This window comes from Anoplophora glabripennis, unplaced genomic scaffold (assembly GCF_000390285.2).
Source record: "Anoplophora glabripennis isolate ALB-LARVAE unplaced genomic scaffold, Agla_2.0 scaffold56, whole genome shotgun sequence".
In the NCBI taxonomy this organism is placed as follows: domain Eukaryota; kingdom Metazoa; phylum Arthropoda; class Insecta; order Coleoptera; family Cerambycidae; genus Anoplophora; species Anoplophora glabripennis.
The window spans coordinates 1,043,972-1,153,438 of NW_019416232.1; the positions used below are offsets into that span (position 1 = coordinate 1,043,972).

General features: G+C 30.8%; 2 protein-coding genes across 6 annotated transcripts in view; one reads left to right on the forward strand and one right to left on the reverse strand.

Moving 5' to 3' along the window:
* Positions 1 to 29,631: 29,631 nt before the first annotated feature.
* On the forward strand, positions 29,632 to 97,814 carry LOC108903663. Of its 4 annotated transcripts, none has more exons than XM_018705914.2 (7): positions 29,632 to 29,701; positions 64,912 to 65,043; positions 77,623 to 77,766; positions 79,916 to 80,323; positions 81,346 to 81,567; positions 95,325 to 95,510; positions 97,133 to 97,814. In XM_018705914.2, the coding sequence occupies exons 2-7, from the start codon at positions 64,936 to 64,938 to the stop codon at positions 97,196 to 97,198; spliced, it is 1,134 nt and encodes a 377-aa protein (XP_018561430.1). In that variant the 5' UTR covers positions 29,632 to 29,701; positions 64,912 to 64,935; the 3' UTR covers positions 97,199 to 97,814. The 4 variants fall into 4 exon arrangements, with proteins under 4 accessions (XP_018561430.1, XP_018561429.1, XP_018561427.1 ...); XM_018705913.2 differs by lacking the exon at positions 29,632 to 29,701 and adding an exon at positions 52,487 to 52,639; XM_018705911.2 differs by lacking the exon at positions 29,632 to 29,701 and adding an exon at positions 64,079 to 64,283.
* A 5,345-nt stretch (positions 97,815 to 103,159) lies between these two features.
* LOC108903654 (fasciclin-2) overlaps positions 103,160 to 109,467 on the reverse strand; it is a 530,484-nt gene continuing 524,176 nt past the window's right edge. The window contains exons 8-10 of one of the 2 annotated variants that reach the window (XM_018705896.2): positions 108,734 to 108,929; positions 107,239 to 107,310; positions 103,160 to 104,435 (exon numbers count right to left, since the gene is read on the reverse strand). In XM_018705896.2, the coding sequence (XP_018561412.1) occupies positions 104,324 to 104,435; positions 107,239 to 107,310; positions 108,734 to 108,929 (380 nt within the window). In that variant the 3' untranslated portion in view covers positions 103,160 to 104,323. The remainder of the gene's footprint in view (positions 104,436 to 107,238; positions 107,311 to 108,733; positions 108,930 to 109,467) is intronic. The other variant, XM_018705897.2, reaches the window with a different exon arrangement.

Sequence of the window (109,467 nt, forward strand, 5' to 3'; positions counted from 1 at the left end):
AAGAAAACTGTCAGTGTATGGTCATCAAAACGTTGAAAATAAGGGAAGAGCATTGCAGCAATTCGTAATACATATTATTTAAGTTAAAGCTCACTTCCAGTCTTTGGAAATGTGATCGAGAACCAAAATTAAATTGCTGTTCCAATTGTTTTGTCACAATGCTTAGACATAAACTCATAACATTGAATAGACAGTCTTGTTGTAATGCATGTATTATAATAACATGTAATCTTTTCGTTAAATTATAGTTTAAAAATGAAAGTTTGTGATAGGTTGGGATAGTACACAAATTCTGTTTAATATTTCCGTTGGATAACCTGCTTGTGACTTTATACACAGGGTATTCAAAGAAAATACAGTCATATTCGAGCGTTATTAGGATTAGCTAATTATTTTATTTCAATTCTTTTTTAGTTTTTCGCATTTTATGAAATTAAATTGAAACCATTTTTGGTGTTAAAAGCATTTATTCTTAGTAAAAATTTTAGTCAACTAACAAATGTAAAAATGTTTTCTGGGAGCACGCTGTATATTCTAGATTGCGGATTATGCGAATGGACTTTCAGAATTTAATGTCTGTGTTTACAGAAGGTATTACTAACTCTTTTTATATATTTTTTTTAACCTCTTGTGATACACCCTCATATCAATTATTTCCGTAATTGCCAGTCTTATTCATGGAAAAAAGCGAAAAAATTAATTACCTATACAGATTTTCACAAAAAATAAGTAAGCGAATCGGTTTACTTAATTGTTGTGTTTAAGAGCTGGGTGACTTTCGAAATTTTTTCATTAACAGAAAGTAACTGAATTACACCCATAGAAATCAAGGTTACCGTTTAACTCGTGTATTTACAAATTGGAATAATTAATAAAATGTATAAACCAATTCACTATTGTACTTTTTATTTCGCGGAAAATTATGTCACACAATGAACCAAAGTACAACATTCAGTTTGAGGTGAGAGCAAACAACCACAATTTTTTCCTCGGTGCTCAGTGAATAACTAAATTGGGCAAAAAATTAATGTAAATTTAATATTACCCACCAAAAACGTATAAAAGACATGAATTTGAAGCTTGACCTTTAGCCATTCTATTTCTTTTGATATTTCTAGGGAGTGGACATATACTCACCAAAAAAAACTGTTTGTTTAACTATTGCATTTAATCATTAAAATAGAATTATTTAAAAAAATACTGTAAACAACCGAATATCTTCTTGGCTAATTAGGGAATTACGAAAAAGCTTCAATTTACTTTTATAAAACTGCCTATTGTATTTTTTACCTTTCTTTTAATGATATTAGGCAATACTACTGAATTATAACAATTTCTCAGGTAAAGTTATGTATCTGACAGCAATTATCAACAAAGACTAAAAGTATTTACTGAATTTTTTTCATTAGTACGTTTACAAAGTTTTCGTAGAAAGAAAAAACAAAACAGAAAGAAAAATAGCCTCTTTACCTAATTAATATATTATGTGTCCAAAATTCACGCAAGAAAAAGACAGCGTGATATCTGGCAGTTCAGAGTTATTCAAAATGTAGGGTTACACGACAGAACAACGCGTTTTTATTGTTGAGCAGTATTTTAAAAATAATAATTACGGTTTAGTAGCTAGAGTTCGCAAATTTCGTACATGATCGGAATAGAGATTTAACTTCATCAACTGTCAAGATATTAGTTGAAAAATTAAAATCTTAAACACTCTGGCCGTCTTTCGACAAGTCGTTCAACACAAAACATCGAAGCAGTTCGTGAGAGTGTTGCTGAGGGTCCAGGAACCTCAATTCGGCACCGTGATCAAGAATTAGAAATTTCAAGTAGCCATCTGCAGGGTATTCTCACGAAAGATTTACATCTTTATGCTTACAAAGTTCAATTGACTCAAGAACTAAAGCTTACTGACCACGCAGAGCAAAGAGAGTTCGTTGAATGGATTATGGTACAAGTAGGTGCTGATTCTTCGAACAAAATCATCTTCAGCGATGAGACTCATTTTCATCTTGATGACTTCGTTAATCTACAAAATTGTCACATTTTGGGTCAAAAAAATCCACTCGTGATTGTTGAAAGACAATTACATCCACAACGTGTCGCTGTCTAGTGCAGAGTTTGGACTGGAGACATCATCGGACCATTCTTCTTCGAAAATGCGGCTGGTCTGGCAATAACAGTTAATGGAGCTCGCTATCGCGACATGATGATCCAGTTTTTTTTTGTACCTAAGTTGCAAAATATGAATGTAGACAACATGTGGTGTCAACAAGGCAGTCCCACGCACCATACATCTCAAGAAACAATTAAATTACTGCATGAGTCATTTTCTTGTCGCGTAATTTTCCCATTTGGTAATCAGAATTGGCCGTCCGGATCATGCGATTTAACGCCTTTGGACTTTTTTCTTTGGAGGCCATTTACCCGGTATGCTATTCAATACATAACCCGGTACTGTATGCTTTATGAATCAATAAAATATTTACAATTAAAGCCTGTGTTTGCTATCAAAATTACTTGTTGCATGAATTTTGGGGCACCCTTTATATGCATCGTGTCATCATATACATAAGCAAAATATTTTTAATGGGGTTTTGTCAAAATCGTATACCTGTAGTCAGCTGATATTGACACAAAATCCTTTTCAGTCAATACAACATTTATACTTTTTATAAACACGATAAAATCTAAATAAATACTAATAGATTAGCTATATTTACTTTTTATGCATCGTAGAAAAAAATCGTGCCAATATTAATTCGAATTAAAAATTATATGATTATAGATATGGGTAAGAATTTAATTTTTTTTGTGGTACATTTGTGGAATATTTTTTGAAACGGGCGTGTCTCGTTTATATAAATTTACATATATTAATAGTATTTTTTTCTAATTATGTGTCTTATAATGTTTTAAAATTTATATTCAGTTACGACAGATATCGTGACAAACACCAACTGCATGAGCTACAGGCCCTAACTAATATTGAATAGGCCAGGCAAAAGAGGTGGGAAATGACCATTTCGCGACTTTTTGTTTCGGCAAGCTGACTTTATCACTATAGATGCTAAATATTATGTACAATAACATATTAGTTTCCACAGTCACAAAAATGGGGGGAATATTGTTTACAAGCTGGTTAATTGTATAATTTTTACGTAAATTCACGTTTTTCGCTTATAACTTTTTCGTTCAGTTCCACGAGAAAATAGTAAAGTACTTTTTTAAGTCTTCAAAAAAACCTACAAAACTAGCCCTCGAGCGTTAAAAAATATTGATTAAATCAAAAGTTATAAACAGAAGTTGATTTATGACTTTTGAATTAAACATTTATAAACTGCGTTATTTTTACCAGAACGTTTTGGCATCGCATCCTCTCATTCCTTATCACTGTCTAGTAACTCACACGAAATCTGGAATCGGTAAGTTGAATAGTTTACAAGTGATAGGCTTATAAACAAATTAACTATTTATTAGTCTGGATCCCGAGCATCTTCCACAATCGCACTGATTTTTTCATGGTAGATTTCATAATAATACATTGAAATCTGTCATTTTTTTTTTAATTTCAAATTTGTAACCGGGAAAGTTTTTTTATTTTTCAGCCTTAGCTGCAAATGAAATATACGACGCTGAGCGTGATATAGTTATATATTATTACATATTCGATAAGCTTATGAAAAGAGCTTTAAGTTAAAAAAAAATCGTCAAAATTCGTTGAAAAACAACGGAGTTATAGACTGTCAATCTTGACGGCCTATTGTTAAACAAATTAAGTTGTAATTGTAATAGTAATAGTTGTAATTGTATTAGTTGTTGTTGTTAAGTAATATACGATAAGCTTATGAAAAGAGCTTTAAGTTAAAAAAAAATCGTCAAGATTCGTTGAAAAAACAACGGAGTTATAGACTGACAAACTTGACGGCTTATTGTTAAACAAATTAACTTGGTAGCGACAAAAAAAATAGTGTCATAACCGGCAACCCGAGTACTTTCCCAAATAAAAATATTTTATTTGTCGAAGTATGTTACGTGCATACGAAATATTGTCAAAGGTCAGTGGGTCACTTGATTTTTCGGCGAGCCGTGGCGCGGCGGAAGAGTGGGGGAAGCGAACGACAGCGAGTCCGAAGAAAATGAAATATTCATAGTCCTGCCGTTAAAAAAGCGAAATTCGCTTGAAAATAATATATGTGACAGTCTGTAACTCCATTGTTTCTCAACGAACCTTGACGATTTTTTTTAACTTAAAACTCTTTTCACAAGTTTTCCGAATATGTAATAATATATAACTATATCACGCTCGTGCGTCATATATTTCATTTTGCAACTAAGGCTAAAAAATAAAAAACTTTCCAGGTTGCAAAAAAAATGATAGATTTCAATGTACTATAATGAGATCTACCATGGAAAAAAATCAGTGTGATTGTGGAAGATGCTCGGGATCGTCCAGACTAATAATCAGTTAATTTGTTTATAAGGCCATAACTTGTAAACTATTCAACTTACCGATTCCAGATTTCGTGTTAGTTATTAGACAGTGATAAGGAATGAGAGGATGCGATGCCAAAACGTTCTGTTAATAATAACGCAGTTTATAAATGTTTAATTCAAAAGTAATAAATAAACTTCTGTTTATCTAACTTTTGATCTAATCAATATTTTTTGACGCTCGAGTGCTAGTTTTGTAGGTCTTTTGAAGACGAAAAAAAAAGTACCTTACTGATTTTTTAGTGGAAATGAACAGAAAAATGTTATAAGCGAAAAACTTGAATTTACTTAAAATTATACAATTAACCAGCCTGTAAACAATCTTCCCCCATTTTTATGACTGTGGAAACTAATATGTTATTGTACATAATATTTAGCATCTATAGTGGATAAATTCAGCTTGCCGAAACAAAAGGTCGCGTCCAACTCTATATTTCCTGGCCTATATATCCCAATACCCAATAAACAACTAGTAATAAATAATTAAAATTAAAAATTCTGTCTAAATATAATTAGACAATACAAAACACATAGCTGGCTTACGAAATTCTTTAATAATGTAATTAAAAAATATATAAAAAATATAAATTTAAAAAAACTAGCAGAAAAGGTAAATATTGATTAGGTAAATAATTCATATTAATCTAGTCATGTTGTCAACGGTTTCCACATTGTCTTTTCAAAATGTAATTTTTTCTAATAGTTACGTTTTATGTAGGTATACAATTTTGTTCTATTAATATTTATTAACTTCATTTGTAAAGAGACCACTTCCTAGGCAAAATATAGAAATAGGTAGATCGTTCTGTCGTAACTATTTTTACATGTTGGTATTTGACAAGGGTGATGTTAGTGTCGTCGGTTTTGATTGGGTTTATATAAAGGTGGCCGTACACCTCTATACCTCTACCGGATTTTGGTATTGGCCTGCGAAAAAGTTGCTGAAATGATCGGACGCCTATAACTTCACCCTAACCGCAACAGAGTTGCTTGCCTTGGGACCATTATCCACAAAATAGAGCGAGAAACATTGTCTATGCAATAATTTGTATCTAATGACGTGCTTACACTTCGAAATGCTATAATTTGTTTTTGTTTATGGGGTGTTTTCAACTTCATCTTGTAGCAGTTTGCACTTTTGGTTCATTAACACTGGCGAGTTAATACTCTTGTATCTTTTTATCACTCTCTTTTTCGGCTTGGCTGAGGCACTAAAGTTTCTGAGTTCTCCTTGGAGTGCCTGATGTGGAAGCTTTAGGAGCTTGTATTTTGAGGCCTCCTTGGAGTCTTCTCTACAAGATTGGACAATGCCTTGGTTGTATGAGCTACGAGAGATGTGTGTGTTTAAAGATTTAGGAGAAATTTGTACTAAATATATGTAAAAGTATTTCTTAATAATGTGAAATGGTTAAACAAGGAAAATTTTGCAAAATTTTATTTCAAAGGTTGATTTATTTCTAGAACAGAAAGAGCTTTTTATTATTCACTGCCAAAATACAAAGCAGGAGATTACAATACGCCACTTTTAAGTTCTGTTCAAAAAAATTAAAAATCCAGTATGAGATCCATAAAAAAATTTATTATTGTCTTGAAAAAATATCTAAACAGTGTCGTATTCTTAGGGACGCAGGTCATAAGAAAATAATTATAGGATAACATAAAAAGTGAGAGGTATTCAAATTTTCTCGAAAATTCTGTCTGTTTTAAATTTAAGACCAGATTCAAGTTCCACATAAAATTCTGCAAAGCTTTCCCTCAATTTACATACATGTTTTAGCGGTCAAAAATAATTAAGTTAAGTATTTTATTACAAATTGCATAAAACAGACTGAGAATCAACGTGTATTGCATGGTTTTAAAATAAATAGGTTTTCTGCATACAATGCACTTATTACCTTCGCAGATAATTCTAATCTAGTTATTGCGTTACATATTCTAACACCATACCTCCCACGACTTGTACCGTTAACAACGCTCTAACGCTGTCCTTTTAGATTTACTGTAATTACTGATTGCCTCCACCGCAAAGCGTACCTATTTGTTCAGCAAGTATGTTTATAAATTGTTTACTTTCAGTTACAGTACCCAAGGCGATCGGGGAGAAAAAACTGCCCCAGATTTAATTGGCAGTTGTCGTGGAACATATGCAAACGATTTCATAATAGGAGATATTTCGTCGGTGTGAAGAAAGTCCCAAACCGGTTTTTTACGCTGAACGCATGAAATCGCTGGAGATGATTTAATTAATTCGATTAATAAAAATTAGATCACGGGGGTTTGACATAGGCAACTTGCAAGACACGCGAGCATAACAGCAGTTCTCGGTGATTTCACTTTATATTTATTTATCGCTAAAAAGCTGAGTACCTATAAAATGTCTTCTTTTAATACTGACATGACAAACGCGGTAATTTGTTTCAAATTTGTTTTTCATCAGCTCATCATAATGTCATCTTTCGATTAAAGTAAAATAAGAATTGTCTAATTAATAAATTCATAGGCGGTGTAGGTATATTAAATAATGGTTGGTTCTGCAAATATAATATTTTGCAATTTTCTGTATAAAAACGGGACACTGTTTCAAGATCTTTATCTCACATAAATTCATATTTGGGTTTCTCTGGTGCAACTAGAAGCATACATATATAATTTTATTAGCAAATTAAGTTAATTTACATATTTGAGAACAGGTTTCACTAACATGTAAACACTAAAAAAAAAAATAAAAATTTACACAATTGTGGCTCCTGACTATAATTTATATAGAAATTACGACTAACTACAATTTGTGTCACACATTACCAACAAATTGCATTTAATTTTACAACATTTTGTTAAAATATGTACTATCTATTTTGCTGTGGGATAGGTACACATCATGTACATTCTGTCAAAAAAATATTTGTCAGTATGTGTTTCAAAATGGGTCGTCAGAGCACTTTCTAAACGTATATTCTCGTATGGATTTCAACTCCTTCAGCGATTTTTGTTTTATAGCTTCCATTGACTCGAAACGTGTTTCGTGAAGTGGTCAATTAAGTTTAGAAAAGAGGAAACAGTCAGTAGGGGCCATATCCGGCGAATACGGTGGCTGCTCGTAGACATTCGTTGAATATTTAGTCGAAAATGCATTCATAATTATCACATTGTGTGATGGTACATTATCGTGGTGCAAAATCCAAGAATTGTCCTTCCGTAGATATGGTGTTTTGCGACGGATACTCTCTCTCAAACGCCCCATAACGCGAAGATATTATTCTTTGTTGACCGTCACACCATCCGGAAGAAATTCTGTGAAGACAACACCATGATAGTCAAAGAAAACAGTCAACATGGCTTTGACGTTGTCTTTTCGTTTCGGCTCAGTAGTAAAGCGCCATTCCGAAGCTTGTTGATTCTTTTGCGTGTCAAACTTGCAAACCCATGTCTGGTCATCCGTTCGACGCGTTGGTCGACGAAATTCAATTTTTTTCGATTTCTCTTTCTGAGAACCTACGCATACGACTTAGAAAATGAACTGCCGACATTACTTGAATACTTAAGCTTAGTGTTACAGAACACGTGGTTTCAACATGGAGGTGGACCAGCACACTATTTTGGTGGCAGCACGTAAAGTACTTGATAGTGATTTTAATAGTCGCTGGATCGGTAGAGCTGATCCGCTAAATTGACCTGCCAGACCACCAGATTTTACTTCGCCAGATTAATTTTTGTGGAGTTATCTAAAAGACAATGTTTACAAACAAGAACCAACAACAGAACATGATTTAGCGGATCAGGAATGCTTGCACGAAATTGAGGCATACACATTTCTCAATTGTTTACAGCCATTGGAAGTTGAAGGCCATCGTTTTGAGTACATGCTTTAATTGAAAGACGACGATAAGGCGAGAGGATTAATGTATATTAAGCAGTCTGATGAGTGAGAGGCGAAGGGACCCACATAAATCAAGTACCCTGATAGGTGAGAGGCGAGGGGACTCATCTAAATCAAGCAACCCGATACATGAGAGGCTAAGTGACTCATGTCAATCAAACATACCGAAGAGAACAGAAAACTACTAAGTCCATGTCGTTCTTCCTGGGTTAAAAGCAGTTTATTTACCAGCCATTCACATTTTTCAGTTATTAAAAATTTGCATAATGAATAAACATTTTCGACTATTAATTTTTAAGTGTTTACATAAAACATGGTAGGTATTTTTTATTGCAAACGTATTGCAGAATTGTATGCATAGGTTCTTCTCCTCCCTCTGCTAGGGGGACCAATTTTAGCACTAATGTATTTCCTCCTTGGTAAGATTAAATTTTGATTTTGTACACTTTTTCTGTAGTGGTTATTTTTTGAGATATTTGAAAGCTATCTTTCTTTCTTTTGGACATTAAATTGTTTGTGAAATTTTATCAGAGGAATAATTGCAACACTGTATAATTTTTTGATAAGAATATAAATTAATTTTTTTTAATTTAACTATCTAAGACCCATTTTTTTAAAAGGCTATCATCAATATTAAGTTATATAATACTCCAACCTTATGTTTTGTACATTTAAAAATATAGTTTTAGTTGTATTTATAATTTTGCGAAATAGACCTTTGTTTTTCCCGTTATACTTCTGTCCATGAACAACATTATTTAACAAACATTTTTTCAATTGTAATCACATAATCTTCTACATAACGCTGCGTAATTTTTTAAAGACAGTATGACGACATTATCGTAAACTACCTGATATTTACAAATACTGAATTATTTGTTTACGTCAAGGCTTCATCGAAATACTGAAAGTAATGGATACGTCTGTGAGGATATTTAAATTTTAATGATAGAAAGTTTATGAAATTAAAACTGCTTTTGTGAATCATAATATTAAGAATCAATATTGCTACCTTTATTGGAGAAACTAATAAAATAGACGGTAGACTGTGGATGTCACGTTCAAGGATAAATAATTATAAGGTTTCGTAAAAGAACAGTTGAGAGATAGATTTTTCGAAATTGTATACTGAAGCATAGTTTGTCGTCATCTGTTTGTGTTAAATATTTTATAATACAAATGAGATTTATGACAACGGTTTCCTCGTTATACAGGGTGTCTGTGTGGATAGCACTACTAGTATTTCTGGAGTTAAATAACATAATTTGATCAAACTTATCTCTGACGAGAGTTATTTCCTTCACCAAATATCCCTAGAACTTATATACAGACTGTTTCTGAAATTAATGCGTTCCTTAAGGGTGATAAAGGGCACGAAAATGAGCAACTTTTATTAAGTAATTGATAGTGTAAAACGTTACGTTTTAAAGTGAAAAAAAAATCACATGAAGCTTTAAACAAATTTAAATCCGTCCGATACGGATATTGAAATTCAATAGTCACAATTTATGGAAAAAGAGGAATCCGTGATGATTATGATTATTTGTTTTTATAATTGAATTAGATCTCTGTTACTAAAAGTAGTGAACATGGCAACACTGATAAAAACAATAACAAACTTCATTGAACTAGGGTTTTCCTCTACACATATCATTTTACATTATCTGAACGAGAAACGATATCGAAAAACTTTTTAAATAAAAGTTGTTGAGAAAAATAAGAACTTTAATGTGATGTAAAAAATGTATAAAATCGAGAAAAATAATTTCGATGACGTCACAGTCTTTAAGGTGGTAGACAAGAAAAAATGAAATTTAAAACCAAATATTTATGTTATCTTGCCATAGAGATCCCCCCGTTTACGGTTTCCTAAGACTGATTCTATTGCATGAATGAATATGAGACATCATACATCTAATTTTTTAAAGTCTGTATGAAATAAATCTAAAGATGTAACACCAATAAAAGAGTAAAAAAGTTATGTTGTAACCAGAGTTTATTTGTTTGTTTGTTGCTTTGTTTGCTTGTTTGTTTGTTTAATTAACTCAATAAGGTGGAAAATGTTACAGTCGAGTCAAATTGTGTTTGTAAGCTTAATGAATTAATTTTAGGAAGCTTAGAATGTCTTAATGTTGCAAAATACTTTAAATTATTAAGAAATGTCTTTGAGAGCAGTGCGTAATATTTGAAAATTATTGAATATGCATGTAAATATATTAAATGTTCTTTTGGTCTAATACTAAAATTACTATGTGTCCTATCTATGTAAGACCTACAGTACATTATGTGCTTGCAAACTGTACACTTATCCTAATAGTCTAGCACTTGTCTATTGGATCTTTTTTTATATAAAAATTATCTCATTTATTTATTTATTTTGTCTCATTATTTATTTTTAAATACTTTCAGAAATTTCAACTTGAACCTTTGCAACTTGAAATCTAAGCATGTCTCGATCTTGTTTAAGATAATTTTTTTATAATTTTCAAGAGTACTATTGCCAGTTAAAATTTGGCACATACAATTTGTAACAGCCTGTATATGGTGGGAAATCTTTTCTGAAAAATTCAGCTCACCTTTAGAATTCCTTTAACGTTAAATATATCAAGTGATGTCTATACTTTTTGAGATGTAGCTAAGTTTAGAATTTCCGAAATTAAATCATTGATTTAATGAAATCCAAGTATTACTGCTACATAAACAGATCGGAGACCGTGCAGGATACAAAAACTGGTACATGCAGTGAAAGGGAAAATTCCCAATTCAAATTTCTCCTGGACAATATACCTCTGTTTTTTAGGCGGAGATATGTGCAATATTACATTACACAAAAAAAATAAATAATGTGATGACCTACATTAATGGATGTATTAATAAATGACAGACAGCCAAGCGTGCCTAATGTTATTAGCAAATATAGAAGTTACGTTTTGTACAAAAATTTTAAGGTAAATTTATAGACAAAACCCCTATGAACTGGCAGCAAAAACATTATTAATTTTATGTAAGTGCACAAAATGTTTCATTTAGTGAAGAACTCAACTATTTAGAGGCAATCGGTTGAAAAACTTTGGTAACGACCCAATTAATTAACATAAATCCAAGGCGAGAGATGTATTTGCATATATTATATTAAAAAAAAAACCTGAAACGAGATTAATACTGTATGAGAACGTCAATTGTGTAAAGTCTACTTTAACACTAGAAGGAGTCAAAAATAAAAGGGATTAAAATTATTCAATAATCGAAGTAGTGACGTCATGGGCAATTTTTTTAACACAGTGAAAAAGATATTAATAATAATATACACATAATGGAAACAATGTCCGACTTAGATTTTTATAGATTTAAGCGGAAAAGAAAACAGGTCCCCAATACGAGTAGCCCAAGCAATACCATAATTGCAATGTACAGATGTTTTTTAATTAATGTTTTCATATAACTTTTTTTAGTTAAGCAATAATGATTATCAAATTTGAAAACAAAAGAAAAAAGCAATCAAAGTTATGAAGCTTTAAATGGCCCTTGATGACTAGAAAATTGTCTATAATTTTATAATTTTCATTTTTCAGTATCTTAAAGGTCAAAAATAAAAAAAAGATTGTACAAAAAATGCTCTTTTCCCAAATTGATAACATCGCTTTAGAAATAAAAAATCATTTAATATATTAAAAAAAATACATCAAAAAAATTATGAATAATTTTCTAGAAAATAACGCCACTTTGAAGCTTCAAAATATTGATTTTTTTCTCATAATTGTAGTTTTTTACCAATATATAAATGAAAAAACAAAGAAAAGAAATTACTTTATTACGCAACTGCGTTTTATAGAAAGTGCCGTAGGGAAGTGTACCATTATTTTTTATGACTACTTTTACTATTTTATTTTCGAACATAATATATAAATTATATGTATCTTGCTAAGTTATTTTTTGTCAAAAAACGTTAATTTCTATCTATGTATGTATTTATAACCTAAAATATAACTTTCAATAATATGGTGCTCTGGCCCCATTTAATAGACATAAACTTTTTCTTCTACGGAAACGTCTTTTTGCCTAAAGGCAAATGATAATAAAGAAAACAATAAATAAAAAAGTTTTTCCTCTTTGAAATTATTTGTACAGCGTTTTCATAATTACGCAAACGATTTAGCAACTATATTGATAAACTATTCCCTATATAGTAATTAACATATATAATCTCAAATTGTGCAGTACGTAACTTACCTGATAATTATAATAGATAGATAATAAAATGCATTAAACCTGCTTTCCAGTCATTCTTAATGACAATTAGTAGTTAATTCACTCTTACCTACTTTCATAGGTAGAAGATTATATCTAAAAGCACTAAACAGTTGTAAATGTATTTTGAATTATTTGGAAATTTAATATTTCAAATGATTTATAGTAAAAAAAAAATAATATTCTATGATTTAAATAATCAATACTTTCGAATATCATTAGTTATTAATATCAAATATCCGATATGTCTTTGAAATACCTGTACTAGCGAGTCCGCGTAGATTGTTGGGATCAAAAGTAAGTGAATTTAGAACCAACTCATCCTTAACATCAAATCAAGTTAAGGTCGACTAAGATATATCCATTTCAATGTGATACCCCTAAACGATGTTTTTCATATATATTTAAACTGTTTGAGGTAGACACTTTCTACTTTATACACATCATTATTTATTTAAGTGTATATTAAATATTATTATTATTTCAAATTATACAGGGTATAGCAAAAGTACCGGAACGGCAGAATAACTCGGCGGAAGAGCATTTTAGAGAAAAATGTTAAATACAAAAGTTTCAGGTCTTCTCCCTGGCTATCCGATGGTGACCTTGACCTTGACAATAATTTCAAGATCAAATGTGATTTTTCAAATGGGACCCTATACTTTTGACCTTAGAAATGAAAAGAGGGGAAAATTTTACGTTCTGATATTACCTTGAGTGACCTCCCTTCTGACCTTGGGGCCCCCACAAGGTCAAACTAACGAAAGTATAGGAACTACAGAATAACTCGGCGGGAGAGCATTTTAGAGAAAAATGTTAAATACAAAGGTTTCAGGATTTCTTCCTGGCTATCTGATGAGGACCTTGACATTGACCTTGACCTTGACCTTGAAGATCATTTAAAGGTCAACATTTTTCTATAAAATGCTCTCCCGCCGAATTATTCTGCCGTTCCGGTACTTTTACTATACCCTGTATATTATATTCGGTTGGTGGTCGATCGGTTCGTCAATAGTTGAATCGATGAATGCCACTGTCGCCACATCTATATTCATAGAGAGGACTTAGGCACCCTCTCTGCGGGTATGGTACTGTGGAAGAATGTTGGCTTAGGTCAATGCGAGAGATTAATACCGGTCGGCGTTTGGCCACTCCCCATAATTAATGAGATTTTCCAGGTTTCCCTCATTCCTGCACTGAATGGTGCATTCACCGACGTAAGTTGTTCCTGGACGCACATGTGATCTACTGAACAATAATATGCCGCCCCCTCTCCCGCGCAGTCTACACCTTCTGGGCTAATCCTTACGATTAAAATGAGGGGTAGAAATATAGTTGTTATTATATATACAGGGTGAGTCATTAATAATGGTACACAGCTCAATGGCAAATTGTTAATGTCGAAATATAGCGATTGAGCCAAATATGCCTTAATCAATTGTTGCTCATTTTCGTTCTACAGGGTGTTTAAGTTGAAAAAATATTTTCAATTTTTTGCTATATTTTAAGTATGTATGAACCGATTGTTTTAAAAAGTTGTAGTTTTACGTTTTTTGAGGTGGCAAATACGAATATGCAAATAGTGTTGGGGTCACGTCTAGGGGGCGCTAGTTGTATTGTCCTGTCAATGTAAAAATATGTCTAACTTTTTATATTTTACAATTTTAAATTTTTTAACTAGAAATTGTTGACCTACGTTCAGTTCCAATTAAAAAAGGTACCTATACTTGTTACAAATCGATAAACTCAACTGTTTTCGAGATACAGACATTTTAATTTTTTGAGGTTCGACGGGAATTAAGGCATGTTTGGCTCAATCGCTATATTTTGACGTTAATAATCTGCCAGTAAGCTGTGTACCATTATTAATGACTCACCCTGTATTTTTTTACTTATGTTAGCAATATATTAGACTCAGATTAGTACAGATGTGTATCAATTAAGGAGCCTCTAGCTCTAATTCTTATCCAAAGAAACTATGATTTTACGTTTTCTAAGTATATTAAAGATACGCTAGGTATATGACAAGTATATTCCAATATGTTATAGTACTTTGCTTATATTCTTAAAGGACCAAGAATTAAAAAGCAATATCAATTATATTAATTATATATGGAAAAAACTTGATTTCAAAATGTCCAGTGGTAATTGTTGTTGAATTAATGATTTTATTTCCATTCACTCGGAAAAAACAGGGAATAAGCAAAGATACCGATCTGAAGATATAGATATTATCCAAATATAATTCTTAAATATTACCTAGTTGATTTTGACTCAGTTTTTCTGAGTATGCATTAATTTGTTATACAACACTTTCACGGTTATTAATACGAGTAGAAAGGTACGTAATTTGAGTTGGAAGCCACAGATTCATGTATTTTTTGCTGGTGGTCAATTATATGTGTAGAATTAAAAAATACTTACAAACATACAAAATTTGAATGGGAATAGGAAGAGAAGTGGTACATAGGTTTTACTATATTATTCGAAAGCATTCGCTTACACTCTACTTAACTCAATTTACTCAACTTTCGAATCTGAGATGCGAAGCTGAATGGATATTCCTTGCGCCCGGAAAGCCCAGCCAAAAGAAGTTGCTGATGCTCGAGTATCCCTGTGAAGCAGGAAGACTCTGAGCGATGTAAATTATCACCTGTGTTCTGAATCCAACCGTCGAAGCTATCCACAGAAACCGCAAATCATCAGAAAAGTTTCATGCTGTTGGTAAAGCAACTGCCAACAACATTCACGGAACGCCCAAAATTTCGCCCAAGTTCTGTATTTATCCGCGAATACGCTAGTAAAAAAATTGAGCTGAATTATGAAACCCAGTTGCCTTACATACAAATCTAAAATAGCATCCAGTTTCCACGACGGGAAAGTCAACAGTCGTGAATCGACAGAACCCGGAAATACCAGAATCCATAGCGAGGATCAATGCCCGAAAACTGGCGGAGCCACCATGGAACGGGGTCGAACGTCAACTTTGGCATCTTACAGTTCTCAAGTAGAAGTCTTTAACCAGTGCGAGTACACTACCCGAAATCAAACGTGTTCTTTGCTTTTCGATACCTTAAAGCTTCTTGCTTATTTAGAGGGAAATAGGTCCCAATGATCCACGTAACAGGTTAAAAAAACCTGAGAAACTAAATATAGACCAGGATCGATAATTTTTTAAACCAAAAAAAATTATAGTAGGGTGAAACCCATTGGAAAAGAAAGAGAATATAACAGAAATGAAAGGAAAAATAATGTACGGGCGACCTGAGGTCGGGAAGGGGTAGGAGTTTTTAAGGGTAAAAAACGGTTTCCCTTGATTTCCAGAAAAACTACAAGTCTTATGGAAAAAAGTTAAATGGCAGAGTTGTAGGTAATAAAAAGATCTACAACTTTTGTATTTACACTTTTTTCACATAACCTCAAAATTTATGTGAAAAATTCAAATAACCAAGTTTTTGGTTTTTTATTTTTATCTTTTACAAAAAAATTTTTTTCACGAAATTTGGTGAAAACTTATTATTATTTATGTCTCAAACACGCTGTAATTTTTTTGTTTGAAATATTTATTTTTTCACCTTATTTTTACTTAATATCGAAAAAGCACCCTAATTTTTAATCGAAAATTCTCACGTCAAAATAACTGCTTTTTTAAAAACGTCGGTGGGCTTTTTCTTAGCTGAAATCTCTACTTTCTGATGGTGTAAAAAAATATAAATTACTATGGTAAGTTTTCTCAGGAAATGCAAAGAAACGAAAGAAGATTCTACAACTTTCTCAAAATATTGTAGATGTCTTATTAAATATTAACTTTATTAACTTATTTGGTTGTTAATTATAGTAGTATATGTATTTCGACTTGTAATTTTTTTGTTTATCAATGTAACATGGAATCTTACGTTTTTCGAGTAATTAAAGTGTAAATTTTAATAAATAGCTCAAAATTGTACATAATGATTAGAAAAAAAAATTCGGATTCTAGTTCGTTTCTTTGCATTTCCTGAGAAAACTTACCATAGTAATGTGTATATTCTTTTACACCATCAGAAAGTAGAGATTTCAACGAAAGTATCGTATGTAATTTGCTGCGCCCTCTACGCAGACGAAAAAAATTGTATGCGTATATTAACGGAGATACATAGAAGTGACCCTCTTATAGTAGTAAACCGCCTGTATATAGCCGCACTCAGCTTCCACGTTAAATATGACAGCCTATATAATATGAAATAAGTAAATATACTTAAACATATGAGAGATTTACTTGTGAAAAAATGATTGCAGTTAAAAATAATGTTCTTATATTGTTATAAGGTACACTTAGTTTCACCAACCTTCTGAATATCAGATGTTACATATCATGTCATGTACTAGATAGCTATTATTCTATTATTATCTAATTAATTAAACAAATGATCTCACATTTAATTCATTTAAATGTTAATGATTTATATTCCCATGGCAACACATTGTAGTTGTCTGATTCAAATTAGTGGAATTTGTTTCATTATATTATATTGCTTATCTAGATATTTAAACATTTACCAGTTAATAAGGCAATTGCCATAACATTGCAATCGAAAATTAGTTTATCAAAAGAGTCCCTAATCTCGAAATTCATGACTCTTGTTTAATTTTTGCCTCATTTAATCCCGTTTGTGCTCAGATATCGATTTTACACTTTGCACCCAAGAACATGTTAAAGAAAAAGATTGTTACAATATATTTATTTATTCAAATGCTTGGGATTCCGTTACCGTTAAACATCCTGTATTCACGTACATGTAGTTTACAGAATTACATGCATAATAGTCAAATTACGTTCAATGTCATTTTTTAAGACAATTAAGTAGTGAAATGTAATAAACTTTGTACCATTAAAAACGGAAGTAACTTTCAAACAAGGTGTCACATAATCCCTATTCCACGAAATACGTTTTCACAGAGTATTTAAAAATATTTGCAGTCTTTTTCTACGCATATCTAGAACTATTTTACGGAACATTGAATTTCTTCATATTTTACCTACCTATATATTGCACAATTGGAAATACCAACATACTTTTAAATAAGCACATATAAGCCTTGACCATAGAGAACATATTATATTTCCTTTACGACCCTGACAATGAAAACTGTAACGTATTATATTAATTCCTACAATTGTCACTTCCTATTTTTAATTTATAAACTATTTCAGTTTCAAGGCTAGAAACTTCAGAACTAAAAAAAATACAAGTAACTGATACTGTTTTAATAAATATATTTAAATATTTAAATTTAGCATACGAATTCCCAATCAAAACACAGTTGTTGATCACATTTTACATAACTTTTCTTCTAGATAGTGCTTAATATTGCAGAATACGGCTTGACCAAACATCTTGTCCACGAGTGGCGAAGTCAGTACACCTTAACAGGACAACAGGTACCTTCTGTTCAAAAAACTTCTTTACTTCTGGTAAATATAGTTATTTAATGAAGACTTTATATAATATATTTAAAATTACAAGCAAATTACCTCTGTGCATCAGAAACTCGCGAACAAGATTAATTTAGTCAATCTTGTACCTATACTTTATTTTATTTATTCAATATTTTCATGTTGGGAGCAAAATGGTTTTATTTATTTTTAAAAATAGTGTAACTTTTGAAAGGCAATATATTTTGTGTGAAGTGATGAAAGTTTAGTTTGAATATTGAAAAATAACTTTCTAATAATTTTTCTTAAAAGTAAAATAAGATTTTTAGGAATATGCGCATATTTATTGTCGGTTTATATTATCTCAAACTGCCATGATTGTTTTGTACTGTTCTTCGTTTTTTATCTTTCAGACATTTTATTGCCTTTTATTCAGTATCAATATTAATGTTCTAAAGTAGCTTTTGAGGTGAAAGCTCTATAGGCTTACAATGTATACTCGTACCTTGAAGATATTTAGTGATATGCTGTAGACAGCATTGCGTTGCGCATAACCTCCTTTGTAACATGTTCTTGGATTGTTGATATCTCATTTAATTTTAATGATATTGTTATTTCAGTGCAACGCATTTAAGTGTTAGTGACGATTTAGACAATGACATAATCTCCCCCCGCAACCCCTGACGAACTAAGACTGACAATACGCAGACTTAAAAACAGGAAAGCTCCCGGAGCCGACAATATACGACTTTCAAGAAAACAGCAAACATAATCCTTATCCCAAAACTCAACAAAGACCACAACTTCTCGTCCAACTACCGGCCCATTAGCCTTCTCCCGGCTATGAGCGAAATGGTACAAAAAATCATCTAACCCGCCTACAAACCCACTCCCAAGAACTGCGAGTCATTCCTGACGAGCAGTTCGCCTTCCGACCCAATCATTCCACCGAACCCTAAATCTTTCGCATTACCGAGCACATCACGGCGGCCTTCAACAGGGGACAGTACACTGGTGCTGTCTTCCTGGACGTCGCAAAGGCCTTCGATACGGTTTGGCACGAAGGCCTACTGATGAAAATGCTCACCAACCAATATCCCATATCCTTTACCAAAATCATAAAATCTTACCACACCACCGAAAATTCCGCATCCAAATCCAAGATTCCCTTTCCACCACCCGTCCCATGGAGGCAGGTGTCCCCCAGGGCACCGTCCTGTCCATACACCTATACAGCATTTACAATTCCGACATCCTACATCCTCTCAACACTAACTTATACCTATACGCCGACGACCTGACAATCACTTCCCAAACCGTAAATCTTAGATATTCCGCCCCCTTCCTCCAAAACTCCCTAGACAAATTTGAAACCTGGTGCAACAGATGGAAAGTCAAAATTAATCCCAACAAAAGTTCGGCTATCCTTTTTGCCAAACGAAAAATCCCACAAAACCTTGACAGGCTGACACTATCCCAGGAGCCCATCTCCTAGGTCAACAAACAGATACCTGGGCGTGACGATGGACCAGCGTCTCACGTGGAAACGAGCAAAGACTACCAGGGCTAAGCTCTATCCCTTACTCAAGGGTGGAAACACTTTCAGTTTAAGGAATAAGCGAACGCTTACCAAGGTGGTAGGTACTTCAACCGCAGCTAACCTACGCCTCCACGGCGTGGGGTCATACGGCAAAAAGCCACTGACGCGCCCTGGTACGTAAGAAACACTGACATATTACGAGACTTACAAATACACAAACGCTAAACATACATAAATTTGCATGTGTGGAGTGATGAGGATCCTAAAGAAACACGACCATAATGACATTACCTGATAGCCACAGCAATCAACATCTTATTTCCATCGCCTACTGAACTCGAAGTTTTAAATCCGTGACATTGCTACACAAACCGAAACATACAGACCTGCAAATAACGCCGTTTTTCTCAAGAATGGTTTTCTGTAGGCTATTTTCTCAAGGGACAATATATATTTTAATGAAACGACCTTTTCACTGTTGCTGCCAGTTTTAAAAAAATACAACCACTGTAAAAGTTTTAATCTCTAAAAGGGAGAGGTAACCGGAGAAAACTATCACCCAATATATCGATTTAGCTTTAAGAAATAATACATCATAATAGTCCAAATAAATGTGTCAAATTTTATCGCGATCGGCAAAACGGTTATGAAATTATTAATTAAATTAGTTTTATTTTTGACAACTTTGAAATCTTGCAACTCATAAACCAAAAATTTTTTATTTAACTTTTTTTTCGTAAATCGTATTTATTTATCGTCCTGAATATGCAGTCAAACGTCGTCGGTGAAATTTGCGGACACCCTGTATAGTAGGTACCTATATTTTTATATGGTTTTTCGAATAGTGTGAAGCTCTACACAATGTTCTATTAAAAAAAACATGAATTAGACTGATATCTTGGTAATGCGACATCCAATTCTCTTGGTACTCATATTAAACTGGAAATATGTTCAACATTTTTTTAGAATACCTAATATTGAAGATATGTTAGAATAAAATCATTAGAAATGTGAGATATGCCTAGTTTGAAACAAATAGTCTACTACAAAAGTAACAGTATTGTTGCCATCCATTATTAATTCTGCTAGGGTTATTAAAATTTTGGTCTACCCGCAGCACGTAGTAACATCCTAGTAGCATCACCATTGTATCAAATTGTTTGCAAGTACAGGGAAATAGAAAATAATGTCGATATTTTTTGTTGTTTGGCTAATGATATAAAAAGTGCTTTACTTTTGTAGTCATATATATCTTTTATACTTTGTTGCCTTTTTATTTTGTTATTTATATTTTTGTTATTTGTAAGTTTGTACTATTTTTATTTTTTTTCTCTATTTTTTCATAGTTGTTTTCACTCTTTTCACTTCTTTTGTATTTTATTACTAGACTTAACATATTATCCTGTTATTAGGTACCGTCTGTTGGATGTGTATTTTAAATAAATAAATACATTTGTCTGGATAATATTTGATATCCTGTACCTACTTGACATGCAATAATAAACTTTGTCATTTTGATATTAGTATTTGCATAAATATACATGACACTCTAATTTCATATGTCATGGCAACAGGCGCTTATCATATAATACTATTAAAAGAGCCTCAAGAGTTCCTTTCAAAGTACGATAGTTGAACAATAATTTAAAATGCATACTTTTTTGGTATTATATAACTTCGCAAATGGTGATCTATTAGACTATAGCTTAATTAGGGTCGGTAGATTATTTCACAACATTTTTATTGAAAAAAAATGTGTCAGATATTACAATTATGAAGTAGCAGCAGATAAGAATTGCAGCACAAATTTTAACGAAAATAATTATATTCAAAGCTCCAATTTAAGTCGTCAATCCATGTTTTAATAATTTCAAGAAATATCTTGGAGGTATTTGTGATTTTTATTAACACTGTGCATCATCTAAAACTAAGCTGTTTAACCCAGAAATTCATGAAAATTAAACAAGGATTCCATAATTTCATTTTCCAGCCATCACTGAGAGTAAGTATATATCGAGATGTTTTATTTAAAACGATGAAAATGAGGAACAAGTTTTTTTATTAGCAAATTAACAACGCACATACGCACATACATCCTTAAAACACTATTTCCAACTTATTTTGTATGAAAACTCACATATTACTTACGTCAATCCTATAAGCATTAAATCCGTGAATAAAATATATAATAATGAAAATTATTAACATATCCATTTACGCAAAGGTACTTCTGGCAAGTAAAACAAAACGTCAAACTTTTTCTTTGAGTGAACAATATACGTGAAATTAATATTCGTTATAGGTAATAGCTACGTGAGGTCGTACTACGTTTGTTGGTCAAGTTAATTTCATTCTTACTTCATTCTTTTGAAATACATCTATTCTACATCTTCTATTTAACATAAAATACAAATAGTTGAGTAAAATAAAAAAATAATATAATAAAAGTACCTGCTTAAACGTAAGAAGTGAATATTTCATGTAAAATTGTTATTATGCGGCTACAAAAATACTTATAATTGTTAATATTTTTGTTTGTGTTAGAATGCTAAACAAATTTTATTATCAATTAAATTAAATTTTATGAATCATTAACTTTTAAGTAGTTATATGAAAATTATAGTATAACGTTTAAGTATATTCAAATAATATTCAAATTTTCTTGTAATAAGCTTGAAATATTAGAAAATTTACTCTTTCGTAAATAATTTACCAAGTATTTTATTATCTCCTTTATATACAGGGTGGGCCACCAATAACGCCTCGGTCGCTAAGGACCAAACGACAAATGTTATAGAAACTTGTTTAGGTGGGTATGTGTAGGTTGATTACGGATACATTTCACATTACAGGAAAAGCGTACCATATCAAAGTTATGTATTTTTAAATGGAACACCCTGTATTTTACTGCATTTTTGAAAGCACCATAAAAAAATAAGTTAACTTTATTAAGGGAATTTAATTGTTTGTGAGATATTTCAATTTTAGTGAAAATGCAAATAACTTCCTGCAGATACTAAATGCCTGATAAACGCTTTGAATGTTAGAAAAGCTGTGAAAGATCATCAGGTCCATCGATTACCTCCCCAATTTTTTAAATGCTATTGCAGCCTCAATTATTTCCATTTATAAACGAGGTAATAAAAATACAATAAATAATTATGAGAGCAGAGAACGGAAATAAAGCACTGCAGTAATCAACCTTAATTTTTTAATGGCCGATCTGCAGTAACGAACTTAATTGCATTAGTTCAGAATTTAAACGTATTTCAAAAATAATTTGGTAAGATAGATAGTATTCCATGTATGTAATAGAACGTCAACATCAATAATTATTTTCCGTCTGCTGATATATGCAAGTTTTGTATCTTGGATCAGTTCTTTTTCTGCATATTTATTATACATCAATAACTATTGTTCATACTCTAATTATCTTTACGCTAATTATTTAAAAATGTAGAGTGAAATTACAATGGACCCGGCACAAAATGAATGGAAATTGGGACATGTTATAGTTCTCGACATTCTGATGAAAAGTTGTCACGGGCCCAAAGTGATCCTATGGATAGTTTCAGAGATATAGAGGGGGAAAGTGTGTGATTTTGACTGTAGGACTGAGTAAGCTTCACGAAGTTACAAGTTGATGTATTCAAAAACTGAGGCATGTAATGAATTTTGACCAGTAGGTACAATGCTTTTGGGATCGCTGAACCTGAATATTTGGATAGCTTAGCTATCTAAAGTCACCTGGAGGTCAGGTAAAGGTCGTTTCAAGGTCAAACTGAAGAAAAGGCTTGTATTGAATTTTAACCAGGTTTTTGTTCTCGCAGAATCTGAATCTGGAGATAGCGTAACCCTAAAGGTCATCTTCAAGTCAATTCAAGATCAGTTCAAGATGAAACTAAAGACAAGGCTTGCACTGAATTTCAACCAGTGCGTTTTGAATTTTTTCAGGGGGGGGGGATGGGAACTGAATTTGGGGATAGCTTAGCCCTACAAATTTATATGAACATGGGTCCGCAAGTGCTTGGTTGATACCGAGTGTTATTTTTTTTAAACTGAGTTAAAAAAACGCTTTAGCCGAAAATTGTTACGGTTTATTAAAACAATTATCATACACCAACTGGACCAATTAGATTTTATCCAGAATTTTCAAGGGCGTACCCAGCGACTAAATCGGTTTTTTTTTCGTGGTTTTTATGTAATATTCAGATAAACCCTGTAGTGGGTTTTACCCATGTTCATATGAACTTTTTTACATATTTTGCTGAGCGGAATTTCCCTAGGCATTTGTCCATTCATCTCTGAAACGCCCAGTATTCATAAAATATTTTTTGTACTTGGAAAGACTAAAAGCCTACATAATCTAATAATAGATCCTCTTGTGCAGGAAACACTGTCGGAAATGCTTTCTTGTGCAAACTATTGTGCAATGTATTGGGAGAATAGTTAGAAAAAATTTTTTTCAATACACTTGCAAATTTCACTAATGTTTTTAACACCATACATATATTTTTTATATTATTATATAGCATAAAAGGTTTGCAATATATAGATTACATATATTTTTTAGAGAACCCACAGAAACTTAAATTAGGTACCATTGTAAATATTAATTACACACTTAAAAGCAGCTGCACATCGACTCACCATCTTCACTCGTTCTAAATTTTTTCAAATGTGATTGCTAAACTGTAAAATTGTTCTTTACGTACATATATTATTTTTATATAACATATGTCTGTTTTTTTACACACAGCTGACGAATAGTGGAGGATCTCTACAGACATAGACTGAGAGCATGCGCAGTATGCTATGAATCTTCTCATTTTGCCATATCTGAATTAGGTGATTTATATTAGCTGTGGTTATGACAAGAAGTTACTGATTAGTTTCTTAACAGTTGTATATTGAATGTAGAAAAAGATAGTTACTAGTATTATCATAAAAATTGTCATCCTAGCCTACCAGGGCTAAAAGATATTTCGTATACAACTAGAGAAATTTCACTCGATCCCTGAAATGCCCAAATCGAAAAGATGACTTTATGTTGAATCATATGTAAATATAGGCAGCAGGGAAATCATAATGTCTCCGTTCCCAAATCCACTACTTTTATCACTGTGCATTGTACTCCTACAGTTAAATGAATTTAGTTCACCTGAATTTGATTTGTTTGTCCCTTTCATATTAATATAAAAATTCAGGAAAGTTTAATTTTGAAATCTTGAAATCTAATAACTGGTTCATCGCCTTACAATGTGTTGTACGAAATAATATAAAAAATGTACAGGGTGAAATTTTTAGAGAGGCAAAATAATGGTAGTTTTCCTAATACCTTCCTGAAATGTTTGATCAAAACTCATGATTTTCAGTGGTGTATAATGTGTATCAAAACTCAGTGTTATTTGAAGTAGGTAAGGTATATTGTTTCACTTTTATTTTCATATATTTTTTGTCATTCGTAAAATTCTAACCCCTAACTACCGAGGAGGGATTGTTGTTAACAGCGGCTCGGTAACCTACAACATTCAGGTTTATTCATATACTTTTTTTTCGGAAGTCCAGTAAATTATACATTAAAAGAAATACAATTTCTTCTAGTCACGAATTGAAAATTTCGTTAATATATTTAAGCTTTACATTCTATTTCTCTCAAAATATTTATTAATGCCTTTAAGTAACATTTTATAGTAAAGCTGCATCCAACAACAAAATATAAAATCATATTAGGTAGGTATATTTATTACTTTGCATCAGTGAGTTGAAAGTATGTCTAATGTTAACAGAATGGTACTTTTATTTATTTTGTACAGTCAACCTCTACAAAATAATTTCCGTACTTCTCATATAATAAAAAATGTACGCGTTCATTAACTTTTGTTAAAATTAAGGTAAAACAATGTATATAAATTTTTAATTAATCTGGGTTATACTTTCACATGACGGATATTTTTTAACACGTATGTATGTAGTCTTTGCAATTCCTTAACGTATCTTTCCTGTTATTTACGAAATTTTACTTGTATATACAATTTATTTTTACACAATGAGTATCTAAGGAAAAAGTAAAATAAAGAGAAAATTGTGACCGAGGTAAATTATAATTAGCTAACTATGTAACATTATCAGTAATAATAATGAAGTTCTTCGACCACTAATCCTTTAAAATATGTTTCAATAAAATAGTATTCACATTTCTTTAGCAAATTAATCTTTACTTCATAGGGTGTTAACGTTCAAGCGGACAAAGCCAAAGAATTTTTATGTTTTGAGATAGTTGAAATATATGGATTTTCTTTAAAAGATCATCTCATTTTTACTTTCCAAGGCCTAAACAGTTTCTAATACGAGAAATTTTAATAATTATTGCATTTTCAAAATTTGAATGCCATTGGAGATTTAACAATTCGGAAAAAATGGAAAAATTGTAAAACTAATATGTTCTCCGTTGTTTTTTCCGAAGCAAAAGAATATATTCCTAAGTGATCCTAAAATGTGAATTATTTGATTAAATTATTGCATTTCATTTTTATGTTAAGCTTAATGTCCATTTTATTTGCCTTTATACAGTATACATAAAATAAACTAGAATTAATTTGTCAACATCTATGTTTTATTCGATATTGAGTCCTTAGTACTTGTACTAGTGTTGGACTTGACATGGTAAAGTATACAAGGTGATTTTTTATCGGAATATAATTATTGGAACGAGGTAAATACTAATTCCTTTTCATTTACGTTGAAAAAAGTTTTAGTGCATACGAGGTAATAATTGCGCCTAATGTTAGGTACATCTATAAAATATTACTTCATATCTTTAAATATTACAGAGGATGCATTATTTGGTTTACTTAATTTCTCATCATTAATAAAAACGTTAACTATAGCTATATCCTTTGTTATTTTTAATATATTAAACTAATTTAAATTTATTCACAGAAATGTCCAAATTTTATTTATATTAACAATATATTTCTTTAGGGCCGAATGCCTACGCTATTAAAGAAATAAATGCACAAACTCGAAAATAAGAAACAATAAAATTGTACTATTGCAAAGTACATTTTTCCGTTTTCCTGATTATTTTGGACAAAAGTTAAGACGAAATTCATCCATGACAGAATTATTATTATACATTTCTGCATTGAAAGAGTAGGTAAATATATTAGAAATGGAAATAAAAAAATTTATATTAATTTATATTAACAAGACAGATTGTCCCTACTTACGACAATGTGGTTTCCAAATTTCAACTTTTATAAAGAATTAGTATTTTATATAATGTACCTAATGTATGTATCTAGTATCTGTATCTAGTATCTGTATCTAGTACCTGTATCTAGTATTTGTATCTAGTACCTGTATCTAGTATCTGTATCTAATATCGGTATCTAGTATCTGTATCTAGTATCTGTATCTAGTATCTGTATCTAGTATCTGTATCTAGTATCTGTATCTATTATCTGTATCTAGTATATGTATCTAGTATCTGTATTTAGTATCTGTATCTAGTATCTGTATCTACTATTTGTATTTAGTGTCTGTATCTAGTATCTGCTAATGTGTACATCCTTAAATCTTAACGTCATCTATCTTAATGATTAGTTTACAATGAACAGTAACAAACCGTTACGCCTACGCTCGAGATAATGTGATCGCTGATTGGTTGAATAGAATCTCTTGAAAAATAACACCAATCACAAGCCGATGAAAGAGAATGTTGTATTTTAATGTAATATTGACGTCATTGTTTTAAAAAAATTTAATTCTACCGAAACGAACAAAACGCTGCATCGTTATTAACAGATTTTATTATTCGTTATGGAATAATCTCGATAGAATTAATTACTCGTTACAAAGTGCCAATAAATGTGTGCCATTAAAAAAACTAATAGGAAAGGAACTTCGTATTAATGAAGTTTGAACTGTAGATCCAGTATACGTATACCATTGCAGGCACTGAATATACAGGATGTCCCGTTCATGTTCCAAAAAAACTTGTGTGCATGTTCCCCATGGAAAAATAATAGGGGTAGTTCCTGTAAAGTTTTTTTAGACGCCCTGTTTTCGAGATACAGTGTGTTGAAGTTGTTACTTTCCAAATGGTTTTCCTTAATTATCTTTAAATCGGCTAAAGATAAAAATGTCAAATTTTGTACACGAGTAAACAGCCACTGTGCATTAAGAATAATGTGCAAACGGTTTCTTTCTGAAAAACAGTGCCGTCGATACAGGCAATTGGAGGGGTACAGTCGATAAAAAAATATGTTAAAATTCAAAATTTATAACATTTCTAAACGGTTCCGTAAACTCTAAAGCATACTACAAAAAAAAGGTATGCCTGTCGAAATTCGGTAGCATGTACCATTTTCGAGAAAAAAGAAGTTGCATAGAAGCAAATGGAGGGCAATTTCAGCATCTACTGTAGTATTTCGAGTTTTGCTCATTTATTTAATTGTGCAGCTGTTTTGTTCTGTATGTCTCTTTTTATCACTTTTTTTTAAGCATTCATGTCCATCAACAATTCAACTCAACTCAATTCAATTCAATTCAATTCAATTCAATTCAACAATTGTTTATTTTAGTAATGGTAGTGTAGTAGTTTACAAAATCTAAAATTAGTTATAATAGACAATTAATTACCATAATCCGTTTATTTTGATTTACTTTTTTAAATGTTAGTTTACAATTTGAAACTTTAAATATTTTTTTTTTACTTAATAAAATGTTTTACAATTTAACTGACTGTTTCATGTGATACGTAAGAAATTAAAATTATCTTAAATGCAAATACTGTTGGTAGTTAAATGTCTTCAGCTTATTCAATGGTAAAGTCCTCTTTCAATTTAATATTTTGTTAATGTAAAAAGAAAAAAAAAATGCAACTTGATTTTTCTCGAAAATGGCACATACCTACTACCGAATTTCGACAAGTATACCTTTTTTTTGTAGAATGCTTTAGAGTTTACGGAACCGTTTAGAAATGTAATAAATTTTGAATTTTAACATATTTTTTTTTCGATTGTACCCGTCCAATTACCTGTATCGGCGACACTATTTTTCAGAAAGAAACCGTTTGCACATTATTCTTAACGCACAGTTGATGTTTCCTCGTGTACATATTTTGACATTTTTATCTTTAGCCGATTTAAAGATAATAATTAAGGAAAACCATTTGGAAAGTAACAATTTCAACACACTGTATCTGGAAAACAGGGCGTCTAAGAAAAAAAAACGTTACTTGAACTACCCCTATTATTTTCACATGAGGAACTTGCACACAAGTTTTTTTGAAACATGAACGGGACATCCTGAAGAAATATATTTCCTTCCTTATCCTACTCATTATTGTTTTCTTCATTCTAAACATAAGAGCAAAAAATGACTGTTGTTTGCAGTTATTTACTTATGACATAAGCTGACGGTTTTTTCCATGTCTATCTTGCCTGTGAAAATATTAATTATAGCAATCCCAGCGCAAAAAAACTTAGTCAAGGGTTGCTTATTTGAAAAAGTATACACATGAAAACTTAACGTTTGTGTTTAAATAAATGTGACAGTTTATATCTTGAAACCGATCATAATAATTCAAGAGGATTCGGTCAAAATTTTGGAAAAGAAAAATAATATTAAAAACTAAAAAATTAAAATAAAACTTTGAAGCCGAAAACAAATTAATTTTTAAAATGATTTGTCTGCTTTTTCATATTTTTGGTTAGCTAAATTGTTTACAAAACCAACCCTTAACTAATCTTTTTAAAGACAGAATTGATTTAATTTAACAATTTTTTCAAAAGTTAAAAAATCACAACTAAAGAGAGACACAAACCATATAAGAAAGTATTATACATGCTCGAAATTATTTTCCATCTGTTACACCAAACTCATATTGAGGTTACCTTCCCGCACATCTCAGAAGTCGATCAACAACCCAAAGAAATAACCGCTTCGTTCGCCCTGTATATAATTTCATTTCACTATCGGATCCAGTCGCCGGGTGGTGGATTTTAAGAGAGAATGGCGGGAGGAAAGTTTCGTATAGGATTAGAAAACAGCCGGTAGATCAGTGTCGGTTTAGTTCTTTTCTTGTATCCGTGCTGTGTGCATAGTTATTTTTTACACAGTAAGTGTCCTCTTCTTCTTCTTCGCTTATTTTGGATTATACCGGCGCTTGTTGTAAGCTTTATTTGGGCAGGAATTCGAAGCTTTTAGTAGGTAGCCTTGGAATATGACGGCGCGAGTTCGATGCGGGTATGCATGTGTATCACGAAGCAGTTTATTCATTTTAAAGGGATACTCATTCTTCAAAATTTGAATTCGTATTATTGAAATTTGGATTTTAAGTGACTCTATGACATAGTTAACCTGTTTTAAAATAAATACACTGTTAAGTGATGGAAATAAATGAGAGATACGGAATTTCTTTATTGATTTAATGTTAGATGAAACATATTTGGACCTTTAATACTTATAAATAGTATATAAACATATATCAGTTTTTTGTAACAAGGTAATCACATTCAAAAATGGTAAGCAATTAGTTTCCGTTGCAAAAATATCAATTTGAAAGCTTTTATAGTAACTACTTAAATTAGAATTTATCAGAAATTAAAATTTGTCTCTTTCGTTCCCAATTTTGTGTGAAATTGTTTAATGAAACAAAAAGTGAACAAAAAGTTCGATGAAGACGGTTCACCGTCCATCAAATTGAGATAAACGATTCACAGGTGTGAACTGTCGATTATAACCGGCATTTAATTGATTTATTATTCACACTTTTCGATATTGCAACAGAAATAATTGTTTATGATTTCTAAGGTCAGAATAATTAGCACGTGTTAATCGAATTATGTTTTAATTTATTCTAACCGTAATCAGATATCTATCCTTACGTTTATAATAATTCATGTGAAACAATTGTTACTAAATTATTAAGCTGAGTTTTGGTGATTATTTTTCATTCATATTTGGAGAAAATATATGGCTCGCAAACCATTAGTAATAAGTTATATTCATGTGAACGTGGACAAATAAACAAATGGACAGTTAACCTATAAATTATACTTTCTATGCTGTATTATGTTGAAACCGCAATGAAAATTGAATCACGGCATTCTTATTGTTGCGGTTGTTTTCTTTTTCCATACAATCAGTGACTTCATATATAAATACACAATCTATTTCGCGATCTTGCAGCCTATTGTCACTTTAAACTCATTCTGGAATATGTTAAGTACCATGACTTCTATTAATCATTTGCTTTTCCCATATTTATGTTCTAGTCTTTGATATATATGTAATACAAAATATTAGACACGTTGTGGAAAATTTCAATTTGAGACCTTTTGTTGATGATATAGGCGGTTATCAACAATATCTTTGGGAAAACTGAAAGTTAGTTTAGTGTGGATATTACCTACAAGAACGCGATAATCTTATTGACAGTAAAAGTACTCTGTGTTCGAAGTCCACTGTACCACTAACATGAAACAGGAGTGGGAAATTAATTATAGCCATGGACAAGCGTTTACTTAAACATTTATTGGAAAAAGTATTACAAAATATAACACCAGGAAGTTGTCACTACACGGTAAACAAACAAAAACATTCCTTTCATTATTGTAAAAATGTATCTGTCTGTCTCTTTTGCGGACTATTATTAACTGGAAAAACTCGGAACTAAAGTAGCTTGAATTTATTAAAAATAATTTTTGAGGGTTAGCCTAAATTTCAAGGTTTCCTTTGTAAGTACATGTTACTTTTTACAATTCTTTTATCGTCATAACAAAAAAATCATAAAAAAGGATTAAATATACTGACCTCCTTCCAATTTAATTTAAAGCCAACGTTTATGACAAAGGTGTTTGCCGAAAGATCTAAACCGAATGTTAGTTGCTGGCTAACACAGACGTATGCAAAGCTCTGAAACAGGGTCGTGGAGAAAGTTTTCCTTAGAAATATCCATATGCTAATGCATATAGAAAAAAATGAAGAGAATAGATTTCCCCTTTTAGCAGACACTTTATATCTTTACATAATCGTCATAACCCATCTGCATGATTACATATTTTTTGTAGATCGTACGCGTTAAGTAACACTGACACAAACAGGTTTGTTGGGATATTTGGGACAGTTGGTAGGAGCGGTTTTTGCTCATCATTAATATTACCTTAATTTTATTGGAAAGTCATTAATTTTCCCCCTCTCCGGGACACCTTTTGGGGTGTGAAACTTAATGATCAGTTGTTTTCCAATTTTGTCGATTTTTTTTTAAATACAAATTAGTTCTCATATTTGATATTTTGTAATAAGGACGTATTCGCATAGCATCTTCCTGATATATGTTTAGGTTTAAAGTTCATATGGTTTTATGAACATATAGGACAGATTGACTAGATGTACAAATAAAATGTACAAAATATCACTATCTGTTGTTGTAATTGCTGTTTCGGCACTAAAATGAAAGCATGGGGCCGTATCCTAAATGTCTATTTGGACATTTTACTCAACTGCAGTAGACAGTATATGAGACATAACCTACAAAAAGTATTATATCCTAGTTGTCACTGTTATTCAATGTCTACTAATATAAATGCCTTTATATTTAATCTATCTGGTGATTCTATTGCAGAATAATTTGTAACCTTTACTAGATATTGCCGATGTAATTCAGTGCTGGGCAAACCATTAATACGCATACGCTTAGTGCGACACTAGCGTTGCCTTAATTGTACTTACAGATTAGTAGGTCGCTCTCTGCCAGTACGTAAAACGCAGTAGACATTAAGTAGCAGTGGCAATTAAGTTATCACACACTTTGTATCTCACCTATACAGGAAACATGACATCCAAATAACTGGATCATTTGTGATTCATCTCACCACTGGTATCCTAAGATGAGAATTAATAAATTCTAAACGGGTTTATGTCTGAAAGCTCTACTGACGAATGATCTTAACTTAGATATTACGGGTATAATTCAAATGTGGACGAGACTAGTAAGCAGAATAGTTGTTTCTCAAAACATCACTATTAAAAAAAAAACACTTGCCTTACCACCTCCTATATAATATAAGGTGTTGTTACACGATGTTATGGTAAATTTCCAGGATTGAATGCGAAACAGTTTTTGATCAAACAAGTTTGAAGTTTATACCTTCAGTAGTTTCTGATAGTGCCAAGGTACAGTTCAGTTTCTTTAGAGCACATACTTCATGTAAATGAGAGAAAATAATAAAGAGTTGGAATCATAACATCATATTTTAACTCTTGGAATGTATAATGTAAATAAAAGTATAATTTGCACTTTCTACAGTCTGCTCAGTTTCGGATTTTGTAATTATACCATTTATTAAGAAGCTATCAAGAGCTATTAAGAAGCTATTAAGGCTATTAAGAAATATCATAATTTTTATGTAGCAATAATTAAATTGATTATATTGTTCCCGACAAAATAGTGTCTTGGTAAAATGCACTAACCACCATTCCCACTCCAACACAGGACCTACTCAGATTTCCTTCCATCAGTATTTCCGAGATTCCACATCACAACTTTACATTAGCATAGGATTAGTCGCATAGGTAATATTCTATTCCTTTATCTTTTTCACCTTTCTGTGTACGAAAAAATGTTTAGGATCAAAGTTCAAGGAAATTTTTTTGCGATTTTGAGGAAATATGTCAAACCAACATTTCAAAAATATAAATCAAACTTTTGTTTTATTAAATGGAATCCTGTTATACAGTGATATTCAAAAAGATTGCACCAGATGGGAAAAATTTTATATATAATTTTTTTCGCTCGAATTATGGTACGAGGGAATGTTGCAAAAATGTAAGGAATCGCTTTTTCAACATAATGAACTGAAATATTATATTCGGGACAACCTTTTAGAGGGAAATAACTTTTCTTTAAAACATTTTCCCTTAGGGTTGAAAATAACGGTACTTTACTCTTGGGCCAATTTGCAGTTTTTGTTTGCCATGGAACCAGCGCATATTTATACCTTTCTACTATGAAATTTATTATACAGATATATACTATACTGTACTATAGTATGATAAAAAGCATTTTAACAGTAACAAAGAACATTTTTGAAAGAATGATTTTATGATCCACAAGAGGACCTGGTTTGACCTCCATGTAGTTTTTTATATCGGGAATTTTCAAAGAAAGATAAAGTAAACAAAGAAAAATCTAATAATGTATATCATTGAAAATTATTATCAATGAGGTGGGTAAAAGGGGTTTACAAGAAAAACTTTTTCTTATCTATAACAGGATTAAAGTATTAAGTATAAAATGCTTTTTATACCAAGATATGTTTTCTTACTAGAAAATTAAAAAACATTTTTGTGTAAATTTATCAGTAGAAGCTTGCCTCGCAATTCAATTCCATAGCAATCTTGACTATGCGCAGGATCAATAAATAAACTAAAATACTGTGCAAACTATCAAAGTGAATATAATGACATGTATACAACATTGTAATCAGAAAGAAGAAGAAACACAAAAAACAATCAAGTGTATACTCTTATTAGCATGTGTAAGAGTCAATTGTTTTTCTTAATATACACACACATTTCCTTGAAAATTCAAGAAATTTTCCTGAAACTTTGAAATTTACTAATTTATTTTCAACAGAAAGTTAAGGAAAATAGGCAGTAGATTACGTATGACCCAGCACATATTATCTATACATTTCTATAAAATCTATAAAAAAGATAAAATTCCTTCAGTACTTCTTTGTTTGAAATTGAAGTTTCTGTTAAAAGAGACGTTCTCTTTGTGTTGAAAAATGTGTTTACATTTGGTAAAAACTCATGCACAATTTTAATGCTATGCTCTTGTTAATGTGTTTAATTATGGGTTAGAAAACTAATTATTTCTCATGACTTTAACTCGATTACATAGAAGTTATATCGGTTCCATTGTTTAGAACCGTTACAGTGCTATTCGCACGTTTTAAATTTATAATCGCAACTTTGTGGAGAAAACTTATACTATTTAAAGGATTATAATTCAATGCGAGTTTATAAAGAACACTGGTACAATTATCAACTAATAATTATGATATTAAAATGTATTAATTAATGTGAACATTCTGACAAAAATTAAAATCTATAGATGTAGTCTATGTATACCCATCTATAAAAAACTAAAAGAAAACGTGAAAAACAAGTGTTATAGGCAGAGATATATTCAATTATAATCAATACAGAAAAGTAAACACTTATTTGGACAAAATATGCAGTAAACTTAAGAAACTGAAGTAATTAACTTTTTAAGAGAGATAACTGTAGAATGTTTGAGAAAATATATACAGGTAGATCATATTTTATATATTTAAAGGTAGGGATAATATGCATTATTGACAATAGCATCTAAACCTATGTCTGAGTAAAAAATTAATCAATAATAGTTAAATTTAGAAATAAGTCAACTCTTAATTGGTTTTAATTTCTCAGAATAGAGTCAAAAGTTAGTTGATAGTTAGCAGAAACTAGGATGTGAGTAAAATTCACCAACTTCTGTTATAATAATTTCATTCATAAAATTTTAGTTGTACTCATACTAATAGTGTGAATATTTCACTAAATCGGACAGAAATTGATACATTATTGAGTAAAATTGAATGAAATTGAGTGAAATTCTTTTTTTACAGTATAGTACACAAATTTATCATTCGAAAAACGTTTACAAAAATCCAATAAATACAAATTGGTTCCTGAAATAATATTAAATTAATATATCTTGGTTAGTGTTTAATTTATATAAAATTTACATCAATAGATAACTAAATATGAACATGATAAAAAAACGTGAGGATATACATATTTCAGGACTAAAATGCCTTTAAAATCAATACACTATTTTGTTTATAAATACGCGTTAGATATTTATTTTGATTTATATAAATACTTATACAATTTGTATTATTTATTGCTTTACATACGTTAAGAAGTGGACATAAGCAGATAAAACTATTTGATACAATTTCTGCTATTATACCCTTCAGTGAGCTAAAAACTGAACAAAAGAGCGAGGACGTTCTAATACGTAACATAAGTAAAATTACATAAAATATAAAAGAATACATTTTCCACGCAGCTTCTAAAACAATAGAATAGGAAAATACATCTGAATAAAAAATAATTTCCTACAGAAAATAAAATTACTTTTAAATATTTTGCAATGGATATGACAATAATTTTCAGTAAAAGGCATCATCCACTTTATATTTAACTGATGATTATAATAATTATATTTAAAAAGAATACAAAAATTCTCCTACTAATAAACTGAACATTGATAAAAGAAATAATGTATTTACAGTTAGGTCCTTAATAAAATCATTAAAACATCTATTTAGATCCTTTACCAAAAACAATCTAGAACACATTAATTTAAATATTCCAAAAATACAATATTCTCAGAAATTCGGTAATGTAAGTATAAAAGTGCCAAGTTACAAAACTTTTATCCAATTTTGCGTAAAATAACATATACGTGTTATTTTTGTACCGATATGAGTAACCCATTAGTTTATTACGTAAATTCTTATTACAAAATTTCTCTTTTTACTACAAATTGATGAATATTCGAAAATGTAAAAGTGTTTGCACACCATTTAATTTAATTAGTACTTTGCAATAAATCTACAGTAAAATAAATATGAACTTACCTATCTAATTAGTTCCGTATTGTCCCTTAGGTTAATAGAATACTTTTTACGATTTCATTAAACATTTTTGATGAGAACGTAATAATTCTATGGGCATTGTATAAATAAAATTTAAAACAATGGCTATAGATAAAGTTATATTACATATGGGGGAGAGTGGGGTAATATCATTTTGTAAAATTTGAATATGACAAAAAATGATTATTTTTTATTAAAAAATAAGCAAATACTTTATAAGTAACACAACATAAAAAACAAAGGAATTGTGGGTATTTTATTATAATGAATATATATTTTTTTTTGTTTCCAATCAGTCTTTAAATTGAATTTTCAATCAGAATTAATCGAATACCAAAGCGCATGTCCATATCTAAAACAATTCTAGAAATATAGGCAAAACAGAAACCCATTTTCATTTTTATGTGTAGAATCATTATTTCAAATATATCAACGGAATTTTGGACATCCGGTATATCTTTTTGCGTGAATTTTTCAGTTTAGCAACAACTCTTGTAAAGAAAGTGGTTTCCTATTATTTTCAAATCAGCAAATAAAATATTATACAATACAAAAAAACAGAAAAAACTCAAATCTTTTTTCTATTACAATTACATACATTACATTAAATATAGTATATGGATAATGACATAAGATAAAACATAGATTCTTCCAAGAGCAACATTTATTATAAAATTTTTATAAAATCTATAAAAAATTATAGAGCTTTACAATTGTTTTTAAGAGGAACATGACAATGTAAATAAAAAATAAGTAATTAAAATCAATAAAACGTAAGTATCGAATGACTCTTGCGTAAGAAATGACATTGATTTAACAAAGTAAGTGTTGTCAAGCGATATGGAAACAGTCACTTTAGGAAATGAACTTCAATTTAAGAAAATAAAAAAGCTGCATTTCAGGGGCAAATTAAAATAGTATCTAACAATACATTGCGGTGTTCAGAGGCTGTAGAAATGTAGACAAGACAAATTAGTATTTTACTCGAGTGATTTGTCATCAGTTTCACAAATAATTCTACTTGTTATTACCACACACCGGTGACAAACTTTAGTCAATACAAATAAAATACTTGATATTGACATTAGCTACGGTGGTTTTATAATCAGAGCCCATAACGTTTGGCACAATTACTACACTTTGGTTTATGGATTCTAGAAATGTTTTAGATGCAAACGTATGTTAAAATATATCTTACTCCACTTCCCAGTCTGTAACGACAATGGGTATACATTAAGTTGCTTCAATTAATTCACTGTAGTTTGACTAAATTAATTTTAAATCCTTCTGTACATGATAAAGTCTTATTTTAATAAAATACCTCATGCAATAAGTGTGTAAAGTAGCATTTTCTCGCAAATTTAACACCAATTAGGTACCCATTTTTTTTTCTACTGCCGAAGATATAGCTATGTTACAAATGAAATTACGAATATCTGTATGTATGAAGTAAGATGGCAAAGTAACCACTGATTATTTTTCTGCACATATCAGCAACCAAAGGTATTATTTATCTGATCCGTAAAGGAAAAAAGTCACGTACATACAGGTTGGCCAAATGAAAACGAAGCAGAGCCATTTTAAGGAACTGCGTCAAGAATGTAGAAAAACGCTCAGACCCGTCGATTTTAAATTAAAGGGGGACATTCTTCGTTGGTATTTTTGACTCCGCCACTTTCACCCCCCAAGCAAGGGTAAGCATCACCCCAAAATATTTAAATGGCATTGGGGGTTGAGTAATATTTCTTTTGAAAGCTCTTACAATTCTCTTTACAACAGATTTTAAATTCCGCCCAATACTTATTAAGAACTTTGATTTTAAAGTTGAAACTTATGTACAAACAATTAGTAACGGTAAAAATGTCAGTCATTCGAGTTAAGTACGCCAATGGTATAAATTTAGTATTTCTTGCGTTACATTGGTTTTTGGCGATTTGTTATCACTTTCGTAAAAAAAACACAATTGTAAAAAACAGAAATGAATGCTATACACACACAATGAACGTAAAATTAGTGGATTCCAAATTATTTTCTAGTATTATTTGGAAGCGTTGGTTGGTAGTTTATTTAATTGTGTTTTTGAAAATTAAACACTATGGTTTATTCCATTGCGGAAAGGGTAGATATCATTTCGCTTTACTTTATGAACAATAAATGTGCGAATAGAACAGCTCAGCTATTTAATGAACAACATCAAGATCGACATGTCAGGAGGAAGTATGTTCTAGAGTTAGTAAAAAAATTTCAAGAGACAGGGAACGTAGCCAATAAAAAACGAGAAATTGAAAAACCTATAGTTAATGAAGCTAGTGAAGTTGCAGTTTTGGGACAAGTTCATCTTGATCCTACATTAAGTACGAGGCAGCTGGCATCTGTGTCTGGGATCAATCGAACTAGCATACAAACCATTTTGAAGAAGAATAAATTCCATCCATACAAAATACATTTAGTCCAGGAACTTCATGAGGATGATTATGACCGCCGTTTGCAATTTTGCGAAATAATGAGTGAGCGAGCAGGGAACGATCCACAGTTCCTTTTTAACATCTGTTTTTCTGATGAATGCAGTTTTTTCTTGAACGGGACGGTAAATCGTCACAATTGCCGCTATTGGTCCGATTCAAACCCAAGAGTTTTTCACGAGGTGCATACACAGCAACCGGAAAAATTAAATGTATGGGCTGGAATTTTCGGTGACCGGCTGGTGGGTCCTTTTTTTCTACCTGGTAATTTGACTGGCCAAATGTATTTGCAATTACTGGAAGACGCTATTGACCCTGCCTTGACTGATATTATTGAAAATGTTCCAGAGTATGATGAAGATCATTTGATTTTTCAACAGGACGGTGCTCCTCCGCATTATGCGTTAATTGTCCGTCAGTATTTGGACCAACGTTTTCTACGGAATTGGATTGGGAGAAGAGGCAGCATTGAGTGGCCTCCACGATCACCGGATTTATCGCCCCTTGATTTCTTTTTGTGGGGATACCTAAAAAGTAAAATCTATAAAACACAGCCAGCGTCGCTGGAAGATTTGCGTCAAAGAATCGTCGACGAATGCCGTCGAATCACTCCGGAAATGCTTCGGAATGTGCGCGAACGTTTCGAACAAAATCTTTATTCTTGTATGGAAACGGGCGGTCATCAGTTTGAACATTTAATCAACTAAGTAGTAAGTAAGCAACTAAACATAATTTAAATTTTAAAATGGAAATTTTTTTCAAAGTATTACGCGGAATTATAAAATTTAAAGTCTGTTGTTAAGAGAATTTTAAGAGCTTTCAAATGAAATATTACTCAACCCCCAATGCCGTTTAAATATTTTGGGGTGATGCTTACCCTTGCTTTGGGGGGTGAAAGTGGCGGTGTCAAAAATGCCAGCAAAGAATATCCCCTTTAATCTAAAATCGACGGGTCTGAGCGTTTTTCTACAATCTTGAGGCAGTTCCTGAAAATGACTCTGTTTCGTTTTCATTTGGCCACCCTGAATAACATGACCTGGTCACTGTACAAACAGAAATGTTTAGGTTAAGTTTGGAAGCAGTATTTATAAAACTGTCCTTATTGATATAAAATCAACACAGACATTGCAGTTGTCAATAGACTTATACAGAGTCATCAAGCTAAAATGTTAAATTCGAATGTAACTAAGTATAAAAATAACTTTAATAACTGAAAATCTTTTGCGTAGATTTCTGATATCGAAGAATATTATTTTTTTTTTAATTTATTCGAATTAGCTTAATACCTTATAAAAAAGAATAAAAGCACATTTTTTTACTTTTCCTTAATATTAAAGATAAGACTATGAAGCTTTATATATCTGCAACATTGAAAAGAACTTTTATCAATATTAATAAAAAATCAAAATTTATTTGTAGGACATTGTTAAATATAATGAAGTTACAGTCGAATTTATCATTTTCTTGTGATGACCCTCAGAAATTGAACTTCTTTGACAGACTAAATTTGTTTAATCTTTTAGGAATTCCCCAAGTGAAAAGAAATTAGACTTATTTTAAAAAATCAATAAGTTCACTTTAATTAATTTAAAACCGAATAACCGAATTCAAACTTTATTTTTATATTTCAAAAATATACTGTTGAGCCACTACCAACTACCAAAAAATTTAGATGTATTTCTTAGAACACTAATGTTTTACAAAGAATACCAAAATATTCATTATTTATACCTGCCTTATTATGACCTGCATTTTTATTAAAAGCAGTTGCTCTGCAAAAAAACAACTTTATTTTATTGCCCGTAAGCTTAATGGCCTTTTGATGAGTTTGCATGCTTTATTTATAGTTTTTTCTCAAAAAAGGAAAGCATGCCCTTCTCAGAAATGTTTAATAATTAAATGTAAAAACATTAATGTTTAAACTTATATTGTGCTTATTAATAAGTGCAAAACTGGACATTTTACTTAATTACATGCTGCTATGTTGATGGAACCAAAACGTGACAAAATTTTCGAGACTTAAAATGTGAGTGTCACTGATTTGTATTTCTACACCACCGGTTTCTAGTTTAATACGTACGATATCTACGTGACCACTAACATTTTATGTACCTAGCTAATAGTAAGTAAGAACTATCTAGAAAGTATGACAGTTCTCTTATTACTTAAAAAATTGACAAACTTCTCTAGAATTATTTTCCCTCAAAAAGAAATCAATTTCATTAACTTCATCTGAAATTATAAAAAGTGATATTCGCGACTGCATTCGACATTGCACTTAGAATAAATAGACCGAAACTAATTTTTCCATAATTTAGAAGGTGATGGTTCAAGTACCATGACGAGATTTTATTAAGAACTACGGTATTTTCCACATGATTTATGCCAAAATAAATAGTTATAAGTTTTGTGTCTAAGAAATTCCTTAGAATTTTAAGGAAATAAAAGAAGTAGAGAAGATATAGTTTGATAAATTCTAAATAACTACTTCACTGTCACTGCCTTTGAATCTTTTTATTTAAATTTAATTTGCTGCCTTACTAAAAAAATAAAAAAGAAGAAAGAAAATTGATTTTCATGGCTTCTATTTTATATGGCAAGATAAGGTCCTTAATCGTATAGAAATAGTTAAAAACTCACCGGTACTACACAATTAACTAATATTAAACACACCTAAGTACATAAGGTAGAACATTTGTAATAATACTCAGAAAAGTACGGGATCCATTGGGAACTTTTGGTTATAATTTTTTAGTGACTTCAGGGGGACTATAAACCATGAACCCGAAAACCTTAATTGCAAGAACCCAAAACATAAACTACAAACTTTTCAAAATCTCGAGTATTTATGGAACTACAAACCAATCTTAAATTCGTTTCGATTGAAAACAGTTTATGTTATTCCAGTAATTCAGAATGTCGAGTAATATTGACGTGAACCAAAGCTGAACGTTAGTGCTTTGACCTGGCATTGATGTTTCTAGTGCACCAAACTAATAAACCTTCTAAACGATTCAAATGTAGAGGTGTTGACCTCGCTGTTATTGTAAAAATTTCATGAAGTATGAAAAATTAAAAACGTGTAAAGATATGTTAATTATATTCATATAGAGAACCACCCAGTGTAACCTGTAACCTGAATACCTAACTTATGTTTAGAAATCAAGAAATCATCAAGTTATTTTCATTAAAAAACATGGACTTTTTTAATTTCACACATTTATACCAAAAAATAAATGGTTTTTTAGTTTCCTTAATATCCACATTATTATATCCACAGCTTTATTTCTCTTTTTACTTATTATCTGTGGAAAAAAATAATTGTTTATTTTGTGCACTCAAAGAAATTTAAGTTGAAAGTGCAGTCGAAAAAATCGTCTCTTAATCTTCCAATTAAAAATTATTCTACTAGCCTAAGTAACAGAACACAGGAGCGAAAGCTTCTTAGTAATTAAAAAAATTTCATACGAATAATTGAAAAAATTATAATACCTTCACCGCATTTGTACCTACCTATCAAAATGATGATGAAAATATTTGTTGTCATTCATCATGCATGGGTAAAAAATTTCGGTTTTCACAAAGAATTCCTCAGAAAAAAAATGGAAGAAAATATGTAAGCCAGTAAGCGAATTTTAACGATAAAGAAACATACAGCGTTATATTAAAGAGAAGGAGAAAATTAGTTACTAAAGAAACATAAAAAATACAGCTGTCCAAGATATTAATAAAAATAAATATAAAGACTAACATTATTGATTGAACATTATAAAGAGTAACTTCAAATGAAGAACATAATTGTAATGGGTTCAGTTTAGTTCAGAAGTGAATACATATGTCTTGTATTGAACAAACAGTATTAATACAAATGATAATGGTTATAGCTTGAGTCATTATTGTCATCTGTCATAGATATGATTAAAAGTATTTAAAAGACTATGATAATCTTTATTTTTATTATTAGAAGATTAATTTGTTCTGTCAGTTACAAGAAAAAAATATTATTAAAATTGATGTTCAAAGCATTTTTGTAGTTTCAATCATAAAGGTGTTCAGCTTTGGTAGATTTATCAAAGACAGTTACAGTTACAATTAAGTTACATAAATAGGTCCATAAGTGGCAGCGACCAGGTACACAGGTCATAACAACACGAAAAATCACGGTATACTGTAAGAAAAATTGGACTTATTTTCACTCAATTTCATTCAATAATGTCTCAATTTCTGTTCACACCCGATTGAGCGAAATATTCATTCTATTAGTAGGTATGAGTTATGAGTGAAACAGTTTTACTTCAAATGTTATCAAAACTGTGTAAAATTATCAAAATGCCCAATATTGAAAATGTAGGTAGGTACCTACTCAATAATTTCACTCAGGACCTTTTTGCTGTCACTCAATCGATTTTTTTACAGTGTACCTACCTTAAATACCAGCAGGGGTTGTGTCCTTAAGACCACCGTAAACAAAATCAATTTCAAGGACAATAGATAAATATCAACTTTCAGAGTACTCATCAATATATTATACGTAGTCTTCATAAAAATTTACAAGCCACGTGACGCCGAGCTTAGGCAACCAACATTGCAGAGCTGGTACTGGTAAGGAAATCCCCAAATCCTGGCATCACCAATATTAATGATTCGTTTACAATGAACAATAACAAACCGTTATGTCTACACTTAAGATAACGCGATCGCTGATTGGTTGAATAGAATCCCGTGAAAAATTACACCAATCATGGCCGATAAAACAGAATGTTGTGTTTTAATGTAATCTTGATTTTATTGTTTTAATAATTTTAAATTTTACGGAAATTTAATTGCCAACGCAAAGAAAATAAAACTATTCCAAACAGAACTGAAATCGTGGCTTATAATCATTTGTGAAGGTTCTATATCCAAATAACACCGAAAAAATGTAAGGGGCGATTCTCTGATGAAAATTAATAGGGATCTTTGGTATAAAATTTTTTGAAAAAACTCTCCATGAAATGTCACGCCCCTTCAAATATTAAAAAAAATGTTTTTCTTTTTATCGTCTATGTATATCAAGCTACAGAAACCAATCTTGGTGAACATTATCTGTCAAAAAAACTACACTTTTTGACATTTTTTCAACTCTGAAGTAATTTTGTAAGGGGCTGAAATAACAATCCACTAGATCTTTCGACAAAATACACTCGCGTTAAACAGCACATCTTTTTAAAATGCATTGCAATATATTTATTTTTTTAACTTTTCGAAAAAACTTGAAGAAATCAAAAAGTTAGTAAACGAATGGGGATTTTTAGATACCTACATTTTTAAAAAGAAAAAATTTTATATAAAAAAATGAAAAGAAAAAAATGTCAGGGGTTGATTATTCCAACCCCTTACAAAAATACTTCAGGGTTGAAAAAATTAAAAGAAGTGTAGTTTCTTTGACAAATAATGTTCGCCGAGTTTGGTTTCTTCAGCTTAATATACATCGAAGAAAAACAATTTTTTTTTAATTTTTGGAGGGCCGTAACTTTTCAGGGAAGCATTTTTCCAAAAAGTTTTATACCAAAGACCCCTATTAATATTCATCAGAGAATCGCTCCTTACATTTTTTCAATGTTATTTAGATACACCCTGTATATAGATACTCGTCATACGGGTCATACGGGTAGGTTGGCTGCGTAATCTAATATTGAAATCTCCCATAGAGTAAGTTATTAATGCCCAATTAATAGATACCTATTGATATAGACTGGTATAATATTAACATTACTTACTAGAAAGTACTTGAAATTTAAATGAAAAAGTAAAATCAAATACAAATACGTGTATCATTTGTTTAAAGTAGGATTTATTGTGTAGGATTAGCAATTTTAAGTTTAAAATATTTTCTGAAGATAATAATTTATTTTTCGTAGGGATGACTGTTGATGAGACTGAAAAACGTTTAAATAGGAACAATTTCAGAATAAAACATTTTTCTCTTTAGTAGTTTTTGAAATATATGAAAACATTTACAACATTTTGTAAAGAATTTCATTGAGGATTCAGATTTTTGTTTCAATATTGGATCATACACTTCACAAGTTTACTTTTATCTTACATTTTTCGAAATTTTTTTAACGTTTTAGAAAAAATCTTATAAATGAGCCTTTCGTTCAGTGAACAATTCAACGTCATGTCTATAAGAAAACAGAAAGTTGAAGGCGAAACGAAAATGGTTTCTGGAAACTGCAACGTCAAAACAAAAAAATAAAATCCAGTTTTACTTTTCAAAAATTTGTTTTAATAATCGTTTTACAGATTTCAAAAATTGATAAAAAATAAAAAAGTTAAGCCTCTTCTTATTTCGAAAATGCGAACAGCCACGAATGGTTCAAATCTTCCTCCGTCTTCCCACTATTTTTAACTGTTACTTTCCGAAATCTTAACACGTGCATCATGCATTTATTAATAACAATGTTAATACACCTGCTCGTATACTTACAATTTTCATATTCGATAAACAGATAGAAATCTAATCGAATAAATATAATTAATAACGCACGCAGTGAAATAACGAAGGATTGTAAATCTTATCTCTTAAATGAATCGAAATTTACTGTGAAAGTTTAATAATATATATCATTAGTTGTTCGCACTTCTCCACTTCACTTAAAATCTTTCACCTTATATTTTGTTAATGCTTAAATAAGCGGTGAAGACGTAATTGTTGCAAGAGATTTTAATTTTATTGCGAGAAATAAAAGTATAGAGTCACTTACTGAATCATTGGTGAAAGTTTTTATAGTTAATAATTTGGAAAGGAAGATATTTCGAATGTTCTCGTATTTTAGCTGATTTGCATATTTCTTAACTTTTGAGAGGATTTCAATCAGTACATATAGACTTGATATTGCGGCAAATAATATTTTCAGAGTGAAAACTAAGTCACTTCGAAAAATTGACTAATACATCGTTTTGAAATTAGAGCATACATTTTTCCATTCCTAAAACTAGTAGCACATGTAAAATGAAACCATGAATCTTGAAACCCGTTAAACTAATTTATGTATAAACGATATAAAATAGCCGACTAATTATAATTATTGACATAAATCATGAAAATCTCTCCGTACCATTTTCGTTTCCGACAAAATTAGATAATTTAGCGCAGTAAGTGGATAATTTTCAAACTTAATTATTATTGAGGTACTTGCCAATTAAAATTATGTACTAAGCTTTGAGTCTAGGGATTGGTATAGGGAATAAAAATTTACTAACAATTTACTTTCGATCATACTCGTAGACTTTAAGAGAGAAAAGATAAAAAAAAGCTAATTAAATTGGACCAAACACTGCAAATTTTCGTATTTTAAATTCAAACCAACCGCAAATTACTGGACATAGTAAATAATATGCACACATAATTTTTACACAACAAATACATCTTAATGTTCTACTATATGTTACGAAATCAACATTTCTGCTGAGCATATTGTAAGCTTATTACGTATGGACTGTTAGCGATTTCATTTTCGCGATCAAAACAGTACCAACTTTCTTTTTAACATATAGCTTTCTTCTTCTTTCGGTGAATACCTTCTTTTGATAATTTATGATGTGGTAATAAAGATAAGTCGAACAATTTTCGAGAAATTCAGGTTTATAAGGGAACAAGTTGAGCTATTGCTAAAAGAAAAATTATATTTGCTTTTCTTGAGTTAAGTAAAGATTTCAAGAAAATTTAAAAAAAATAATACTTGTCTTTTGCACGTTGTAAATTTTTAAGCGATAACAGACTAAAGTATTTTTTTATGCAATTTTTCGAAACATGGCATTTTAATACATATGCGATCGATGTTGAAAAATATATGACAGTCCTACAAATACACTCTATCAACTATTTATCAAAATTAAAAGAGAGTACATTTTTTATTAGTTTAGAGTTCAATATTCTTCAAACATTTCAAACACTGGGGTAAAAATGCAAAAGTAGGCTATGAATGAATGACAGTCACCCCCTAAAACTACCTCATACGAACGTATGTCATTTGACCCATATTTAATAGTGTTCAATCAAATGCTCTAAGATTAAAACGTGATTAAGAATTTTAAAATTGATGATCACTATCATTGTCTTTAAATATAAGGTGTTCCTTATTCTCTATTTTAAGTTAAAAAGTTTATACAAAAAGGTTCGTTTATTAGTTAATGTACCACCCAACCTAATAGTTTTTATCTAAGAATATTGCAGGAAAAAACTACTCTGCCTGTATGCAGCGTCCAGCAGTGAAATAAACAGCTAAGGTAACCACCAGACATATTTCCCAGACTGGTTTCCAAATTATTGGTCCCCATCAGTGTACCGTAGGTGAGATGTCAGTATACTGACATATACAGGGTGGTCCGAATTTTATGCAGGAAACTTCGAAGACAGATAGATCTCTTTAAAATAATAGGAGTTTGCCTTATAAACATAGGTCTGGAACGGCCTCGTTTTAGAGATACAGCGTGTTGAAGTTGTTAAAAAAAATTGATTTGTTTTTTATATCTCAGGAATGCATTAACCGATCTCGATCAAATATGGTACACATAATAGATGATATTAGCCTTGCACGTGTCGCCACGGTAGCGCAGTCGGTCGAGAGTGCGGTGGCAAGCATTTCTCGGCTAGGCTTCCTACTCTCGTCCGGGTTCGATCCCCGGTGTCGGCACTAGCAATGTCGATGGATAATGGGTGTTTGTCTGCGTTTTTTCAAGTGTAGCCCCCTTCCGCACAAGCCTTTGGCTTTTGGATTTGGGGGTTGTCTCATTTCTGTGGTGTGTTTTATGTTTTATGTTATTCCCTAAAATATGTGTTCTAAAAGTTTAACCAGTGGTGTATAACTGGACAGGGGTCACCCACTTTTTATAAAAAAAAAACCTACCCCACTGTATTTTTTACAAGTTATTGTAACGGATTTATATTCTAATGCACCAAATACGTAAAAAAGGTGACTTGAATGTTTTCCCTAAGGTTAACCATTTTCAAGTTATTCATACCAATACAATCCCCTTGTGGCAGACACTTGAAAACATAATATTACAAAAATTTTTATGTTCATGCTTAAAAGTAAGTGCAATTTGTAAGCACATCAACAAAATTCTTTCCATATCACCTGTAAGGTAGTGTTCCTCTTTAGTTTTCCCTGAAGACTTTATCTTTACAAATAAGAACAATTTAAATCAAAATAATAATAAAAATACATTTACCAGCAACAACAACTAAACAAGAAACAAAATTAACGTTACGTATTTACAGCAATTGTTTAAAATGCGAACCACCCACATCGATACATTTCCGACATCTTCTATTAATGAAACTAATTGAGGCTAATATCATATGGTAGCTTTCTTTTAATTCATTACACCCGTCTTCTATCCTCTGCAGTAGTTGTGGTCTAGTATCTATTGGAGCAGAGTAAACTTTTCGGATAGGTCGGTATAATGCGCAGGAGCACCATCCATTTGTATCCAGTTATTTTGTCCTATATTTAATGGAACATTCTCTAATAATTCACATACTCGTAGATGGTTTTCTACAAAGTTTAGAAATGACTGGGAATTTAGATGGGATGGCAAGAAGAAAGGTCCACAAACTATATTGAGAATTATTCCGAGCCATACTTTCACAGAAAATTTGTGTTGAAAAGATCTTGTCCGAATTTCATGAGGATTTTCTTGTTACCAAATATCCAGATGGTGAAAATTCACTACCTCTCACCTTGTGAACGTAGCCTCATCGGTCCAAAGTATTTGTAGTAAGAATTCAAACAACCACTGAAAAAAATTCAGGCGTCTCTCTGCATCTCTGCATCTGCCATCCTTACGTAGAACTTTTCAAATTTTCGATTTACTCATCCCAAGTTGCCGAGACGTTCTTCGTGTACTTAGCCGAAGATCGTCATCAAATGCTTTTAAAATTTCATTTCTGTACCTTTCATTGCTTCGTCGTGATTTTCCAAATATTGTTTTAATAAAAAAAAAATGAAAGCGATGAGTATAAAGAATTTTGTTGATGTGCTCACAAATTGCACTTACTTTTAAGCATAACATAAATATTCTTGTAATACCGATTATTGTTAGAAGTGTCTGCCACAAGGGGATTGAATTGGTGTGAATAACTTGAGAACGGTGAACTTTAGGAAAAATATTCAAGTTACTTTTTTTACGTATTTTGTGCATTAGAATATAAATCCGTTACAATAGCTTGTAAAAAATCCAGTGGCGTAGGTTTTTTTTATAAAAAAGGGAATGACCCTTCCAGTTGTACACCATTAAATGAACCTTTAGAGATTATATTTTAGAGAATATAAGGCCTACTATCATACATTATATGTACTGAATTTTATTGAAATCGGTCAATGGATTCCGGAAATATAAACAAAAAATCAATTTTTTTAACAACTTCAACACCCCGTATCTCTAAAACGAGGCCGTTCCAGACCTATGTTTATAAGGCAAACACCTACTATTTTAAAGAGATCTATCTGCCCTCGAAGTTTCCTGCATAAAATTCGGACCACCCTGTATATGTATATTGTACACACACATATCCTAAAAATGTAGGTGGACAATTAGGACCACAATGAATGTTGACATAAAGTAGGAAATTGATGTAGGAAACCCCAAGAATACTTTGAAAAGCAAAGGAAAAACAATGAAATAAAAATTGAATGAAAACCTAAAATCGTGCTTTTTCTGGAAACAAAAAAATCAGCTCCTCGGGCGTATTTTATTTTGTTCCATAACGTGCTGTCACGCTTTTGTATTTTGAAAACGTTGTGTAAATGTCTGTTATTAGAGGTCTAGGTTCAAAGTAGCAGACCTATCGTCTTATTGAGGACGTGGCCTTATTAGGCAATAAAAATGAGAGCATATCCAAATTATCAACACGTAAAACCTCAGGTCGCTTCTGTCTTTAAATAAAATTTTGTCATATTAACAAAAAAAACTAAGATGCTACACGCTCTTAAGACATGTTAATTAATTTGCTATGGTTTCAGTTACCTTCACTTAAAATTCGGATAATTGTTCTGTTGCAACATATGGTTCTTTTCTTATTTTGGAAGTCATGTTGGATGACTAATATTGTCACGAATCGATTAATTCGCTATAGGACAAAAAAATAAACCTAATATGAAATTATTTTACTTGACCTAGAGACTGGTACCCTTCGTTCATCTTCGACGCGTTTGTCAGTCGTGTAGAAATATTGTTGCAAAATTGTAGTGTGCATTTCGATTTTGCAACAATTTTGCTCGATGTGTAAAATCGTCGGGGATTAACAAACTGTATGCAACCTGTAACCTTAAAGTTTATTATATATTTATGAATGAAAGCATATTCTCGAAATTTGTCTGTAATGTTGCTTTTATTTTTATTTTGTTTCTCTACTTTCTAGTCTATCCCTTGCTTCCTTTTCATAGTTTTGCACATACCCTTTCTATAACTATTGCCTCCATGATCCTTTTTTTCGGCATCTCTAAAACATGTTACTTATTCTGTACTGAAATTTCAATACCAATCTTCATCCCTTTCGACTTCCACTAGATAGATATAGTTTTACAGTCTAGTTTTCTTAAATCTTCTCTTTTATGACAGTATCCACAATTCCAACACATGTAAAAAGTTAAAAGAAATGTTTTATAACATGAGATATTTGCTCAAAATGTGTTATCGTCAAACTGAACTGTTTAACTGGAAACTATAGTCAATGCTAAACATATTTAAACGTTTACTAAATTGTATTTTTTATCACATTGAGAATTGAAAATCCTAGTTTCTGATTATCTACAAATAATGTATGTATATGCCACCGTTTTTTTTATATAGAGAGACTTTGTTCTTGGGGTGGACTTAATAATTTTTAACTCGCAATTTCTTGCGTACCAAAAAATTTAACAAATTGGACTCACTATAGTTATAGAACGTTAAAAACTTCACAAAAATGCGTTCTTGCTGCATGCAGCTAGGTACAAAACAAAATACTATTTTCATGGTGTCCCTCATCTGTTTTCGCATAAAGTTAATAATGCTTAATTTCACCCTGTATGTTTGTCATATCTCCTTTCTAAATTATAGACAATTTACTTCTATGTGACATAAACATATAAACAACCATAATGTTCTAATGATACCGAATTTTATAATCGCGTGTCTCTTATAACTTGCAGACTTGGTAATTGCAGCAATTTTATAATTCGCTTATTACTTCTCGTTACAATTAACCGCCAAGCTAGTATTATTTTACTTACAAAGGAGAATGTCCTTAACTGTAAGCTCTGGGAAACTTATTTCGACCATATTGCCTTCTCTCGACTTACTGTATATGTTTTTGACAAGACTATTGATATTGATATCAGTTTGTGACTGAAAATGTTTGAAAAGCAATTTTTGTTTATAATTCTAATACAATTTTGTTAATTGCTAATACCCGAAAAAATGTAGAATATGTATATTTTCTGTTATTTATCCATGTAAGTTCAAACTATAAATATTTAGTTACTACCTAAAAAATTGTCAGACAATCTGAACTCCAAATTACTCTATCACGTAAAATTTTGCAATAAACTTAAAAGAATTACTAAAAATTTGATATATGGCCGATATTTTAGGCATTATATCAATTTTGAAATACATTTACACGCAAAAGAGGCTGATACGCTCAGTCCCGATCTCATAAACCATAAACCTAAAATCCCATAAACCCTTAACCCATAAACTCCAAAGCCATAAACTCTAAATATCGAGAAATAGTCAAACTACTAAATTTACCTACATGTGGTTTCTCAAAATGATATAGGGATAAATACAAGTGCGTTTTAAAGACCTCATTAACGGTTTCAGCAAAAAATTACCTCAAACAGCTCAAACATAACCTCAAATATGTAAAAAAATCACGATTTTGGAACTTTTAGATTAGGATATCTCGAAAACCAGAGCCAATTGAGAAATTTGGACCTCAGGGCACCAAAATCCTTTAGGAAGGTAATTCGTGTTGTTGGGTTGAAAGATCATGGAGAACATGTGCACATCAGAAAATGTATCTTTCCTGTTTTGTCCAGCAAATTTGTAAAGATACTCAATAATTGTGTTTAATGCATGTGTTAATAATTTCCTAAAAGCATTTTACGGGATGTGATTATGTTTATAGTGCCATACGCTATTTTCTATATGTTCAACACGCGTCAAAAATTCAAGAAGCATAAGATATACGTACGAGGTAAAAATTTGCTTTTTTTCAGTGAAGAGATATTCCAATTGGCTTGAGATTTTCTAAAATGCTGGACAAAAAAATTGCGCATATACCTAAACGTCCCCCCTTAGCAAAAACTCACTGATGGAATAAATTTATAATTAATATTTTAAATAACAATAACAAGAATCAATTGCCCCTACAAAAAAGTCAATGTAAAGATTTTATATTGTCTAATTTCAATCGTGTGTAGTTACTTACATCTTAATTGCAATACGATGCCTGTAATGTAATATGCATAAAGAAGCCACAAGCCATTTATAATTAATTCTATTCAAAGAATTTGATTATTGCCTTGAAATAATCGCAAGGTGCATGAAAATAACTATTTAACATTAAATTACGTACTACTAGCCTCAGTATTAGTGAAATACAGACCCAGTCAGTTGAAAGGGGTACGTGAAAAAACTATAAATAAGCAGTAAGATGTTATACCATATGTTAAATTAGTATACGCATAGTTTCGTAACTTTCGTTTCAGTTAAAGCAGTTGTGGTGTATTGTTTGTGGTCGTAGTTTTAATTTTGCCATGGTTTTGTGTATCTAGAATTTTGGAGATCATAGGAGGAACAAATACAAGCAATATCACAAGTACTTCTCACATTTGCTTATTTTTATGCACATTTTCTTCATTTGTAAGTTGGTTCAACTTTATTTTTCAAATTAATTTTATACAAGCAGAGTTAGATATACAAAAGATACTTTACATTTTTTTTAAACATAAAAATATTTAGACATTTTGGTTATAATAAAACTGAAATAAAAAAAATTTTATACTGATTAATTTAATATATTGAAAATATCTAATTTGGACACAATGCTGTAACGTGATCTAGCAGCTGTCAAATTGGCAATCATTTGAATAACATTAGTAAATAAAATTCTTTTAATACTATAAACTTTGAAATTAGAGACTAAAACAATATTAGAACTAAATATTAATTTTCAATATTAGGGAGTATGTTTCTTGTATAAATTAAAATAATTTTTCAATAGCCCGTCTGGCATTTCTAGGTTAATTTTTTTAGGTTTAAGGTTACGGTTAAAACAGCTATGCAATTAAAACTGTTGGAATTCCCAATATGTAAAAGAAAATCAGTCTTCCGCATCAACTAATCTACCATAAAGTATGTAGGTATTCACAATGACAAAATTTCACGAGCTAATATCAATTATTCATTTATTTTTGTATACAAACAATTGAGCAATTACTCATTGTTATTTATTCTGCTTGAGGTTAATTATTTTTTTATAATAATAAATTAGTAATATTCTCAACAAACGCAACTAATTGTAAAATATGTCAATGTACATATATAGTTTTCAAATAATATCCTTCGCCGTTTTTTTAACGTCTTATTACAAAAAAACTTATATTTAAGAACGAATTATAATTTAATATTACAGCTAATGGCAATGAAGAGGGTAAATAGTTTTAGAAATAAATGTTATATAGAAAGTCTAACGTATGAATAGGACATCAAAAAATTATTACTTTTACTGCGTATACAGAATATGAATTATTCCAAAACATTTTTAAATTGAATTCTGTATCGCGTTTTTGACATATGGTCTAGCTTTAGTTAATTGATTTCTATTTAATGATTATTTTATAAATGACATTATAATTAACGGGTTACCATCCAACAATAAAAACTTTAACACTTATTTACAACAATTTGCACCCTTAAACACATTTTCTTTTTCGAATGTCTCTCCATGGGAAATTTCTAATGTCGTTGGTAATCTAAAAAACAAAATATCAATGGATGCTTACAATTGGTCATCCAAAATTCTGAAAGGTATCACTAGCAGTATATTAATTCCTGTCACTTATCTAATTAATTATTCCATCAATGATAATACTTTTCCACAAAGTCCTAAAATATCGAAAGTCGTCCCGATACATAAAACAGATAATATCAATGATCCATTGAACTACAGACCTATTTCTGTTGTGCCTGTGCTGGCTAAAATATTCGAGAATATATTGAATGTCCAAATTGTAATTTATTTTGAATCAAATAAACTTTTTATCTGTCATCAATATGGCTTTCGAAATAACTTATCAACTACTTTGGCCATTGATTATTTAACATCAATTATAAATATTGGTTTTGAGGATGGTGCGTTTGTTGTTTCCCAATTTCTAGACTTAACAAAAGCATTCGATTGTGTGTCGCATAACATCCTTATAAATAAATTATATTTTTATGGTTTCTCAGGAGAAAGTACAAAATTAGTGGAATCCTATTTAAATGATAGAGTTCAATATGTTCAATACAACGGTGTTTAGTCTGGTTTAAAGAATACTATTCATGGTGTGCCCCAGGGCTCAGTATTGGGCCCTCTGCTATTTTTAATTTACATAAACGACTTTCCAATTTCTTTAGATGGAAATATTAATAGTGTGTTATTTGCTGACGATACTAATATAACCTATAGAAATAAAGACTTAGTTTTATTAACAGAAAAATCACATCAAATTCAGTCAAGGGCAAGTGATTGGTTTGCTTCTAATAACTTGAGTTTGAACAAGTCGAAAACGGTGACTATGGTTTTTACCCTACGAAGTGGAGAACATTTAAATAATCCAGATTTTGTAAAATTCTTAGGAGTATACTTAGACTCTAAATTGTTATGGGACCAGCATGTCAATTATATTTGTTGCAAAATATCAAAGTATCTATATTTGCTCCGTACTCTCTCATATCCAGAAATATTTAAATAACAGTATATCATATTCTCATTCACTCTGTTTTGTCTTATGCAATCCTTGTTTGGGGTCACGCTCCCTCGAGCCGGCAAGTGTTTTCACAACATAGAAAGGTTATCAGGGTGATATCGGGCTTAAACTATAGATATGACTGCAGAAATCAGTTTATTGAATTGAATATACTCACATTCCCATGTACCTATATATTTCACTGTATTATGTATGTTAGAAACAATATAAAGTCATTTAACTGTAATCATGAAATTCACACTTATAATACCCGCAATAGGAACTTCCTCTCAAATAAACACCTAAGACTAACTAGAACACGAAATGGTACAGGATATTGGGATTTAAAATTCTTTAATGCTCTCCCTGACTATGTAAGGATTTTAAATATAAATACTTTTAACAAAAGAATTAAGAGTTATTTATTGAGAAACGCTTTTTATGACTTTAATCAGTTTTTATCAAGTGACTTACACAATATTTAATTTGTTAGTTTTAACTATTTGTTTGTTCTTATCATCTATACCCTATCTACATGTATTGTTTTGTATGTTTGTAGTATTTGTAATGATATTGTTAGTCTGTAACTATTTCATATTGATTTTACCTATCTTTGTATATTTTTTATATAGTAAGTGATCTCAGCGTACTAGTTATGTTCTTTTCCTTTTCTTTTGACGTGTGTAAACACTGGTGTGTATTGACATGAATTGTAAATAAATAAATAAATATTTAATATCTGATATTCAAATATAAGAAATCTATAAAAAATCTTACTTCCGTCATTATATTTTCTTAATCGTTTACATTGTTATCCATTTCTTTTGTTCTATTTTGATTAACTTTTCCTATTTCTTCATATAAGATCTTGTAGTGTAATGAAATAGTTTCCAAAGTACTGTATTTTTATGTAATTAGCTACTGAAACTAAAATATAACATCTACGTGACCAGTAGGAATGAATTATCACTTAAAGAAAGACCTGTTCCATTTATGATTTGATAAAATATACTAGTGGTGCCAGTTAACCTAGAAATAAAGCAATTTTTGAGCAAGTGCTACAACACGACCATAACTAGTATAGCGTTTTTTCCGTTTCGATTGCTCAACGGTGTCCAGTCTATAAGCTACTATTTCTCTGTATTTGCTGTTTTATATAGAGCACTAGTGGAAAAAGAATGGAAGTAAAAGCAGTCTATTTCCAACCACAAAGCCCTTCTCGGAACGGTCATGTAAAAAGTGTGTCCATGTTGATAGCCTTGAAGTATAATCAATTAATTAATATTAATTTTCTGTAACAGGATACAGACAAACGTGCCATTAGCCCCCTCCGCATAAGTTCAAGTTGTTTGATTTTCGAGCAAAAGGTAATCGTATGAGTTGGTTTTCCGGTGCCTCAATTTGCTTTACGACAATTGGCAAAATATTCCGTTTAGTTAAAATTTTCATAATTGTCTTTATTGTATTGCGTTCGCTGTTTTACTTGTATTAAATATTTAATAACTCTCTAATTAGTTAACAATATCACAAAAATTAAGAAAATGGTATTTTTCTATGGACAACCTTGCATCTCCGTATCGTTTGTTAATATTTCATATTATCAACTGTAATTGTATTAGGATTATGTAAATTTGATATACTATAAGTAGTGTTACTACCTACTTTATAGACGGTTTTGAAGAAATAACTATTTGATTCATTTGTTACTAAAAAAAAATATTAGTTTGTTCAAAACCAAACTTGATATTACCCGCAGTTATAGTTGAATTGCAACAAAATACAGAAGAAGTGTTTTTTACTAAGTTGTTTTTGATTTTGGAGGTATTATCTTTTTTGCAGAACTGTTTAAAAAAATAATTTTAATTTTGAATTTTGAAATAACTTCTGAATAAACTGTGATAGAATCTGTTTACAATCTGTTAGTTATTAAATTAGTATATTAAATATTAATATTAAGACATTTTTAAAAATCCTTAGTGTAAATACCGTACTAACATAGTACGCAGGTGATTTTTTTTTAATCCACGTATAAATATAGTTTGATCATATCCGGTTAAATGTATGTATGTACCTACTGCAAAGTCATAGGTATTTTCATTTGGTAGATATTTGCTATATTATTCCGTTATTGGGTAAATTTTTGTTTCGTATGTAGGATGTTTTCTAAGTCTGTCATAAGTTGTGCAATGTCACTCATTTTCGAAGTGCAAAGTGTTTACAGAGAAATTAAAAAAACAAGCCACACTAATTCTAATATGTTTGACATGTATATTTGAGAAACTTGGGCTTTGGGTGAATTTATTGGAAATGCCAAAAATAAACTGCACTAGTATATAAATCTGTCAATTAGTTTCGGAAAGATTAAGATATATTTTTTGTGAAATTTATAAAATTGCAACGCAAATAAATGCTTTGGAAATAAAACAGTTCATTTAATTCTTAATGCAATTACTAAGAAAAAAGTTGCCACTCCATTTTACTCGGAAACAGAGGGATAAATCTAAAATAATAATGAATTATTCATTTCTCAAAAAATATACATAAATATATTATTTTAAATACGATTCTAAATGCAATGTAATTATCAAAAGTTGATAAAAAATAATTAGCATGGAAACTTTTAATGTCCTGGGAAATGGGGAAAAGATTAGCTCTTAAAAAAATGTTTTCACTGTATTTTCAGCAAAAAATTACAATACATTTTTTTTACAAATCGTAATTGTCTGTTAGTATTTCCGCCACTGTTGGAGGATGTACATGCAGTTCAATGAATTTCTACCTTTAGCCAGTTAAATTACTAGAACAAATTTTATCGATAACGACAAACACTCGGAGATATTTGAATAAAAATAAATTTCTTTTAACTTACACCATGTATGACAAAAATCAGTAGTTTTACAACTCTGCTTGAATAAGGATTTAGGAATAGATACAAACTGTAAGTTGTAGTTAAGTAATAAGATTCTATCGATAGATAAACATGCCTCATTCAGCTTTTCTAAGGCAAGTAACACTTTAATTTCTTCCAAAACGTCAAGACTAAAATTTTTGGTATAACTATTTAATAGCATTGTTTTACTTAGTTGTCTATACTTCCTGTTAGTCATGTTACAATTCCTTAAATTATTTTTCGTCATATCGGATTATTATTTCTTCTTATATAATGATTTTGAACCATCTGCATTGCGGAAATCAAGAATTTTGATATCAATATTCCACATGAACTCGAGTATAGTTTCCAACGCGTTTATAAATACCGTACGGAATATGTACTCTAGAGCAATGTTTTTATTCTTCACCACGCATACTTTCGATAAACGGTCGTTACGCAATCCTCTACTTTCTCTTTCATGGCCGATAATAAACTTAAAATCATATGATCATCAAATAAATTTTTATTTAGTCACACTTTCAAAAGACATTTCATTTCATTTCTCGTATGGCTAAATCACACGCTATCTCTGACTCGTTTCCCAATTTTACAAAAAAACTGTCGCAAGAAAGTGAATGTTCAGTACCTATATTTCTTCTGAGATTTCCAATTCTACTGCCACTTGTGTCGGTGCCAGCAGGCAGTGTACAATACCATTTTTCGTACAAATTCACTCATGGTAACATCTAATATCAAATACTTCAGAAAAGCCTACAAATAGAGCAAGACATGTATTCAAATAAAATTGTTCTAAAACAATATTCTCAATATTACACAAATTTTATGGATATTGTAATTTTACATTCTTCTTATTCAATTTAAATACTTGTATTTATTTTGCAGTACAAAACTTAGTAAACAAATGTAGGTAATATAAATATTTTTTCCTGAACCAAAAGCAAGTATAGGTACAGCTTCACTATAATAGTAAAGACAAAAAAAAAATAATCGTTTAACTGAAAATCAGTGAAACACTTTGAAGTATCTCTTAAATATATTTTGTAACTTGCCATTTTGTAAAACAAACCTCAAGCTTTTGTAAACAATAAACGTAATACATTGCCTAAGTGCCATAACAATAATATAATAATTTCTTTTATATTTATTCCACAATTTGTATTTGATCATAGTAGAAAAATAGAAATTTGGAACAAAATGTGAATAAAAGATTTAAAACAAACAATTAAACTCTACTGCAAGCTGCATGGGAGTACATGAAATATTTTTCTAAATACCTACATAATTTCTAGAAAAAATACATGTGTTTGAATGTTTACAAGTATCAGTAGGAATTACGTTACACCTATAAAGTATGCTTAAAAATAAAAGAATATTATCCTCTAACAAGGTGAAACCTAACAATGTAAAAGTCATATTACACAAATTACCTCCATTTTTCAGAATATACGTATTTTAACTATTACATTATAATGGCATCGTTAACGTCAAAGTAACATGCGGAATTAATATTTATTACATTATAAATTGTATTTTAAACACCATGACTATGTTAATTACTTTATTATGAATGTAAAATGACGTCTTGCTCTCAAATATTTTCACTTTCGATTACCAAAAACATAGCGGGTATTTAGTCCACTTTCTAGATGCCGCTCTTTCCTCTCTTATTTGAAGAAAGTGAAGGTTATACTTAATGGGAAGGTAGCAAAAGCTGCTCGGCATAATTTATTGTAACGGGTAACATTAATATCGGATTTGGAAATAAAGTAAAATATCGTTTTTGAGGTGAGATGAAGAAATATGAGTTAGTCATCATGATTTTAGTTTTTTAATATCCAAGTAAATGTTATCAATTATGTTATTCTATTTAACAGGAGAAATAATTTTCTTATAACTTTCTTCACATTTATTCAATAGTTTCAAGGTGTGCTATAGAATTTTATATTTCTTTACGATAAAATATTTGTTCAGTTTTTTTGAACTTAAATCAAATAAAGAGTTCAGGAAAGAGGGGAAAGCAAGTTGTATTGAATGTAAATTCGAGATACTCGTTGATAGCAGCGAATGAATTATAATTTACGTTTACCTTCGTCTATCAATAATCAAACTCACAAATTTTTAACAGCACCATCTTCGTGGTGACTTCATAATAACTCAAAATCTTAAAATACAATTTTGGAACTCTATGTTTGCTTTGGACATGAATTGAAACAATCCAATTTCAAATAAAAAGTAATCTTTTAAAAATGAATAAAATATTTTTTAATTTTTATTTTAATAATTTAATTATCAGATATATTAAATAGTTAGGTTAGGTCAGGTTAGGTAGATTATTGGACAGGTACATTAATTTAAAACTAATTTTATTGTCTGTCGTTTCTGATACTGCAAATTCCATCAATTATTTTTTGTAAAGTATAATGACAAATTCTCTTCAATACATCAGCACTTTTTATGTAAATTTTAATTTTACAATCTCTTCTTTATATCTGTTAATTATTATGAACACTGTTTTCTTTTTAATACTGTCAAATTTAATTACGTTTTTTATTTCAAACATGACTCAACAAACATGTATATTATTAATGGATAAATGTTTTTTTTTTGTTTGATCTCTATCTGCTTACGTCATTTAGAGTTAGAGGAGATAATTGTTAGATTAGGCAAGAGTTATTAATAGTACCTTTATTAACACAAAACATTTTTTTGTTTACTCTAACTTCAAGTTATAATAGTGATATAAATAATATAGAGAGTTATAGCAACTTTGTCATTATTCAATGACCTGAAAAATTTACATTTTATATAATTTATTATTTTAATTTCGATTTTATGATATTCATTTTTGAGATATCTTTATTACATAAGAGTTTGAGATCTATCCGAAAAAGTAAATGAGGGAAAAAATAATCCTACTGATATGTTATAATAAACTAATTATGTATCACCATACTTGTGAAATTTATGGGCAATTTTGAAATAATTTCTATATTAGATACAGACCCGTAATATTAATTTGTTTATTTCTTAAGCTAATTCTAGCATTAGTATTTCGGCATCAAATTTATTAACAAATTGCAAAATAAATAAAAACATTTTTTATATAACCAAAGAACAACGTAATAGTTTAACTGCAGTTAGTTTGCATAAGCTATATTTATAAGCACATCATTTATTTATTTAGATTAAAATTACTCAAAATTGTTTAAATAGATATATTATTATGTTAGAAAAAACTGATATTTTCAGTAGGCAAATCTACCACTATTTATAAAAATTTACTAAATTTTCCCTATTTTTATTTTATCTAAAATAACATATTTTTAATTTAGCTTAGAAATGCCTGTATAAAATACTTGCCTATTAGTTATTCTGAATATATTAACTTATTCTAACTAATTACAGTTATACTACTTATTTGCTGTATTATAGTACTCATATAAAAATTATTGTAAATTAAATATAATACAAAATTATTGTCACATAACAGTCCAGGTGTATAATTCTAAAATATGTCAACCACATTTAAATATACTTTTTACATTTAAATGTATATTTGAGTTTATATAAACGGATTCTTATGTTAATGTTAATATCTATGTTGCACTTATTTATCTTTTGTGTTTCGTAATACGTAATTTCCAATACATAAAATAACTGTGAGCTATGAAATTAACTAATTTTCAACTCACTAATGTAAGTCTGGGTCAATTTAACATGAAAAATTTGAACAGCATAATGACATTATTACTAAATATGTTAAATATAAATTATATAATAATTACACAAAACCTGGTATAATCTATTTCAAAACTAGATCCTCAAGTCAAGGATTTTTGTATATAAAAAATATACCAGTTGACCAGCATCACAAAACTGTGTTATACCATTTTCATATTCATAATTCATAAGGATCTTGTATCTGATAAGTACAGAATCCAGTTTTTATTAATTGTTTGGTGACTTTCAAATTCTGTTTGCTTTTATGAGTGACTGATTAGATAAAAATACGTTCTCAGAAAGTTGTAGTTCTTGGGAATAATATAGAGAAAGATGTCGTGTGTTAAGAAGTTTCGTATTATTTCAATTATCTCTGAAGTTGTTTAAAGTAGATTGACGAAAAATAGGAAAATAATGTAACTAATTAACGGGAATACTTCAGTATATTTCTATATAAACCTCTCAACTAGTAGTGGAGATTGGGAGGAGCCTTCTCTCAGAAAAACTACGCCCCTGTCATATTTTTAATAAAAAAGATTTCTTGGATTTTCCTCATAGAATATTTAATTTTTTTACTAATATTTCATTTTTAAGTAAATTTCTGATATTTCACGGTTTTTGAATAGTGAACTGTTCTAGTTATTTGAAAAGAGTGATATTAAATTGATAAGTAGATAAATTTATTTACCTGAGTAATTACTCAGTTTAGCAGTTCCATTTATTTTTTTTTGTTCCCATTGTAACTTTCAAGAATTTAAACTTATATGTACCAGATATGCATTTTATTTATGGTAAAGTAAATGGATATAGATAAAATTTATATCAAGAAACATTTCCAAATCGAAGAGTTCCAGACGCATGTTTAGTGAAATTCATTGGAGTCTCAGAAAATAGGTCGTATTCACGTCAGCCAAAGTAGAGCATCTCATTACTAGAACTGAGAGACTATATTAGTAGAGATTGAAAATAATCGCCAAACTAGCTCAAGAAAAATTGCACGTGATCTTCAAGTGATTAATACACTGATTTGGAAAATCGACTACTATATCCCTACGTTACAAATACTTCTTTCTGATGATTTTCCTCGCCGAATAGAATTATGCCGAAAGATGCAAAACATTTTAAACCAAAATCCTTACTTTTTAAGGCAGGTATTGTTTACAAATGATTGCAGTTTTCAGTATATCTGAGTAGGCATTGTGGGTAAATTCTTAATTGATCCCGCTTTTCTAACATTAAGACGTAATGGCGATACTTATAGACAATTACAAAATCAGATGAATGAATTCCTGGAAGATGTTCTAAATGCAGTCAGACAGAGAATGGTGTTTATGCACGACGGAGCACCAGCTCATTTTAATACAGTTGCCAGTAACTGGTTGAATGAAAATTTTGTCAACCGATGGATTGAACGAAATGGACCCTATCTTAGACATTTTGATCTCCTGACTTAAATCAACGTGATTTCTCTTTATCGGGCCATCCCAAATATATCTTTATGAAACAGTTAAAAAAAACGAGGCCAATTTAAGACATCAAATCATAAACGGATGTCAGCAAGTCAGATAAATGACAGAAATTTTTGAAAATACGAGTATATGCAACAGTGGTTGTGGCGAAGGTTCATCGCATGTGTGCCAATGGTGGACATTTTTAGTATCTTCTACAAACAAATTTTTTTGTTTTTTTCTAATAATTAAGATATTGTTAACTTGTACTGTTACTGTTAGGTAATTTTGGAATATTTTACTAATCTAGCTTATTTTAAAATTAACAGAAACACTTGCAGGCTGAAATTGCAGAAACACTGCACGTTAGAATGAAAATGCAGATACATTTTTTATTAGAAATATGATAATTAAATGCGCCTATTCTTTTTTTCTTAAAACCTAGTGGCGTAGTTTTTTTAAGGGTTTTAATAACAAAGCTCGAATCTTCATTAAAAGTTGGCAGATTTATATAGAAATATAAAGAATTATTCTCTTTGATAGTCAATCTACATCAATCAACGTCAGAGATAGTTGGAAAAAATGTGAAAATTTTCAAAAAATATAACGCTCTTTATCTTGAAAACCAGTAATTTTGGACTCATACTTTATTAAAGTTTTTGAGTCTAAAACGACCTAAAGAATATTTTTATTTTATGACATGGACTTAAAATACACCCTATATGCTTCTATATAATATCAAGATCTTATATAAATCGATGTTTCGAATTAATTGTTAAGAAAAAGTAAATGTACACATGGACCCTTATTAAATCTGTGTTTTTAGATCAGATTGCCCAATTGCCCTTATCAATAAAAATTATTTCTGTAACAAACGCACAATTCTTTATTAAAAAATTTTCTGATCAAATTACGCAAAAAAAATTGATTAAGTCTTTCACATTGCCCACCAAAGGTATTAATTAAAATATTTTTTCGAGCGATTACACATTATGTAATACAAATTTGTTACAGTCACTTAACAAATGCGCTTACATTACACAATATTTATTGTCTAGTCCATATCTGTTACGTAAAATATAAACCGAGATGACATAGATCCTAGAGCGTATTAAGCTTAAAATTTTTGCAATCCTAAATATCGTTGGCTCCGTATAGACAGTTTGTAGGTCTAGGTCCTTGGTTCAATGAGAACTTCTTCCCTACTCTTTGGTAAATTATTTTAAACTTCAACCGAAGCGCTGAAGTTTTTATTTAGTTGCAGACTGCTAGTTATATAACACGAATGTGTTTGTTAAACCGCACCTCAAATAATGTGCTAAAACAATACTGTGCTAGTGAATCTAACATCATTCATTGAAAACATTTACAGTTTGACAGTTTGAAAAGTGTAACACTGCAAAGAAAACAATAATATATAATAAATTTAATGTTTGTGTATGTGTAGGTATTTACAAACATCTGAGGACTAATCCAAACTAAGTAAAGCATAAGTATGATTACATTTGATGTAGCATTGTTGTTTAGCAATGACATATGGTTGAATTTATTTGTAATATTGTCGTTAAAAAAATGGATAAAGGTGGTGAAATTTTATATTTACAAATCTAGCAAAGATAACTAAGTTTTTATACCCTTTTCTGTAATTATTACGTAAATTAATTTGCAAACCTTTAATTTAAAGAATATTATTGTTATTTATTTATGAGAAAGTCACTGATTAACGCTGAAACTAAATTGTCCACAGGATGAATGTTCACTACATTTATTTGCTTTCTTTTAAAGGAAAAATTCTCCAAGCTACTTCATTCCAGCGTAAGAAATTCATCAAAACCCATTTCGCAAATATGAAATTAGTTTTTTTGTTGGTAATAGCATGTATTACATCTACGACCTCCAATTTTTCTTCAATAACACTTAAATTTCACTCTTCTTTTAGGTAATGCTTTACTAACGCTTATTGCAACTACTAATAGCTTCCTGTCTAAATAGTGTCCTTAATATTAATAGTAGTAGACTGAAATTAAACTAAGGATGGCATGGCTTAAAGAGGGAAAGTTGGAATTTGAAGAATTTACTCGAGTAACTTATATAAATTTAAATTGTACTTTATTGTTTCAGAAATTTTAACCTACTCTAGTCAATATGAAGTGCTACGTAAGTTTCGCGTGTTTTTTGAGTGCGTTGGTGTTCGTACATTCAGCTCCCCTTTACCCCGCAGGGGGTAGTTTGAGTGCCTCAACAAATCTCCAGGTCAGTGATTGATTTATGTTTTACTTTCAGGACAGCAAGCCTGAAAGGTTGTATTTAATTTTGGTTGTCTTTTTTGTTAGTGAGATAATGGAATTAATAAATACTATAAATTTGAATCAATAGATATACAGGGTAAGTCAGATTTAACATGGGACAAATAAGGTTCTTTTTATATCAACATTTTTCTAAAAATTCTCCATCTTCTAGGCGTTGAGTGATACATTATTTTTCCGCTGTTCACGAGAAAAAAATTGATTCAAACAGGAGCTTGTCTTGTGCTGTAACGAAAAATAAAAAATCAGGGAAACTGTGACAGAATACAAAAATCTGGCACCATTTTCATTCGTAATAAACTTTTTTTTATTAACTTTATTAAATTAAAATAAAAAATTACAGCTATTGCCCATGCCTTATGTATGTCGAAGATATTTGGATGATGAAGAGGAGAAGGACATTGTTAAAAACTCTATTTTCGAAAGTGCCTTCAGTTAAATCTGACTCACCTTTGTATATACAGTGTTTCTGAAATAAGTGTGTTCCTTGAAGAGAGTGATAAAGGACACGAAAATAAACAACTTTTATTAAGCCATCATAAAGCATCACGTTTAAAATTGAGAAAAATTTTTTCACATGAAGGCTTGAACAAATTTAAAGCAGTTCCTGGTGTCTCAGCCAGCTGTACCTTTGATATCGAAGCTGCCGCGCGCAGTGCGAAGGCGCTGATGGAGGTTTTGAAGGTGTAAATTTTGTATTTGAAAATGCTGACATTTATTCAAATCTTGTTTAAAAGTAACACAAGAAGTAAACGAATAAACAAATTACTTGCACACACGGGGCCGAAATTCATTGTTATTTAATGCCTGAACCCTTTGTACATGAAACCATTGCACGCCACACGATACTGTTAATTTTATACGCCAGATAAGTAATACTGCAACACACAACACACGTGCACAAGATGCACAGGGTTGGCTTACATTGGTAAATGTTCTTAATTAATTTTCTCGAAAACAGAAGCATTTATATCATCAATTGCTTAATAAAAGTTGCTCATATTTGTGCCCTCTATCACCCTTCTCCAGGAACGCAATTGTTTCGGAAACACCCTATATAGCATTGCATTTAACATTAAAACAAAATAAATTTTACAAGTATGACTTTCTCAATAGCATATGTTAAATATTTACAAGTGTACCTTACTATCTATTGTAAGTTGTGTATTTAACTTGTTTGTAGAAATTTAAGCGTGGATGAAAAAGTAGTAAAAATAAATTTATTATCTAATAGTTTATTTTTATTTGACGTTTTGTTCAGGAAATACATTTTACTGTAATTATTCACATATGACTTTTTCAGCCACTGAAGTTTCAACCATAGTTACTAACAGTAGTTACTGTATAATACTGTACATTTTTGTAACATTACATAAGCATACATTCACTTGTTCCATTTTACCTTGTCTTTTTTTTAAATTTTTAATAGTTCTATAACATACATGAAAATATTTCTTTGTTATATGTCGTGACAATAATATTTTTCAGTTCCGTTTAATTGTTTAACCATTTGCGGTTGAAATGGACTAATAAAACAAAATGTATATTTTCTGATACATAAAACTCCTGATTTTTCTAAATGACGCATTACCATATTTTCTTGTTTATGCACGAACAAGTTTATAGACTTTAGATATACGAATATAATTTAAAATGGCTATTCAAGAAGGCTATGTTATGATAATACTTATTAGTCGTTATGTAAACTTGCGTAAATAATAGAATATTAACATTCAGGGTCAATTTTGTCAATCTTTGTTGTGGTTTGAAATAGTTGCATGATTCATTTGATGAATACATATTATATTTTTAGTAAACTGTGGTTTACTTTATAATGTACAAGGACTTCACTTTGATAAGTTTTAATTTGTGTATTAACTTCTGTCAAGGTACGTTTTCCAGAAATTTTCCAGAAGTAATTACAGATTGCCACCCCTTTAAACATTATTATTAAGATGTTTATACAAGATATCATTTGAAATACTATTGTTGTATGTAAACAACATCTTTCGTACATTAAACTAAGTGCAATTTTCTGGTATGTGTTACAAGGCACCCATTAACAAAATAACAGGTTATATGACTCCGTTAAAACATAATTTTAATTGTAAAAGTAGTGGCAAATTGGTATCTTTGACAATTACTGTATGTAATGGAAGTTAAATTTTATTACCATGCTAATAAGTTTCTATCGGGATACCAGGTAATAAAATAAATTATTTTAAACAAAAAGCTTCATACCAACCAAAGTAGAATGCTTCAATTCCGACAAATATGTTACATTTCCTGAACCTTATCTGAGAAGTAAAAATTCAATAAATTTTACTTACCAGTAGCAGAGATTCGAGGAAGTCAGTACCACTGAAACCGCAAAATTTGAGTGCCAGTTAATATTTTGAAAATTAAATCAGTGGTATTTCTAATATAAAGAAAAAAACAATATTTTCTAAAAACGCTTTAACACACAATAGACTTTTTTAGTAGTAACGTCACATACACCAAATAATAGGCAACCCCCATAGTACACATTCTCATGAAGAATTTCTCAGTATTTTTACTAGATCGATTTTCGACTTTACGTAGGTACAAAAAAATGTCTTCTTCGTCATAACATAACTAAATATTGGGATATTCTGGAAATATTAGAAATATTTAAGAAGTTTCAGACCCCAAGTGACAAACTAGAAGAATTATAGAATTTATATATTTAAATTTATATAACAATATTGACGTTTATACTAATTAATAAATTAAAATTATATCAATGTTACTGAGCATGCGCATTAAAGATAATTACATGTACGCGAAGTAACCTCATTCAAGAAAAGTTGGGTTATGGTTAAGAGTACGTCTATAATAAACCACTTGAAAAAAAAAACACTCGATAAACACACTGACACAGCACAACACCAAGAAAAACAATAAAAATACTTAGTAGAACTAGAAAATACAAAATTAAACAAAACAAGAGAAAAATAAATTAATTTGAAGTTCTTCATTTTTATAATATCTATGTAAATAGTACACAAGGGTCAGATTCGGTCTGTACAATTTCAGCTATGACAATTTGTTGAGGGTTGCCTAAATATGTGACGTCACACTGAAAGAGTCTATTGAATAAATCTAAAATAATTCTAGTCTAATCCAAAATAACTCTAGCTGTTCTACAAAATAATTATGGGACTATTTTGTTATAAATTTGTTTCGAAATATGACGTAATGTGTACGCCCCATATCATATGGACTTTCTGCTTAAAATCATGTTCTGCACCTATACAGTAGGAAAATATGTTAGGTTTACTTAAAATATACTGCTAATTCTTAGAGATATGAACAATGTAGTTGTTACACTGTCTTTTGTTCAACTTTAGATAATTGCCATCGACATTAATTTATTATTGTCAATATTTTTATAATTCAATTAAGCACAAAATACATTTAATCATTGCATTTTAAAACGTTACAAACAAAAGATACCCGTCACCTTTTAGAATAGTGACGTTTTTGTTATTAACAAGAGAAATATCTTACATGATTTTTCTCTTTGTCATTCCTCTACTTTTCAGTTCGCTACATATTATGGTAATGTCGCCTTAATTCTACTGCAATTGCATTTCAGGTTTATCGAGCCTTGAATATTAATAATGTACTGAGAAATTGGATCAGCAATTAGTAAATTATATCCACAAGTATACATAATTTAAATAAAATCAACTTGCGCCTATCTATTATTAGCCATTATGCAACATTATTGTCGCAGAATTGAAATAAGTGGATAGATAATAAGGCTATTTGTTAATATGGTACGTTTCGTGCTTAATATAATATCTACCATTTTATGTTCGTTAATCTTATTAAGTTATTCATATAATACTTAATTTAGAATATTTACTAAACCAGAAGAGAATATTGTATGTTTAACTAAAGAAATATGTATAGGCCATTAAAACCTGAATTATAACATAAAAATTATGGAAAATGTTCTAAATAATTTTCCAAGTAAAGATAAAAGCTGTTCTCTTTTGCACAGGAAGGATTGAGTCACGAGAAAGGATCAGTAAAAGATATTTCAGAATATTCGAGTTGGTAATAAATATGACAATTGAATTATTCTGCAAAAAAATTATTTCATTTCATGAGATATAACAATAACAAGTAGCAATTAACTAAAATCCATTGATTTTAAATCAATACTTCTATGAGGTCTTGTTTTTTCCTGCTGCTGTTAAATCTTAGATAAATAAACTGTGATTACTGAAATCTCATTTGATATCAGTAACGTTAAAAATTATATTGTTTCCTTGATATTTCTTGCAGATTTTTCAGTTTGAGAACCTTTTGGAATTTAGAACAACTAGGATTTAACAATGAAATAAGAAAATGCAGTGAAACTTGTTTACCTTCCTGTAGTTCCGATTTGAAACTAATGAATTGTTGTTAACTAGCAGTTGTGAATCAGTTTCTGGCGTAATTTAACTTTTTCACAAAACATCTGAAACTTTGTATGTATTTGTGGTCAAACCTTCAAATTGCTGATATCCCTTATAGCAGTTTTACAATGGCAATTTATTCATCAATAAATTCACGAAGTTCTTCATGAATTAATTCAAGAATTTATTCATAAATTGTTTAGTTTTACACTACTACAGACTTCCTGAATTTCTTTGACACATAAATCAGTTCTACCAACAAATCAAAGTAGCAAATCAAATTTCATTTAAAAAAATGTCTTACCTTTCTACATATAGATATGTAATAATACAACAGCGGTACCGTTTTGACACTGTTTATAAATATTAGTTTTTGTAAGCAACATATTTGAAGCTGAAGATTTGTTGGGTTGGTACTTCTGAACATCACGAAGAAATTCACAGAAATTAGAACATGTTTTAATTCGTGAGGAACTTCATGAACAAATTTATGAAGATATTTGGCAGCAGATTTGGTCTTTCTTGCCTTTCTTCACGAAGCAACTTCATGAATAAATTCGCAATGTACCTAAAACAGCTATTAGTGAACTTTTAGTTATTCTTAAATTTTTTAAAAATCTGAATTTCCTTCTCTTACACATAAAGTCAAAAAGATAATAACATATTAAGAGTTTAAAAACAAAAGAGAAAGTTTTATAATGGATGACATTTTCTTGAGAAGCAAATTTTTATGATTTTATAATTTAATATCTTTTAAAACAAGTACGAGTACAAATTTGTTTTGTCTGTTAAAGCCAACTTTTAAAAGCAATTCTTAAAACACAGAAATATATTAATTACCTAATACTTCGTGGCTGAAGTTCGCACTGATCTCTGTCCGAAGTGATCACTGACTAAAATGAAAGAAACAAGCATGAGAAACTATGTATATCTTCATATTACCATAATCTAGGAAAACATTAAACTGGGTAATAAGTTTGAATTCAAGCATCTTGTACCAAAAGTGTTTAGTATTTGTGAGTTAGACATTCTTCATCATTCGTTTCATTTTAATATTTTTTTAACTTGCAATTTTGTCCTCGACTTTAATACGTCTTCATAAAAAGGCAGAAAATAAAGAATGTTAAGAGGCGTTCCAACATATATGTCTCAAGACTGCACAATCTCTTTGTGGAAAATGGCATTCCTCTGTGTTGTAAATAAACTACGTCTGCAGTTGTAAGCAGGAATTAATCGGCGGGTAATGTTTCCTTTCTAGCATGTAGAAGAACACTATTACTCAGTTCTTAAAGAAATGAATAAGTTTTCATGGGTTTTCCAAAGGAACGAGAAACTTTTTCCAAATTCAAAGACGAAAGTTAAGAAATCGTTATCTACAAAAAAAACCTTTGAATACCAGTGTTGAAACATTTCAAAACTTTATGTGTGCAATATTTAATTCCTTTAAGGATTAGCATATTCATAAAATAACCCACTTACACCTTTCAAAAACACTAAATTATGGTCAAAAATAATTTATTCAACGTTTCTTTCCATTGTGCAATAAAACAAATTATATATATTATTTTGATTATAAAAAAGTTATGCCAAAACATTTATTTAATTAAATTTAATTAAATTATATGTTTTTCAAACCGTGTATTTTTATAGTAGGTAAATTTAGCTTGTGTCATTACTGTTAAATTCAAACGTCTATAAATAATTGAACTAATTTTTTGTCTACAGTAATTAGAAATTTGCTCTCTCCTGTGATTAAAATATTTAAAATAATATAGAAAAGGGTGTCATGGGTCTCTTTGAATGTTTGCCACTGTTTTGAAAACTCGAATAATGTAATCGTTAAAAGAAATATCTTATATTCTTGTTTTCATCTTTGACAAAGTTGGATCACGTAAAAAACAGTTGTTACAAAGATACCTTTTTGTTTATTGTCTGTGAGGTTGAATAGCTTTTGCATACTTGAATGTCTGATGTTGAAGAACATTGCTTGACTAATTTGTTTGATTTATCTTAATTTAAGTGGAAACTTGTGAGAGCTAATATATATTTTTAAGTCCAATATACATATAAATCAATGAATTTTCACTACTCGAGAGAATTCAATAAAAATAACTCATCATAACGTAGACAAGCCAATTAATGACCCCCTAAGCATATTTGATGTTCTTTCTTGCATAATAGGATATATAGGTAAGGAAGATAATTTCTTTTGAAAATGCAGATAAATTAATTTCGAGAATAAATGATTTCTAATTTAAATTAATTTTTAAACGAAACATTGTTAATTTTCTTAATAATCTAAATGTCATCTAATGGGAAGTGTTGAATGGATTAGCGTCCAAGTAAAATAAAATATATTAAATACTGCAGGTAGATTTCTAGTTTTATAACATTGTAAGAAATATTTGAGATTTTTCAATTATAAAAGTCAATATTGATATCTTAAAATAACCAGTTTTTATTACTTTTATAATTTTTGAAATATAGTTCGAAAAAAGGTGAATATTTTCTGTATACATTCACCTGTGCTTAATTTTTTTTATTTATTAAAGGTTTTATTAAGAAATTAAACCAAAAAAATGCTTTAGAATAATATAAAGTAATACTGTAAAAGGTTTTTAGTAGTATTTTTTAAGAGGGATGTTTCCCAAAGTAATTCTAAACACATCAATTTATTATTCCAGTTCTGCCAAACGTTTAACATAAGAATAAAAAATATGCTGTTGATCAATTCAAAACAAATTTGAATATTTATTCAGTACAACAAAATATTTCGCGACTGAAAATCTATATGATTTATTAAATCAGTGTTAGGCATTTTTTTACTGTTAAAAAAAATACAACGTTCATTTTTAATGTCATCTGTAAATTGTAGAATATAATGGAATTCTTAAGTTGTTGTCAAATACAGAATATAAAAAAATAATATAATATATTAAATATGTTATTGATACCCAGGATTCAGAGACTAAATCTATACTAACCTTCCACTCATATCACATATGCTTCACTCAACTTTGGGTGCCCTCATCTGATTCTCAATTCTGGTATTCAAAAATGTGTGAAATGTGTGTGAGCATCAAACCACAAATTACTAGATAAGGGGACAGTTGGCTACTGAAATATTACCAAAAATATATCGTCAGTGGTAACCTAATGTCACAGTATTTCTTTATTTTGAATTTGAATAACACGTTGAAAATATATACATAATAAATTACATTTAAATAATAAATAATGAAAATCAAAAGGTGTAATTAATTATCTAGCTAAAAACGATCCTCATATAAACCATGATATCCCAAATAATAATAATAATATTTAGTTCATTTTCCCTGCTATGTACTTCATACAGAGTAGAATGAGTGGACAAACAATCGTTTATGAGGTATGTAACATAACTAATTTCTACAAAATAATTATAATTTATATATCGTTCATGTACAGAATATCCTTTACTGAATACCTGAACATAATTATTTGTAAAATATACAGCTAGAGTATTATGAAACCACAAAATTAATAAATTAGGAACATATAAGACATCACTAATATGTCATTAACATAACACTCGTTTGTGAGGGCGATTTGAGTGCGACGCATTGAAGTAGAATTGTTTATGAATACGAATAGTTTAGTATGAGATATGATCTATGAATTTGGGCCTTAATACCTAAATCAACGTTATATGAAGTCAACTAAATAATACGTAACTCACATAGGCTTAAAAAATGAGTATTAGAATGATAGGAAGTAATGTGGAATTCTGTTCCACATTGGAAAGTTATATATCATAAAATTATGTTATTCCTTATTAGCAGTTACTTTTTTTATTTGGAAAATAAGGAAGCTCCTACATTACCTACTATAGAGATCACGCTAATATAATTTTACACATTTTTACTTACGCTTCTAAAGAGAGACATTTATTTAAAACATCAACAGCTGAAGAATAAGAAGGCACGAACCAAAACTTTTGACATCAACTGATTGTTGCTTTAGAAGCCCTCATAAATCCATTGCATTGTAGAATAAAAAACAAATTGTATTACGCAATTACTATTTTTCTCTCAAATGTGGTATCCCTCAAGGTCCTGACTATTCCATAATACCGTTCTTTACTCTATGAGCAATTTATTGCTTATTTTCTATTCTAGACCTACGTAATACTTTTTCCACATTTTGTAGCGACATAAATATGTAATAAACCTGTCAGCTGGCCATAACAATATTTCCTTATTTTTGTCGTTAAATTCGTTGTTAATATTACCTTCAAAACTGCAGACATCCGTGTATAAGCATACTTATATAATATTCAGAAATAACTAATAACCGTGTCATTCCAGTGACTCGTTATATTCGAATTCTTTCCGACGCCACTTTCTCCTCACTTTCTTGCAACCTTGGACATCTGCTAACGTCTTCGCCATCCTTCGTCAGACTGGCTAAGCTCACGTTGCACCATAACCAGCTTGAGTTTGCATATATTTGCATTAGTGAAAATTTAAAATAAATTAAGCAATATCTATGGTAACAGGTTTTAGATAGGAATTATTAATTTGTATAAATAATTATACAGGTCTTACATTACATTTAATATACAGGGTGTTTGGAAAAGTTGGTACAAAATTTAAGGTGGTGAAAGTAGAGCCAAAGGTAGTAAAATGGCCCGCCAAAGGAGTCTTATCATTTGGATATTTTTTAAAATAACTTTCTTTCTGATTGAAATAATGGAATGAAAATTATAGGTAATAATCATACCATAAGGGTATTTAAGTATCTTAAGTTTCATCAAAATCGGTTATAAATATGAATAGTTTTCTAACTACCCTTAACAGAAAGTTTTCGAATTTTTTTTATTCCTTTGACATTTTTGAAAAAAGAGTCCCTACTTTTTTTTCGAATTCTACGTAGTTTAGTCAGAAATAATTGTTTTTAAATAATGTATGGCTCAGAACAGTAACTTTTTTAATGATTGTCACTTTCGCGTGCTATCATTTACATTCTTACGTTTCTTAGTTGTGATCTTCGTGCTTGACTCTGCACTTCATTCGATTTTTTTGCAACCATATGAACCCTCATGGTTTTACTAACCGTGAATATGCCGATATGCATTTTATTTATGGTTTCTGTAATGAAAATAGCCTGGCGGCTCAGAAAGAGTATCGGCAACGTTTCCCTGATAGAAGGCAACCTTCTGGAAGATTTCTTGGGAAAATTCATGCAAGAATGATGGAAATAGGAGCCCTAACTCCAAGATATCGTGAATGTGGTCGTCCAAGGAGGCGTAGGCATGATTTAGACGAAGTAATTTTAGGATTTTTTTACGTAATCCTACTGCGAGTGTAAGAAGAGCCTCTATTCATGATGGTTCATGGTTGTAAAAAATTAGAGTAAAATGCAGTCAAGCACAAGTTTTACAATTAAGAAGATAAAGAAACGGAAGAATTTAAACAATAGCACGCGATAATGATAATCATTAGTATCATTAGAACAAAACTGTCACCATGAAAGATGCCTAGAATGTGAAAATGTTAAAAAAAGTTACTGTTCTGATCCATATATTATTTAAAAAATCATTATTTCTGACTAAACTACGCAGAATTCGATAAAAAAGTAGGGACATTTTTTCTTCAAAAAAGTGTAACTCATTAAAAAATAATATTATTTGCTTGATAATTCAAAGAAATAAAAACAATTCGAAAAATTTCTGTTAAGGGTACCTAGTTAGAAAACTATCCTTATTTATAACCGATTTTGATGAAACTTAAGACCCTTATGGTATGATATTACCTACAATTTTCATTCCATTATCTTAATCAGAAAGAAAGACTCCTTTGAAGGACCATATCTCAGTAACGGTGATCCGGAGGTCCAATGTTTATAGCAACTTTTTTTACAACTTTTGGTTTTACCTTCACCTCCTTAAATTTTGTACCAATTTTTCCAAACACCCTGTACTTATATTATACAGAGTGTAACAACGATGTTGCATCAGTCTTCTAGGACAAATTCCTCTCATTAAAATAAATAAAAAATCAAAAGTAAAATTGTTCCTAAACGACACCTAAACCTCTATGATCCTTCAAGGATTCGAAATGAAACACAGTTTTTCATCATGCAGTATCCTCACAACAAACTAATCAAAGATGTCGAAATTCTCCAACAAATAGCAGAATTCCGCAGTCGCACGTTGTTCCAATTTTTCCAAAATCCAAAATTCACGAACAAGAGAGAGGAGGCCTAATAAAAATAATTGTCACGTGGCACTACGACTCACTTCCCTGCAAGAAGCATCCAGCGGCACAAGCATATACTACGGCGGACTTGCACACCAGAAAACAATTCGAGTAACTTTTCCGGTAACTTCGTTAAGCAAAAATTACTGCTGATTGTTTTGTTGTCTTATATCAGGGAACACATTTTGCTTCAAAAGTTTGTCTAAACATGTGTTTAAAATATTAATTTTTTCAGAATATTCAATTCCATCTTTACTGATGAGTTTCTCATGGCGGTTTAACTGACTCGTATACATTTATGTCGTCATTAAGAATATTTTTATTAAAAAAAGTAGAATTAAACTTTCTAAGGCTAAAGAAGTCAAGTTTTTTTGTCAATGATTTTACGAGTAGTATTTTTGGAAGAAACCTTTAACATAAGACGTTTCTGCAGCGTCTGAGTAACTGTCAAATATTTAAATGCATTTTCTTATGGGTTACTGGAATTTTATTGGAATTACTTCACATCAGTGTTACAGTGGCTGTAAATCAAGGTTGTAATTGACATTTAGGATTTTTTCAAAGATAATCTCAAATCTGTGAAACAAGATTCTCTGCGACGTCAACGTTGACAATTGGAACCATTTAGACTTCTAAAGATGACACTGATCATAGTTACTGTATAAACGGTAGAGCTTGTCAGTCCAATATTATACTTGGCATTGATTTTTCGAAAACTATGACAGGTCCTGCTAGAGAATTTCTTCAAGTTTTCAAAATTGCCCTTGGATTTAATGTGCAATAATTTCATGCAGATATATCGATGATTAAATTCAAAAGTGTTATTTTTCATTCAACCATCGGTATCTCGGCAACCAATAACCGCACAGAGACCTTTCAAAAATCAAATTGAAGCGGAATAAATATCTAAACTATCTGATTGATAGAATTCGAAAAAACTGTCCAATGTCCATAGACAGTCCTAAAAAAATTAGAAAATTTTTTCTCGAGGTATTTGATTGCTCGATAATCGTAGCTCAAAAAATTATTTGTCTAAAGATCTCGATACGACCATTTTTCACTGTGATACAGCCTTTCCAAAATCACTAAAATATTATGAAAATGTTCCGTTCCTTTAATTCTTTCCAATAGTGTAGATACAGTAATATCTACATATAATAACATTATCTTTCATGATCTTAAATAGAGCTATTAAGAAATATTATATTTATTGTATTCATACTTTCACTTTAATAATTTAATTGAACCGTTTAATTATTGTAATAATTATTATATGTTTATAACCAATTATAAAATTTCTTGTAATTTTTCTATACTATACAATTGTATAACGCAAAGAAATATTTTCATTTTTGTTTTCCTAACACTTTTATAAGTTATTCTCGAATATATAGACTGCTGTTGTGTTATGTAGAATTTATAATCATGTTCATTTAGATCTAAGTAAATTTTGTTCTAATAAGTATAATTAGAGTATAGTGTAATAATACTTACGTATGTAACTATGTAGATCTGTAATTCGTGTTCAGTATAACATTACTAACAAAGTAGTACATGTCTAGATTGGAAAACAGCGTAACATACATATAGTTGGCCTTAAAATATATTTTTTAATATTTTTTCAGTCAAAATTTATATTGATGGTTATATATATACACACCGTCCTTTTCAATTATTTATGCTTTATTACTGTCTATTAACTGAATATTTATGTAGGTATCTGTTAAAATGTTGAGTAGATATAATTTATTTAACAATTATTAGATACATATAGTATTGTTACTAGTTTTAATAACAACTTTAATTATAAATTTGTTTTATTGTTATTGTTTTATATTCATGTTTGTATTTAAACAGCTAGGAGGAACCAGTTCAAACGCTAGTGGAGGGGGCATAGGTGGTTTAACGAATATATTATCTACTATTGATTTGCCGGGTCTGTTGAGAGGAGTGAACAGTTTTGTTAAATTAGTTGGAGTTTTCTGTCCACCTTTGTCACAGGTAATTATCAACTTGCCAGAAATACTTGCTGTTCTAGTCTGGCTTAGGCATTTGTTTGAATGGGTTTTATTTGTTACAACTTTTTTCATTTTAATAGAAGGTTGGTCTAAATGTATTTCGATCAAGTAAGCCCTAAGTAGTATATGTCAAATTTACAATTTATACAATCCAGTCTGCTGAAACTTGTTAAATAAGTGTTTTTGAATTTTCTAATGTATTGACTTTTTCATCAATTATTTACAGTAGGTGAAATAATAACTATTTTTTATTAGGGTGCAATATTATTTGAATTTACTTAACATTTTATACAACTCAAGATGTGTTCAGTCAGCAAATTTATTATCATCTTTAAGTTTTTGCTATAAAATCACTCAGGGATTATTTCCTTCATTTTATTTCATTAATGTTACTTCCTTAAAGTAACCGGAAGTAAGCATGTGCATGATTGTATGGTGCCAATATAAAAAAGAAAAAATTACTACAAACTATAGGCTTTTTATTTTGTTTTTGTCACAAATTCTTAAGCATCTGTATAAATAATATTTAACGACAATTTTATTTCCTTAAATTTAAAAATAAGTAAAAATTTGTTGAGGATTAATTTTTAACTGAATGCACCCTTAATTAATTATATTTCATAACAGGAATTTTGTTTGTATTAACCGTATCTTACATTGACAAGATTATTACAAAATTCTTATTTTTTCGTAATTTTTTAACAATTTGCACCATGTTACTGACATTAAAATAATGTCAGTCATTAACCTTAATATAGCACGTGCTTGTCGAATAAAACATAACGAAGTAAAAGTCATGTTGAGGTAATTTCCAACTTAATAGGTTTCGCTTGCATAGCGTAATAAGACACCAATCGCGATATACGTATACTTACTACAATTAAAAAAAAACTTTTACAGAAGCTATGATTGTGAACCAAATTACCGTTTTTAATGCGTTCTACAGTTAACTTTTTCTGACAATAAAAAGTGTTTGTCATAGTATGACCACCATTCTGTTAACTGTTCTACTATAAATCTGATAAAAAAACTGCAACCTTTGTTTAAATAAATTCTTCACAGTTTCCAGTTAATTGTTTAGGATGTTTCTATTTTGGAATCATTTTTAAAGAAAAATAATTGAATACTGATTCACTTTACCTAACAACAAAGTACGAACTTATTGGGAACTGCTGAAGATGAGAAGGAATGACACATATAATACATCACATGATACACACAGTAAATGTTCGACGTTACCATCCCTTTTATTAACATACAAACAAGCCCATATTAATTACTCACACACATTTACAAAAATATCCTGCAGTTGTCGCGATGCATCTTCAGTCCAGAGTAATTATCAACTTATTCTGTTATAAAGCACTTGCTTACCAATCTTATATCTTAATATAGTGTTACACTACTAGAGTAATAAGATAGGGATCCATTTTATATAAATATTACATTTCACTTACGTCGAAAGGTGCTTCGTTCCCCAACAGCAAATATTACCAGCACGTGGTACATGGTGAAACAGAAAACCATTCGCATACGTTCATTTTGTAGCTACAGCGTTTTGTCTACGTTCACCGGATATCAATCGCACACACCGTAATCGTACTTACTCGCTAAAATGCAGCAATTATACTCGCGACTATTTACCTCTTTTTATGTAGTATGTAAGTTGGGAACGACTCCAGAGGTTCCCAATAAGTTTAAACTTTATTAGAAACTTCAATTTTATAAACAGTCTGTATATGTTCGACATCAATTATTCTGTGTAGTTGTTTAACCAACACTTTTTATTTATTTACAAGACGCCTCAGAGCAATTGATATTTTCCTTTTTTTAATAGCTCAGGCAGAAGAAAGTGAAGATATTTAAAACTAAAATTTTAATCTTAATATAAAAATTTAGATTGTAAACATAATCTGACAGAAACATCAATTATAACTTTTTATTTGATTATATTACCCATCGTCAATTCACCCATCGTCAACTGACCCATTTTAACCCAACTTGCTGTGTTTAAAAGTAATAGTAAAATTATCAAGAACTAGCGCAATACAATTATTCTAAAACGTAAAAATGGTGCAGTTTTGCACCGAATATATCCTGTTTACACATTTTAAACACCAATTCACTTATAGGTCCTGGACAATGTAATACAAAACGTCACTAGCACAGCCTTTAGAGTATTTGGTTCAGCAATCCTTCGGAGCGGCGGCCTTGGAGGTGGAAGTAGCGGGGGAGGAGGACAACGTGTCAATGTAGTGCTTCCAACGTACCCACCAGACGAAGACGAAGACGAAAATGACGATACCAGCGACGATGATTCTTCTGACACTTTCAACGCCGAATTATTGGGCAGAAGCGGAGGTCAAAGCACCACTGAAGCTGAGAAGAATTCTGAACCTCTAGTTTTAAGTAGAGGAAGTAGTTCTGATTCCGAGACCACCACAACCTCAAATTTAGAAGATGCAGGCGATTTAGACGGTGCAACTACACCAAAAAGTGATAATACTGACGAGACCGATAAACCAACCACACTGTACACTGTGAGATTTACTAAATTTGACTAGAATTTGCGGGTAGAATTTGTGTGTATCTTGCTTTAATACTCGCAAGAGAAAATTGTGTACAATTTAAAAGTGATTAATTACAGTAAATTATCCTGCATACATCATTTAAAAACGTTGCATTTTTTCATTATTCTAACATTTCCCATCTTTCATTTTCATGGTCTGATATTTATTTTCTATTTAAGTCAGAGAAACAATATTACTTTTATTATATTCAACCAAAATTGTCAATCGTCAATTGTTCTTCTTCATTTTATTGTTTTTTAACATTTGACGAAAAAATATCAACAATATTTTCGCTTTGAAGATTTAAAGAAACTGAAGACATATTCTTACAGATTTTGTACATATGTCAGATAAAAAACTAATAAAAATAATCACTTTTAAGAGTACCCACTCTAAGTTTTTAACAAACATAACACTCTGCATCTACATACAAGATATCTCGTCTGTATACCAACGAGACCCATCTAGGTTTCTTGAGAAAATGGAGACCCTACAGTCCTCTTTTGTATACAAAGGGACATTTTCCCGTAGTGTTAGTTTCTACATCTCGTTTGGACTTAACGAAGACGTAACTTAATGTTAGCTTCAATATGTAGTTACCCATAAAAATTGTGCAAATTTGAAGATGAGCTGAATCTTTGCACCATTATTTCTGGGTAACTTTTAACATAAGTTATTAACAACTTCTTCTATACTCTGTAAAACTATTAATATTTTTTGCTTTCCTGTTATGTAATTGGCATGTTTACATCGTTTTATAACTATGTGTGAATCATATCCTTAACCAAAACATTAGCACTACACAAATCTTAAATATAATAAACAATTCGCTCTATTTTACTTTATAAACACAACAAGGAAAAGGTAAAAATTGTTGCCTTTTAATAATCAAAATATCATCTAACATCAGCAGATTTCTTTAGGAGAATGTAGACAGTGTTTTGGTTAAGATTACGCAAGAACCAGAAACTGATCCATATCTTTTGTTACAGTCACCTGCCAACGAGGACAGCAACTTGATTGCTAAACGACATGTGAGGGTGCCAAGAGAGGCGGAAGACGACCAAGACGGAGCTGAATCGGCGCCGGAACCAGCAGATGATCTGTCAAACGTTGACGATCAAGACAGGAACAAGAGATACCTACCTTTCGGCGGTAGCGTAGAAGGCCACGCCTCAGGTGGCTCTGGAAATTTCTTGTTTGATATCATCAGGGTAAGCAATGAAGAGAAAGTTTCCGCGTTGAGTCTGTAGTGCATAAAATTTAAAACGGCGCGCCGATAGAAATTTCCGATTCAATTTGGAATTGTGTTCTAAATAAAAGTATAAATTATTGTAGTAATATCTCGAAAAAATTCTTCTGTGTGGAATTAAATAAAAAACTTACTAGTCGTAGTAGATATATTTTTATCTACAATTTATATTATCTCTTTTATACATATTTTATAATAATTGTACAAATAGTTTTCTACGTAATGTGCTTTATTATACACGTAAGTAAAGCTTGAACTCAATAAATATATTTTAAATTGTCAATTAAAATCCTTTTCATTGGCGGTTAGAATATAAAATTTATGTACCGTTATTGATAATTATCACTGCAAATTATAAAGTTTTCTTACCTTACCACAGCGCCACATATTCCATATTCCATTTATTTATGTAAATGAAGCAGAGAGAACGGTATGTAAATTGAGTCGTTTATGTAAAATGTTAGTTAAAGGACATATAATTGTCTGAAGCAAAATCTGTAACATTTGTCATTACCTTGTGTACCTAGTTGTTAAACTTGTCAACGTCATACATTCATGAAATTTTATGTCATCACCATTATTGTATTATTGTTAATAAACACAAGTGCTTGAAGCTTATATTATTTATTACGCACACAAACCTTATGTTCATATGTTTATTTCTAAATACTGTAATTCAATGATCTGTAGCTGTAATAGAATACTTTCCTTCCACTGTAAAGAAAATTGAGGAATTAGTTAATACAAACAGGTAACTTTATTCTATTTTTAATTTGAAGCTTCATTGTACGTGTATGACGTCAGTAACCGGAACATTGGGAAAATCTCTAAATCTCTGTTAGCACACTGATAGGGCGGTATGAATCTAATGATATTTGAAGGAAATGGTAGGTAGAATAATCATTACGAGACTGAGTGGTTTTTCACATATTAGATGATTTTTTATGATTTTATTATTCAACCTATTTTCACCTTGTGGTGTAGCTAAAAAGTTAGTCAAGTCATTATTAAGAATGAAAAAAGAATTGTTGAAAACTGTAATAAGAAATAATCTTTAATATTCCAAAATATATTATATCTCATGAAATGATTAATAAGCGGGGATACGAAGTAGAAAATTATCCTTACTTGAAAAACCACTTTCACGTAAATAATGTTACCTAACCTCAAATTACACCATCGTTGGGGAAATTCATGTTTATGTGGATCAGAACACATCAAATTAATTAAATAAATCAGTAATACGGCACCGAGTGGTCAAGACACCATTCGGTGACGGAAAGCTAGCGTAAGTTCCAGTTTTAAGTAAAACTGAAAGTATATTGGCCTGAAGTAGTTGTGAAATACATCAGTAAGTTTGTTAATATAAAGCTAGTCATACAGGAGAGAGTATCCATACACGTTTCTGCTATCTAACATGCAATTAAGAATTTATCTTTATTATTATTAAGCATGAGCAATAGATTAAAGTTGATGTAATAGTTAAACAACTTAATATTTTCAAATTATAGCCAATTTTCAATAAGAACAATAAATACAATTCGAATACTGTTAGAAACAAATAAATACTGTTTAGATAAAATTTTATGACGAATGGACGTTGTAAATTTTGTAGCGAATTAGTAAAAAAAAAACATCATCATCATCATTTAAATATTAATGGAAATATTTTTCGTACACTTCCCGACAAAATTTGTGACTTGTGAAAAACTGAGAAATATAAAAATTTGTCGTAATCTATTTAATATAGATGGTTACATTTTTAAATTGTTCAGGTACATATCTTTCTTATTTTAAGAGATACAGAAATAGTTAAATAGGCAAAAATGCAGAATTTTATGCCAATCATGGATTTGTTTTTAAATTTAGAAAATTCAGAATAGCTCCGAAGATATTCGAATGAAACCGATTTATATTATTTCTTTCGTATTTCCCTTGTTTTTCAAAATTTTATGACAAAAATGTGTAGGTAGTCTGATATAAAATGATGAGAGGAATCGATTTTTGTCAGTATTAACGTATATCTCTAAAAATTTGTGTTGAACGGTAGTTAACGTTTGTTTTTGTTATGGACGCCATATTAAATGGTGGCCTTATTAGAAGAAAAATGAAATACTTTTTATATTAATGTTTAATTTGTAATTTATGGGGGTTTTATAAATAAATAACCAAGATATTGAATATAATTATAATTTTAATAAAAAAAAGTCAAGTAGTCATTTGAAACATTTGAATTGTTTCTTATTTTTAATACTTTTTATCACAGCAACCTTTATTTACATAACAATAACAAGGGCAACGAAAAAACAGCACAGATAAAGCAAAACGAAATTAAATGGTAAATTTAAATTTTATCACTAATGTTCGAATTACTATTTATACACTACTGCACTCGTTCATAAACGCTCTGAGTAGCAGATTGAGTTATGTCAGGAATAGAAATTTTTATTCTCAATTATTCTTCATTGTCGTAGCGCCTTGTGTATTTGCTAATCCTTATCATAACCATAAAAGAAAAAGTCCGTAATGGTCAAATCAGGACTTCTCGGTGGCCAAGTAACTGGACAACCAAGTAATGGTACATCTTAATGCAAAAATTATACTATCGAAAACTAATTCAGAATTTATCATGAACAATAAAAGAGGAAAATAATTATTCTCATACTTTTATATTCTTTATAACTAGATTCCCACACTAGATATTAACAAACATTCTCACGCTTCACTACAAGCTTTGCTTTTAGACTTTAAGCTTCGTATTTAGAGCTAGACGCCAAATATTCACGTTTTATTATACAACGCAGATAAACGTCGTCACTGAACATTTAATCACATATTATCGGCGTATTTAGTCATGCGGTGTGTGATAAGCCTTACACACGACGTGGTCAGTGCAGAGTTAAAGAATTTAGACGGCTTTCACCGCCTATGCTCCAATATTAAGCCAGTTAATCTACTTGAAATTCATTATTTTAAAACCCACTTTTGGTTACGTTAATTTCTACACTCCAAATTATACGGCCATTACTCTATTGCTTATTCATTCAAATCAAGACCCTTTTTACGTCGAGCATTTCCACATAGAAAAAACATAAACATGTTGAGAAAACGTTACATTCCTTATTTATTTCCATCAAAATATTGCTTCTTTCAAAATGGCAGACAACATAACATACTCCATGAATAAATTACTAAAAAACTAATCTACATATAACTAAACATTTAACATATGTTGTAACCACATTTTGAAACTTTAGTGTTAATATAATCCAAAATTACGTAACTGGTAATAATGTGCTCTTGGGAATTTTTAATTGAAGATTTTCTGACAAAAATTTTGATTCTGTACAGATTTTTCATGTCCACTCTGATTATGTATAAAATACAGGAAGTAGAAAACCCAAAATATTTATTTATATAAACGTCAGTCTTTATTATAATTTGTGTCCCAAAATGACGGAACAAAATTCGTATTTTTTTCCAGTTCAAAATTTAAAAAATCGCTGAAACATGTCAATTAGTAAATAGAAATTGTCACTTTTCTGCAATATTTTCTATTTTTTTGAGCCATGTTCGACAGACCTATAACATTTCCGACAATTTTTTTTTTTTTTAATAGGACGGTCCATATTTTACAGTTATACCTACATTTTTGTCATAATTGTCAAAAAAATGTCGTACTACGACTATTTCAATCATAGTTCTGTACTTTAAAAAACGAATCTACTCTTTTTTAATCTTTTTCTACTTACTTTAATATGTTCTCAAAAAAAAAAACGTTGATAAGCACATAAAATTCACCAGAGTACTTTAGGTATAATGTGAATCGTTTTAGTTCCAATTCATTAGTTGTTAAATTATTTTGAAAAATGGTTTCCCGTTTAAGCAAAAAACAGAACTGAAATTTTAATTATAATTGGATGCGGAGATAAAATCTGTAGTGAACAGGAGGTATGTGACTTATTTCACCATAAGTATCCATACCAGAGAATTAGTCGAGCTACAATAACCAAAAAATTTAAAGAAACCGGAAGTATAAAAGATGTATTTGGATCAGGAAGGCGAAGAACGGTAAGTGAAAATGACCGTCAAAAGGTGATGCTCGCCATTACTGAGAATCCTCATTCATCCATTAGATCTATCTTAGCCAACTTCAACTTATCGAAGTCCTCAATTCACAGAACTCTGAAGTCTCAAAAGTGGCGTCCTTACAAAGTTAAAGTCTTACAAGAACTATGAGTAGATGACACAGACAGAAGATTATAGTTTTGCGAGGAAAATAGAAATTTATTTGAAAGACAACCCAACTTGAAAAACACATAATTTTCACTAACGAAGCAACTTTTTGCTTAAACGGAACCGTGAACAGGCAAAAATGGGTTTGGGAGCCCAGAAAATCCGCATTGGATACAAGAAAAACATACACAATGGCCGGAAAAAGTGAATGCTTGGGCTGGAATAGTAGGAAATCGCATACTGGGACCTTGGCAATTTGACAGGCGACATTTATTTGGATTTTTTGCGTTTTCAGCTGATTCCAGCCTTGGAATTAATTTTTCCTAACCCTAATGAGTACGATATGCCTGCTGGTGATGTCTGGTTCCAATAAGATGGTGTCCCTCCACATTTTCGCCTCGATGTGAGAAATTACTTTAATGAAGTTTTTCTAAATAGATGAATGGGCAGAAGAGGGCCGCTTGAATGGCCACCACGCTCCCCTGACTTAACCCCACTAGATTTTTTTATCTAAAAACTAAAGTGTGAACAGACCGGACACTATCGAAGGATTGAAAAATCGTATCAGAGAAGTTCGAAACATAACACCAAATGTTATTCAAAATGTAACTGATAACTTTGAACACCAAATTGGGCATTGTGCAATGGTTAATGGAGGCCACTTTGAACATTTGCTGTAATAAAATAAAAAGTAGTACTAAATTATTGTATTCATTTAATTCCTCCATTTTTTAAAGACTATGAAAAAACAGTAGGTATAACCTTATATCGCTGAACGTCTTTAGAAGGGTTATCTATTTATACTATAAACTATAGAGCATCCTATTAAAAAAAATGTCGGTCTGTCAAAAATGGCTCAAAAATTAAAAAATATTGCAGAAAAGTGCATGTCAATGTTGTGGCAGACTTCCTGTAGATATTGTTTAGGATGGTTTAAGTTTAGCAATGGAAAAGATAGGAATTCTGTCATAATATCAATCATATCAAAATCAAGGTTTTTGTTCCAAATTGGCTTCTTAACTTTCTATCCACCTACAGATTTTGTTTAAAATCCTACATTGACCAAAACAGTATACAGCAATATCTATAGTATTAACAAAAAATAAATTGTTTCATCGATAATTTTAGTGCAATAATTTTATTGCATAAAAAAGTACCTAGGTAATGAAATAAGAGTCCTTCATATTGATAAATTGTTAGTAAATGTGGACAACGTAACTTCTATATAGTTTTATAATTAAAGTAAATAATAGTGATTCTTATTAAAAGATTTAAGGATGCTGATACAAAAAAGGGCATTACGTAGGTCAGGAATGTCAAAACATATTTTTTATTTTGTTAGTTATAGTATGAAAAAAATGCGTCAATTTTAGTATTTCTAGAATACATCTCTATGATTTGTAATAATAAAGACGTCAATACCGATGGTACCGAATTTGGACTTTATAAAACTTATTTTTGTTAGACAGAATGTCTGTTGACTTAAAAAATTCTCAAGAAGCGCATTTGCCCTCAGAGTGAAGCAGTGTTTAAAATAAGCTTTTAGAATACAGCTGATCGAGCGGCCCGTACAGTGGGCACCGTCTACAGGATGGTCGCCGGTACTGAGAACTTAGGCTGGGGCTTGACTGCCACCGCGGAGTCTTCCCATACGGTATCGGCTACACCTTTTGCTGCAGATCCTTCAGCACACGCAGCCCCTTCTGCAAAGGTACCACCAACACAGACTGATCTCCAGCTCTCCCCACACCTGCACATTTCTTGCACGCGTTCTCTTTCAGGTTTTGGTATGTGTCTGGAAGTAACCAGGTCTCTGACGTGCTTGCAAAAAAAAAGAGAATGAAAAAAACGTAAGCTTGCATCGTTTAACATAACAGCAAACACCTAAAGTAATGTTGTGTCGAGTATTGAACCGTATACAAAGATCTTCAACTTTGATCAAATCTATCAGTTTGCACCAACACACGTTTCCAATAGAAATGTAAGTCTTTGATTCTTAAAAATAGAGATAAAATGTTAATAATAGTTTCCAACACGAAGATAAAATGGTTTACCACAGAAGGAATATAACCACATGTCACTTTTAAAGGTCAAATATCAGTTATATTGAAAAGTATCATCAAAAGTTTCTATCAGTCAGACCAACTTCTGAGAAAAATTAGTTAGAGATGATTTACATAGGGTTACAGTTGTTCGACACCAAGAAAGAACTTACTTTATTTTTTTTCTTAGCCAAAATAAATAACAAAGGAGTAACTCCAGTTACTAAATATCATCATAGATTGGACATAATTTACAGTTTTAGTTAGTTCGTTAAGAATAATAGAAGACGAAGACTTCAAACTTTGAATGACGTAATTCTTTCATGGTACTTTAGTAAATTTTAATAAAAACTTTTGTACCCCTTGAGTTTTTTCGTAAAATGGCGCACTATGTGCTAATAAAATAAATTTGAAGCATTAGAAGCATTCTTTAAAATGTTTCCAAATCAAAAGTTTAATTTTTATGCATGCCTGAAGATAACCATCCATGATCATATTACGTACACTTTCTCTACTGGCCAAAAGCAAATGTTAACACATCGAAATTGCACCTATTGTTAGCCATCATACTTCCTCTAAATATACAACCTTCGTCAAGGCGAACAATATGCAACACAGTTCACCGTGAAAATTTTCTTGCAACGTTAAAAGTTAAGTGCGCTCTTATTGTACCTAACCTTTAAGCTCCCCTGAAAGAATACAGATTTTTTTAAATTTTCCCAGAGTTTCTCTTTTAGTAACCTAAATAAGCAGATTAAATTATTTTTTTATATTAGGAGAAATACTGATTATAGAGGTGATTTAATTAACAATAAATTTTAACAAATAATCTGTAAACAACCAACTTTCTAAAATTCTGATATTAAGGAGCTGCTGTTTCTAAATAAAGGATATGTATTTTTTTGTATTTGGTATGTAAGATTCAGCATTTAAAGTGATGCTTGCACATGTCAGGTGATGTCATCATGTCAGCGTTGGAAAAATTATATCACTTTCGTTAAAATTTAATTATGTAATAAGATTTTTAGAATTTCTTTTTAATTTAGTTCTGAAATAAATTAAATCATTGCATCAGTTGGTATAATTAGTGTCTTAATTCTAAAAGAATAACAATTAATCATGGTCCTCTTTCAGTACAGACACACTATGGTGACCCTGTACATTTACATTTGCATTTATATTTATTGTGATTTTTAACCAAACAGTATAAAGAATCCATAGCGAGAATATAATATTCATAAATGATGTTTGTAATATTTTATATTTTTTAATTTTTCATTCTCTATTTTTGCATAGCATTTACATTTGCTTATTAACAAATCTTGTTCTTTCGACTAAATCTTTCATTTCTTTCAGAAAACCGGGGTAAGTAACTAAGTTCATCTACCATTTCTTAATTCTTTAACAGTAATTAACAATTTAACAATTCTATGTAAATAAAATAGTGCTTGATAAAAGTTTTCAATAGTATTGTTTGTATAAACGTGTACATATTATATTATATTGACCTAAACTTCTTTTTATTCGAAAATTTTTAAATAACTAAAAAACTAAACAAGATAAATGATTGCACAAGATTATGATATAAGTTTTAAAAAGTATTGAATTAATATTCGAAAAATATTATAGACACACCATTTGATATTTCTATGCTGATCTCTCAACTATGCTTAGCTTGAAAATAAAAATTACACAAATAATAACGTATTTGTGACCACATCTCATTGTCAGTAGATTTATTAATTCTTCAATTTTTATCAATACATTTTGCTGCAAAGGCTTTAATAAACTAAAAAAATAAATCAGTCAACTTCTTAAATGCATACTTACTTAAATCTAAATACAGCTACTACCTTTTCATTTCAATATACTTCTAATTTATTTGTTTAATTTTAAGTCTATCATTAAAATCTAGTTTTCTTTTAAATAACGATAATAAAATCAGTTTAATAACTGCACTCCTTTTTAACTTCTTTCCTAGTTTTCATTATTATTATTTACTAATTCAATGGAAATTTAAAAAATTCTTGCTTGTCAGTGTACTAAAATATAGAATACATGTACAAAAATATTATACCTACTTACTCTGGTCAATGTACTTTTGTTTATACATTTTAAAAAGTTTTGTTTATAAATTTTTAAAATATCCAGCATAATTCTTGCTAAATCAAAATATGTTGGATAAATGTTGTCGTACCTTATCCAGTAACTGAAATATTACACTACAAATGTATTAAACTGTTGCTGGAATACAATAATATTTACAAAAAGAAGTAAATATTAAAAAACAGAACTTTGCATGAAAAATCCAAACATCTAACTAATAACTCTTTACATCTATATCTTGTTTAGTTTAAAAATTGTCGGTTGATCAACCAATCGATCATTTCTCAGTTAAGTCATGTCTGTGGTAACTTCAAGCACTATTTATATGTTCACATTATTTTCATTCATTGTTATTCATTAATCAAATCAAATCATGTGAATGCTGTGGGGCAATGCTATTCTACGCTACTTTCTCTACTTCAGTCCTAACTTTTATTTTTTTATAACATTTTTATTACTTATCTAATACCAACCTTACACAATCCTCTCCCCAGACATGACAAACTGACCAACGAATAAATACTTTGAGACGTTGTTTGAATACTGAATTCATTTCCGGGTGCAATCTGGAAAGCATAAGGTATATAGATAATTTAACTTTTACTGGTGAATACAAAACTATGTTGGCGACTTTATATCTGCACTCATGTTTCTGATATGTAATAGCAAATGTTGCACAGGAGCTGGAATTCTCGAAGAGAGCAATCACTGGTCAACTGTTAAGAACAATAATCAAAATAATTATTATGTATCAATATAGGATAGTCTACTTCGTTAACTGTTCTGTTTCTGTATTTCGGGATATAAAAAACTCATTCTCAATTCACATTATGCTCATGTTTCGCGATCTGTCCAGGAACAGGTTTCCCTGGTAAGGAACAATGTCATTAGAGTAATGGAAGGCTTGAAGAGGAGCAATTGTTGAAAAATTTACCAAGTGTAGACCTTCCTATATAGGCACGTTTTTATGTATATATCAATAGTGTGTCTCCATGAAATTGTTTAAAAAGGTTCTTCATGCTGAAGAAAATTCTGCTATTCGCTACCAGAGCAAGCTAAATGATGATCAGTTGTATGTTTGATGGCCATAAAATGGTCTTTATATTTGTTACGTTTTTACTAATGTCATTTGTTCAAATCAGCCCACTTTCATGAGGTAATTAAACTTAAATTTTAATTTTCACATTCACTAGCCAATTTGTCTGATGATCCAAGTACATTTTTGTGTATTGTGAAATATGAATATAAACTATTAATATAAATGGTTTTAGTAGGTATTTGTTCCAACTGTTGATTAAATATGTAAAATATTTAGTAAATAGTTGTTCACTTTCAGCAAGCAATCAACTTCTTAGGACATACATATTTTTTAAATAGTGTTACAAAAAATTACTTAATAATGGCATTCTAACAGGTACCTATATAAACTTATTGAGTATTTTATTAATTTTCGAATTACTCCTGCAAGGTGCCCATATTCAAGCATCTTATTTGAAAAAATATTTAGTATACAAACTATTAGTTGATGGATAAGTTCGTAGAGTTTTTAGTGAATTAAAAATTAATTGTTTTTTATAAACAAACTGCATCAATGTTTCTTACGTCTACCTAACAGTTTAATTTTTTCACGCCTGCAGAATTCCGGTAGTTTAGAAGTGAAGAATTCACCAAGCGAATTTTGAAGCGCGACATCATCATTAAAAGAGATTTCATAAAGGTGGTTCGATCGAGAGCGGAAGAGATAGATACCTGATGGAGCAAGATCAGGAGGATTGGACGGATGTGGGATAACCTGCAACCGAGCTTTCTGAAAATGGGTAGGAAAAATAGGACCAAGCTTTCTGAAAAGGAGAATAGATGGAAAATCAGCAGATGATGCCTTTTCGGACTTTTTGCTTGAAGTGTGGCTTCAAGTAAACGGAGTTGTTGGTCTTTTACCTTACTTACATTCCAAGAAAAACAATTCATAGCAGACGACGCCGATGCCTTATTCTTAAACTATTCTTATCTATTACTGGTGTTGACATAACCATTTTTCGTCACTAGTAACAAAATGAGACAGGAATGATATATGCTGTTGGCGAGCTAAAAAATTATAAGGAATCAGCAAATATGTACAAATATTAATACTTGGTTTTTCTTTCAACTTAAAGTAGCAGAACCCATATACTCAATTTTTAATTCATGTAATACTATGATCAACTGGCCAATTCTGTAGATCATTATGAATGTGTGATCTTCCTGATTATGGAAAATCGTTTATTTCAAAATAGACTCCTTTGATTTTTGTGCTACACTTTCGCCAATGGTATTCTCTTAATAAACGGGACAAATGGTTCTAACGTCATCCGATGCTATTAAACTCAAACGAAATAATATTTTGGAAATACCTGTTTCTTTTTATTTGTCACTATAATTTATTTTGCAATAATTCAGTTCGAGGCTTATAACAATATCATGACATTAAAACAAATCTGATATATGTGTAACAATCAATTTCCAAGGTACTCTTGCCATGGAAACAAAAACGCTACTATATTAGGCATCATCCCAATACAATCGCAGAATTTAAATGAACAAATAATAGTGTTAATGTATCTTGGTATCGTTGTGAAAATGTGTCCTTCATCATCACAGCTTTCGAAGCTTCATAAACGTGAAACAGTTGTTAACAAACAGAAAGCATCATTTAAAACTCCTAAATGGAATTTCTCAATTTATTTTTTATATTACAGCACATTAAGGAAGGTTTGAAAAAAAATTACTTTCGATTTCATAAACAATGTTTGAAAGGTTACGTAAATATGTAGGTATAATAATAACTGATGAAATATTAAGAACATTCTTAACATTTTACGAAGCCAGACGTATTCGAAGCCTTACCTTAACCACTGCCAGATATATACATCATTGGAAAGGTGTGTAATACCGGAATGGGCTGTACCATCTATAAAACAGTGAAAGGATTCGCTTTCTCCTGCGGAATATTAAAAGATACTTCTCAGCATCCTTACATACCTGTTTTAAATATTAACTTTTTATTTATATTTATATTTACCAAGCATTTACCAAAATTTATCATGTCAGTTTATTGTTTTGTATCAAGTTGAATGAACTTGATAATTGACTTTATAACTAAGGTGAAGTCTCTGTCTGGGTGAATCTGTAAACAAATTTTCTCGAGTATTACGCAAATTTTATAAATACAAATCTTAGTAATGCCAAACTTGCTTCATTTATCTAAACAGCAGGGATTCGTCAGGTCAAGTAACTTCATGTGTTTAAAAACTCAAAGAATTGAATTTAATTTTTCTAAGAATTGACTACCTACTTGTTTTATTATCACAGATTTGACTTGATTTACTACTACTAAAAGTATTTAAAAAAACATTCATATTTTCTATCCATGTATACATGTACACATTTACAAATTCGAATAGATACTTATATAATAATATTAGCCCATAAAAATATTTATAGGTGTACCTATAATTTTATTAATCAGATCAGGAATTATTGTAATATAAATGTAACTACCTTTATTGAAATTTGGTTTTATATACCGCTCCAAAAATTGTGTTTACCTTTTCATAAATATGTACTGGGCATTTAAATTTAAAACAGCAAAATTTCTCGTTATAATACAGAATATATGACTAAAACGACCACGACCAATATAATTACAGTCACATGTGCCATTCACTCTACATTCTAAGTTGCGCTAATTCTTAAGTTACTATGCGTATTTATAGATTTACATTAATAAGTGCAGTAAGCTTAATAATGTTCGATTGTTGCAACTCAGGAGAACGGACATGAGGTTCCTTACTGACTGTATATACACTGACTGGAACAACACTATTTAAATAATTTAATAATGCAAATATGAAAGCTGTAACTTATATAATCGCAATTAAGACAGGCATAAAACGGAATTCGAAAAGTTGCTGGAATTAGTAAGGATATCTAAATTATACCAAATTGCTTAAGTCGTATTGCGTACATGGTTAAATAGAGTTACGTTCGTTCAAAATTGTCTCCTGAATAATGCTCTAGATATTAAAAAGTAGGTATGTTCATTAAGGACCATTCGCACTGAATTAGCTTATCTCCCAACAAAAAGGATATTAGCAGAGAGCTCTTGGTATGTATCTAGCTTAATTATGAACTGATACAATTCAGTTGTAACAAATAAAATATTGAGCTGTAAATTGGAAATCATTAAAAACATTTTGCTAAGCTAAGCTTTATGGATAACTAAATGTCATTTGCTTCATTTATGTATCCAATTTGATGATGGAAATGATTTCTGTATAAGATCAAACTATATCAATTATTTCTAATGACAGTATTCAGGTATTAACTGAACGTACAATGATATCAAACTTTTGTTTCATTGTTGATCAAATCAACATCTCAACAATCCATGTGCTCGAAAGTCTGACAAACACTGGAAAAAAAATCGTTTTTTTTAACTTTAACGCAGAATATAGCGAAGTAAAGTATTCTTTTCAGTTTGTCGGGGACAACATCTTTGTATTACTTTCGCCTTCTACTATAAATGTTTTCCAAGAATTCCAAGCAATACGAGATCTTTACCATAGAACAATGTATATTATTTAGTATTACGTAACATAATTTGGACGATTATTACGCAAAACTTCCTCATGTAAATCTAATATTTGTAGTGATAACTTTTTACTATTGTTCCTGGGATTTCCTGTATTAGAACTGAAGCAATCAAAGAGCATAAAATATGAATATAGAGACCATTATAGATGTTTGACACGTAGGTGAATGTAAATCACACGCAAACGTAATCCTTCTGGATCACCTTGAGAATATAATTGAATAAAATGCATGCGGTTGTCTGGGGAAAAGCGCGACAAAATGAATTACACAAATCAATTTTTAAGCATTCCCCAAAGCTTTTTTGCGCAAAAAGCATTAGTGTTCTGTTGCGCTCTCAAGGATAAAGAATTTTATATTAGCTCCTTTGGCCACTTTATTCTACCTACCTTCTAACAGTAAGCTGAAGAGAAAGGAAATTACTGTGATAATTCTTAATATCCATGAAAAGATTCATATCTTTTCATGGATAACTATTATGCATTTATGTAAAATATACGGAAATTGCCAGAATATGAAACAAAGATTCTTGTAATAAAAACTATAATTTCTCGCTATGAAAATATCGGTAATATCCACAGTCTAAAATCAAATAGTAGTTCTGTAACAATTTTCGAATAAAAAGATATTAGTGCATGTTACATTTACGTATTATATATCTCTTTAGATTAATACAGTTCTTTAAAAATAATTATTTTTGGTGCAGTTGGTTGCTGGTTCTGGAGCTACAGAAGAATCAGACGAGAAAGCCAACTCCCCAGGAGGTGTAGTTGAGGTTGATGTACAGAAATCACACGAGGGATACTCAGGTGAAGGAATTCCCGGACCCATCACCCGTCTCTTTGTCATCGCCAATCGCGGTATTGCCAACTTGGTCCAAGATTTAATCCTGGTAAGTCGCTAATCAATACAATACGGTCGTGTATGTTTAAATATACTTATAGCTTAAAAATGGACTCTGTCAATCTTTAGATTGTCACTAGGATCAAGCTAAATTAAATAAAAGATATTTTAATTGTGATGAGTTAAATTAGAGTATGTACTTCTTAATTAATAAACATCTATTACCCTTTCCTACCATTGTTGAATATTGTCATCAACAGGAAAAAAAGAAAAAGAACGACAGTCACTGGAAAATAATTGACTGCATAAAACTACTAATAATTGACACTTTAATTTTGTGTAAAAATGAAAATATTTCGATCACAAAAATATGTTGCTCTCAATTTATCCCAGTAGGTATCTGAAAGAAATTGTAGGTACCTACTGAGATACTTTCATTTTTAAGTACACAAAAATTATGTTATTTATTAATATCTAGTTTTATGTTGCCAATTTTCTTATTATTATCATTTTCCTCTGATGATGGCATAATGGTATGAAATTAGTAGGAAAGTAGAAAGTATTACAATGATTTTTCACCAAGAAAAATGTTTTAAACTAAAATTCCTTTTCAACAACAAAATTAACCAGTGAAGTAATCCCAGATACTGTAAAGTTGTTACTAAAGTGACAAATGTTATACAATCTCCAGTTAGTTTTTGATTAAAAATAGTTTAATTTTTACAATAAACTTTTTATTTTTGAATATACAATAATATTAGTCATATCATATATTTTTTTCTGAAAAACGTATGCACTAGTCGTTACGGACATATTTTATTAATGATAAAGTTCTCCATTAACTAATTTAATTAACAATTTGTATGGATATGTAATTATTTTCAAACAAATATATATTTTTGTAATATTAAGCGCTACAGCCGTGTCTAAATTAGTTGCGTAATATAATTTATCGCTAAATATATCTAATTTCTCTTTAATTTTCAACATTCGTTCTGTGTATAACTGTAAGTACATATTTTAGTTTAACTCTTCTAAATGTCTGAAAACGACGATTTCACATCTCAATCTTGATAAACAACGATTTTTTGTGCCAAGGATAAATTTCAACAAATATAGTTGGTTTGGTGTGTCGTTTCGAAATTTTTGTAAGATATTTCTAATATATTGCTCATCTCTTAAATGCCAATGAGTTATCGCCCTAATTTCTTCGAAAATTTATAGGTGTTTTAAAATTGTAAAAGTGTTTCAACATACCAGTTTTGTCGCTATATACTTGATCGTTATGATAAAATGATGTTTCTTTGTATTTACGAAATATATACCTATATGCAGAGTGTTCTTTTTTTAAATGGATATTCATTGCAGAAATGTCAGACTAAAATGAATATGAATTGACTTTGTCATAATATTCATCAACATAATACGATGAAAACCGTTTGCGAGGAAAAAATTATAATACATACTAGTAGATTTTAAAATTATACACACGACAAATTAGCTTTCAAAATAAATTTTGCACTAGAAGGGTTAAATTAGAAAAAGGTCAAGGGAGTAGATACCACTTGTATTTAATTTTCTCGCATATTCTAGTAATATATTACACTCAAATTAAAAAGATGCATATCTAGCTCAAACATTGCAATCAATGTCAACCCTTTCCTTTTTCAGCGTTTGGCTGCCACCAGTGAAAAACTCGTCAACTTCAAGGCCCGTCTGATCACATCACTTATCTAAGAAAAACGGCCATCATTAATTTAATATAAAATTTCCCATGCATCATCCGAAAAACCATCTTTGCCAAAAATAGACAGCATGGAGCCTCATATTGAAAATTTATTTATCAATTTTTTTGTTAAATTTTTTATTTAAATTTGTATATAGCTGTATTAACTTTCTAATTTCTCTATTTTTAACAAATATTTTCTTGGTTTCCTACCTTTTTGTTTGTTCACTGATACTAGGCAATGAATAAACGAAAGAAATGCTGGGAACAAACGTTGTAATGTGCCATAGGTGATTTTTTTTGTTCTTGTTTGGTTAACCAAAGTGGCTATATATTATGAAGTTTGTTCCCTTAACTATTTATCTTTATGCTAAGTATTTTCTAATTCTATCTTAACTTCTACTATGATGTTTTTAGTCTACAATATAGTATTTCAATGTTTGTTCATAAATTCATCCAAGTGTAAATAACCTGAACAATTGCTCACTTTTTGATTTGTTTTGTAAATAAGAAATATTTTTCTCCAAAATGTAGATAAATTTTTCTAGACTATTTTGTTTGTAAGTAGTGTAAATAATTTTTTTAAAAAGAACACGACAGGTTAAATTTTTGTGTTATTTTTTATAGATATTAATTTTAGGTATTTGTAACTTTTAAGTTAAAATAAAAATGTCAAACAGTAACCACAAGTTTTTTTATTTTTTGTTCATTGTAATTAATATATTTGTCCTATCCTTTATTATCTGTTAATAAATAAATGTTGGATGTCAATTCGTCACCTCAAAATTTAAAAATCCAAAAGTAGAATAAATTGTAGAACCTGATGGTGCAAGAAGGAGAAAAAGGATTTCTTTTTACCTTTTTGGTACAGGAACAGGAATTGCATGCGAATGAATGCGTTATTTATTTTTTTTAAATTTAAACCAACAGAAGAGTGGACAAATATTAGTCAAAACATTTTTACAAAAATAAATAAATACAAAAGGGACAAACGCCAAGATTAGAAAATTAGCGCATACTTATGTGATGCAACAACGCATCAAATGAAATTTTTAAACGTATATCCTGCAATATCATTTTCAAAAATATCCACTTATCACCTCCTCGTACCAGTTTTCAACTGTAGTAATAGAAATTTAATGATTTACATTTCTATTATTGTAGTATGTCACTCATCAGTACTATTCATTTAGAACTTGTTTTTACATATCCTGTAAACACTTTACCTCCTAAACGCAAAAATCATACCCATAGCTTTAATATTAACAATGATAAATAATTTCCAGTTCGTAGAATATTTGAGCCAAGTATGTGGAGCCAACCGCTAACAAGAGGTATGACGTCACAACATGGCTTCCGTGAGTTTTCCCTTGCTCCGTTCTCAATAACTATCTTAGGAGAGAAATAGTTGAAAAAACATTGATTTTTGTACATTAGTCAGCTACTTACGATGTATACGAGTACATAATAGCCTGGATAATAATTAAAGATATTAATTTTTTGTGAACTAATTGCTTATCCATTTATTAACGACAAAACGAGAACATCTCTGGGTATACATGTTTTGTGAATTAGACGGTGACACATAGGAATGACGAGTGACACATCTGTATATATCTATGGAGTGATAGAACAGTAGAAGATTTATCTTCTGTGACCTAACTCCGTTGTTAAGTTCCGTGAGTTAAGTCATCATTAGTCGAACGCGCGTTGATGTACCAAATTTAAAATTTTAGATTTTACTACAATAAATGGGCAATATGATTTGATATCTCAAACGTAAATTCTTATAATATACTCGTGTTTTGTTAAATTAGTGCCAGTTTTGTTTTTGTTAAAGTACTCTTGTTGTCAACTGTCTACTATCATTCAAAAACTAAGAAGTCCATAATCAGATAATTGGTAAGTCTACTATTAATTTACTTACAAAATGGCACTATCTCAGTCTGAACATAAGTTTTAGGTACAATTACTGTTTATGTAAATTAAAATATAAACCGTAGGTATCTTAAAAATGACTCCATGAAAAAAGCCTTGCTGGTTTTTCCTTTTGAGACAACTTTATAGTTATGAGTTTTTTAACTCAATTAGTTTTTTTACACGTCTTTTTCACTATTGTGATCGGTCACGCTTCTTCTGAAAAATACATACATCTCGTATTCCACCCTTCGAGCGAGCTTCAGGATTTCAGAACACTCAGAATACTCCTAGACGTCGTCTTGTACCTACGGATATGCCTGAAACCGTTAGATTGGAAAGGAGGCGAAGCAGTCAAATTCACCTATCTTTCCAATCTAATCAGAAAAGCCGCCACGCTTCCAGATTTAATCGCCGTCGACCGAGCAAATCAAAAAAGCCTCCACGGAATAATTTCCATCATCGAATTCTATACCGTGCGAGAGCGATTTCCGCGACTCCGCATCCCACTGCGGACGTCGCCCCATAAAATAATATCGATCTCTCCGGCGGCGGCGATAGCGCCTCCAAAGTCTAAAGACCAATTTCACCGATGTTTCCAATGTCGCGGCGCTCAGTATCCACTGCAGCGACTCTCTCAACCTGCAGACGACCCCGGCACGCTTCAGGGCGATATTTGAAAACAATCTATTTTTTTACTCATCTTTCCAATTGGTCCAAGGACGCTATCGTCAATAACTCAAAAACTTATTAAGCGATCGTGGTCCAAATTTAATGCAGCACTCCTCAAGTCGCTGGCATTATCTCCCTAAAATTTCGTCCGAATCGGATGAGCCAAAACGCCGTTATACGGGGAAACGCGGATTTTACGTTTACCGCGTTTTTAGCCGTTCCGCTCATTCGATCTCGGCCGAACCTCAAAACCACACTAGAGTATCCCTAGGTGGTTATCATATCCAAATTCGAGCCAAATCGTGCGACTACTAACGGCCAGCTAATCCATAATAGGATTCCACGACTTCTTAGCTGCCGCCGGAAGTGTACACGCGACCTCGGCCGAACCCTCCAACTACTTCGTGCCGTGCATCACAAGTCCACTTCTGAACCAGATCCATTCTGTACAAAGATCTCCGTAAGCCCTTTTCCGAAGACGGGGAAAATTTCACCACACTTTCCAATTTCCCCGTCTTTGGGCTGAAAGGACCGTCTTCCGAAGGTACCACCGCTCTGGTGGTTGGATGCGATGATCGGTAGCCTAAGCCGAGACCGAGGGTAGTCTTTTTCAAAATTGAAAAAACTCCAAAATCCCCGATGCCAACATTAACTATCCGGAGAGGCAGAGGGGAACGAGATCCAACGTCGACGACGGGTGCTTTTTGCTGGACGTTTTGGCGGACGACTTACGAGCGTTCCGCCAAAAGTATGGAGATCCGAGGAAAGCGATTGAATATCGACTTCCGGCATCTGCAGTTCATTAGTGGAAGTACACAGCGCGTGAATGAGCGACACAGAACATATTTGAAAGAAATTGTATCTATGGTAAAAACCCTGTGTATGCTAATTAAGAGCACTTATTGTCAGTTTACTGTTTAATAAATCTTTTAGCATACCTTCCACGGTTTGTTGTACAAAAACCTGACATCAAACTCAAGAACTTTTGGAGCTCACAGGCTCGTTTCACGAGATCCCGTCAAGGCTGCCTACCTTCGACGAAGTATCTTACGAAGTAAGTAATAGTGCTTGGAAACCACTACTCGCTTCACGAGACATACCGCCCAAGGTAGCCCAACCTGAGGTGAAGAACCTGTTCGATAGCCCCCTGCATCGAAACAGCGGTAAACTCCAGGCTCCTTTTGAGACCTGCGATACCGCCCGGGGCTGACTACCTCCGACGAAGACCCTGTCTCCGATTGTGCCGGCTCCATCGAGAAACCCGTACCTCGGAACAGCGGTACACATAGGCTCCAACGAGTCCTACAATTCAGACTCCATCGAGTTCTGCAAATCCGAGGCTACTTTCCTCGTCAAACCACTAGGCGGTCACTCGTCGAGGCAACTTTCCTCGTCATACTTCTACGAGGCATTATCTTTGCGACTTACAAGTCCAAAGCTATAGTACGCACGTCATTGCGGCGGCGTACTCGAAATTTAAAGTTGTCCTTGCTTCTCAGGGCTCCCTCGAGAGACCCACCTTTCAGTAGAATCAGTGTTTCTACCAGACTTTCGGAGCAAAAGAGCTTGCTCCGTCATTGTCGTACGGGGTAAGATGTATCCCTGCGACGCGATATCCAGTGCTACGAGGATTGATACCCTCGAAGGTACAACTAATAAATCAGATCGTGATTCTATGATCAAGACTGAGCTGGACGAGACCTCGTCCCCATCCGGAGAGATCAGCGGTTACATGGACTGCCCTCACGCCTGTTTGCCGGCGAAAGATCTCCCGACACTCCGGGTGAAAGAGGAAATGGCTCTCATCCCCAACGCTATCTCGATGCTGCCTGGAGAGTCTGAGGGACTGAAGGTGGTAGCTCGCGGAAGTACGCGGCACGGCGCAGCCACAGCGCCGTACGCGCTGAGGTCCGCTGCTATACGAGTTACTGATACCACCTCGACCACCCCTCACGATGCACTCACGGAGGCGAGTAGCATCCACGAGTTACCACGAAGTGGGTCGCCCACAGATACTCGGGACGAGGTTCAACCTACGTACCAACTGGTAGGGTCCGGGGAATCTCGTGAGCCCGACCACGGTTCGCGATCCGGCCCCGGACGATCCAGTAAAATCAGCATTTCTATTAAATCGTACTCAGCGGGAGCAATGCGCATCTCGTTCGGGTGCCTTCCCATGCGAAAACTTCTTAGCCGACCATGTCGTAGGTGACGTGGCCAGCTCTTTTCACCTAAGTAATTCTGGTACATCGCCCTTCCGCTCTCATGATTTCCCCCGAACGTTCGATCACCGCCTAAGTGGTCCATATTTAGAAAGTCTAATCCGACACGGCGCTCAACCATCGTCGTCGAGATCTCCCCCAGGAGCTCGTGTCCTAGACACGACGTCTGTAGGACATATCCACCACAGGCCATAGTCATTTGAGAATCTAGCACGACCTGGCGCCCAAAGTGGAGCTCGAAGCTCTGTTTCGATGTCTCCACCGCCAGCCCAGGTTACTGAATCTCCCCAAAACTCACATTTATTAGGCACAACCAATCCAAACGATCATAGTTTACGACATGGCGCCCAACGTGGAGCTCGATTCGAACTTCCGATGTCGATATTACAAATACTTCAGGTCATAGTTCACGACATCTATATTTTATTATTTTTGGCAAAGATTAGTAAAGAGTATTCAGTTGATTCTTAATTTAATATTTAATACACAAATAGTTTATAAATGAAGTATGACGCCAAAATTAACAGTTTGGTTATATTTTTCTCAATTGAGTAAAAATCATAAATGTAACTTCTGCTCAAAAACAATTTTTAAGAATTCCAGTAGAATGGAAAAACATTTAAATAAGTGTATTGGCTGTCCGAGGAAAATTAGAAACCAGTTTATAAGAAAGTCTAAAGGTAAGTAATAAGTAAAATATATCAACACATATTCATTAGAATAAAAGTAATATTTTGCTTTGTGTACCCTCAAGCAGTGACCTGTGAAAACATGACATTACTCATAGGTGCCTTATTAGATTCAAGGTCAAAAGTACTTCTCCCGACATGTCCGGACATTTCATCGACATGTCCAACGGACATGTCCATTTCCGAAAAGGGCCCATCTTTAGTTTTTTAAGGACAAATTTTGTTGTAATATTTAACATGGTGATGTATTTTTTTGTGTGTGAAAAATTACATGATAGTACCCACACAGCACTACTCATTTATGAAAGCTGCAAATGTTTTATTATTTTATTAAAACTATCATAATAAAAAATAAACAAAACAAACTTACGTAATTTACGTTTATTCCATATCAAAAGCTACAATAATATAAATACAATATCTAAATAACTTTGGTAATATAATATACAAAATAAAATATGAACTTAAAAACTAAAAAATATTTTCTTGCACAAAATAATAGTACAAAGTGTTTAACAATAATGTAATAAATATGACATAAACTAGATATATCATCATGGGAAAAATGAACATATATTTGACAGAGTGCTGCACAGACAAAAGTTAAATATGCACCGTTATAAATCTAAAGTGAATATGTTTCATTTCAGAGTTACTCCTTAAATAAATCAACAAATTGGTATAGACATGTACTTATTTTGTGGTAGCTACATTACAAATATCTACCTATCTAGGAATGGAAAAGCCATTAATTAAAAATTGCAATGATGACTCGCTGTGTGCTTTTAGTATTACTCTGCCAATGTACTTAATAACAACATTCAGTCTCTGTTCTTAAGTACCAAACATTAGATCAATAGCTGTTCAAAATATACAAGATGAACATTTATACAAAAAAACCTTGGCTCAACAAAAGCTTGGGATACACACATTTTATTACACTTAAGCTGTACACTTAACAGAGCTTCATTTAACAAACATATAAGAGATGAACTGGTTGAGTTTAAGTGTAAGTTCAAAATTTTATGTTTGTTAAATTTAACTTGGAAATATTATTAAAGCAAAATTTAGTGAAACCACTTTCTGCATGAATAACACCTAACATTTTATTTATTGTAGGTGTTTTAGTAACGATATTCTGTGTAAGGAATGTTTAGCAACATTAAAGGTATTCCTAATAATAATAAAGTAAGTATTTTTTCACCAAAACATCTTTTAAACAATTATGTATACATTTTGTAATAAAATATTTATCGCTAAAGTTTATTTGCTAAAAGAATATATTAATTTTGATAAATAAACGATAAATTTTAAGGCTAATAATACTATTTTATATGTTAGCATCAACTAACATTTATTTGGCACTGCTGCTGGAAGTATCTTACGATGCAATTAAACTTTTTCTACGATTTGAATATATTATATTTTGTAATGCAAACTATGAATATTTTAACACATGTTAAATTAAAATGTGCACAGGCTGATAAGATGGATGTGAAAAAAATGAAATATACATAATAACGTACATATATTTACAAAATCTAAATGCCTTTTAGCAGCTTTAGTTACAAAAAAAATGTCATGATAAAGAGCAGGTTCACAAACCTACGTCCAAAAACGAATAATAAAAATAATACTAAACTGCAGAGTGTTTTCCTATTATTTCGCCAGATTTGGAATAAACATGTTTCCCATCAAACTCTAGAGACATCTGCTTCTCTTCTACTTTCAGGGGCTCTTGTTCCTCCCTAAGAATAAAAAGTAAATTAATGATGTGATGAATGAAATTAAGTAACATGCACACATGCATTTCTAACTCAATAATTTTTCTGAAGTTATTACCAAACTATTAAATGAGATTTTAAATTTATTTGCAATAAAAAAGAAAATGTTTTGTTTAGTATTACATTAGATATTTTCAGATTTAGTGTGAATGATACTTTTTATTATTAGTAATCAATTATTAAAGGCCAATTATAATGCCTAAGAATATACATATCTCACTTGTAAAATGCATAATGTGCAAACCCTACCTACCCTATATATGCCGATATAAAATTAACTTTTATATTAAATGATTTTTTTAATGAAAGTAAATTTTCATTGTCTGTGTTGAGAAAAAACCGATGCATGTTTAAGAATTAATTTGGTTTAATCCTTGTCACATTTTATCCTGAAAAGGGAGAAATATCAAAACAGAAATCGTGTGTTTTGTTTAGTGACGTGTGATGAGTTTCTATATTTTATCGTGTATCTAATTCTGACGGCCAGGAAAGAATAATGATAAAAATAATTAGTAATTAGATGTATGTACCTAGCTGATATTTTTTTTTAGTAAGTATACTGCTCTGTTAATTAGGAAGAGTGGAGAATTTTCAGTTTTATGGTTTTCATGTGATGTCTTTTATATAAACCAGATTAGGTCAAGATTCCTGTCTTAACCTAACCTGGATAAAAACAATCATTTTTCTTTTATTGAAAATTGTTTTGATAATTTTTTTGTTTAATGAGACAATTGCATTTTCAATATCAAATGTGCAAAATTAGCTAAATAAGGTAATTATTATATTGAAAACACCCCTAAGTGCTTTTATCATTAGGGCATATATGGAGGAAGCAAGCTTAAGGCGACAGTGTAGACGAGTGACAGAAAGAGAAAGAGTTAATTTGGGTAATATCTTTCTCTCTTTCGTAGGCACATGATTGGCTAACGTAACCTGTTCCTCAACAATTAGAGAGTATAGAAAGAGAGAGTGAGTACTCAAAATATCGCCCTTTTTCTCTACAGTGTCTACACTTTTTAACACACTGTGCTTCCTTCATGTAGTATGTGCTCTAATGCTCTTGTAACTTCTACCAAGTGCTTCTAAAGTACATTTTTTGTCAATTGTACGGCATCTAATGATTTCAAGCAACATGACCAATAATTTTTTGCATTAAAAATTAAAATTAAAAAATTATAAAATCAGCAAGATCAAATTACATTAAAACACAACATTCTGTTCACGGGCATGTGATTGGTGTCATTTTTCATGAGATTTTGTTCCACGAACTAGCAATTACATTATCTAGAGCATAGACGCAATGGTTTGCCATCGTTCATTGTAAACGAATCATTAATATTGATGACGCTAAGATTTAGACATTTTTAGTTAACACTACCAGGCGCGCAATGTTGGTTGCCTAAGCTCGGCGGTCATGTGGCATATAATCATTTATGAAGGTTCTGTAATTTGCGGGTTATTTGACGACTCATTTTAATATGAGTCTGAAGTTTGATTTTTATATCAAAATGTTACATTTTGGCGATAAGGGGTCCATAAACCGCCTTCAAACTTCACTCCACTAATAATATAATAGTTCTAATACGTGTATTGTACAAACTAAAAAGTTTTCAGTCAAGGTCTGTCGAGCAATTGATATTGTGAGTTTGAACATAAGAAATTGTGCCGGCGCCTAAACAATAAAAAGAGCAGTTTTAGAAAATTGTGTTTATACTTTTACTTTATATTTATTCATTAAGAATGGAAAACTTCGATCTGGAAATTCTAGAGACCAAAATATGACGATTGGGGTAAACATATGTCTTAAACAGTATTGAAGGTTTAAAATACAGGGTGTTAAAATGCAATTCTTCTGAAATTTCTCGATAATTTTGAATATCTTGAATCTTGCAGCATTAATTTAAAAATTATCGGACTTGTGGCATAATAAACAATAATTTCTGGTTAATTTTCCACTGGATATTCGGGAAATTAGATTACCCCTAATTCCTAATAATGTCCCCGAGAGAAAAAGAATTCTTGTAATTCTATTTTAAAAATAAATCATTCTCGAATTATTACTTTTTCTTGGTTATACAGCCTTCATTATCGCTCTCACGCAACGGCCGATAAACCATGGGTACTTTCCGATCCTGTATTACTGTTATCAAATACTTTAATTCTAAAAAGAAAAGATTTATATAGAGAGATTATATAGAGAGATTTTTATAAAAGTTAAAAATTGATATGGCTCAGAGGATGGTAAAATTAATAAATAACCATATGAAACTTTATAATGGTGACCATTTTTGTTTACTTTTAATGAATTATAATGATTAATTAAAACGATTAGCATAAGCATAATAAATTACCTAAATCATTTATCATTTTCCTTATGAATTTTAATTGTAAGAAAACAAATTGTAGCAAAACTATCTTTTCTTCATAGACAACCTCACAATACTTGCCAATCTTTCTATCAGTTGAATATTTGATTGTTCATATTTCCATTTCCTTTTTCTGAACTTGCAGGGAACCGTAGACAAAATTGGACATACATAACAGACAATTTGTCTGTCAATTCAATATTTTATTATTATTAATTTTCATATTTCTGTCTGAATTTGTGGGAAAACAAAGACAAAAAACATTTTATACATATACACAAGTATAAAAGAGCTAACATTTAGTGTGTATATACATGCATGCATGCAAACTGTATTCATACCGAGTACTGAGGTATGACTTTCGTATAAATGCATGCTGAGAGTACACAAAAAATTCTTACGTTGGTGTGGGAACCAATTTTATAGGCTGGGGCAAGTTGAGGCTGCTCGGATGGGCAGGGGCAGCTTTGTAACTGCAATAAGGCAGCGGAAAACGCCAACTGTATAAACTAAAATATGCATGGAAATATGTGCGTATGTATTGGAGAACTAAATTTCGAGAATTGTGGAAGCGTCACATAAGCTGTCAGTCATATGAAAGAATGTGCGTAACATTGTGTTAGTGTTATTTTAGATACGTCACTTCAGGGAGACCATGTAAAAAATCCTTTATAAAAGATTTCTCAACTGAAAGTCAAGAAAGAAGTTCATGTTCATGTAACAAAATAAGTAGAAATTCAGTGATTCTCATAGTAGCAAAGAATTAAACTTCCAAAAACTGCATGTTTAGCTATTGATGAAATATTTAATTGGTTCTGTAAAATACAAGACAAGAATATTTTCATATCTAAACGTCTACTCAAAGAAATGGTATTGGAAGCAGCTCAAATTATGCATCTAACTTCAAAGCTTCCAAGCTTCCAATGGTTGGTCGGGAAAAAATTGTAATTAGCATAAAATTCCCTTTAAAAGTGTGTACGGTGTAGGTATATGCTATTTTACTTTCAAAAATGTTGTAAACTTTTAAAATGATGACTGGAAAGCTAAGTTGCAATCAATATGAAAAGACTACTCCCCCAAAAGATATTTTTAATGCTGTTCATCAGCAACAGGTCTTATTTTTTCTACTACAGAAACAGGAAGAAAATCGGTAAAGGAAAAAACGATACTGTTGTGTTTAAACATAGAAGGCGATAAAGAAAAGACGTTAGTTACTAGAAAAAGTAAGAAACCCAGATTATTCAAATATGGATAAATTGGGCCTCCAATAAAAAAATTTGTATGACTGGAATTTATTTCAACATGGTTAATGAATTTTGAAAGCAAGATGAAGTGAGAAAAGATAAATGTAGCTTTACTTTTTGATAACGCAACTTCTCATTAGAATATTTACCCCACCTCTAAATAATGGAAAGCTCTATGTATTGAATATTTTAAGATTCTAGTGGGTCTCTGCTACTAGGAGGCTATACTGTTTAGAAATAAATATAGTGAGCATACTGATTTTCAAATTGAGATAATATAATATATTACTAGAACATAATAAATTTAATAATTATAAAGGATTTTTCAATTGTAATTTTGTAAACAAGCCGTTAAATATTTATCTAGAAAATATATAATGTTCGAAGTTTATTCCTTAATTTATCTAAATACTTATTTCAAAAAGAAGTTTATGATTTAGGAATGAAAGTTCTAGACATTTCGTTCATAAAATATTAGGTGTGATGCAATGGTGATAACTCTGATTTTGATCGTAACAAATATTTAAAATTTGTGAAACTGTAGTTGACAATGAAACCACATAAAAAATTGCAAAAATTTGTGCAGTAGAGAAAAATATATTCCATACATTCATATACATTCATGAACTGCCAAAATGTGAAAACAACTTACCTCCCAAGCTTCGGGTCTTCTTCGTCGGTTCGTTTTGATTTGGAATTACAACACAGTGCTATCAAACCGATTCGATTTATGCAATAACAAGTTATGTCCAGCACCAACAGGACTAACAGTATTGCGCCAATAACTATACCGATTATAGCAGCGCTGCTCATTGCTGGGCTTTGGACTGGAACAACAGGATCTATGCCTAAAGAATAAAAATTTTGTTTTAATTTTATCGTTATATTATATGATGACAGTGTGGTGTTTAATCAGTGTTAGTTTATTGAGTGACATATATTTGATATTGCAATTCTCTGTCCATGGGAAAATGTCACAGCAATTAGTTATATACACATTTATAAATAACACACTAATACAAGGTCTAACCTCTGATCTGTTTTTTTATATGTTTACGCATATTATTCAGAGTATCAAATAATTATTCGTCTCCTTCAACTGTTATTAAGGTACATAAGTATTTATAATTTTCAATTAATATTCATTGTTGAATATATTCATAATAGACTAAGAGTGAAATATTTATTATGATTTCTAATTAATATAGGTTTTCAGTGCGACGGCTGATGAAAAGTATGTGGTTATATTTTGATAATGAGGCATAACGAATTTACTTTTTTAAAATGAACCGTAACTATAAAAAATTGATTATTATTTATCAAAAAATGTTTGGGTACCATTCTTCGTTACCGATATATATATATATATATATATGGTAAACATAT

Bases quoted from the DNA above. Each gene is read 5' to 3' on its own strand.
- LOC108903663 (XM_018705914.2), top strand. From the start codon at position 64,936: ATGAAGTGCTACGTAAGTTTCGCGTGTTTTTTGAGTGCGTTGGTGTTC. The intron at 77,767-79,915 runs GTAATTATCAAC...ATTCACTTATAG, and splicing joins TCTGTCCACCTTTGTCACAG to GTCCTGGACAATGTAATACA. The intron at 80,324-81,345 runs GTGAGATTTACT...CTTTTGTTACAG, and splicing joins AACCAACCACACTGTACACT to TCACCTGCCAACGAGGACAG.